This window comes from Callithrix jacchus, chromosome 12, assembly GCF_049354715.1.
Source record: "Callithrix jacchus isolate 240 chromosome 12, calJac240_pri, whole genome shotgun sequence".
NCBI lineage: Eukaryota > Metazoa > Chordata > Mammalia > Primates > Cebidae > Callithrix > Callithrix jacchus.
Window position 1 is genome coordinate 81,501,669 of NC_133513.1, and position 144,179 is coordinate 81,645,847.

A 144,179-nucleotide genomic window follows, 5' to 3' on the forward strand; every position below is an offset into this window, starting at 1 on the left:
AAGTCCCTGGACTAGGGGCTACAAAACAAGGGAATTAAGACAGGACCATCAGGTAATAAACGGTTCAGAAAATAAGTTGACTGACCAATCTGTGAAGTTCTTTCGTCTTAGACTTAAAAGGAGTTAGCTTTTATTTCTGAATTATTAGTATGTTCATATGCAGGAGTGAATAGTGATTGTTTTTAATCTATAGTAATTTAATAAATTCTGATGTTTAAGATATGTTTAAACGTTTCATCCAGATAGAATTTTATTACAGAGATGTTCATTTCATTGTTTCTACTCATACTTAACCATTGTTTTTTGGTCACCCAGCCCTGAATGCACCTTTTCTCTCTTGGCATATTCCACTGCTGCCTGCAGAAGGCTGAAGTGCTAGATACTTATATCTTTGGCCATTTTTGCAGCTAGACTGCAGGCGTGTGACCCAAACTCTGCCAGTTATACACCTGCATCTCATGCTTTGAAATAGAAACTAGGGACATACAGAAGTACATGGCGGCTGTACATCATTCCCAGGGCAGCAGCTAGTTGCTGGAATTGCTCATGTTGGTAGAAGAAGCTGTAGAATTCCCTGCTTATTAGATAATAGAGACAGCAGGGGTGTTTTCACCAGGCCAGTGCTGCTGTGTGGTTTGGAGCAGTGTTCCTGGATGTGTAGCTTCTGAACCTGATTTCTCTGGCCTGCCTAGAAATTTGTGTTTTTTTTCATTATCCTTCTATGAATTCAAGAGTCAGACCTTTGTCTGCAGCTAAGAATCCTACTTAATTCATTCTGAAATGCAGTGTCTCTCAAAGTATTGTTTGGCAACCTCATGTATATGGAATCACCAGGGCCATATCTGACAGTATCTACTTGTAGACTTAGAACCGATGGATTCAAAATCCTTAGGGTGAGTCTTAGGAGACTGCATTTTAAACAGATCTCAGGTTTATGTGATTTTAGATGCAGTAAAATTTAAAAACCGTGACCTAATGTTTATAACTTTTTAAATCCTATGTTCTCTCTTTATGGATATGAGCAATCATCAAAATAAATAATTCTCTCTTTTTTTTTTTTCGAGTTGGAGTCTTACTCTGTTGCCCACGCTGGAATGCCGTGGCATGATCTCAGCTCTCTGCAGCCTCCACCTCCTGGGTTCAAGTGATTCTCCTGTTTCAGCCTCGCTAGTAGCTGGGATTACAGACATGCACTACCACACCCGGCTAATTTTTCTATTTTCAATAGAGACAGGGTTTTGCCATGTTGGCCAGGCTGGTCTTGAACTCCTGACCTCAGGTGATCTGCCCTCCTCGGCCTCTCAAAGTGCTGGGATCACAGGCATGAGCCACCAAGCCCGGCCAATTCTACTCTTATAAAGCCCTAAAAAATGACTTAATAGTGTTTCCTTTTTCCCCTCCTTCCCCTGCTTTATATTCCCCATAAGCCTTTGCTCTATCTTTTTAACTCTTTTAATGTTTTTTTTTCCTGGTTTTATTTTTTCTCACTGAGAAGTGTTAATTCCTCAGTTGAGATTGCCTACATTCAGTGGTGCCAGAATTGTTAACTCGGCTTCTAAACTACACTGTGATGGAGCATGTCCTTTCTTGGGCATTTTTGTAACCTGTAGGCTTAGAGCTCAATGTTTACCCCAGGGATTACTGGAGACAATGGAGGGGAAAGACTGGGATACAAGAGTAATTTTTCTTGAAGGGTTCCTTCACCACACCGTGGATTTAGGCCAGAAAATAGCACTGGAGGTGTTGATCTACTTTGGAGATTTCTAGAATCACTGATTGTTATAACTGAAAAGAATCTATCTCAACCCCTTGTTTCCTAAATGAGGAACTGAGGAGAAGATCCACATCCAGAGCCATCTAAGTGATGAGTGGGGTATAAAGGAGAAAATAAATTTAGAGGTGGAAAGTGGCAATGCAGAGCTTGACCTACACTAGCATAAAATGGAAGGGAATTACTAATGTTTATTGAATGGATATTTGAACTTGGGTACGTTCACTTGACTTCTTTGAGCCTCAGTTGTTTGAACTACAAAATAAAGATTCTAATAATAGCCAACATTGATAAAATATTGGCTATATGCTGGGGGCTATTGATATTTTAAGGACTTTATGTGCTAACTCATTTAATCCTAGCACAACCGCATGACACAGGAACCACTGTTTCTCCCATTTTGTAAAGGCACAGAAAGGCTACATAACTTCCCTGCAGTCACACAGCTAAGCATATTTGTTTTCTATTGCTGCTTTTCAAATTTTTATGAGATTAATAGCTTAAATATACATTTATTATCTTGCTGCTTTTTGGGTCAGGAGTCTAGGCACAGCTCATCTAGGTCCCCTGCTCATGGTCTCACAAGGCAGCAATTGAGTTGTTGACATGGGCTAGGGTCTTATCAGAGGCTTGGAGTCATCTCCCAAGCTTGTGTGGTCATTAGCAGAATTAATATCCTTGCAGCTTTGGAACTTGAGGTGGCTGAGTCTTTAAGGCCAGCAGGAGAGAATCTACTTCTTTTAAAGGTCTTACCTGATTAGATCCAGACCACTCAGGATAATGTTTCTTTTGATTAACTTAACACCAACTATTAGGGGGATTCATATATCTATAATATCTTTTCATGTTTGCCATATGTTTCAACATAATCACAGGAATAAAATTCTATGACCTTTGCTATCTTCTATTGGTTAGAAGACAATTACAGGTCTTAACCACACCTAAGTGGAGAGGATTACATAAACCTACAGATATCAAGGGGCAGGAATCACAAAGCTATCTTAGAATTCTGCCTGTCATATTTCTAAGGTTGAGTTTAAATCCAGAATGGCTCTAGGTTTAGAGCTAGTCCATGCTCTTAACCAATATGATTTTCTTTCTTCCTTTGAAGAAAGTGAACCTACTTTATAACCCTGCATAGAGTTCTGAGTAAGGTAGCCCCAAGCAGATTCATATTGGGTGCCAGTCAAATGTCTATTATTTTCACACCTTCACTTTTAAAGTTCAGCTTCAAGAAACCATAACCACCTGTAGTTTTGTATTTTCAGGAAGAGATTTCCAACAGTCTCTCTAAACACTCAGGTTATATAAGTTATTTTGATCTGTTCATGTTTTTCTGACGCAGAGATAACCCTGGGGTTTGGGATTTCAAACTTGGGCTTCAAAAAATAACTTTAGCTCGCTTCTTGTTTTTGAAACAGATGAAGTGATTGAGAAGAAACAGTGAACATCCTCCTTTTACAGATAAGACAACATGGATCAGCCTTTTACTGTGAATTCTCTGGTAGGTCACACCAGCTGATATTTAACGTTTGGTTGAAAAGCCCAAAAAGAAGAACAGAAACATACAAATGTGAAATGAGTCACAACTACTTTAAGAAGTTTAGCACTTGTAGTTTTTCATCCATCTGTGTGGTTGTCTCCTTTGAGGAAGTGACTAATAAAGCTATCTTTGTAAGACTTAAAAATAAATTTTATTTTCTACAAAAGTCTAAAATTTTAGTTTATCTGGATAGATTCCAGGAGTGGAGTCCTTTGGCAAAACCCTGGAGAGAAGAATGTCAGAGTTGATATCCAAGGAGCTACTTAAAGCTCTTAGTGCCTCAGCTTCTTTATAGATAAAAATTGGAGACTCACTTTGTATGGTGACAACTGAGAAAAACATACATAACACCTAGGTGTTGCTTTGGAGCCTTGTGTAAATGTCTTTGTACTTGAAGCTCCTGTGCTTCTCACTTTTCCCCTCACTGCCCGGCACTGTGCACACTTTCTCTAGCTATATCACATGGGCTTATCCTGTGTCCTAGATCAGTCTGTGAGTGTGAATGTAGACACATTATATAATCTCCATGGCCCTGATTTCATACTTTGTGCCCAGTGACAATTGGAAACAATATTTTTGATGCTTCTAGCCTATCATGATGGTACAATAAATAGAAACTGTCATTCCCATTTTCCTCCACCTGATGACCCTCCCCAACCACTCATGGTGACTTGTAGGAGTAGGCCTATGAGCTGCAGTATACCAAATACCCTATATGCACAAAACTGAGCACCAGGACATAGGGAAAGGGAGATCCTGGTTCTTGTACTGAAATAGATTGTGACTTCATGTTTTTTCTTTACCAAGAAAGTCCTTCACAGAGCTTAGTTGTTTTCAGAGTATGTTTGGAAAGTGGACAATTGCAGAAACATTTTCACTTTCTGTCCCCATGTTGTTGTTCCACTACGGTTGATGAAGGCTGACCCATTTCCACCTCTGCAGAGCAAACAGTCATCCTTATGAGATGTCTTCTGTGTTTTTCTAGAACATTATATAACAATAATTAAAATTTTATTGTATATGTCACTGTAAAAATGAACACAAAGGCTTTTTATCTGGAAAATTTGTGTTTTCATCCAAGAAGCTTGCATGCAAATGAAATATTATAGATTGATTAAGACTTTAGGTTATTTTCCAGCTTATCTTTGAAATCAATTTTAAATTTGGGAAAGATAGGACCATTCAGAAGAGGAAAATCAATCTAATTTTAATTTTCAGGAAAAAAACCTAATTATAATCTCTTGTTGCTTCCTTTTTTCTCTTTCTCACTCCTTTCTCTCTTTTATTTGATGTACTCATTAATTATCACCTATGTGGCAGGGGATATGCTACATTCTAGGAAACAGAGATAAACGGAAAATTATACCTTTTAAAACTCCAAAAAGTTCATAAGGGATTGGACATACTTGTACAGAAATAATAATAATATATTTTACTGTATATTTTATATATAGTATATATTTACTGTATATTTTAATATATTTTACTATATATTAGTAAAATATGAACACATTACTTTTATACATGTGAGAGGATAGAACCCCCTTTAGAAAACATTATGATTTTCATAGATATTTTTAGTCATTTTCTGATGTCATTGAAGCAATTATCTGTGGTCAAATAACAATATTTTCATTTGGTGCTACTGAGTTCTACAGATGAGTGTGGTTAGGGAAAAGTGGATGGATTGCTGTAGGATTTGAGACATCTCAGTTGGAAAAGACTATATACTGAAGCCTGAGGCTCAAAGTTCAGAAACTCCAATTTCTGTCTCTGAAATGGGGAAGCCGCATAATAAAACATACATGGGACATGGCATACTTCTTACTTAATGGAGCCTTGAGAAACAAGTTTATGGCACTCTGGTTATATATTAAACCTTTAGGACCAAGAATCATTTCAGATCTCTGGGGTTCTTTTGGCTATAAAAATACCAGCAAAGTAGACCAGATGGCACTGGAAGAACTCCAGACATCTAATTCACTATACTTTGCCCCTGAAGGTTGGCTCAGCAATCCATGGCCAGACTAAAAGTATGCCTACCTTGACTCTTTAGTAGCTTTCTACAGACCTCAATTAGGTGCTCCACCCACACAGTAGTCAGACTTGCAGCCTACCCTTAACTGACCAAGGAGACCTTGAGAAGCTAAATTTGCTCTAGGCTAACTCTATTCTGGAAGCATCCAGCAATGGTAGAAGTGGTTGATCTAAAGCTGTGCTTCTCAGGCGGTGCATACCTAAGTACCTCTGGAAAGACAGATTAAAACATTGATTCTCCAGCCTAACTCCAGAGATCTTGACTGTTGGTCTGAGGAGAGACCTATTGGAATTGGCATTTTTAAGAAATTCCCAGTTGATGCTGATGCTGCCAGTCCATGGACCATGCTTTGAAACATGCTGATCTAAAGCAGGGGTCAGCAAACTGTTGTCTCATGGCCAAACCACCTGCTTGTTTTTATAAATAAAAATTTGGGGGACACAGCCAGAGTCATTTTTTCCATATTATTTATGGTGGCTTTCATGCTGAGAGCTGAATTCAGGTTGCAATGGAAACCATATGGCTGGCAAAGCCTAAGATACTGGCTATCTGGCACTTAACAGAGAAAATTTCCTTTCTGAAGTGCTTTTTATTGAATAATTATTCTGAATTATATATGTTCTATGCTTTACCAAATGTGTATAGATGCTGTTTTTATTAATACAATTCAAATTACTGTTACTGACATTTCTTAGTAACATATCATTATTTTCTTAGTTGAGGACTAATTTAACAGTGTAATTACTATTATGTGGAAGTCTGAGAGTCTTTTTCTATTTAAAAAAAATGGGAGGGGTGGCTGGGCATGTGGCTCACACCTGTAATCCCAGCACTTTGGGAGGCCAAGGCGGGTGGATCACCTGAGGTTGGGAGTTCAAACTAGCCTGACCAAAATGGAGAAACTCCATCTCTATTAAAGATACAAAATTAGCCGGGCGTGGTGTCACATGCCTGTAATCTCAGCTACTTGGGAGGCTAAGGCAGGAGAATCACTTGAAACCAGGAGGCAGAGTTTGTGGTGAGCCAAGATTGCACCATTGCACTCTAGCCTGGGCAACAAGAGCAAAACTCTGTCTTAAAAAAAAAAGCAAAAGGAGAGGGATTCTTATGCTTGAAAAGGCTTCTCCAGGATTTATTTGTGGGGTTTTTTTTTCACTTAATGAAGATGCAGCGAGGCCCTAAAAACTTCTTACTAAACACTTATTCTGGAATATAACTGAATCTTTATAGTAACTTGAATCCAAGTTACCTCCTTGGAGACCCTGACATAAACCCTACCATGGCAGGAATTTATTTCATGACCTGCTTCACATGATCCCAGATAGAAACGTGCACAGGGATATGAAGAGCAATCGTGTTTTACCTAAAATGACCTGAAACATTTGCATACCCTGGAACTTCCACATAATTGTACCCTGAAACCTAAGGTGGGATCCCACTCCAGTAGCACTGTGTGTTTACCCTGGATGTTTGTCTTTTTGTTGTACAGTCCATGTGTTTAAGCAAAGATACTTTACTTTGACCATATCATTAATTCTTATGGAAAGATTGCCTTAGGTAATGGTGTTAGGTTCCTCATAAAGAAAATACATCCCTAACATTAGTCATATCCTTTTCTTACTATAATCAGCGATTAATCAGAGATTTAAATTTTGCTTTGCAGAGAAAGTTAGCTGCTATGCCTGACCATATGGATGTTTCCCTGAGCCCAGAAGAGCGAGTCCGTGCCCTAAGCAAGCTTGGTTGTAATATCACCATCAGTGAAGACATCACTCCACGACGCTACTTTAGGTCTGGAGTAGAGATGGAGAGGATGGCGTCTGTGTATTTGGAAGAAGGAAATTTGGAAAATGCCTTTGTTCTTTATAATAAATTTATAACGTAAGTGTTTTAAAGGCCTCTAAAGTGAGAAAATTGGAAAAAATATTTACATACTTTGATGTGGCAGTTTGGGTATCAGTCATGTTTTCATATTTAGACCAATTGCACAGTCTCTAGGAATGTTACATGTTCTGGTTTTTAAATTACCAAATAATGTACTCACGGGCATCCCAACATCATCTCTGAGGCTTAGGGTCAGGGAGGGCATGAGGCTCAGGGTTATCTGATTTCTTCTCCAAGGCCAGTACAGTAATCTATTTAATACATGTTTCATTCTTCATAAATGTAATTTCTTTTTTCGTGCCATTTTCCCTGACAGAAATTGAAACTTTATGAGAGCAAGAACTATATAGTGCAGCTCCATTTACAGCACCTGGAACATGCTATCAACATTTTAAAAGGTTGATTTGGTGGGTTGTGTCTAGGGGGCAAGTTGGGAGATACAGGAAAGATCTGATCCAGGTGCAGGGATATGGTGCCATGGTCAGTTTCACATAGCATTTATGATTTCTTTTTAAAAAAAATTTTATTTGGCTACGTAAGAACACCACGTACAAAAGAGCTTTGAAAATTGTTGATTAAAAGTGGCTACATCAAAACAGCCTTGTCAAAATATCATATTTCTTACTAGATATTTGTTAGTGACATATCCTAGTTGAAGAGTTAACAGAAATGGGATTTGGATTTTCCTTACTAAATTGATAACTTACTGGTTGAAAGGCTGTGCTGTTATCAATAATTGTATAATCTAAGCTGAACCCTCTATTTTTTATTTCAATTGGAAGTCACACATTGATTACTTTTGCTAGCTTATTATTTGTTAATTTTACTTAAATTGACAAATGAAAATTATATATATTTATGGTATGCAACATGTTTTGATACGTGTATGCATATATTATAGAATGACTAAATCAAGCCAATTAACATATTTATTACCTCATAGACCTTTTTTTGAGATAGGGTCTCACTCTGTTGCATAATCATAGCTCACGGCAGCCTTGACCTCCCAGGTTCAAATGATCTTCCCACCTCAGCTTCCCGAGTAGCTGGGACTATAGGCATGTGTCACCATGCTCAGCTAATTTTTTATTTTTGTAGAGATGGCATCTTACTATGTTGCCCAGGCTGATCTCCAGCTCCTGAATATAATGGATCCTCCTGCTTTGGCCTCACAAAGTCCTGAGATTACAGGCATGAGCTACTGTGCCAGGCCAAACTGCATAATTATGCAATACATTGTTATTAACTACCTCCTGAACTTATTCCTCCTGTCTAACTGAAATTTTATGTCCTTGACCAACATCTCACTCCCTATCCTTACCCGCTGGAACCCTAATAGCCACTCTCTGCTTCTATGAATTCAACTATTTTAGATTCCTTCCACATTATAAGTGTGATTATGCAGTATTTGTGTTTCTGTGCCTGGATTATTTCACATACAATTTCACTAGCTTAGTCAGGGGCCTAGTCTGAGAACATTTAAGAAGTTGAAAAAATACAATATTTTAAAAACTGCATTCCATGATTCTACCAAGGGCAAAATTAAAGGCAGGTTACATGGTATACAAATTGACATCTGCATTTTATTCAAGTTACTGAACTTGAAAATTTAGAGAATGGTTGGCAACCTTCACCCTACCTGAGAAAATCACTTCTTTTTGGAAAGTTAAGTAATAAATATGAAATTAGAGGTTATTCTCCACCATTGATAGCTAAACTTCTCTAAGAATTTTTGTTTCTGAATAAGTTACAATTAATAATTTTTTTTACCTTCTACTCTGATTTTTCATATTTTACTATGGAATTGTAGTCCTGGTGAAACAGAAAAGGTCCCTATATCTCAGAATTACTGTGTAATCAAAATACTTGAATGCTCTTTTGTTATTAGTGATGTGATAATTTATAATTCATTTATTCTTCCTGAGCCTTAGTTCCTTATCTACAAATGAAAGATTTATGGGAGAAAATCTCTGATGTCCCCTCAGCTCCAAATATCTTTGAATTTATTCTATTTATAAAGTCTTAGGTAGCTAACAACTTTTAAAGCCTCCTTAAGCCTTAATTTTCTCATTTAAAAATGGGAATTATGCTAACATTTCTGTGTATTCTATAGCCTTGTCATCAGGTGAGATGAAATGATGAGTATATGTGTGCGTGAATTGATTTACAGAATCAGTAAGTATAAGATATAACATATTAGCTGATCAGAAATAGCATTTTCAGATCATTATGATTTATCAAGGAAGGGTTATTCATTCATTTTGCAAATATTTATTGAGCACTTATGAGCTGGATGCTATTCTTCAGGCTGAGGATACTTCGGTGCATAAAAAAGAGAATTCCCTGCCCTTGTGGTAGCAGTTTCTTCACTTTACCTGGAAGCGATACACCTGATTTGCTGTAGGAATTTCCCTTCACTGCTGCTATGTTGTTCCCCAAAAGGGATGAAAAGTAATGAACTCCTAATTAGCACCTCCTAGGGATTCCGGTTGTCATTTCTTTTAGTTATGGGTTTTCTGTTAAGAGTTTTTTGATACATACACGATGACACTGCTGATTCATCAGTGGTTCTTTTAGTTTTTTCCAAGAACAAGAAGGGATTTACATGACTCTTTTCATGCTCTGATGTTTTTATGTGATCCTCTCTGTTGCTGGCAGTGCAAAAAAGTAAGTTGTGCTCTTATGGGGTTAAGTCTGCAGGGCCTGAGAAAGATCGAAGTGACTTGATTTGTTTAGAGAGTACCCTGACCTTAACCTTGTTAACTTTGCTGCTTAGTTTGTTGAGTTAAACCCTTAATACCAAAATAATACTCATGCCAGCCTTAGGGAAAAGGCAGATGGAAAGACTATAAGTAAATGAATAAGTTATTAAACATGTCATTTTTGAAAAAGGATGCTCATTCCCTATTAGAAACCACTATTGAGCTTTTGCTGTCATATAATGCTAAGGACATGTTTTCTCTTTTCTTAGCTTGTTTGTAGAAAAGCTTCCCAACCATCGAGATTACCAGCAATGTGCAGTACCTGAAAAGCAGGATATTATGAAGGTATTGTGGGTTTGCTTCTCCACTGTGGGATCAAATGCTCTATAAGTATCCATTATTGATTCACTCTTCCCCTTCCTCTCCTTTCTCTTTCTCTTGAGAGTTTGAGCACAAAAAATTGATTCCATTAACAATGATGTTTTGATTTTTTTCTTAGACATTTAATGATCATTACTGAGCCCATGTGGTTTGTCTAATTGATGCTGGCAGAACAGAAAGAAAGAAAATATTACCTTATGGTGTGAACAAGGAATTATTTTACAGTTCCTCCCAGAGATTAAGAGAATGTTGTACATTTCTTCAAATTTCTTTCAGACAATCATTTTGGCTGGTTTTAATTATTTTATACAGCCCTGAACTCAATAACTATTTGAAAATTAGTGTTAGTTGTTAAGGCAGCCACAAAGTTCTAGCTATTTACATCTTATAGGATTGGGCTATAACAAAATGCTTACCTAATCAGTAGAGCCAATAAAGGTCTTACAAAAGGGATAATAGTTTCTTTCCTGCTGGAATGTTATATTTTGAACCCATCAAGAGATTTTGTCTGCCATCATTGGTTACTCATGACTATTTGTAATACACCTATCAGCTGTTTTTCTTTCTCACCTGATGATCTGAAAGAATATATTGAAAATCCCACTAATCAATATATGTATATATTTTTAAAAGAAACTGAAGGAGATTGCATTCCCAAGGACAGATGAATTGAAAAACGACCTTTTAAAGAAATATAACATAGAATACCAAGAATATTTGCAAAGCAAAGTAAGTTCAGTTGGTAAATTTATTTCATGACTATTTTATGTACAAGTATTTTTTGAATTTTATTTTTATGTGATGAGTTTTTCAAATGTTATGTGCATTTAAATTAAAAATTAAAGATGCAGTGATGTGAAACCAATAAAAAATTTATGCTGATATCCAGGTTAAGCAGTTACACCAACAGTGTGGTATTTCTGTTTCCCTGCAACATCCAATAAAGCAATGTGTTAAAAAACAGATTTCCTACAGTGATTTTAGTAGAACTTTTTGATCAACGTTTGATTATATTTGCCAGTGTAACCTTGAGCCAGATGGCTGCTCGTTGCCAGATGAACAGCCAGTAGGAGGTAGGGAGAGCAGTATATGGTTTTTGATGACTCTAATTATGTAGGCCTTAGAAATGTGAATTTGATTCTTAAAATGTTACAGTGAGTATTGAGTGAGATGGAATAATAGCTAACCATGTGGTTGAAATGTAATTGTATCAGCCAAAAGTGGTGGCTTCTGGGTTGTTATTAATAAAGAATGAACATGACGATAATGTCTGAGAGGCAGAAAGGCATTGGAAGAAGAAATTGGCCAGTCAGTGTATAGGATACTCACATTCAACATAGCATCATTGTAAGTGCTATTTTGCTTTTTTGTTTGTGTTTTATTAGCTTTGGAGGTTATCACCTTCACTGACTCTCACTTCAGTTCAATCTCATCAGCTCTGAAAATGGTCATTGAGCTTTTTGGCTTTCTACAGGCATAACTGGAAGGCTGATTTGAGTGATGAGCTTTAACCAAGCGATAGAGGGAATGTTGAAATTGAGTGTCCCTCAAGTGTGCACATTAATGACTTGAAATATGAAAGATAGAAATGATCCTGAAGGGTAAGACAAAGCAACAGCAAGGGAGACAAAAGCCCAGTTCAAGTCTCTTTTCCACAGACAGCAATGTGTATGATCTTCCTCTTCAGAATCTTCCTGGGAGGAACAGGCTCTGCAGCTGTTTCATGTTCTGCCTTTTATACCTGTCACTTCACAGCCTACAGTAGTATCTCATGTAGAAATCTCTGTGGGGTTAGAATAGCAGCACTAAGCCTAGGAGAGATCCACAGATATGCCTGTGAGCCCTTGCTTCAGCCAGAATTAGCATCATTTGGAAGCTTGTTAGACATGCAGAATCTCAGGCTCCACCCCAGACCTGCTGAATCAGGATTTGCAACTGTAGTTAGACCCAGGGTGATTTGTATGCACCTGAATGTGCCGCTATAAGTTGTGTCCCACATGCTAATGCCACCTTACGGTAGCTCCCAAATCTAGTTTCTATCAAAATCACCTGGAAGGCTCATTAATATTTCATGTTATCTGACCTCATAAGCCTGGATATTTTGTCAGGACTGGAGAGCTTGGGACTCCTCATTTTTAATAAAACTCTTGATTAGTGGTGATAGAGATGGTTGGAACACATTTTAATAATTGTTTTTTTTAGTGACTCCTTCTTATCCATAAATCTCCGGTAGCGTATGAGTTCTAGAGTCAAATGCAAAAGGTTCTAGGACAGCACCATTAAATAGAACTCCCTGTGATGATGGAAGTGTTCTATTTGACACTTTCTAATATGGTACCCACTAGCCACATGTGGCTACTGGGTACTTAAATGTGACTAGTGTGCCTGAGGTACTAAATGTTGGCTAATTAATTCTAATTTTGTTTAATTTTAATCAAGTCCAAATAATGACATGTGGCTAGTGGCCTCTATATTGGAAGCATAGTAAGGGTGAGATATTTTGTTTCATATGGTCTTGTCAGTCTGACTGAGCAAACAACCTTGACCTTGATTTTCCACTATTTAGAAGCATAAGGGAATGGAGGGATCCTGATTGTCATGGCCTATCATCTCTGGTAAAATATCAGTGGATTTAGAACTACTATCTTAATCAGATCAAGGGGCTTTTGCCCTGGTCTTATGTATATTTCTCTCACTGTTCCCTGAGTGTCCCGGTGGGCATACAGCAGTATCTAGCCTTTTCTCTGTCTGCTTGAAGACTGAAAACATCTAATTTCAGTTCAATGTTTTTGCCTTGGAAACTAACCTTCTCTGGCTGCCACATTTTTCAGAACAAATATAAAGCTGAAATTCTCAAAAAACTGGAGCATCAGAGATTGATAGAGGCAGAAAGGAAGCGGATTGCTCAGATGCGCCAGCAGCAGCTAGAATCTGAGCAGTTTCTGTTTTTTGAAGATCAACTCAAGAAGCAAGAATTAGCCCGAGGTCAGATGCGAAGTCAGGAAACCTCGGGGCTGTCGGAGCAGATTGATGGGAGTGCTTTGTCCTGCTTTTCCACGCACCAGAACAATTCCTTGCTGAATGTATTTGCAGATCAACCTAATAAAAGTGATGCAACCAATTATGCTAGCCACTCTCCTCCTATAAACAGGGCCTTAACGCCGGCTGCTACTCTAAGTGCTGTTCAGAGTAAGTGATGAAGTGCACCCCTGTGGGACATTGAGGCTCATTGGATGGAATCATATTTCTAGAGCATCTGGGAGGGTCCTCCTTGTTTCATTAATTGTAGTAGGACCCCTACAGAATATGGTGTGAATAACAGAAGTAACTTTCAATACTCTCTTTTACTATATATTACTATAAAATTCTAACCTTTACTATATATCACTTAAAATTCAGAAAATATGATTTGCCCCCAATAGAGCAGAGACTCTATAATAAATGGGAAGTATTTTATCATTGAACAGAGGCTTTAAATGAGAAAAATCTTAAGTATTTTTGTCTTCCATGTATTTTAATTAAGAAATACATCTTAAAGGTAAACACTTATACTGGAGAGAAAAGATGTTGAGAAAATTGTTTATCCAGACCATTGCTCAGCAGTAAAATGTTTATATTCAGTATGTTTAGCATCCTCCTTGGACTGAGAGAATCTCATACACATAGATAATTAACCTCCAAATAGACTGTGTGTTTCTGAAAGAATTAGTGCTACTCAGTACTGCCAGATCAGTGCTGGCAAGTTTCCAAAATACAGACTTCTTCCTCGCAGACACTGTCAGATGAAATTTGTGTTTCCATTTATTTGAAATGAGTTATAACAGGCAATCACTTTAAAACTTACTTTACTGCTAATTGTTTCCCAAAACGTTGTGCTTTTACTTACTGATCACCAACTTTCATAAAGATATATGTAACATGGTAAACAGGATATTTGTCCTATGTCTTATAGGATATAAAATGCATTCTATGCAGCCTATGCATTTAACCTTATATTTGCTTCATGCCTAAAGATAACATAACATGTAAATAGCTGACCCAGGGTACAAACATGTAAAAGTGCTTGTACCTTCTCACTTTCCTTATAAAATAATTTACATACACAATGTAATTTTACTTCTAAGAGTTTTAAAATAAAATGTGGAAAGTGGAACACCTGAAACTTTTATTTTTGAAATGTATGTCCACCTGCAACTGCTTGCCAATAACAATTTTGAAAGATGGAACATACAGTTTGTTTTCTAGCCTTTTCTTCCTTTTTTGTTTCTTAGATTTAGTGGTTGAAGGACTGCGATGTGTAGTTTTGCCAAAAGATCTTTGCCACAAATTTCTGCAGCTGGCAGAATCTAATACAGTAAGAGGAATAGAAACCTGTGGAATACTCTGTGGAAAACTGGTATGATCTTTGTATATGTATATATATCTCTGCACAGGATACTTTTAATAGTACTAGCTTTCTTCCCACAAATGGAACAGAATAAAAACATGCTGAGAGTAAACAATATTATGAAATTAACTTTATACAGATTAATTTTATAAAGCTACTGTCATTATTGATGGAATAACCCTTCTATAAAATAGATTGTAAAATTTAAGAGACACTATAAAAACTTGCCCTGAAGAATCAATTAAACTATAAATTAAATCTTCAATTAGAAAAATGGAATACAGGTCTTCAGATTTCCAAATCCATCTGATTTACCAAATCAAATTTTCATTGCAATTGTTAGTTTCACATACATTCATATAATTAACTTTATCTGTGGCATGTGTCATCTTGCTATCCTTTTTCAGATATACATGGAATAAAACTAGGGTTTTGTTGTTTTCTTTAGTTTAAGGCAGTATCTTCAACAAAATAAAGTCTACTGTATGCACAGGACATATTTAATTATGGAAGATGTCATCATAAGTATGTGATGAAAGACAATGTCATAATAGAAGGAGATGAAAGAGGAGATGCATTCAATTTCCTATCTACAACAAAGATACATAATGTTTCTTTGGATGTGTCCTTTCATAGTCTGTTTTGAGTATCAGTTTATATATCTGGGTCCAGGAATATTTTCAGTCCTCCAAATTTAGCTTAGGAACCTCTGCTTTATTGAATAATATGTTTTATTCACTACACAATCTCCTGCTGCACTCCATGTTTTGTCATCATTTTCCCTTCGAGAGAGGAAGCCATTGGTGGCAAGCACAGGAGAATGGGCATCTACAGTCACCTCTGTTGCACTTAAGGGAGCAGTGTGCTATTGAAGCATCCACCCCCACATTATGTGTTGTATTCAGATTAATTGATTCATTCACGTATGATTCATTCACTCCGCTGTCAGACAAACATTTACCGAATGTCTAAATGTGCCAGGCACTGTGCTGGGTGTTGGCATTCGGTGCCCTGCAACAGCCACAGTCCCTTCCTCATGATGCTTACCATGCTGTGAAGACCCAGACAGAGGACTAATTATAAGTAGGGCTGAGTGCTGTCTGTGCAAGTGCAGGGCATCATGGGATTGTGTAACTGGGAAATACAACTTTGTTTGAGGGGTCCGGAAGGGTTTCCCTGAGAAGTGATATTTGAGCTAGGCCTAAAGAATACATAAAGGAGGCGGTTGGATGGAGGGAAGAGTTGAAATCAGGGTGAAGGAACAGTGCATTGTGTAGGGCAAAGCCCTAAGGCCAGAGAGAGGATGGTGCTGTGTAGGGGAGAAAGGCCAGTCTGCCTGGGGGAAGGAAGACAGCCTCTCACTGCACAAACATCTCACCCTGAGGATCCCCGGGCACTTCACAGCCCTCTTCCTCTCAACTCTTATCTTTTGCCTAAAGGGGTAATTTGTTTTTTTTCTTTCCTTTATCTGATTGCAAATCCAAAACATTATCTTAATTACAGAAGATCCTAGTGAGTCCTCCCAATATTCAAAGAATGTCTTATGGCTTAAAGTGACATTAAATGTAATTAGTAAAATAAAAACAAAATCATCAACTTTCACAACCCTAAGAAATGCCCTTTGGGAACACCACAAAATTATTTAGCTAGTATCTCCCCATCCAAATAAACCTGCCCTTGTTTTGTTCTAGTTTTTTCATTATAAGATATATCAGGGGAGAAGGAAAGAAAAGCACACTGCCATGTGTGTTCCTACGCAACTGTCTTACATGCTCTGCTCATGTACCCCAAAACCTAAAATCCAATAAAAAATTTAAAAAAAAAAGATATATCAAGAAATCATTTATTAAAACTTCCACAGACCAGCCTGGAATGGGAGTTCTTATTTATGTTATGTTTTCTATTGTGAAAGTGAGTTTCAAGCTACGAACAACTGACTCTCAAACTTTTGGCAAAGAATCCATTTTTACTGTTGGGACTTTGTTTTTGAATTGGGAAGGGGTGTGTGTGTCCAGGTACAGGGAGGGATGATGTAAGTGGTTCCTGTACCTGGACACAACCCCCTACTGGAGGACTCTCTAGTCTTAAACATTGCACTTCCTGTTCAGTTATTATTATTATTTTTTTGTCAGATGCATATCATTCTTTCTGCTACTTGCTTTTTAGACACATAATGAATTTACTATTACCCATGTAATTGTGCCAAAGCAGTCTGCGGGACCAGACTATTGTGACATGGAGAATGTGGAGGAATTATTCAATGTTCAGGATCAACATGACCTCCTCACTCTAGGATGGATCCATGTATGTTTGACCTTTTGGGTTTCAGTTTATTTTTGTATGGCGTGCTCTTTTCTTCCTTGAAAAAGTTTAGCTTCATTTAAATAGCTTCTTCTTTTTAATATTTTCAAATGTAATAAAGGTTGTCTTTTAAGTAGTGGTTCTCAAACAAAGAGAAAAGAATAACAGATATTAGAAAAAAATAAAGGTCAGCATATTATAGCATGTTTTTCAGTGTTAGACCGTGTCTAAATCTGTCAAATCTGGATTTGGAGAATGTATATCTTATGCTTTTTTGTATCGTCCAAAGTTAAAAGATATAGAGAGAAAGAAAGAGTAACATTTGGAAATCAGGTTTGTTTTTTTTTAGATGATTTTACATAGCCTAGTGAAGGCTTAGCCAGATTGTTAACCAATTTCATTAGACAACTATTAATGTGGGTCTAAATTAGATTATTTTGAAAATGTTTATTTTAAACATGTATTAGTATATATCAGTTACACTCCCTGAACCCTCTCTGATAGGCAAAGGATGTATGGATCACTGTATAAACAGCTATAGAATAAAGCAAGAGGATAGGGCTCAAAACACTGAATTCCAACGTCCACCAGGCTGTCATGGGAACAGGAAATGGCTTACAAATCAAATAGCATGACGTTAAATCTTGACTCTACTAATAATTCTCTATAGGAGTACTGGCAAGTTATTAAGCAATCTGCATCAATTTTGTCCATAAAGTAGAGATCATAATAATTGACTTCACAGAATGTTTCATATTAAATGAGATACTATTGGTGAATTTTATAGCACATATTTTGAGGGACTCTGAAAATTGTAGCTGTTATAATTGGTGATTATAATCTCTACTTTCTAGCCATAGTTCAATCCATCTGGGGAAAACTTTTTCCATTCAGTCTCACATAGCTGGATCTAGGATAATGTCTTAGTGTGTTTTTGCTGCTATAATAAAATGCCTGATAAGGGTAATTTAGAAAGAATAGAAATTTGTTTTGTCTGGTTCTGGAAACTGGAAAGTCCAAGATCAAGGCACCAGCATTGGTGTCTAGTGAAGGCTGCTCTCAGCCATGAGCAGCCTTCAGTAGACACCAACGGCACCTTGTTGCTGTATTCTCACAAGGTGGAAGGCAGAAGGGCAATAGAGCACGCCTTCAACCTTGAGCCCTTTCACAAGTGCCTGAATACCATGCATTAGGGAGGAGCACTCATGATTTAATCACCTCCCAAAGCCCACACTTCTCAATACAGTTGCATTGAGGATTAAGTTTCATCATGAATACTGGTGGAGACCCCACCATTCAAACCATAGGAGGTAGGGATAAGTCATCCCACTGAGATGGGATACCGGCCAAGAAAATTTCCAGAACACATTCTTGAAGGAATGATACATAGTCATTTTATATTTTACTTGCTTTATAGAGGAGCACTCCTCAGTGCTAAACACACACACACACACACACACACACACACACACACTTACACTTGCTAAGCATTTGGTATTATGCAATTCCCGAGGGTATAGAAGACTTTAGTCCCAACACCACCTGTAAATTACTATATGCTATCAGTCAGGACTTCTAACCTAATTTCCAGATTCCTTTATTAACTGAGTGAAGCTAATGAACACCTTCTCTCCTCACTGAATTTTTGTGAACAGGGAATAAGATACCAGGTGTGAAAACTCTTTGAAAAGTATAAACTGCCTCTCAAATGCAAGAAATTATTTATGATGAAGAGTTTGCAAAACTCTTAATATGTCTATTTGCTTTTCTTAACAGTAAGTAATATGCATTATGGTTTGCCTGGACATTGCTATATTATTTAGCTTAATATGATTCTGTAACAAGAATGAATTTTAAAGCAAAACAAATTCTAGCAAGAATGACAGTCTATTAAATTATGCATTTACATTGATAAGTCAATGTTAGTTTATCTAACAAAACATTTCCCAAACTAGAAACAAAAGTTTTCCCCATGACCTTCTATGGACATAATGCATGCAGTTATGAAGGTAAGTTATTTAATAAGTTTAGCATAATTCTGGAATTCTGAGACTTCTTGTTAAACTTATTTCACTGAATCAAATTATTGTAGTTGGATGAAAATAGAAAAATATTACATTTCTAAACCGCAGTGATTATAATGACTTTTTATAATGGTTTTTATTAAGCATAATAACAAATTCCAGAGCTGACTTTTTCAAAAACAAATTAGTCATAGGAAAAAATGTCTGAAACATAATCAGACAGACCTGCATTTGAATTTAGACTTTTTGTTTTAACTAGCTTTATGAACATCAGCATGTAAGTCACCTTTTCTGCTTACCTCAGTTTCCTCATCTGTAAAATTTGGATAATAATAGACCTTATCTGGTTGCTGTGAGAATTCACTGATATGACTCATGGAAAGTTAATTCACATTATTCAGTTGCAATAAATGGCATCTGCTTCCACTGTTACCATCATCATCATCAGTTTCCATAGAGTGAGGGAATGGGAGCATTATTCTTTCATGGGAAAACTGTCCTCATTGGAGTAGACATAATTCCTTTTGGCAGAAATGAAGGACTCAGGTCATGTGGTGTGCATTCCATGTGGAAATAAATTGACAAGCAGAGTGATTTGTCTGTTTGTTAACCTGCTTGCTCTCTCCACAGCACTATAGTTTCTTTGAACAATTTTTAATTTCTCACCAAGACATAGAAGGCTCTATATTACAAAGAGAAGGTATTCCTTGTAAGATAACAGGCTGTCAGATACTCCCACTCAAACCCCTACTAAGATTTGCATTTTAAAAATTATAATAATTTCCATTCCTTTGTTGATATAAGTTGTTATAGACAAAGTGTTATTTTTTCCTTGCAGAGTATGTATCTTTCTATAAATAATCAGCTGATTTTACATTCATTCTATTAAAGCAGAAAAAATGTTTTCTTGCCTTTTTTTTTTTCTTTTCAAGACAGGGTCTTGCTCTGTTGTCCAGGCTGAAGTGCAGTAGAGTGATCACAGCTCACTGCAGCCTTGACCTCCCTGGCTCAAGTGCTCCTCTCACCTCAGTCCCCTCAAGTAGATGAGACTACAGGCACTTGCCACCATCCCTGGCTAATTTTTTTTTTTTTTTTTTTTTGTAGAGATGGAGTCTACCTATATTGTCCAGCCTGGTCTTCAACTCTTGGGCTTAACTTATCCTCTTGCCTTGGCCTCCCAAAGCGTTGAGATTACAGGCGTGAGCCACTATGCCTGGCCTAAAAAAAGTTTTAAAATCTTACATTTCTTTAACAGAATATAGTTTTGTGTAAAGGCATTTAGCTACTATGATGGATCTATGCCTTTACGTTAATAAAGATGACATTGAAATAACAACAGCAATAACAACAGCTAATGACTTTGATTTCTATGGGCTAAGCTCTGTTCCAAGAATTTTAATGGACTGTCTCATTTGATCTTCATAACAATCCCATGAAAAAATATTATCTCAATTTTACAGATGATGAAATGGGCAAGAGAAGGTTAAGAAATCTTTGCAGTGTCATTTAGCTAGTCAGTAATGGAGTCAGGACCTAGACAGTGGTGCCAAAAATCTTTGTTTCATGATTAAAATAGTCCCATTCTTTTTTACTAAGAGCAATTAGGGTTTAAGATGGATTTTTAAAATAACTGTGTGCATTTATTTTTTATGTTCAAATATGAACCTCTGATTGGCCATGCATAAACACGTTTGTATGTAGCCAGAAACTTGGCAGATTTCTTTTAATTTATAATCCCCCTTTCTTTCTCCTCATGTGAGTATTTCGTTGCTGTGCAAGATTAGTCCCAAATACCTTTGGACTAATGGGAGTCTCCCATTCTCCCATTTACAGGAAATGGCAATCCACAAAAGGATACACAGCGACACGTGGTCTATTTAGTGAAAACCTTCTTTTAATGTCCATAGTGTTGTATATAAGTATGTTGTGTCCAGGGTTTCCAGTCACAGCTCTGCTCCTTACCAGCTGTGTAACTATAGGCATGTTAGGTAACCTCCCTTAGTTTTGGGATCCTTGCATGTAAAATTGATATAATAAAATAAGTGTCTAATAAATGAGTTGTGATAATTATATGAGAATCTATTTAAAGCCTCTGGCAAATTAATTTCCAGCTCTTTTTTTCCCCAAAAGGAAGAAAGTACGCTAACACTTCTAGGAGCCTCTTCTCAATGTCGTAGTTATTCCAAAATAGCAAATAATAGGAATGCATAAAGGAAAGGAGTATGTCAGCGAAACCTTTTTTAAAATCCTTATTTGATTAATGATGGTAAAAAAATAAAAAAGCAGATAAATAGAGTTTTCCCTCAAAATAGGCTGTGGCCTTGGCTGAGACTCAGTTATCCTAATAAGATTGTCTTCTTTTCTATTTATAGACACATCCCACCCAAACTGCATTCTTATCCAGCGTTGATCTTCACACTCACTGCTCCTATCAACTCATGTTGCCAGAGGCCATTGCCATTGTTTGCTCCCCAAAGCATAAAGAGTAAGTGTAACTCTTCAGGGGAGCCCAAAGAAGGCTTTGTTCAGGGCTGCTGGGTTCCTGCGTGTCCAGACACCAGGTTTTGGGACTTGGATTAGCAAGCACACAAAGCCCTGGGGAAAAAGAGATGGGTGGCAGCCAGCTGCATAGACCTACAGCTCTGCAGTTTAAAGTCCTGTCAGTGGCAAAATTTCTGGTTTTCTCTCTTCAGTTAGTGTGACCTTGAAGAGAATAACATTTAAGAAGGATGCTATCCCAGTTAGCCTTTTGAGGTCTTACTTCTACTGTATCATGTTCTACCATAAGAAATGTTCTAGCCTTAGCTGAGAAAAAAACTTTCTACTTTTGGGAAGCAATGATTATTGTAGAGTGGTTATGAGCATAGGAATCAAACAAATATATTGGAATCCTGGCTCCACCCCTCAAGTGGTGTGTTAGGCCGGATGCTTGACCACTGTGGGCCTCAGCCTCTTTGTCCCTGCTGCCTGCCCATGAGGGATGGATGTGAAGATGAAATTCATTAATAGTCTATGTACAGTGCTTAGCAGAGTGCCTGGTACCACAGCAGGCACTCAATAAATATTTGCTATTGCTATAACCTGTATTAACATTATTAGAAGAATTAGTAATATCTGCCACTTGTAATTTCCCTCCATGGGACTCTCCATTGGGGCCTTGGCCTTTCTTCTAGGGTCACACACAATAGCTTAGCTGACTTGTCCCCTTCAGGGTCCTGCAGTCTCTTAGGAGCAGCATTGCCTCCTCCTGGGTTTCTCTCCTCTGGGCCAAATCATTGGTTTTTTAAAAAAATCACTATGGAATTCCTAGTTTGTGATTTCTCAATCCCATTTGAGGAATATGTATGCATGTGCTATTCAAATAAAGCATCTGGAATGCCCAAATGATCCTTAATTTTTCTACTTTGTTTTCACTCTGAAATTTAGCACTGGCATCTTCAGGCTTACCAATGCTGGCATGCTTGAGGTTTCTGCTTGTAAAAAAAAGGGCTTTCATCCACACACCAAGGAGCCCCGGCTGTTCAGTGTGAGTACATCAAATCAGTTGTGTTTGCAGATATTTATTGTTCACTGACCCCCAACCTCTTTTTAATGAGAGAAATAGTAGCAGTCTAATATAAGTTAAAACACTATACTGCTTAGTTTGGAGTTTTATCTCAGAGATTAATCTATCTGTATACTTAATCTCTGATTTATTCTCAAAATAATTGTTTTTACAAAAAAAATCAGTATTTCTGTAACAGAATTAATGATGTACAAAGTTGCCTTTCCACTTACATAGATGTATGATATTTAAACCTTTTCTTCAGAGTCCAGTTAAGTAAACAATTATTACAGAAGTTGGTATTTAAAATGTTGCATGAATTCTTTCTGCTTGATGTGGCCAAATCAGTTTTTTCAAAGCAGTTGGATGAAAACTACAGTCATACTCCTTGACTACCTTTGCATAGTCCAAAAGAAGCATAGGACTACACCATTTTTTTTCTTCTAATTTTCTTGGTGATTCTGTGGAACATCAAGAGAACATTATATTGAAGTTAGAATTTACCTGAAATGAAATTGTTTGGCAACCCCTGTAAATATTTTTGTTGTTGTTGAAAATGAATAAATGTGATTGTATTTGTTCTGATTGGAAATAGGAACAATTTAAAATTAGGAAATCTGTACTCCCTCCCTAAAGAAAATCATATGGTAAACATTAATGGTAAACATTATGATAAAATTAAACCTATGGTAAAACCATTTTTTTCTTTCCTAGATATGCAAACATGTGTTGGTAAAAGACATAAAAATAACTGTGTTGGATCTGAGGTGATATGTTCTGAATATAAGCACCATCAACATCAGATACCTACCCATGGACAAGTGGTTGCCGGATTTTCTTAAGATGTTTCCAGAAAAGACTCATATTTTATATTTATATATTTTAGATTAGAAAGCTTGATATTTATTATTGTTGCACATTTTGAAGTTTTTTTTTTTTGGTTGCTCTGTGTCAAGAAAGGTTACATGGTGTTAAATCATTAATGTACCCAACTACTATGACCAGGTAATAAATTGTGCTGCGAACAACATGTCTGGTACTTATAGAGGTCTCTGTATACATTTTTAGAGCTTTAGATGTTTTGCTCTATTTTTTATTCATGTAAAGTGTAATTCCAAATAAGAAATTCTGAGTGTCTGTAGTCTCTAAGGCAGGCCATCTGTTTCTGAAACCTTCCCCTGAGGTACGTGAGTAGTTTCTATGTGTAGATGAAATATAGCTGCCATTGATAAAGCTTGTTCTGTGTTTTCAGTGTCATGAAATCCCAGGCTCAGAGAGATATCTCTGCAGTGAATCACTGTGTAAGATACCAGAACCACAGGCTTCTACTCAGGGATCAGGTGTCAGAGGGCCTGGGATAGCAGACAATTCATTAACTTGATTTAGAAGACTAAAAGTAGAGAAGCTTGAGAGAGGAATTTTTTTTAAAAAAAGGCTCAGATAAAAGTACAAAGCCTTTAACTGTAAAAATGAACAGGGGCGATAAGAAGAAATGAGACATAAGAAATAACTGATAATTCTTAGTCAAAAAGAATAAATAAGAAAATAATTTAGAAAGTTTTGCCATTAAAGGTATCTATATAAAAATTAATACACAGAAATAAGAATCAAATAAGTTTGAAACTGAATAGGGTGTCATAAATATAATGTTTGACTAAGGCTTAGAAGGCATGTGTGGCTGTTACCTAGGTAATAAAAGCATTTACCTGGATAAAAAGAGAAAGATTAAATAGAAAGAATGGGAGACTTGGGTACTCTGTTAGCTTGTTGAATTGGTAGGAAAAACCCGAGGATGAAAAGTATGGAGAAATTTCAGCTGCAGATGTACAGAAGGCCGAATGGAAGTGATATTATTGAGTTCTTTGAGAATAGGTAAATATCCTTCAGGACACTGTAGACTGGTTACTGCAGGTGAAATCTTCATCTTGGGAAATCCTGGGCGGATGGCCCTTTCCTCGATCAAGAAACTTGTGGTCACTTCCTAGTCTCCTTTCTCATCCTTTAGGGCCTTGCCTTACTCTAGTCTAGCTTTCTCCTTTTTTGGTTTCAACGTTTATGTTTCCTTCTCCAGCCATCTCTCCCTGGATCTCCAGGACCTTCCAACAAGGCCAAGCTAATTCTATGTAACCTTCTGTCTTCCCAATGTCTTCTGTGCCAGCCACAGCTCTCCTCCCCTTTGCTTTCCTTCTGACATTGTATCTGACTTGCCTAAACAACTCATGTTTGCATGTACTAGCTCCCACTGCTTAGTTCAGTGATTTCCATATTCCAAAGAGTGGTATTTCCTGTACTCTGTGCTTGGATGGGTTAACATCTGACATGGTATGGTTGTATCCCCACCCAAATCTCATCTTAAATTGTAATAGGAGGGACATGGTGGGAGGTAACTGAAGCATTGGGTGGTTACCTCCATGCTGTTCTCATGATAGCGAGTGAGTTCTCAGATAGCTAATGTTTTTTTTTTTTTTGCATTTTTTTTTCTTTCTTTTTTTGGAGACAGAGTTTCGCTTTTGTTACCCAGGCTGAAGTGCAATGGCGTGATCTCGGCTCACCGCAACCTCCACCTCCTGGGTTTGGGCAAGTCTCCTACCTCAGCCTCCTGAGTAGCTGGGATTACAGGCACGCACCACCACGCCCAGCTAATTTTTTCTATATTTAGAAGAGACAGGGTTTCACCATGTTGACCAGGATGGTCTCCATCTCTTGGCCTTGTGATCCACCTGCCTCGGTCTCCCAAAGTGCTGGGATTACAGACTTGAGCCACCGTGCCCAGCTATCTAATGGTTTTATAAGGGGCTTTTCCCCTTTTGCTCAGCACTTCTTCCTGCCATTATGTGAAGAAGGACATGTGTTTGCTTCCCTTTCTGCCATGATTGTAAGTTTCCTGAAGCCTCCCCCAGCAATTCAGGACTGTGAGTCAATTAAGCCTCATTCCTTTAGAAATTACGCAGTCTTGGGCTGGGTGTGGTGGCTTACGCCTGTAATCCCAGCACTTTGGGAGGCCGAGGCAGGTGGATCACGAGGTCAAGAGATCGAGGCCATCCTGGCCAATATAGTGAAACCCTATCTCTACTATAATATATATATATTATATTATAGTATATATATATAAATTAGCTGGGCATGGTGGTGCACACTTGTAGTCCCAGCTACTCGGGAGGCTGAGACAGGAGAATTGCTTGATCCCAGGAGGCAGAAGTTGCAGTGAGCCAAGATCATGCCACTGCACTCCAGTCTGGCACCTGGCAACAGAGCAAGACCCTGTCTCAAAAAAAAAAAAAAGTTACCCAGTCTCAGAAAGTGCTTTATAGCAGCATGAAAATGGACTAATACAACATCCCTCTCTGCCAGTCTAGTCCTCGATTCTGGTATCATGTCACCTGAATTCTGTTCCTGTTCTTATTTATACAGAACCACCTACTAAGGGCAGGTCAGTGGCTTGTTTGTTTTATGGCATCTTCTAGCTGTGGAGAGCTTAGGTTTTAGACTTCAGCAGCAGAGCTTGGCTTCCCTTGTACATGGAGACTTTAGTCTATGGCCACCACCAGCTAAGGGCAGATTAACTCTGCAAGCCTGGCTCTACAGATGACTCACTCTTGAGTGGTGCTGTCCTCAGTGTCTTCGCATGTAAACACACCATGGTATTCTGATATTATTGATCAAAGGAAAAGATTATATACTTTGTTTAAGTAAAAATAATTGTTGGAGCAATGGATAGTTGAGAAATGAGTGAGATCCTCTGTATATAATTAAAAATATAGTAATACACCAAGAAGATGTAAAATGAGAGCTGTCTAGTGAAAAAACTATGGACATTGAATGGTACCTAGAGATAGGAAGGATCAGTTGAGAGCCAAGAACATTTAGCATGTTAGATATCCAGAAAGAAGGAAAAGAGAAGCTGTTAATGCAAAACCAATTATATTCCTTCTGGACAGCGAATTAGAAGAGAACTCATTTTTCACTAAAAAGGTATATTGTATTTCCCAAATAAGGGCAACATTCTTGGCACTTTCATTTCCTTGCAAAGAGAGGCAAAACCTTGGGCCTGAGGTAAAGTTTGAAAGGTTATTTTTGAAGGGCATGCAGTTCTTCGTTTGGCCAAGTACAAACAAAATTAACCAGACTTCCCAGAAGGATCTCACAGAGTGGAACTGTTGGAGGTAGCAAACCAGGAACCTGACTTTGACTGTCAGAATGAGGCCTTGGGCTGTGTCTGAAAGAAGAACCAACAGAAATGTGACCACATCACTGAGGAATGGACTGGCCACGAGGCAGAGACCATGTTAGCCAACCTGGAGACACCAGTGCATACGCATGTGCATGAGCACCAGTGTTCATGGGATAAGCTATCTGTGGAAGATCTCTTTCACAACAGGCAGACAGCACTTTCCCTTTTTTTTTTTGAGATAAGGTCACACTGTTGCCCAGGCTGGAGTATAGTGCCATGATCATGGCTAACTGCAGCCTTGGTCTCCCAGGCTCAAGCGATCCTCTCACCTCAGCCTCCCAAGTAGCTGAGACTACAGGCACTCACCACCACACATGACTAATTTTTTTTTCTATTTTGTAGAAATGGGATCTTGCTATGTTGCTAGGGCAGGAGATCCTTCTTTTGGATGTTGGTCAGTTCCAGAGCTCCATTTGCCACATCCCAAGGCAAAAATGATTCTTGATTTCTTTCCAGATTTGTGTTTCTATAGAGAAAATGAACCAATTAAGAACTTCTTTTGATTTTCAATGCTAGTCAGTTTGCACACAGTGCCAGACACCTCTTATCTATTTGTTATAGGCTGAATTGTGTCCCTCAGATTCATGTGTTGAGGTCCTTAACCCCCCAGTACCTCAGAACATGACTGAATTTAGAGATAGGGTCTTTACATAGATAATTAAGTTAAATGAGGCTAGTAGAGTGGGCACTAATCCGGTATGACCTGTGTCCTTATAGTTAGAGATTAGGACAGATATACACAGAGGAAGACCATGGGAAAACACAGAGAGGAGACTGCCATCTACAAGCCAAGGAGAGAAATCTCAGAAGAAACCAACACTGCCAACACCTAGATCTCAGACTTCCAGCCTCTGGAACTGTGAGAAAATAAATTTCTGTTGTTTAAGCCATCCGGTCTGTGGTATGGCAGCCCTCACAAACTAATGCAGTACCCAGTAAATATTCACTGAAGTTGTTTGTTATTTTTGGACTGAATTGGAAATGGCTTTGTTGTCATGCAGGGCAGAGATCATTCTTTCCATAAACCTTGTCAGTTGTAGAAGAGCAAAGTAGAATGTTTGTGGATTCTTTTCAGATACTCATTGTTCCGGATGTCTTTTTAGTAGGATTTTGCTTGTGGAACTTTGACATTTTATTTGAGGCCACATTGGTTCAATTCCGTTTTCTCCCAATTCATTTCACATTGCAACCGCATCGGCTGTGCCAGAGACTGTGTTATTACAAGGGTCTGACCTTGGATTGAGGTTTCTGTCGCAAAAGCAGCTGAAGAGGGTCCTGAATGTGGAAAGTGGATGTTTTCTCTTCAGACATGTCTTGCAGAATTATCTGGCTAGCGAAATGGCTTCTGTGAACAGAATGCTTGAGAAATGTCATGCAGTTAGCAATGATTAAGGAAGAAAGGTAAGTCTTCAACTCCTTGTTCTTAAAAGAATTTGGCTTGTTATTTATTGGGAAGACAACTAAGATGCAAAGAACTTTTCTGCTTCTTTAAGAAATTTGTTTTCTACTTTTTTGATTCTTCATAAGGCCAGAATGTATTTTCCTTGGGAACAGCTGACAAAAACATGATTTAGTGGCTTTTAGAGAGTTAGCATACTGATGTCCAAGAGGACATTGTTGTTGTTTTTTAAACTATTAAAAGGCAGGTTTTCATTTGGACTGCTGTAACAAAAATACCGTAAACTGGGTGGCTTAAACAACACTGTATTTCTGTCTCCCAGTTCTGGTGGCTGGAAATGTGATATCCGGGTGCCAGCATAGTCCGGTTATTGATGAAGACTCCCTTCCTGATTTGCAGATGGCTGCCTTCTTGCCCTACCCTCAAATGAGGGAGAGAGAAGTCATCTCTCTCATGTATCTGCTTATAAGGACATAAACCCTATCATGAGGGCCTTACCTTACCCTCAGGCCCTAATTATCTCCCAGTGACCCCACCTCCAAATACTGTCACAACGAGGATGAGGTTTCAACATATTAATGGTGCCAACATTCAGTCCATAACTAGGTGAGTGCCAACAAGCTACTTTCTTGTTTGTCTTCAGTGCCATATGGAGGCTCTGTTGTGCATCTTCTGAGATCTCATAGTTATTATATTAAAAAGTGCCATTCCAATGAGAATATGAATAGCTTTTATTATATTACTTCTGATTGGTGGGAAGGTGCCTTCAAATAGATTTAAGAAATTACTTATTAAGAGGATATTTTTCAAAAGGAATTGCCAGTTGATTAAATTATACTAGGTATTAAATTTCACCTCATTGAGGAAAAAACTTCTTTGACAAAAAACATTTCTTAATTAAAGCCATATCTTTTCATATGAGTAATGTTGTTATATAATTATAATGTTTTAAATTTTGCACTGTTTTTATAATTAAAGGACTTAGCATAATCCATATTCCTGTATATGTTTGAACAACCAGAGAGAGAGAAATGGAAAAGGGAAAGAAAGTCCAGGGAAAGGAATATTATTTTGAAAGGAAGCCTGTGATACTTTTAAGGTCTGTCACCACTGCTTGCTGGATTTCAGGATGAGGGTAGGAGATGCAGAAGACGAGAGGAAAAACAGAAAGACCCTGGAGAAGGGAAGGTAGATTAAGAGCATTGCACACTGGCTTTATTTAATTTGTTTGTTTGAAGTAAATGCCTTGACATTATCTGGACCACGAGACATTCTTAGACCAAATGGAGATAATTAGATTTCTTTTTCTCTATCAAGGAGGATTACTTGTGCATCTCTATCAGGTAAACAAGAGTTGGCAGTGAAAAATTAGAGTTGTTTACATGAATTAGTCATTGTCTCACTGGGTCCCAGATGTGCAATGGACTACATGGTGAATTCATATTCTTGAGCCTGAAGAGGATGTTTAAAAATTCTTCTCTGCATTTTCTCCAAGAAAAAAAGGCTTTTACAGATTGATTAAAAGAAAAAGGGTTCTATTATGTTTTCTCCTAATATAAAGGCTGACAAGGAAAGGAAAGCAAACAACTAGAAGACATTTGCTGTGCTCTTGACTTTTGGAAAGGCCGTGGGGAAATTATATCACTTTTTTGGAATTTAATGTCCTTACCTACAGAAATAAGGCATGTGAATCAACTGATTCAGCAGGCTCTATTCAGCAATCAAATTTTGTAATTATCAGCGTTCTTTCCAAGGCAATCTGTTTTTTATTTTTAAAAAATAACTCATTGAAGCGCAATTCACATAACTTAAAATTAACCATTTTAATGTGAACAATTTAGTGGCATTTAGCACATTCATTGTTGTGCAACCATCACCCCTATCTAGTTCCAAAACATTTCCGCCACTCCAGAATAAAACCCCTTGCCCACTATGTTAGTCTGTCTTCACACTGCTGGTAAAGACGTAACTGAGACTGGGTGATTTATAAAGACAAAGAAGTTTAAGGGACTCACAGTTTCACCTGCCTGGGGAGGCCTCACAAACATGATGGAAGATGAAAGGCGTGTCTTACATGGTAGCAGAGAAGAGAGAATGTGAGCCAAGCAAAAGGGCTTTTCCCTTATAAAACCATCATGTCTCATGAGACGTACTCGCTATAATAGTATCGGGGAAACTACCCCCATGATTCAGTTATCTCCCACTGGCTACTTCCCACAACATGTGGAAATTATGGGTGCTCCTCCCAGCTCCTAGCAACTGCCAATCTTCATTCTATATGGATCCATCTATTTTGAATATTCCATACAAATACAACTGTTGTGTCTGGCTTCTTTCGCTCAGCATACCAATTTTGAAGGTTTATCCATGTTGTAGCATGTATCAGTTCTTTATTCTTCTTTATGGAATAACATTCCATTTATGTATATACCACGTTTTGCTTATTCATCCATTGATGGACATTTGAGTTGTTTTCCTTTTGGTTATTGTGAGCAGTAGTGCTGTAAATGTGCATGTATGTGTATTTGAGCACTTGTTTCCATTTTTTTGGATCTATACCTAGACATGGAATTGCAGGGTTATCTGGAAACTCTAGGCTTAGGTTTTTGAGAGACCTCCAAACTGTTTTGCACAACAGCTGTACCATTTTATATTCCCTGCAGCAACATACAAAGTATTTGATTTCTCCACATCCTATTATGGCTCTCCTAGTAGATATAATGTTGCATCTCATTCTCCTTTTGACAGAGAAATATGTGATCTGCTTAATTCCTCTAAAGTCAAATTTTAATAGTAAAATAAGTTGATGATGAAGATATCTGAGGCCTCCAGAATTCACTCACTCCCATCAATCTCTTAGTGTTGTGGGACACCAGTCCTGGGTCTTTATCAAGGTCACTAGCACCATGTTTAGAGAGATAATTTAATCTTACCTAGGGTGGTCCGGTCAGTTGTTTCTTCTGGGTAGGATTAGAAATACAAAGAGAGAGCAACCAACAAAAGGCACTAGTCATAGCACTTTCGAACATTGCTCTTGCTTTCCATCAAGGTCAGTGGTTTAAGCCTTCATAGGGAAGAATACTACGTTGAGGCATCTCTCTGAAGTTACAGAGTTTTTAAAATTTTAAGAGCAAGGGCTCATTCTAAATTTGAAAAATAGAATTTACATGTTTAATATCTTTTTTGCCTAAGTGGGTGATGCCATTTTTTTAAAAAGGAAGTCCTGAAGTTACTTAATTTTTGTTCATTTTGTAGGGAATTTCAGGTTGTAGCATATGCAGAGAGGACTAAAAGGAGGAAAAATAATTGATTCAATGAAAAGACGGAGGACTAAGGCTCAAAACTAAACGTGGAGGGGAAGAAACAGAAGGCAAGATCTAAGGAGAGTGTGAAAAGAACAGCTTTTGATGTGGTGTGTCTGCAGTACCACATACATTTCTCCAAGGATAAGGAAATTTGCTTAAGGACCCCTGCGTTTTAGGCCTTTGGAAAACTGTCATTAACTTCACCATATGGAAGCCTGTTCCATCATGGGTTTTCCTTGAAGACAGTGTTGTTTCAAACCCAGACAAGTAGTAATCATTTCTATTCCCTTTAGCTCAGAAGAGGCTAGAAATTGCTCTATGGAGAACATTCTGGGAGAGCTGTAGCCTCCATGAATAAATTAGAGTGAGAAGTGGTGATGTTTGCACATTCATTTCCCAAATAGAAGATGAATAATTTAACCTGAAAGGTGAAATGCTCAGGAAAAGCAGATGGTCCAGAGATGCCAAACTTCTCATTCGACGTTGCCGCCATTGCTTGAAATTGCTGTCTGATTTCAAGAGGAACATTTCATTGAAAAAAATGTTATGAATCTTAGTTTGGGAAATTGTGGTGAAGTCATGGTCACACTTCCGTGTGTGGTCCAGTTCTCTGGGGTTCTCTTTTTCCCAGGTACACAGCACTCTTACATCTCTGGGCCTCTGCTTGGAACACATCCCATGAATGTCCTACATCCCCATCCCAAACCTCAACCCCCTCTGGCCCCCAGCCCTTATTTTGGTCTACTCAATTCTTACTCTTTAAGCCTCTGCTTAAGCACTATCTTTTCAGGGAGGCAGCCTCTCCTGAGCCCCTTGGCTATAAAAGCCAGTACCCCATGTAATTCTTCTTTTGAACCCCTTACAATGTGACCAAGTGCTTATTTAATGCCCAGCTTCCTCACTCAACTGCAGGTTCCATCTAGGCAGAACTTTGTTTAGTTCTGTTTCCTTGACACTGCTCTCTGTCCTAGCTCATAGTGCTCTTCAGACATTACTTAAGTTGATTCCGCTCTCCCAGGAAAAAACATTACTTAAGTACCTGATTTTCATACTCTGATAAGGAAGAACCGTATCTCAGCCTGCCCCATTCTCTCTCATTTTTTTTTTTTTTTTCTGGCTATCTCTTTCTGAATAAGCTGAGCTGCGGCAATGGTTTCTGGTTGGACTGGGAGTGTGTGTTGGTCCAGACAGCCTCCTCCCTAGCTACAATCAAACGTTCGTCTCCAGGCTGTTCTGTGTTAGAAATTCTTCTAAAGAGAATTCCCTGGCTTCACAAATGATACCACATTGACAACAGAGGATTATTTTTAGGTAAATAATGCCTCTTCCCGTGCATCTGCTCACAGCAAAAGCTGCATGATGTGAATTAATGTCATTAGAAACCCATGTTGTCTTCCAGAGTTGCAAAAGCCTGTCATGGGAAAATTTTGTTGTCATAGAAGGGTGTTCCCTTCCTTTGAAAGTCCGGTTGCTATTTTTAGAGGAGAGAAAAGGAAACAGAAGGCTGCCAAACCTATATGTTGCTGGTTTTATCTCCTCTGGAGATTGGTGTGACGCTCATGAAGGGGACTCAGCCACCCGTGCAAAGCCCAGACCCTTAAGTCACTGGGCATCACTGGAATCAGGGGATGAATTAATGACCGATGACTGGGAGGAGGGTGCTTAGGCACTGCAGCTGAGTGGCTCACAAGGACCAAAGGTTTCACTAATGCACATTCAGTGGATGGTTCAGATTTGCCTGATTTTTGCCTCAGGGCATGGCTGTTTCAGCTGGAGAGGCTGTTCCAAGCACCTTTCTTTACTAGAGAGTTCCTGCCCTCTAGTGGTAAATATGAAGTACAGCAATGCAACAGACCAATTCTACTCCCAGGAAACCCTGTAGGGATGACAGCAATGGTTGGTGATTTCTGCCTCAATTATGAAAGTGACACTAATCCTTAACTTTAAATCTAGTGGCTATGAAGTGTCCCTGCCTGGTAAGCATGAATTTGTTAGCTGTAAGATTTCACTCGATCATATTCCAGTGGTTCTCAAATGTTGATATGCATGAGAATCACCAGGGAAATCTGATTAAAGTTCAAGTTTCTAGCCTCAGCTCCAGAGATTCTAGCTCAGAGGACATTAGATGTGACCCAGGACTCTGCCCATTTAAAATGAGTCCCCGATGAGGTTGGTCTCTGTAGCCTATTCTTTGAGAAATGCTGGCCTAATGGCTAAAAGTATGAGTTGGAAACCAAGCACAAAAAGGAGCAAACCAATACTTCTGCCAGCAGCATGACATCGGGTCGCTGCTGGCCTCAGTTACTCCTTTGTAAAAAGGCAGTGATGGCCAAGTGCTGTGCCTCACACATGTAACCACAGCACTTTAGGAGGTCAAAGCAGAAGGATCATTTGAGCCCAGGAGTTCAAGATTAGCCTGGGCAACATGGCAAAACCACATCCCTATTTTTTTTTAAGGCAGACCAAATTCGTATGGCTGTTGTAGGAGAAAATGAGATTCTAATATAAAGAGCTCGATACAGGGTCTGGTTATGGTTGGCACCAGTACATGCCAGCTCTTACTATTTGTAGTATTAATCCTGATTATCTGCAAGTTACAGAGCCAGAGAAGACTAGGGAAGTTTGGGTTTTTTGGACCAAACAGACATTCAATCCTGGGCCTAGAGGTCTCTGCAGTGAGGTGCTGCCACAGACAGAGCCACCTTCACTCCTCAGGACAACCAGTGGCTACTGACACACACTGCTGACATGTGTGCACTGGAGGGCAAGCAGTTCCCAGCTCAGAGCCACTGAGGATGATCAACAACCTGGGTGGGGAGCGCTCTGAGGCTAAGACCCTGAAAGGCAGGGATGGTATTTTATATATATATATACACATATATATATAATATATTTTATATATTTTATATGTAATATATAAATATTTACATATTTATATGTAAAAATATATATATTTTATATGTGCCTCTCAGGCCAGATGGGAAAAGAACAGCTGAAATTGGTTGCTCTCCTATCTAATTGCTTTTCTGGAGCAATCTCTGTCTCCTCATCTATAAAGTGGGCTGATAATAATTCTTCTCCAGATAGTGCTGAAGAACAGCTGAGAGATGATATGTGTAAAACCCTTCACCTGATGATTGATGCTAATAGTCCTTGGGAAGTATTATTATTTCTCTCATTCCTTCTGGTATGAATATACCTGTAGTATCCTTTACAAAGACAGATAGATCAGGAGAAGGGAAACTTGGTCCAAATGTGTAGTGAGATTTTAAGGCAGTGTTTCTCAATGTTTAAAAAAATCCATGTTATTCTCAATAAACATAAAAGACCTTCTGTTTCTATATGTATATATGTATGTATATATATATGTTTAATGCATAGTATATATTAAAAGTCATATCTTATACATTAAAAGTCATACACATATATATGTTTATACATGTGGGAAATGTATGTATATGTGTGACTTCTAATATACAAGATATGACTTTTAAGATATATAGGCATAGTGACTCATCTGGGAGGCCAAGATGGGAGAATCACTTGAGCCCAGAAGTTCAAGGCTGCAGTGAGCTATGATCATACCATTGCACTCCAGCCTGGGAATCAGAGTGAGACCTTATGTCTCATATATATATGTATCTCTAATATATACATATTTATGTGTGTGTGTGTGTGTATATATATATACATATATATTTATATATGCTTGTGTGTAATTGTTATTTTATTTTTACCGATCAGGTTACCAGCAATGGGATTATCAACAGAAAGCAATATAATCACTTTGCAACTTCTGAGGTGCTGTGGATTATCCCATACACTTTAATCCATATTTTTTAAATATCATATGTATTCTCAAATTCTTCCTCTTTACAGAACCCAAGTGCAGCTCCCTACCTTAGGTAACGATGTGATTCTACCCTTTGCCTGAGAAACATATTCATCCTAATTGTCATGTGCTCAGCTGCACCACTAGAGGAAGCCATCCTGTAATGAGTGAGGTCAAGCTAACAAGTGCTCTCAGTCTGGTATTGATCGGAGGCCAACACTGGAAGTTACCAGTGGCATATTTCAGGTTTATTAAAAAACACATAGGTAACAAGTCAGAGCATTGGCTAGGAATGATTTGGAAAAGAACTGAAGGCATGATTCCACAGAACATTCACAGTTGTGTGCTAGAGACAGAGAGGAACAGGGAAGTGTTTTAGAAGCATTTGCGGTGGACAATGGAAGGCCCGGCTTCATCATATTCCTGTTTGCTGATCCACATCTGCTGGAAGGTGGACAGAGAGGCCAGGATGGAGCCACCGATCCAGACAGAATATTTGCGCTCCGGAGGGGCAATGATCTGTCAGTCGAGATGAAAAAGAAGGGTCATTAGTGTCATCATTAATGCAGTTGCTAGTGCAGTAGGACAGATCCTGGGCGTTCTACCATGGCAGTAGTTTCTTGTTCAGCAAGGACACGGGCTTGTCTGTTAGATGGCAATTGTGTCCTAATTGTGTCATGTTCTGACCGCCAGAGGGAGCTAGGGATTTAGAAATTCTTCAGTAAGCGCTTTGGTTTTTCTCATCTGTAACTCCTCGACCACATTATTGAGCAAACTGAGAGTTGGCCCCAAATCCAGCCATGGCCCCCACTTAAGAGCCCTGGCAATGCCTCTGATTTCCATGACCTCTGCCTCAGAGTTCAACACCACACACTTTCTGTACAAATAAACGTTAGCCTATTCAAAAAAGAAGTTTTTGTTTTGTTTTGTGTTTTTTTTTTTTTTTTTGAGACAGTCTTGCTCTGTCGCCAGGCTGGAGTGCAGTGATGCAATCTTAGCTCACTGCAACCTCCGCTTCCTGAGTTCAAGTCATTCTCCTGCCTCCACCTTGTGAGTATCTGGGACTACAGAAGTTTTAATTGTGCTAGGACTTAACTATACAAATATTTTTCCACATGGTGAAAAATGAACTACCACTCTGAAATTTCACCCAGATGCTCTGTTTAGCACTGGGGGATTCAGGGTCCCCTGTTGGGGACATTCCCTTGCAATAGGTGCCTCTTAAACTGCACTGGTTGGCCTTTCCGAGTACACAGGCCTAATGTGCAAAGCATGCTCATGTTTCTTAAATGAATGAATGGTTTAGGCACAGAGAACAGTGAAAACTGTGGTGAACCAGTTTAATCTTTATCTTCTGAGCTCTGCTTGAGCATTTACTTCTTAAGACAAAGTACTGATATTTACTGAGCACTTAACTATATGCCAAACACTATGCTAAGCATTTTACATGTATTATCTCATTTAATTCTCATAAACATCTTGAAGAATAAGTATTAAATTACTACCATATTACGTATGAAGAAACAGAGGCTGAGATCATTTAAGTAACTGGCCCAGGTAACACTGGTTACATCAGTGTCAGATCTAATATTCAAACCTGGGTTCTCCCAGGTGTTTTTCATTTTGTTTTGTTTTGGTTTAAAAATAACCTTTTTATTCTGGGATAATTCTAGATTTTCAAAAAAGTTGCAAAGAATTTAATATAGTTTGGATGTCTCCTCCAAATCTCATATAGAGATGTAATCCTCAGTGTTGGAGGTGGGGCCTAGTGGGAGGTGTTTGGATCCCGGGGGTGGATCTCTCATGAATGGCTTAGCGCCCTCTCCTTGGTGATAAGCAAGTGCTCCTTCTGAGTTCACAGGAGATCTAGTCATTTCAAGCTGTGTGGCACCTTCTCCCAGGCCTGCTGTCTCTGTTTTTCCTGCATTTGCCATGTGAGGTGCCTGCTCTTGCTTCGCCTTCCACCGTGATTCTAAGTTTTCTGAGACTGAGGCCACCCCAGAAGCTGATGCTAGAGCTATGCTTCCTGTATAGCCTTCAGAACTGTGAGCCAATTAAATCTCTTTTCTTTGTAAATTACTCAAGTCTTAGGTATTTCCTTATAGCAATGCAAGAACAGCCTATTACAAATTATGTGGGAGTTCCCATAGGTCCCTCATCCAGTTTCATTTTTGCCTAATGTTACAGTCTTCTTGTCTCGGTTTTTCCTTGTTCTCTGTGCAATCTTACTACCTCAGGGCCCAAAGGTTCACATTCATTTCTATTTAAGAAGCCACGTTTGGAGAACTAGGAACTGCCCAACTCTCGAAATAGCCTCTCTCTGAAATCAACCCTCAACCAGGTTAACTCTGTAGTGAGCCCACCTGCTGGCTTCATTCGCCTCCCTCTGGTGTGAGAGTTACAGGCAGGTAAGGGCTTATCAGAACAGCATCTGAGAAACACAAACTCTGTTGGAAAACAGTCTCTCTTCTCTCACCCTGAAGTCTTTTAGGGCAGCACTACCCAGAGCCTATCATGGAGAGAGAAAGTGCATGTTTTAGTCAGCACACTCTCTAATGTTAGCTGCATACCCCTTCTAAAAAATAGAAGGGAATGCAAAGAGGAGATAATTTGTTTAAATATCCACACGTGTGAACTACAGTAGACTTGCCCCTATGTCTGCTTCCTTTGATAAGGTCACAGGGCCCCAAATGTGGCCTTTTGGCTTCAGAGAGTAATAATAGCCTTTGTGAAGTCACCAGCCACAGGTAATTTTGCCTACAAAGAATTATCTCCATTTTTTTTTTTTTTTTTTTTTTTGCAGCTGCTGAAAGTAGCTGATAGACAAGGATAAATATAGATTAAATTTTGTATAAAGTCACTCAATTTATCTTATAGACTGGATTGACTTACAGCCTGTAAAATATGGGATTTGTGTCTAAGACCTACCCCTAAAACCCACAATTGCATCTCACCAAAATACAGTTTCTGAAGAGTTCTTGTCTGTGGTTATAGGGCTGACCCTGCTGGCGGCATTGCCACTGGGTCTGTCACTGAACAGTACCTTGATCTTCATGGTGCTGGGCGCTAGGGCTGTGATCTCCTTCTGCATTCGGTCGGCAATGCCAGGGTACATAGTGGTGCCTCCCGATAGGACATTGTTAGCGTAGAGGTCCTTCCTGATATCAATATCACACTTCATGATGCTGTTGTAGGTGGTTTCATGAATGCCTGCAGACTCCATCCCTGGAAAGAGACACAGGCCATGGTCCTTAGGTGGAGGGTAGAACCCAGGCTAGGCATGGAAGACCAGACTTGAGCATCTGGATAGTCTTGCAGTGGACTGAGGCTGGGAAGACATAGTAATCTAGGAACCACCTGTCTGAGAGACCAAAGGGCCTTGTTATGCTCTGTGTCTTCCTGACTCTCTTCTAATGAGGGAGCCCTGCTATAGTGTCCTAAGGTGCGGGATACAGCAGGGTATCCCGTATCAATGAGGTTTTTTTTTTTTTTTTTGAGACAGAGTCTTGCTCTGTTGCTTAGGTAGAGTGCAGTGGTGCAATCTCAGCTCACTGCAGCCTCTGCCCCCGGGTTCCAGCAGTTCTGCTTCAGCCTCCTGGGTAGCTTGGTTTACAGGCACATGCTACCACGCCTGGCTAATTATTGTATCTTTAGAAGAGACAGGGTTTCTTCATGTTGGCCAGGCTGGTTTGAACTCCCAACCTCAGCTGATCCACCTGCCTTGGCCTCCCAAAATGCTGGGCTCACAGGTGTGAGCCACCATGCCTGGCCTCACTGACTTTTTAATAGACTCACTACTTACTCTGTGTGGTTTAAATAAGGAGTGAAGCCTTCTGACTCCCTGCAAAGCTTCCACGCTGAGACAGTGTTGCACCCACTCTTCAGAGCTCTCCCAGGTCTCTGTTTGACAGCTACCTTACATCTGCCCCAACCCCCAAAGCTAATGGGACTGGATTATCAGGAAAATGTTTTATCCTATTTAGGCAAAGGCTCAGTTTTTCCAATCTTGTTAACATATTTTTTTTTGGTGGGGGGGTCTGGACTTTTGTTAATTTCTGATGCAGGTGTTTTGAAAAAACCTCTAGGTGGCCCTTCATCTTTTGCAGTGCTGTGACATAATGATACCGTTAACAATAGCACTACCTGATTATTAATTATTAGTGATATCTGATCATTACTGAATGCCTGCTTTTGCCAGGCAGTGGGCTAAGTGCTCTGTATCTATCTCGTGTAATTCTCACAGCCATCCTACGACATATGTAATATTACAGTTTCCATTTTATACATAAGGAGACCAGTTGGGGTGGCTAAGTGACTGTCCCAAGATCAAGACAACTATAGACTGAAACCCAGGCTCACTCCTCTCAGAGTCTGCCTCTATAAACAACTCTGTGAACCTGTCTCTCCAAGACAATGTGGATGTAGGAGCAGACTCACTTTGGGTGCTCTTCTGTTTTTCTCTCCTGCTTGCATTCCCAAATTGTCATCATCAGCACATCCTCCCTACTCTTTGCACTGTCTCCAAAGCACAAGCATTATTTAATGCTTTCATTATACACCAAGAATGTGTTGGGCTTAACTGTGACATAGATAGTGTTTTCTTAGAAATAAAACTTTCCTGGCCTCAGTATGTCTTGTCACCTTGAAAATGTGGCACTTTCCCTTTCTCTGGTTTAGAAATGCTTTTGGTCTTGGGGGAACTGTCACTTGTCTCCATGTGCTGGAGGCTGGCCCGATACAGGAGAAGATAGTGATTCCCCTTCCCAGGAAAAGAACATTTGTTGCCTACCGATGAAGGATGGCTGGAACAGGGTCTCTGGGCAGCGGAAGCGTTCATTTCCGATGGTGATCACTTGCCCATCAGGCAGCTCATAACTCTTCTCAAGGGAGGAGGAGGATGCGGCAGTGGCCATCTCATTTTCAAAGTCCAGAGCTACGTAACACAGTTTCTCCTTGATGTCCCGAACAATCTCACGCTCAGCTGTCAATCAGATACAGATATTGTGGCAAACATTAGGGTCTGCACAGATGGAAAGATCCATCTGCTGTACGTCAGTCTCACCCTCAAGACTTGGGCCTTCAAAACATGTGTCAGTTCAGTTTTCTGCAATCCAAAATCCATGATGATAGTGATGTAGTAGGGCCACCAGGGAACCACCTCTGTTCCTAGCACAGTGTCTCACACATAGTAGGCCCTCAGTATGCATTGTCTGGGGAATGCATAACAAGAATAAAATGAACTAGCTAGAGAAAGGCACACAGTAGGGAATCCTCTTGTACTATAACTTTTTTTTTGTTTGTTTACAGGATAACTACCCTCTTTATATATGTTATTTTAAAACAGAGAGTTTATTTTCAGTTAACCAGGAAGTCTTATGCTGAATCAGCTCCTCAGGGGTCTCACAATTTTCAGAAAGCCCGAGATCGTGTTGCCTAGGGTAGTAGATAGGAGCTCCAACGTCTGGCACATTTCTCACCCTCCAGTAAAAGGTGGTGCTGGCTCAGGACTAGTCTAGTCCAAAAGGTTTTAGTGGTGCATACTGAAAGAGATAAGGAGGAAGTAGGTAGGCAGAGACCTTTCAGACTTCTGCTCTCTGAAGTTCCAGGCTCTTAGTTATATCTGAGGCTCTGGGAACCTTTTAGAGGTATCTTGGGATTCTTTGTAGGGAGCACAGGAGAAATGCAATTATTCAACTTCATATTGCAAGTGGAGACTTTAACATTGGCAGGGCTCAAGCTTGGAGATTAAAATAAGCCTCAAATTTGGAGCATAAAATAAACCTCAGGCATGTTCAGAAACCTAAACATTTGGACAATACCAAATTGCTGAGGGGAGGGCAGGTAGCTGAAGCCACCAACACTGAGAACATACTGTGTTTCTGGCAATGCCTGACACTTTCCTCTAGTGAGGGAGGACTGGGTGTACCGTCTTAGAATCTGAATAAACATGTGTCACTGTGTTAGCTATTAATATGTGTCACTGTTAATAGCTAACAATTATTGAATGCCTACTCTGTGCCAAGTATTCCACGTGCATTCTCTCATTTAATATTCATAACAATTATGTGATATAGGATCTATTATTATCCCATTTTACAAATAAAGAGACTATGGTCGGTTAACTTGTCCAAGCTCACAGAGCTACTGAGTAGCAGAGTTGGGACTCAGGTCCTGTCATGATGTCTCCTGCCAATCACCATACCGTGCAATCTTCAGTCTCTGCACAATCTTCTATTTGTTAATGGAAGGGATTAAAAAAAGGTCAAGTATACAACACTGACTAATGCGTAACACTAGGTGTCTGTAACTGTTCTCCTCAAGGAAATAGTGTAATCATTTTGCAATTTCACATAGCAAAGAAAGATGTGCTTTGCTGTGTGCATTAGAGCCAGGCCTTGCCATTTGCAAATCTTCATCCTGTCATCTCCTTGCTTAGTGAGGATGGTCCTGGAAGTTCCTGAGCAACACACTGCTCCCCTCTCCCCTGTGTCTCCCACAGGCCTCACCGGTAGTAACGAAGGAATATCCACGCTCAGTCAGGATCTTCATGAGGTAGTCAGTGAGATCTCGGCCAGCCAGATCCAGACGCATGATGGCATGGGGCAAGGCATAGCCCTCATAGATGGGGACATTGTGGGTGACACCATCTCCGGAGTCCAGCACGATGCCTGGGAGGCAATTGGGTATGATAGGAGTCACTACAGCAGCTGGCATGTGATTGCTTGCTGGTCAAGTAGAGGGAAACCTTTAGGGAGGGGGAATTTCTGAGCCTCTTAATTTGAAAAGAGAAAAGAGGCCATGTGATTGGAGAGGCAAGGTGGGACAGGGCTTGGGGAAGAAGAATAAAAGGGAAGAACAGGCAGAGGAAAACAGTAGAAAAAGTCCAGCTAGAAAAAGAGGGTAGGGGCTTATTTTGAACACAAGAAGATCTTTTAGGGCTGGGTTCAGCCCCGTCAATTTTAACTCAGCCCCAGTCATCACCCCCATGTGTTTATGACCATGCAATCCCATCTCTGGAGGTGCACTCCAACAAGCTTCCCATCCCTCCCAGTTACCTACCAGTTGTGCGTCCAGAGGCGTAGAGGGACAGCACCGCCTGGATAGCCACGTACATGGCTGGGACATTGAAAGTCTCAAACATAATCTGCAAAGTAATCCAAAGAGCTGAGTAAGTGAAGGTGCCCATCTGACAAGGAATGGTCAGGAGAGCACACCTGGTTGATGGATGCAGAGGGGCCTGACCCGTTCTGGGCAGAGGAGGCCAAAGTAAGAAGGATCAGAACATCCTGGTCACATAAAGAGGAGAAATGAAGGTGTGAATGGGGAGCCATCACATTAGTGGCCTGGCAGGGTGGGGAGCAGAAGAAGCAGTGTGCATGCAAGGCTTGGCCAAGGGAAAAGAACTTCTAGCTTCTGGCTCTGATCCTGGCTTTGACTAATAGTCACCAAAGTAACAGTTGACTAATAGTGGCTTCATTCCAGGTCTCTTAACTGTACACAGAGGAGGAGTTTGGACTAAATGGGCTCTCCAGCTTTTCCAGTATAGACAGCTTAGGGTTTGTTAACTATATCAAGGCCAGAAGAAAAAGAGAAGATGAAATCCAGGTTTTGATTTCTCTGCTATAAACAAAGAGATCTTTTAAATCTGAAGCTCAGACTGACTGGGATTAGCCCCATTTCTGTGATTTGCCTGAGGTTCCATTTAATCTGTTCCACTTTTTTATATAGTGTGGGTCAGTGAAGACTCTAGAATCTGAGGCCATTATGACTGCAGTGGGAGAGGCCTTGAATCCTGGAAGACAGGAACTGCCCACTGGTAACAGAGGACCACACAGAATGTCAATGCCCCAGTTCATGCAGTCCAGGGATAAGATTTAGAACCCTCCAGGTCACTGGTGAGAAGTTTGTGCATCAGGAGATGTCCGGGGGTCTTCATTTCTCCATCTGTAAGACCTTTCCTGCTCTATTAACCAGAATGTCTGACATCATTTGCTAGTGAGCCATAATTTCCAACCTTTTTTTGTTTTTTGCCTTCGCACCATTCTCAGGAGGAATAACTCATCAGAAGCAACATCTCTTGCTACATGCAGTGATTCCCAGGCACACAGATGTTCCCCTCTGGAGAACACATGCTGGTGTGTTGGTACAAGCACCAGGAGCTACTCTGAGGGAAAGGCCTTGCAGTTATTTACATTTATGGTTCTCCAGTGCTGGAAGATCATGGATCAATCCCAGGCTCTGCCAGTTCTAGCTGTGTGACCCTGGAAGAATCACTTAATGTATCTGAGCCTTGATTTCTTCATTTATATAATCAGTATAATCATAGTGCCTGCTTCACATTGCTAGAACTTAAAGAGACAATGAATGTAAAATGCTGAGCCTATTACTTGACCATAGCAAGTGTAGAATTGACATTAGATGTTGTTATTTAATAGCTCATCCAAACTAGAAAACTCCTCTGTCTGGTGGACTGGATGGGATTCTTTTCTAAGGTCTTGACCTTCAGACAAGTAACAATGACAATAATAATTATTATTTTTTGGGTGTTTATTAGGCACCATGTGACACATCCATCATTTCACCTCATAAATTTTCACGTCAATCCTTTGAAAAATGATACTATTAATATTACTCCCAACTTATAAACAAGGAAACTGAGGCTCTGGGAAATTAACTGGGTTCTTTAAGGTCACACAACTAATAAGACATATCCTAGATATGCCTGACTCCAAGAACCCAAATTCCTATTGCAGGTAAAGCTACATTTTAAAGTGACTTCTCCTTAGACATTTTAATTTAAACATAGCCCCTTTTCAGTGAAATCTTTTAAATTTCCTATTGCTTTTGGAGGCAAAGCGCTGGTCCCTGCAGGAAGGCTGCAAGTACCATCAAGCTGTTCCTGTTCTTTGGAATCTCTGAGTTCACTGAAGGTCGTTAGTCTGTTGCTGGACTGCTGGCTCTGGCCTTCTCTCTGCTGCTCTGCATAGCCTCTTTCTAACAGAAAGTTCCCCAGATCCCAAAGTGTTGAGTGCTGGGGTATATACTTACCTGGGTCATTTTCTCCCGGTTGGCCTTGGGGTTCAGGGGTGCCTCTGTGAGCAGAGTTGGGTGCTCTTCAGGAGCAACACGAAGTTCATTGTAGAAAGAGTGGTGCCAGATCTAGTGAGTTGGGGGGAAAGAGGAGAGTCACAATGATGTGCTATCGTGAGGCCCTGCATTTCCCAAAAACGGACCAGAAGCTACCTGAAACCAAGACCAAAGGAAATGCTACAAGTATTCATCATGTGTCCATGGTTTTATAGATGCAGAGACTGAAGCTCAAAGTGTGTGAGTACCTTCTTGAAGGATTCACATCTAGTAAGTGAGCAGAATCCCTAACCCAGATCTGTAAGGCAGGATAGTACAGTGGTTAAGGGCACAAATCTTGGCCCAACTTGGCTATTTTGTGGATGTATGAGCTTTGGCAAGTTTTTAACCCTTCTCAGCTCCCGTCTCATGATTGGTAATAGGAAGATGAAAATACTTAGTGTATACCTCACTGGGTCTTTGTGCAAATAAATAAGGTAACCCTCAAGTTATTGTTTAGCCCAGTGCCTGGCCAAGAATCAATGTTATTATCATTCAACTCTACTTTCTTTGTTCTCTCTTTCCATTTTAGTTAATGTTCATGAGAAATGATTTAACTTAGTAAATAAAAAGACAAATGAATGCAAACATAAATAAATGAAGCTTACTTGAAAACCTAATTACCACTTTTAATGCTTCTAGAGAAGTTGCCCTTTGCAATGTACATGGAGAAGAGAACTGAGCTCCTTGCCTCTTGCCTCCATGAGAGTCAGGATGAAAAAGGCTTCCTCTATCAGCACCCATTGGATCTTCCACTCCCAGGCAGACATTTGGCCTTTGGTGTTTCCAAAAGGCCCATTCCTGTGTATCGTGTATCTATGTGAAGGTACTTTGGACATAACTACATTTGCTTTATGGTTGGGCACTCTCTTTAATTCCTGGATGCCAAAAAGAGCAAACCATTGCAAAAAGGACTAAATTAATTAATCTTTAAAAGCATGAAAATTCTCCACCAAAGCCAGGACTATGAGATTCATCCAAAACTAAAACAGAACAAAACAAGAACTGCTGGTAAAAGCGTATAAATTAGCAAAAACAAGATTAGCTTTAAAGACTATCTTATTCCAGTTTCTCTTGTTTTGGATTTGCGGTTTCTAGAAAGGAAACGAACCTTCTAAAAGTTTTGTTTCTTTGGTGGAGTGAACGCAGCAGAATGCTTAAGAAATCTTGCCAGAGACAACAAGCACCCCTTCTCCTTCTCTCTCTCTTTCTCTTGACCCCCACCAGAAGGTACTTTGAATTTACAGTTTAGAAATAAGGAATTTTTTTTGTTCCAATAGTCTCTCCCTAGGAGGATACATTCTAAGATGCTGTCAGCTCCATGGAGAAATTCTAAAAGAGTATTTTCCTACTGATTTTAATATTGTTTTCTCTGTGCCAACTGGGAAATCTTACCAAATCTAGAATCCTCAATTAAGCAAATCTACTATATGTAATTTTTATAGAAAGATAGAGGTTGAAGCATTACTACTGATGAATTCTAGTAACGTTATGTATTTTTCTTTTGTGTATGTGTATGTGTGTGTAGTAGTGAGCTGATAGATAAATAAAAGGCCAGATGTTGTGATTCTGATATATCTTACTGCATTTAACATTTTTTATGTCACTTTCTCATTATTTTTTCTGTTTTTCTCTGATCACTGGTATCCGTAATGTTTATGACCAAACATCAAAATCTTAGAATTTAGCTCTTCTTTTCATTAGCTCTTTTATAAATGCCTGGGAGATAAGGCCTCATTTAATGCAACACAGAGAAATAATTTTTAAAATATTTATTGTATAGCTTTTTACAGTGGCTATTGTGTTTCATTGTATGGAGAGGCATTCAGAAATGTACCAAATCTGCAATGCTACAGTCCTGTTTACTATAGTGAAAACTAAAACACTTTTAATTTAGATGTTTAGAGTGAGTTAATGAAAACCTTTCAAGAATAGGTTGATTAAGGCTATTCCCAGCATTTCAACTCCTTTTTAGCTGTATTGCACTGGGAGGGATAGCCATGCCACTGATGAGAATGAAAGGAAGGTTATTCTCTGAGCTGCTGCTCATGCACTGCTTGTCCTAGGAGGGTAACTGAGTTGACATGAGCAACAGATGATTAATTCCCTGCAGTGGCAAAGGGCTACTCTTCTAATCTACAGAACTGCCATCGTCTAATTAGTTAATAAACCCTAATAGGCAAAGGCATTGTTTTTCTTTTTTTTTAGAGACAGAGTCTTACTCAATTGCCCAGGCTGGAGTGCAGTTTATGATCAGCTCACTGCAGCTTCAAACTCCTGGGCTCAAATGATCCTACCACCTCAGCCTCCTGAGTAGCTGGGACTACAGTGGCATGCCACCACATACTGTTAATTAAACATTTTTTTTTTTTTTTGAGAGACAGTGTTTTGCTATGTTGCCCAGACTGGTCTCGAACTCCTGGCCTCGAGTGATCCAAAGTGTTGGGATTACAAGTGTGAGCCACTGTGCCCTGTAGGATTTTTTTTCTACTCTGTCACCTAGGATGCAGTAGGATCTTAGCTACTGCACCCTCAATCTCTCAGGCTCAGGTGATCCTCCCACCTCAACCTCCCAAGTAGCTGGGACTGAGGTGCCTGGCTAATTTATTTTTTGTAGAGACAGGATCTTACTATGCTGCCCAGGCTGGTCTCAAACTCCTGGGCCAAGTGATCCTCCCACCTTGGCTCCCCAAAGTGTTGAGATTACAGATGTAAGCAACCATGCCTGGCAAGGGATTTTTTTTTTTTTTGTAAAGATTCATTTCAGGATTTGTTTTTCAATGGGTAACAACCCAGAATGAACATTAGCAAGTAAAAGTACAGTTGAACAATGTGAGCCAGTTATTTCCCCCAGCAGAAGTGTGGGAATTTGTATCAAAGAACACAGGGAGTACTACGCATCCTGAGGGCCCAAGCTGCAGCAAACCTCCCATACCTTTTCCATGTCGTCCCAGTTGGTGATGATGCCATGTTCTATCGGGTACTTCAGGGTCAGGATTCCTCTTTTGCTCTGTGCTTCATCACCCACGTAGCTGTCTTTTTGTCCCATTCCCACCATCACCCCCTAAAAAGGTTGAACACATTATGAGTTGGCATCTCCCAAAACTTGTGAACTGATTACAGTGAAGCCACAAAGATTAAATCATTGAGATGGAAAATTCCTCTTCTGATTATTAGCAACAATAAACATACTGAGTCTCATTGTCACTATGCTCTTAAGCAGCGTTCTGTGGTTGATTGGAAAAAGACCTGAATTGCCTCCAAATAACAAGAGGTGTTGGGGGAAAGTCAACTTTATATTTTTTATCTCTTATGTTCCTTGATGAGCTTTTATAGGGCAGAGATCATGTCTGTCTTGTTCATCACTATAGCAAATTGCATGGCACATATTTGGCACTCGATAATTGTTTGTTGAAAGAATGTATACAATTTTACATATTCATTAAATGGCATTTTGTATCTTATAAATCCTTTAGGCTATACTTTTAAAGTTATTACCTACCGAAAAGAATATGAGTATTATTTTCTAACTATTACAAGTGAAAGCATTGCATCTACAAGTAACCACTTGAGGCTTGATTTCTAATGGATAAATTCATACCAATCAACTGTGAAGACATTTGCTTAAACTATCAGCTCCATTTTTAAAAAAATCATTAAGATGAAGCTTTTAAAAAATTATTGTTACTACATTTTAAATCACACTGGAGTAGCTATTATAGAACTACAAAACAGCCATGGCTACTATGGATCCATAAAACAATGGCTTGTGCACAATGTCTCCACTGCATAGAGATCAACAAATTCAGACAGACTACATTCATTGGGAGAGGTTTCTATTATTTATTCTTGTGAATATATCCCAAGCTGGGAGGCATAAATGTCCATCAGATAGCCTCAATGCACAAAATACACTTCCGATGTGGAGGAGAATTTCTGAGATGCAATTACTGAGTTTTACCATATGACTGTCCCCAATACTCTGTTTACACATAATATGTAAAATTACCGTGTGCCTGCCCAAATATATTTTGTTGACAGCTAATATTATATAAAACTGCATTTGGTGTTAATGCTTGCTTTCATCTAACATCAAGCTCTGTATGGCTAAGTGGCCTGGGCTTTTATTTTAGTTTCTTTCCAAAGAGTAGTTTTGGTATACATCAGGGTAATGTATAAGCATTTCTGATGGTGATTAGATGATTTTGATGATGATGATGACTATATTTAGACAAAAAGGACACATGAAAAAGAGGCAGACTTTGTATACAATAGACACCCATTAGATAATCTGTCTACACTGTATGTTAAATTGGCATTTACTCTGGACCTTAATCATCAGCGGTATGTTTTTAACAAGGTTACATAACTTCTAGGCAGGAAGAGGTAGACAATCGGTGGATACACATGGACACAGAGGAACCTAATGTATAGCCCTGCTCTGTTCCAATCATAATTTTCCTTACCTGATGTCTGGGACGTCCCACGATGGATGGGAAAACAGCCCTGGGAGCATCATCCCCAGCAAAGCCAGCCTTACAGAGTCCAGAGCCATTGTCACACACCAAGGCAGTGCTGTCCTCTTCTTCACACATAGCTGGAGCTGCTTCACAGGATTCTACAGAAAACAGGGAGGAAGCAGTCTCAGCTGTAACTGGGCATTTGTGGCACTTACCTGACAACTCCCAGCTCCAAGGCTGGGTTTGGGGCCCTTCCTCTGTTCTCCTAGTGCTCTCTGCTGACCCTTATCTAATATAGCATGTATCTGGAAGTACTTCAGTTAGACTGTAAGCTTTCAGTAAGGTGAAACTCTGACTTCCATGTTTATACAACCTTAGTGTAGTGGCCGGCATATCGTGTGTTCTCATGAGCACTTTAGAGGTGGACCGAGCCAGTGAATGAATTAACAAACTACAGAGCACAGATGGGAATTCCGGACTCTGAGACCAGATCTTTGCAGAGACAAGTTGCCTATCTTATGTTAAAGAAGCGTCAAGATTGTCCTGTCTGTATCAACCCAAATGCACCTTTTTCTAGATAAGTTATACATTTTTGAAATTTTTTTCAAAGCTAGACTTTTGAGGGATTGGCAGCATGTGAAAATTTAGAAATGTTAAAATGGTAAAGTGTTTAATGGAAATGTTCAAAGAAAAAATCTTTTTTGAATCATGAGGACTTTCGTTTTACCTCAGAGAAGCTTTGAAATAAGTCAAAATTTTCCGAGAAGGTGCTTTAAATTTTAGGGGCTGCAATTATCCACTGTTTATAAAAGTTACTGTTAAGCTAAAAGCCCAACAAGTGAGGGTGAGCCTGATGGATTACATATCATATGGTAGCCCACTGCCATTAAAAAGGCTGAGTAAAAGGATAAGCAAAAGGTAGTTCTTATGTAAGAGTAATAGGTTAGAGAAAGTAACATTGTACATACTATTAAAATATATTTTTATGTATTGTAAAAAGATTAATCATATTTACTAGGATGTTGACTGGGGTTATTTTGAAGTGGTGGGTTTTAATTATCTTCCCTTGATTCTGTCATATTTTTAAAATTTTCTAAACTGAATGTGTATTTCTTTTAAAAATAAAATTTTAAATAACCCACTTTACACTTGGATGCTTTCATAAAATTAGAAAGGCTGGAGCAGAATATCAACTTACAAATTTGAGAAATGGAGGGCATATTAGAGGACGTTTTCATCCAATGCTCTCTCATTTTTACAAATAAGAAAATACAGAAGTGATTGCTCAAGGGCTCACAGGGCATTGGAGGTTGAGCTCTAGACACATATTAGGACCCTTCGGCTACCCCTTGGCTTCCAGTTTAAGATCTCTTCCACTTTTCTAATCACAATTATTAGGTGGAAATGTTCCTTTAAGAGATGGACACCCAGAATTCTCTGCCTGGCATGGAGATCTCAATTAGGATTTCAAATGGAGAAAATGTCTTCTTTTAAATGGGTGAACTGATTGCACATCCAAATCCATATTTTAAAAAAGGCAGTTCTCTTAAGGAAACTTCTGAGAAGTAGTGAAATAAAATAGCTATCACAGAGTTGGAGTTCTGCCAAAACATTCCCACAGAATCAAAGCTGCGTCTTGCCAGAGGCCTAGAACTTCCTTAGCAGTGATTCATGTAAAATAACCCTCTACAAAGAACATAAAACTAAACTGAGATATGTTTTAAAGTCAAGGCATGTAACATTATCTTCAACTGACAGGGAAATCAAGGCTTAAGGAGGTGAAGTGACTTGTCCAAGAGCCTTGAACTGATGCATTTAGGACAACGGCAATTTCAGATCACAGTGATTACAAGCTCAGGCTCTGAAGTCAGAAGATTGCCTGGATTTGAGTCCAGGCTCCAACACTTAGAAACTGTGATTTTACTTATTTGACATCTCTAAACCACAGTTTCCTTACTATAAAACAGTAGTGATCTCAGGACATACCTCAAGGAGTTCTTACGCATTTTTTAAAGTGTTTAATTTATAGCCACAGAGATGCTATAAGTTTTTAATAAATTCTAATTTTATCATCATTGTTATGACTATCACTGCATGATTATTTTCATTATCCAGATCTTTTTGTTTCTAACCTTTGCTTTCTTTCCATACTGCTCCAGGCTTAGAATAAAAATACTCAACATGTGGATTCCACTTGCAAGAATGGAAATGGAACTTACAAATGGCTTGCCCTTTCCTTTCCCACCCTTCTTTTCCCTTTCCAGATGTTGAATTATGTTTGGCATTTGTGTGATTTGGCTTCCCTTATGGCAGATTAAGAAGCTTTAGAAGAGAGGCAAGAACTATAAAGGAGACAAAAGGGAAGAAGTCTAAGAGCCTGGGTTATCTGTCAGAAGCAGCCAGCCCCAGGGGATGAGCAAGCACTCTATGGATGTGCTAAGTGTACTTTCTAAACCAAAAGTAAGGGCTGAAAACAGGATAAAACATTTCAAATAAGGATGGTCTCTGAAAATGGGAAGGTATAATTATAATGAATGCAGGGATATTTTTTAATAACCATTTTGTAGGGCAGTGATGGCTTGGGAGGAAGGGTTGACTATATTCAGAAAAAGTAGGTTGACCCTCAGCATCAGCAAGAATGCAGAAAAATAAATCTCAAAGTTCAGCAAAATTTTTTTTAACTTGGCAAAAAAAAAAAGAAAGAAAAGAAAAATGGAAAGAAAATCCAGGAAGAATGTTATAATCTCCAAAAGGAGCACTGTTACTGAAGAAGTCACTGTGTCCCTGAAAGAGTCAGCTCAGTGGTTTACAGCTCTTCTCTAACCTGAATGAGCAGCTCGATTTGGAGCAAAGCATTTCCTAATTAGGTAAAACACGCCGTGTCTGCTTTTGGAACTGCACCCGGGTCAGGGGGTTTGCTCCAACTGACTAGAGTGCATCTATTGCCAAAAATGAGTCGTTGGTGGGAGGGGAAAGAACATTACAGTTCCCAGCTCGCTGGTCTTGAAATGCAAACCATATTTAGTCATGAATCACAAAATGCTAGGAAAACCTCAGCATGAAAACTCTAGTCTGGGCTGAAGCTGCCAAGCCTTGATTTACAGTGAAGTTCAGCCTGGAGTGGCAGAGCTGGCTCCACAGTCACACTTGCCTCACCAGACTGAGGGGAGCGTTAAGCTGAGAGAAATCCAAACCAGATATTGTGCCTGGAGGTACACACAGCTGTCAGATGCAAGCTCTGTTCCCTCCCTCTTTCTTTGCAGAGAAAAATTCAATTGGTCACCTGCTGTGCTCTGCTGCAAAAGACCAGTGAAGCAGATCTGAATATGTAAGGTCACACATACACATTTCCAATGAAAGAGATGTACATTTCCAACAAAAGACACTACCAGTTAGAGCCAGGGAAACCCAGAAGTGAATACACACATTCAGGCACAAAGACTAGGCAACTTTTCTCTGTTCACTTCTAAAATACACTTCCAGACATCTTAGCTGCACCAAAAATACAGCCCAGTGAAAAAGATTTCTACACCAAATCAGAACCAAAACAAATCTCAGAGTTTCCAGTGCCTAAATATAAATGAATGTATAATTTACTGCACACAGCTAGCCTGCATACCTGTATTGTGCTGCAAGATCTGGGCTGTTGCTTTAGTATGAACATTTTACAGGAGACATGCATTAATAAAATTTCCATATTCTTCTGTACTCCCTCCATCAAACCAAACTACATATTAGCTTTGTCTTTAATGTTAGATCATTAAAGCCAAAAGCTATAATCATTTTAGTAGTACAGTCTTCATTCAGAAATATCAGTGCATGAACCCAGCCAAATCCCTGCATATGATGTCTTATTATACTGAGTAGTTAAAAGAGCCACTGTAATCAGTAAGTCACATCCCTGGGCGGGCGCCACTTACCCTGACAGTGCTTGGCTGGGCTTCTCCGAGCTGGGTGGTGTTCAGGGAAGCTGAATGCTGAAGGGTTATATAGCCCCTTGGCCTGCTCTCCTCCCACTTGCTTCCCAAACAAGGAACAAAGACAGACTTGAGCCTGTCGTTCAGTCTAACACAACCATATAGGGACCTCAGCTCAAAACTCTCTAATCTGGGTGGCCGGAGGCCTGGGTCTCTTCCACTGCATTCCACTGCTCTGCTCATGAAATGGGAGGCAGCTCAGCTGCCTGTGGGAGATAAACACGCCAAGCCTTCAGAACAACTGCAGAAATGCCCAGAGATACTGAGCTAGGGTAATGGGCAGATGCAGGCATGGTTCACACATTCCACAGAGGATGCCAGCTTGCCGTTATGCTGTCATTTCAGGCCATTTCCCAACAAACTGAGAACAGAAAGGGGGAGAAAGGGGTTGCCTCTGCCTAGCATGGACTTTTAAAACTCTTCTACCATGGTAGCATGCAAGGAAGAAAGATATTACTTCAGTCATCTATAAATACATAGAAGAAGTGATGATTTTATGGTAGTCATACTATATAAATCAAGTTCTTGAGGGATATGAGTGGAAATAGGAATTGAGGTATAGAGTCGTTGACAGGCCTATGTTTTACAAAGAGGAATTTGGATGTTAGCATTACTATAACTACATTCATTTTTTTTTTTTTTTGGTGTTTTAGCTTTGTCTACTAATTTGTCATTGAGCAATTTAGCAGCATAAGTAGGGACCATCCTTTGATGAGAGAGACTACCCAGCAGTCTGTCACAGAAGCACTTTGGAAAAGAAAGGAGATTGTTCAAAGGAAGCCTCTCTAGCCCTTCTGTTTCCCCACTAACCTACTTTACAAGAAGTAGAGAAATGAGGTGACATGGTTTGGTTCTACGTCCCCACCCAAATCTCATCTCAAATTGTAATCTCCATAATCGCCATGTGTCAAGAGAAAGGCCAGGTGGGAGGTGACTGGATCATGGGGACGTTTTCTCCCATGCTGTTCTCATGATAGCGAGTGAAATCTCACGAGATCTAATGGTTTTACAAGGCAGTTTTCTCTGCTCTTGCTTGCTCTCTCTCGCCTGCCACCATGTAAGACACACCTCTTCCCCTTTTGCCATGATTGTAAATTTCTTGAGGCCTCCCCAGCCATGCAGAACTGTGAGTAAATTAAGCCTCTTTTTTTTCTAAATTACCCAGCCTTGGGTATGTCTTTATAGCAGTGTGGAAATGGACTAAGATACCAGGTGCCCCTGTCATTTCTCAAAGATATAAGCCCTCATCTCAAGGATCAATGGATAGCTTCAATTATTTTACATTTGTCTACTCCCATCCTCCAAGCCAAGGTTCTCACTGAACTCATAAAGTAAATATTTTTGTGGACACTATGACTATTTCTGGACTAAGGACATGTGAGAAAAATCCCAGAATGAGTGGCTTTATTTTACAGGCATGACCAGCTGTTCATTCATGTTAACTATGTCAGACCTTTTTGATTTGTGGTGCACACATATACATACATACATATATATCTTTGAAGAACTGTACTATTGATTATTAGAAAATTTTCAATAGCTTTAAGACTAAATAATAGGATTTCTCTATACTGCTCAGGATTTGTCTAGCTTTTACCAATCAGAAAACACGGTTTGAATGTTCAAATACAAAATGTACACAGTACAATATAAAGTTGGGCCCTTGGGGTTAATCCATTAACTTTCATCATAGGAATCGTGTGAAGCAAACTTTCCATATTTTCTTGAGTAGGAGGGCAGTTTGAGTAGAGGAAGTCTCCCCCTTCCTCCTGCTTCTGACTGAAGCAGTGATGGTGTTAGTCCTTGGGATCTTTATAAAGTGACCGTTCATTTAAACACCAAAGAGAAGAGTTTTTGCATTCACCTTTATGATTCTTACATCATTTCTTCCTTGATTATGGTAGTGTATACCCAAAGCTCTGATAATTAGACTATGATAAAATAAAGAGACATACTAGAAGATGACAAGGTTTAGCTTTTCTTTTGAGGTTTTTTTTCCAAATAATCAATGACAATAACCAGAAAGGACTTATAATTGAAAATAAATTTCTGAGCAAGTGATTAAATGATCTAAATGATCATATTGCCTGGGTTTGAGATTTATAGTTTCACATCCCATTCAAGTCTCTTCAGTGAGAGAAACCAGCACTGTATGGGTATGAGTGTGTATGCAAAGGTATCTCCAGTCAAGCAGCCAGATATTTCCTGGGGCCAGCAGCCATGTATCCAAGGAGTTACAGAACAGTTATGAAAACAGTAGTGTCAAGAAAAACATAAGAAGGAAAGACAGAAAAACAGTAGTGTCTGGTAACTTGGTTGCAGTTCAGGGACACTATAAAATAAATTCCAAGCTAAAGCACATATCCAAGAATCATCTCCAGACATGTTGTTCTGCAAACATCATGTACCATCTTGGTAAGATTATTTATTATAATTTATTGTAAATTCCTTGAACACTGGGGCAATTTTAACTCTCTTTTGGAGCCCAGAGCTAAGTAAGCAGGAGGTCCTCAATAATTGTCTAACAATTTCTTGATTTTTCTTTATCCCCAGCACTTTGTAGATTTAGATTAGGCCATATAAATACTGGCAAATATCCATATAATATTGATGTCTGGTAAGAAAAATGATTTTCTGCTGCTGCTGAAAAATTGGACTGTAGAAATTATTTTTCTTCTAGACTGATCACACTCATTGGCTATTTTGTTCAGCACATAAAATTCATTTTTCTGAGAGAACGCAATGAGAGCAAGGCTCCCTTTCCATTTCCCATCTTTGGGATTCTCCAGAAGAGTCACAAACTGAGTTCTGCTAAGACAGCTCACAAAGACAGAAGTATGGAGCCTACACCAGCACAATGGCCATCCCATCACATCTGCAGGGATTTGCCAGGCTCTGCTCTGTTCCTCATTTGAGCATAATTGATATTATTTATGGGAAATTTGATTGGATACTTTCTATGAGGGTATAAAGGCTGGTATTTCAGGGATTTATTTTCATAATGTTTTCATTTACTTCAAAATGTGAGATCAGAGAGAAGATACATGGTATATTCAATGTGAGAAGAACCACGCAGCATGAGAACATGAGGAAGGAACGCAGTGACAATTGACCCTCAGACCTTGACTTTGTGTAAAGGCAAACATTTTTGGATCAATACACAGGGGTTATGATTCAGAGTTGAAATTCCAAACCTATCATTTACTATCACCGTGTCCCCTCTGTGCCTTAGCTTTCTTATAAGAAAAATAGGGTTAATAATCATGCCTTAGCACAAGGTGGCAATGATATGAGGAGGTATGAGGAGTTAACATGTTAGAAGCACCTAGAACACTGCCTGGCCCATGGTGAGCACCATGTAATTATTAGCTATTATTATCGTCAGGTGCTCTGTGATGAGGAAGTTAGTTCTAGAGGTGAGACAGACACTTTTTCAGACAAGAAAAGTGCAGAGGTAAGCTCTTACCCAGAAGACTGTGACACCCTGTGTTGGTTTCCTATCACTGCTCTAACAAATTATGACAAACTTACTGGCTTCGAACAACACAAATTTTTTCTGTTACAGTTCTTGAGGTCAGAAGTCCAAAACAAGTTTTCACTGAGCTAAAGTCAAGGCCTTCCTTCTGGAAGGCGATATATATCTCTGCCTTTTCTAGTCTCTAGAGTCCACTTGGCTTATGGCTGCTTCCTCCATCTTGAAAGCCAGCAGCAGAGCATCTTCAAACTCTCTTTCTGGCACCAATCCTCCTGTCTCCCTCTTATAAGCACCTTTGTGAATATATTGGGCCTTGATGGATAATCTAGGATAGTTCAACATAATCTCTCCATGTTAAGATTATTAATTTAATCATATCTGCAAAGTCAACTTTTTGTGTGTAAGTTAACATATCCACAGGTTTAGGGGATTAGTAGGTGAACATCTTGTAGGAAGGGTTCATTATTCCACCTGTTATATACCCCCATCTCACTACTCAATGTGTTTCCCATTGCATGTCAAGGCATTTATACCAGTTTCTCAGTTTCCAAAAAGGATTTCTACCAGTGGTGTTGACATCCAACATACTTACTACACATAATAAACATTACCTTAGGCTGTTTCTGCTGCCATAACCAAATAGCTGAGACTGGATAGTTTATTTAAAAACAAGATTTAAGCCAGGTGCGGTGGCTCACGCCTATAATCCCAGCACTTTGGGAGGCCGAGGCGGGTGGATCACGAGGTCAAGAAATCGAGACCATCCTGGTCAACATGGTGAAACCCCGTCTCTACTAAAAATACAAAAAAATTAGCTGGGCATGGTGGCGCGTGCCTGTAATCCCAGCTACTCCGGAGGCTGAGGCAGCAGAATTGCCGAACCCAGGAGGCGGAGGTTGTGGTGAGCCGAGATCACGCCATTGCACTCCAGCCTGGGTAACAAGAGCGAAACTCCGTCTCAAAAAAAAAAAAAAACTCCCAAGAAATCCAGGATGAGCTGGTTATTTGAATCATCACCAATGATTAGAGAAGCCTGTCCTGTACATTACTCATAGGGACTCTTCCTTTCAGAAGCCTTTGGGGAAGCCCACAAACAGCCATTTATACCAATGGTATTGACTAGCATTGTCCAACAGAACTTTCTGCAATGATGGAAATATTCAATATCAGCACTGTCCAATACAGTAACTACTAGCCACATGTGACTATTGATCATGGAAATGTGTACAGGAATTTTAAAATTTTACTTAATCTTAATTAAATTTTAATTTGAATAGCACATGTAGCTACTGACTTTCATATTGGACAGCACAGGCATACAAATAAGTTTTAAATTTGGCTGCAACTGAAATTGCCTAAGGGGCTTAAAAAATCCCAATGCACAGGCTGCATTCTAGATCAATTAAATCAGAGCATTTGAGATGGGACACAGGTGTCTAATGTGTATCCAAGAATAAGAACCTTCAGAATAGACCAGGGATCCCAAAGTATGGTCTGTGAATTGACTGCAAAGGAATCAACAGAAGGGTTAATTAATGATATGCAAAGCTGACTCTCTTTTTCCCTTAAACACACCTCCTAAATTATAATCCTTGAAGAAGATCCTAGAGTCAATTTTCCAAAATAAACTTTTCATCTTAGAATAGATTGAAGTTTACAGAGAAGTTGTGAGGATAGTACAGAGTTCTCATTTTCCCTGCACCTAGTTTCGCCTAATATTAACGTCTTACATTACTGTGGTACATTTTCCATAATTAATACACTGATATTCACGCATTAGTAAGGAATTTGCAGAATTCCTTCCGATTTCCTCAGCTTTTATTTAATGTTCCTTTTTGTTCCAGGATACCATGCTGTATTTAAGCCAAGTCTCCTTAGCCATGTCCTGTTAGCTGTGACGGTTTCTCAGACTTCTTTCATTTTTAATGACCTTGATAACATTGAGGAGTATTTTGTGAACTATCTCTGAGTTTGGATGTGTCTGATGTTTTTCTTGTGATTAGACTGAGATCACATGTTTTTGGGAAGAAGACCCTAGAGGTAACTTGCTATTCTCATCCCTTGATATCAAGACAAGATGCTACCAAGATGACTTATCACTATAGATGTTCATCCGAATCACTTGACTAATGTTCTCCAGGTTTCTCTACTGTAAAATGATCTTCCATATTATACTCTTTGGATAGAAGTTACTAAGTACAGCACACACTTAAAGAATGGGGAAGTTACACTTCACCTCCTTGAGGACAGAGTATTTACATAAATTATCCAGAATAAAGTCTATTTTTGATACAATCTTAATGATTCTTATTCATAATAAAATTTGGGAATCAGTCAAACAGTTGAAGAAGGCAGAGCCACATGACATCCAGTTTGACCCTGATTCTCTGAGTGTGGATGACATGGTGTACTGGCGGACTTGCTGGACTTCTGTGAAGACTAACTGATAGTCACTTATTTAGTCTAGAAACCAAATCACTGCTCCTCTAAACACAAAACAGTGCATAAATATAGAATTGTTGATATTACCACCAAGGAGTGTTTTGGAGTTGGAATCCAGCATATCAGAGGAGGAAAAAAAGCCATACCAAGAAGGATATATACAGTGCTTTAGACCAAAATCCTAGCCACCAAGAGGCATTCCCTAAAGAAGAAAAAATATCAATGGTATCAGGTAGAGAAATAGGCAACGGGTGGCCAGAAGGATGCTGGGTTATATATGGCCATGTGAAGAGGACCACGATGCCCCATGGGCATGTACAGGGCACTTCAGAGCTGCAATACCATTATTGACAACAAGGACAAACACCCAATAAGTCATTAGCAGAATTACAGTGTAAAAAAGGGTGATTCAGAAACTCATATATCACTAGTAGTTTCCTTGAACTAGTAACAAAACTATCTTACTAAAGGGAAAGTGTTTTACTATTGCTGTTTATAAGCCACAGAAAGTCTCTGTTCTCTGGATCCCTGCTTGGCTTTGGTAAAGCTACAGTTAGAGACTCAACCTCTTGGTTTCTCAGGACATTAATTAGTACATTGTTCAATTGTAATGATAAGGAAATGGCCAGGAATGTGTGTTGAGAATTGTGGGAGGCTTAGAAGCCTGGCCACACGCAGGAGCAGCTCTGAGTTAACTGAGAATGCTTAGTCAGAAGTGAGGACTTCAGCGAGACACGGAGGCTGCCTTAATGCTCCGTGATGTGAGGTAGAAAAGTGAGCATCTTTCATATTCCCTGTGAAAATATAAGTAGCATTCATGGGTTATATCCATAGAGAAATGGATATCCTTCATCTTCACCTAGAAACGTAAGTTAAAGTTTCTAACAACCTAGCAACACAGAGGACAGATTGCCTTCTGGGATAGTGAGTGTTTTGTCCATTGAATTAGGTAAGTGGATGCAAGATGGCCTCAGGGCTGTTAAAGAAAAGGTTTATGTTCTATGTAGAAAATGTGAAGAGACTTTTAAGGATCCTTTAATTCTTTTACCTTCCATCCTCTTGATATAGTATGAGTGACATCATGCCAACTGTCTGGGATGTCACTGCTCATCTCTGTTTCTTCATCAATGTTAGCTGTTACAAACATGCAATGTGCACTTAGAAGAGTGTGTTGCTTTTCTTAAACTGGCTGATTTATACACATCAGAGGAAGAGATAATTTAGGCAAGAATAGCCACAGAGGAAGAGAGAGACCCTCAGTATAGAGATCCACAGTCCTGACTTTGCCACCAAGATGCTTTTATGAACGAGGACAAGATCTTTACATCTCTGAATCTCAATAATCTTTCTTAAAATGAAGACTTTGTGCTAATTCACCTCTCAGTTTTCTTCTAGTTCTGACATTCTGTGCAGTCTTCCATTTGTCCTTATTCTCAAATAGTGTTTGCTAAATTTCAATTTAAAAAAGTACCAGGCTTTATTATTCAATGAAAATCACAAACCTTGGGATTAGTGTTTCCTGCTGGCACCTTAGAAAACATAAATGATAGGATTATTATGGCGGTACTGATTTGCCTTTCTACTTCTTAACTTCTCTAAGTGTGTACACCCTTTACATGATCTTTTTGTCACGCATCAGTAATCTATGTTGCAATATCTAGGACAAGTTTTGCAAATTGAGATGCCTGTAGGGGCAGGGATGACTGAAAAGGCCAAGTGATACTTCTGATAAACAAAGGACCTAGGTCGTCTGCAAGGGATTTGCCACCAGTCAGCTTCATCTGTTGCTGTAATACGAGTTCAGAGTTGCCAGATCTTCCATTTTTTATGAGAAGGTAGAAATTGTAACTTCTATGCAAAAATCCCTTCATATTAAAATGATGGCAATTAACTAACATTTAAAAGAAGGGCAACAGGCTAAATCAATGTTTTCTGTGGGTCTTCAGTTTGTAAACTGAAGACTACAAACAGCAAACAACAATAAGGACCAATCCAATCACAGCTCCAGTGCTCCCTGACACGCCACCCTACAGTATTTCAATAGGTAATTAAATAAGAAGAAAACAAAAGTATGAAATGTTATCAAGGATTAGTGGTTTAAGAAAAGAGAGGAGACAGTCTGTTAGGATATTTCAGACAGGCATTTTCCTGCCTTACATTGTGATCAGCTTCTTAGATGTGGTTTGTAACTTTCACTTAGGAAGTAAGTAGTAACAAAAGCTCTTGGCTCATTGTCTTTGGTGACAAATGCCACAGATGGTGTTATATCATGTGTGTAAACATAAGAGTGTCACACACTATTTCAGTGTCTAAAAAAAAAGAAATGACCATTTGATCAGCATGTGATTACCATGATGTGGAATAAATTTCATAAGTGCTTTCATCTGTTCTCATGCTGCTAATAAAGATGTATCTGAGACCGGGTAATTTATAAAGAGGTTTAGTGGACTCACAGTTCCACATGGTGGAAGGCAAAGGAAGAGCAGAGGGACTTCTTACATGGCAGCAGGCAAGAGAGTATGTGCAGGGCAAACACCCCTTTATAAAACCACCAGATCTCATGAGACTTATTCATTGTCATGACAACAGCACAAGAAATACCCACCCCCATGATTCAATTACCCCCCCACCAGGTCCCTTCTATGACCTGGGGATTATGGGAGCTATAATTCAAGATGAGATTTGAGTAGGGACACAGCCAAACTATATCTATAAGAAAATCTGGGACATCTTCCTGGATGCCAATTTTCTTGGTAGCTTTTAAGGAGCAAAAGTTTGGAGCAATTGCCTACTAATGTCTTAGTGTAATTTTACTTCCAGAGATTCTCAGAGGAGAATGGAACTTACATATTTTAAGGCCTACCATGTTCCCAAGTATAGTACTTATTACATAGGTAATAAGTGAATAAAGTAGTTTCTTTCATACCTTTCAGGAGTAAGAGATTAAACAGTAAGTCCGACTTACCAGGAAAGGAGTGACTAGAATCTCATGAGAATTTTAAATTTTTTACACTCATCTTATTTTATATAGTCCAGTCATTTTTGTCCCTCTCCTAGAGGTCACTCTGGGAGTTTCAGCAATGCTTACCATTGCTCAGATTTTCTGGACCTATTTAAACCAATAGCAAATACTTTTGGATCACTATAGTGTTGGCAGGGCTTTTTCCCTGGAGAGTGAATTTGATTTTTGTCTGCAGCCAAGTGCTATTCGCAGTCGAGGCTAGTTAAGAAGGTGAGTTGACAATCTTGGGCAGTACCATTTTGGATCAAAAAATAAGTAGGTTCTGGAATAATCAAACTGATATCGGTGTGTGACTTGTAAAGAACCAGGATATACAGTCTCCATTTAGCTATAAACTCTGGCAGGTTTTCTTAAACTTCTCTTTTTTTCCCCCTGCATGTCCAAACTTTATTATAATGCTACAATTTTTGTTTCATTTTGTTTATTTTGAGGCAGAGTCTTTTTCTGTTGCCCAGGCTGGAGTGCAGTGGTGCGATCTTGGTTCTCTGCAACCTCCACCTCCCAGGTTCAAGTGATTCTCCCACCTCAGCCTCCTGAGTAGCTGGAATTCAGGCACCTGCCACCATGCCCAGCTAATTTTTGTATTTTTAATAGAGATGGGGTTTCCCATGTTGGCCAGGCTGGTCCCTGACCTCAAGTTATCTGCCTGCCTCGGCCTCCCAAAATGCTGGGATTTACAGGTGTGAACCACTATGCCCAGCCAATGCTACACTTTCTAATCATCTTTTAGCTAGGCTAAAAGTTTCTTTCCTACTTTGGAGTCTAATTTTGTATTCCTATTTTTCCTAACAGGCTTTATCTAAGTTTCGTTCTATATATTTTAGTTTAGTTTACTTTGGCTTAGATTCATATGTCTTTATATTATTTTTATTTTATTATTTTGTATTTTTATTATATTTTTAGTTTAGTTTAATTCCATATATTTAGTTTAATATACTTTAGTTTTGTTTAATATATTTTAGTTTAGTTTTACGTATTTTGCATTGTATGGGAGGAAGAAATAATTCTGACTTTATTCTTCCGAATTCTTATCTGGAATGCCTGCAACAAAAGGCAGATTAAAAAGAAAAAAGCAAACAGAAGTTTATTAACAACTAGACTTCATGTATATATGGGAGATACCCAGGAAAGGAGCAGTTCTCAAAGAGATGGCTTAGAATTCTGGTTTATATGGCATCTTCAACAAAGAACAATACATTGGTGGCTAAGTGACAAGACAAAGGGAAAGAATCTTGAGTTTCTATGGGTGACAAGTTAGAAAACAAATACATGGGAAACAAATGGTAGATAAAGGTTTTATACTAAAGTTTGTTATGTTGATTCCTCTGTGCCATCTTCAGAAAGGCAAGGGCCTAAGGTCATCCTTGGTGATCAACCTTTGTCCTTCTTGGTAGAAAGGGAAGGAGGGACACCTTTGTAAATGTATGTCTTGCTTTTAAGCAAATAGGGGTAGGAAAGAGAGAGTTTTTTTGTATCTACTTCTCAATTGCTTTCAGCTCAAAAAAATCCTTATGCCAGAGAGGCGTATTTTGGGGTGGCATATTCAGCTACTCTTCAGCATATAGTATCTACATATCTTGTACCAACTGGTCTCTTTCCCTCTCTGTTGCTATATGAAGTAAACTATTAGGAAAGTCCAAACATTCAAAGGAGGTGCCCTTCCACCCATCCTGTTTGCTGCTCCTTTGCAATTTTCTCTCCAAGCTTTACAAACATTTTTAGTGTCTTAAGTTTCCTCCTTTCCCACAGCAAACAAATTTATATAGTCCAGCCCTTGCGTATTCTATTTCCAGAGTTGAGGATACCTTCCCTTTTCTTATTCTGCCAAATCATGTTTCTGCCTTATTTCAAAAGCTTACTCAAAATTCATCTACAGAAAACCTTCTTAGATGCATTTTTTTCCACAGGGAGAATGCTTCAATCGCTCCAGTTATTTCATCAGCACACTTAACTTGATGTCAGCTCTTATATTTTCTCACAGTTGCAGTATATTCAGTGTTAGGTTGCAGACTTTTGGAGGAAGCCAGTATGTTCATTTTTCCCTTAGGGCACCCTGCTCTTCTACATATAGTAGAGACTCGGGAATTTAGTTAAGCAATTTCCTATTTTCCCCAAACCTTAAAAAAACTGTCTGCAATGACCATCTCAGACATTCTTATTTTCAGAAAGTTTCCCTAATTTATTTTAAGGAAAGAACAGATAAGATGCAAAAGATAAGGGACATTCTCTGGCTGCAGGCTTTCTTTAGCACATTTCAGGATTATTACAACATGAAAGCTTTGCCCTATTTTCCTTAAGCAGTATGTGGCTGCCTAGTGTACTTGCTTTAGGAGGTCAAGCACATTAGGTATAACAACATACCGACCACCAAAAGCAATGCACAGAACAGAGGTCCTAGAGCAGTAAGGCTGAACCATAGTTGCAAGGTCAGGTCATAGTTGCAAGGATGGTCATCCAAGGGTGACCATCATGTTTCCCTCTGCATTTCTGCAAAGCACAGATTTTCCCAGGGATTACTGAGCAAAGAGCCCCTTACCAAAGAAATAGCAGACTTCATGGAAGAGTCTCAGTTTTATGATCCACTGCTGGTTTGGGCTGATTTGCTTTTAACTAGTTATTGATCACCATAATGACTAACTTTTGAGAGAGCCCTGGCAAAAATAAGTGTTCCTTAAATGAGGTACACCAATGTTTTTTCCATTCCAGTCCTTGAGAACAGTGAGTTAGATAAGAGTTTCCTAAAGCATGGCCTGAATTTATAGAACCATAGTCATCAGAATCACTTGGGGAGTTTGTTAAAGTTTATTAGGTTGGTGCAAAAGTAATTGCAGTTTTTGCCATTGAAAGTCACATTCCTGGGGCTCACCTGAGCCAGGCTCTCAGGCATAGGGCCTGGAGATCTGCATTTAAACAAAAGTCACACAGAAGCACTTGGACAGAGGGTAAGAAGGGAGTGTGACATTGAACTCTCGAAAGTACAGCAGAATAGTGAGGAATGATCTTCATCAATAATATCATAGCTTTTCCTTGTTAGATTATAGCATCCCAGGCTTATGTCCTCAGAGAACAGAGTGGAGAGCATATTTATAGACAGGGTAGGGGACTGGACAGGACTGCAGGCCTGAGTTCTATTTTAGGCCCTACCTCTGATTGTCTGTGCAGCTTTGAGGAGTTCACTAAATCTTTGGCCCTTGTTTTGTAATCTGTAAGTGTGTGGGCCTATTTTTTTAATATCCTGTCTACCTCTAACAATTTCTGATTGAAATATAAAATTTGAAAATATAAATAAAAATAATATAAATTATTATTCTGTGAGGTAATAAGCAGAAGAGGGTGACAGTTTCATAAAAGGAAAGCATGACTTAGATAGAGTGCCTAAAATTCTGTCCTGAGAACCAGGACCTCCTCACCTACTGGCTGTCTGTATTAAGGCAATAACCTGCATCTCACTTTCTTCATCTGCAAAATGAAATGGCACTTGCCAGCCACCACTTTTCAGGGCCCCTGAGCAGGTCAAAGGTGTAACCTGCTTAAGTATTTTGAAAACTAAAAAGTGCCAATCAGATTATCAGTTATCACTCAAATTTGGATTAATTAGGGAAAATATTAGGTGACAGGTGGTGTTTAAATGCTTGTTGTCCAGAGTGACATGGGAAGCCCTGGAATATTAGGGTTCCATTAAGAGCTTCAGGCTTGAGTGAGAAGATCCCATAAAGAGCAATGTGGCCCGAACAGTGCCGAGAGGGCAGGCTGTGCGCCGAGAGGCCAGGCTGTGTGCCAAGATCAGCCTGGGAGTTTATACAACACTTATTTTAGCATCAGACATACTTTAGCCCCTAGAAAAGAAAGTGAACAGGAAGAGACCCTCGAGATATCTTTGGATGCATCAAGAATTTTAAAAGCTGCAACTTGGAATTCAAAGCATTCACTTCCTTTTCCAACAAAATTGAGACCCTATAGGGTAATTTTTATACTGAAGAGCTCCCACTTCTTTAAACCTGATAGAGATTTGAGATAGTTGGAATAGGACAAGACTCTTGTTATGTATGATAAAAGCATTGTCAGGTAGGAGTAAGAGTATGGACTTTGGAGGCAGATTGGATTCAGATCCCAGTTTTCAATAATTTGAGTTCCCCAGCAAATCATCTAGCATTTCACCTCAGTTTTCTCATCTATACAATGAGAAGGGTGTAACACCTGCTTAATCAGGTGGTGGTGAGGACAGATGAGAGAATACAGTGGAATACTGAATTGTGGTGACTCAATATTCTGTTCCTCAGCACTGTCCCATGCTTGCATGCATTTTATGACAATGCACATTACCGAAGCCCAAATTATTAAATGCAACACAGCCTGGCAACTTTCAAATACAAACCAAATCAGGTATCAGAGCCCTTGTTTCTTAAACTTTCAAATACAGAAGATGCACATAGGAAATAGAACATTTTGTTTCACGATTTTCTTACTATAAGCCCTGTCTGGTAAAGGCCAATAAAAAGAAAACAGGCTGAATCTCTGTGAATTACATCAGCAGGTCCAGAAGCAATGATGGCTGACACACCTGAACTCATTTCAATCATCACTAAACTTAAAACAGGAAAATGGCTGGCAAAGTTGTTCCCTGTCTTCCTCTGGAGAAATGACTTGAAATAAATATACATTTGAATTTCATATGAATGATATCTCAAGAGTTTGTTAGTATGATCATCATACTGCAATTTTATGGCTTATCCAGAAATCAAATAACTATAGTAACCAGATAAAACTGCTTTTTTTTTTTCTGTAACATGTAACAGTAGTTGGAGTTTTCTACTTGTGACCTAAAGGTGTATCATGGTCTTGACATTTCTTCAGAAGTAAATATTCAATTCAGTAGTTTCTGTGTTTGTAGTTATTTGTATTTAACTTGAACTTTGTTTATTTAAATTGTATTTATAAATCCTTAAAAACTGGCAATTCAGAAATGTTAGGTACAGTCATCCTCATTTATCCAGAATATTTGACTAGCCAGACACCTAATTATGTTTCGAGTGGTCCTAGTTATGCATTTAATGAATGTTCTTATTTTGTAGCCAGGATATGTAATGCAGGTGATTCCTTTCAGTGACAGGAACTGGACAAATCTATATGCAGGGGTTCTGATCATCTTGGGTTTAAAACTCATAATGGAACAATTAAAAATATGTTTGTTTTCCTGAATCCATGACAACAAGAACTTTATCCAAAAACCGGCTGTGAATGTTGGTAACACATGGGCACTCTGCTGACCTGAAAGAATGCAGGAACGGTCTGCATTTTGCACACATATTTGTCGGTAGAGTACTTTTTTGGTAGAGAGGAAGATAAAATTCTGGCTTCTTTAGAGAAGTGGATGTAGGCAATCCCTCCTCCAAAAGTAGTCAAAATACTGCTCCGGTGAACCTTTACTTTATAAGGGAAGGCAGCTTCTGAATCACTGAAAGGCTTTTCCTCCTTAATTCTCACTGGCTGGCCTAGAATGGGGCTCTGCTAAAAATGTTCAGGCAGCTGTTGATGCAGGCATTTCTGTCCTCTTTTCTAGTAACATAATGTGCATACATTAGGGAGATTCTCCAGGTCCTTTACACCTTACCCCTTTTAAAGCCTTCTTCTTGGAAAGTAGATGTGGAGGATCTCCTAGACTTGGAAAAGTTTCTATCTTTCACAACTTTGTGTAGGTTTGGTATTCATTACATTATTTGATATCCCCACCCCAGTACTACATAGAGATGAAAAATGTGTTTAGGTAGAAGATCCTCCTAAATAAGAAGGAAGGCTTTGGAAAGCTATTATCTGGGTTATATTACAACTTGGTGATTTTTTTCTCTCTCTTATTGAATAGTGCTCAAGACAGATACTTTTATAAGTAGGATCTTGCTATTGAGGTAAGAAGTATAATCCTAAGCAGTGATAATGGGGGAAATTGGAGCATATTGTTATTTCCATCGGATCAGCATACATTTTTGTAATGTCCAAATGACCTGGCCACTTCTTTCATTTTCCCCCAAGAAAGGTCTTTAGAGTCAATTTTCCATCAGAAAAATTATTTGAAAGAAGTATTTCCACATTCTGCTATGCCTTGGGGCATCGGCTGTGCCCAAACCCATGCTTGCAAGGCTGAATGGTCACTCTGCTTTTGATGTCTCTATTTGAAAAAGCTTATAAATCCAAAGAAAGCATGTCCCCATTGGCATAGTCTCTGTTATGCAAAGGAGACTTTCAGAGCTTTAGGCTCTATCTGTCATGTTCATTTTTCAAATAGACTATTTTTTAGATCAGTTTTATGTTCACAGCATCAAGATCACCTTTTTGGGGGGTGGGGGCTGGTTTACACCTACTCAAATTTTGTTTAGCTCTTTGGTATGACCAGTTTCTCAAGGAAAGAAGCCTTCTCTGACCACCATACCAACCTTCCAAGTATGTCTTTTTATGTACATTAATAGCACTCTATCTTTCCTTCATAGTACTTATAATTTGTACTATGAAATAATACATCTGATACAATTATTTCATTTGTATCCATCTTCCTCACCAGCCTAGGGCAGGGACTCTGATTGTTCCCTATGGTGTCCTAGTATCTAGCACAGCGCCTAGGGGATAGGAGGGGCTCAGTAAATTTCTTCTACAAGGATATTGCTAAATTGTAAATTCTGCCAAGGCCTTTATGTTAAATGAATGAATGCATGCCTCTAACTCTTCATATAATGGACACTTTTTGAAAAAAAATATGCTTATGGCAGACCTAAGACATAACCATGCTATTAACTGGAAAGGAAAATGAATTTAGATGGGTTTATAGAGATGGAACAATATTTCTAATATTCAAGCAGTGCATAAATCCCTTATACTTAAGGTTAAAATTCAGGATGTAATACCTAAAAAAAGGTTTTACTTTATGTACCTGCATCAAGGCACCTACCAACTTTTTCTCTACTCATAGGCAAAGTCACTACCCTACTTAAGTAGGTCTTGAGATATTTTCATCCCAAGAAACATCTCTTCAATTGCCGCCTTGTATTCTACCTTCCAGAACCACCCAGAAATTCCAGTAAAGTCTTATCGACCAGATTTTCCTCTTCACTAAGTTCTTTTTGAATGCAGCAAATTGCTGTGCCTTTTTCTGACTTCCATTTCACTTTTATCCAGCTTCACAGGAGCTTAGGCCCCTGCTTGTTGAAGAGGGCATTCAGTTAGCAGTGCCAAGGTCTGGTTCTAGCTACTCACAACTCAGAGGTGTAGTGAATGCTTGGAGGTAGGAAGAAGGACATTAGACCAGAATATTAAAATTGCATTTAGATAGTCTAGAAATTAGACAGTTTGCATAGCATTAGAATTTCCCATTTAATATTTATACATCCAAACACTGACAAAAAGAATGTCTGAACTCACATCTGACATTCAGATTCCTCCACCAAAAGGCAATAAATAAAATTATAATAAAATGTAAAGACAAACCTTTTCTTCTCTGGTCATGATCTATAGGGGGCACAAATAATAGAAATTTTCCTGAATAATTGAGTCTGATTTTCAAGCAATGCTTAGCCACTTGTAGATTCAGGCAGAAAAGGTTTGTGCCAAGCATTTGAGGTGGAAAAGGCAGATATTTTTCTTGCCCTCACTTTTCCTAAAGTTCACAACTTCTGCTACTTAAATGGGTATCTCATCTCCAAGTGTGTGAAGTAACAGATGTATCTGTTTTCCATCCTCAAAGAGTTAACTTGATAAAATAAGTACAGCTAAGGACAAACACAAACACAAAATGAGAAAACTTCATGCGTATGTTTTGTAAAGGGTGTCAATGGCATGGAGCCAGCTGATTCTGTTGCAGTCTTTGGCAACGTGGCCCATTTAAATTCAAGTTAGGATCTGAGTGTTTGTGTAAACAGAATAAGCTGAGACTGGGAGGCAGGCATATTTCTTCAGATCCCATCTGATGCAGGTTTAGATCCAGATTTTATCATTTGACTAACTCCTTCCTTTTTTAGATGATTTGGATTTGCCTTTTTTTTTTTTCTTATTATAGAAGTCATAATGCCAACCACTTTAAGAGTTCTTTTGCTGCTCTTTTTTGGTGCTATCTTTCTGTAACTAACAGGCCATTTGTAGAAGTAAAACTATAATACAGACAGGAGTCATAGCATGTAATGGCTTTAGCAATTTCTGCAATATCCATCTTTTCATCCTTCCTGCCTACTTTCCCCTTAGAAAGCAACCAAGACTTGGTGTTCAGAGGGTGATGCTCTGATGGTGAGCAGATCTACCGGTCACCTAACAGTTTATTTGAGCCAAATTTATAGTTTCTGAAGAGCTAGAAGGTTGCCGCCCACAGGTACTACTTATTAATTGGCCATTTTAAAGGAAATGAAACAAAGTCCTAAATTGCTAACGATTAAGGGGAGAGGAGTGTAAATTCAGTTATTGTCTGGTTTTCAGGCAGTGGGAAAACAAGGGATTGGTACCTGTTATTTGTAATAGTGATTGATGTCACAAAAGGAGTTTTGAGAATAGAAAGTTTAGGAAAACAATTTATAGCATTTTATTTTTAGTCTGTTAATATTTAGTGTAATATTTGATCCAGTTTGATTTGGGTTTGCTGTTCTATGACTATTTTTATTTGCTGTATTTTTGTTGTTGTTCTCTTTCTTCTCTCCTGCCTTCTTTTATTTTGTTTACATTTTTTTCTAAATTTCACTGTAATTTATCTATTAGGCTTTTAACTATATCGTTTGGCATTATTTTCATGGAGTTGCTCTAGGAATTGCAATATACATCCTTCAGTACTCACCATCCACTTCATGGAAATTATTGTAACCTTACAAATGTATAAATCGATTTTACCCCTGGTTCATCCCATTATAATGTATATTATAAGTCCCATACAATGGTATGATTTTTACCTTAATATTCTCTGCATTGTTTCTAGTTAAGGATATATGTAATCAAAGTGAGACCCCCATTCATCTGTTTCTGATTGTTTTTCCAATATCTTTTTAACTGAGACTCTTACAGGTAATTTTCTAGGATTCTAGGTGTTTTTGATGGCAAATACAAACATTGTGTTTGTGTTTGTGTAGATTGTGTTTGTGTATGTGTACATTTTCATATGTTAGGGCCAATCTATTGAAAAGAAGCATTGCAGAATACTAAAGCAAAATTGAAACCATATGGAATTTGCAGTTGTTTTATTTTAAAAGCTAACTTTGCAAGGTCTTTCAAAAAATAATTTTAACTTCTAAGTTTTATTTTTCTATTTTAATTTTTCCTGGGCCTTGCCTGCCAATACTCCAATCCTCCCTCTCTTTCTTCTGTGTGATCCATAGAGTCAGAAATTCCTTGTTGGGATAATTTCTGGCACTACTTTGAAGATGGAGCCCCTGAAAACTGGCTATGGAGCAAATGGATTCCCACTCTTGGGGATCTCTAGGTCATCATCACCATCTGAACAGCTCTGAGAGAGACAAGAAGTGGAATGTCCTAATGGAGAAGGTGATAAGTTAATACCAGAGTTGCAGGGGGAACAATTGTGAAATCCTTTTATAGAGTTCCTGAGGAAGCAAACACTTATTAGCCATTATCTTTATCTTTCCTTTCCAAAGAAAAACATTGTATCATCTTGATTATCAATTTCTCAAGTACTCATGGATGTGAGGCCAGGTACCCTGTCACCTTGGCTCTGTTTGGGATGCAGTGTTGTGCTTTCCCCCATTCCCTACTTCCCCAAATCGTCTTTAACATAGACAATTCATTCTTCAGATTCGAAGTGTTTAAGCTGAACTAACCTCAAATGGCCCTCATTACTTTACAGACATTTAAATAACCATATTCATTTCTGCTACTTGAACCAAAGCTTTTTCCAAAAAAATTATCTAGCAAACCAGTTTTTGCCAGGCCAAACATTAACAGGTGTATATATGCATACATAAATATTTACCTCTATGTTTTGTGGGGTTTTTTCTTTTTCTTTTTTTTTTTTTTTTTTTGAGACGGAGTTTTGCTCTTGTTACCCAGGCTGGAGTGCAATGGCGCTATCTCGGCTCACCACAACCTCCGCCTCTCGGGTTCAGGCAATTCTCCTGCCTCAGCCTCCTGAGTAACTGGGATTACAGAAACGCGCCACCATGCCCAGCTAATTTTTTGTATTTTTAGTAGAGACAGGGTTTCACCACGTTGACCAGGATGGTCTCGATCTCTTGACCTCGTGATCCACCCACCTCGGCCTCCCAAAGTGCTGGGATTACAGGCGTGAGCCACTGCGCCCGGCCCTTGTTTTGGTTATTTATGTAAAATACATGCCACCAGAGCTTTAAATTCTTCTTGAATCTTAAAACTAGAAATAAACTAGACATTGAGAGGACCCAGAAATACAGCCTGACTAAAGCGGGTGGTATTTCATTTGGCTTGACTCTTTGGTGAAAAAAAAAAAAAAAAAAAAAAAAATCAGGCTCGGAAGATCTCAATTTAGGAAACTGATGGCAAATAGAAAAATGTTCTTGACATTTTCCTCAAATAGATGTCTAAAGATTTTGCACTTTAAATTGGTACTTTATGTATTAAAAGCAATATTGAAACTAACTTTCTACCCAATTAGTTGGAAAATATGAAAAAAGCAATTGCCATAGAATGCAATTTATTAAATGTTGGTGATCTTTTAAAAAACAAATTCCTCTTGTACCCAGTGAGATCAGTTATTTATTTATTTTAATAGAGACAAGTTCTCACTATGTTGCCCAGGCTGATCTTGAACTCCTGGCCTCAAGCTATCCTTCCATCTCAGCTTCCCAAAGTGTTGGGATTATAAGCATGAGCTACCATGCTTGGCCAGTTAATGGTTAAGTAATAAAAACATTTCTGTGAATTCCACAAAATGATTGACTTTGGCATAGTTCGTTTAAGACTTTGGTAAAATAAATCTCTTTCACTCTAATTAGGAAGCATTTTTGGGAACCTGATAAATGCTCTAATGTTGTGGGGCTAAAAAATATGTGGAATGTGGCCCTGCAGTTAGATGAGCTGAGATCACTACAGTACTATATAGCACTCTAAATCCTAGATCACTGCAGTGCTATACAGATCAGCTGCTTGCTGGCTTTGTGACTCTGGGCAATTTACTTCACCTCTCAACAGGCATCTTTAAAGTGAGGAAAATAATGTTATTTTGGGAATTAAATTAGATGATGTAAATTGTTTACTGTAATTTCTAGTATGTAGTTTGTGCCCCATGCATTTAACTATTATTACAAGTTGTATTAGTATCACATTAAATTACCTAATGAAGTGAAAGTGAAACCAGAATGCTGTCATCGATTTAAAAAAAAACAAACTCTCAAGCAAGAGCAAACAATGATACTGCCTCTACATTTTCCAAATCTTTGATCACTTGTCTGTTTTAAGGTTTGTGAGGAAAAGATTGCCAAATTTATACAAAAGGAAGGAGATAAATCAGAGGCAGAAGAAACTGTGTGCAGATCGGCATGTGTACTTGACAGTTAGAGAAGGACGTGCCTTGGTGACTTGAGCTTTTGAGGCTCACCTCCCTTGAGTCTGTCCTCTACTCTTAGATTTGGGGAGTGCTTACTGCGCTATTAGTATATAGTACTACTCCCATCATGCTATACCATAATACTATGCAGCTATAATTCAGTTAAATTAATAGAGGACTCATCTGGTTCCTCTTCATTTGACTGACAAATTAATTGTCACCAAAATCTGATGTCGCTTTCAAGTTTGAGGCAAGGTCAAATGACTCAGCCACTGAATCTTATGTCCCATCCAGATTAGGACCCTACCATACATTACTATTATCAATTAATTATAATTATAATATAATGTATAATAGAGGGGTGTCCAATCTTTTGGCTTTCTTGGGCCACATTGGAAGAATAAGAATTGTCTTGGGCCACACATAAAATACACTAACACTAACTACAGCTGATGAGAAAAAAAAAATCACCAAAAAAGTCTCATAATGTTTTAAGAAAGTTTCCGAATTTGTGTTGGGCTGCATTCAAAGCCATCTTGGGCCACAGGTAGCCCATGGGCCGTGGGTTGGACAAGCTTGGTATAATAGATAACATATAATTAATACATTGCTATTATCACAAATGCCAGAGTAAAGATGGGGACACTAGTCTCTAACAAAAGGATGGATATGGTCAAGGAAAATATATTGGTTCATTTTGAGGATGATGCAAAATGGAGAAAATCAGTACATTAACTACATTTGAATATTCCTTCCATTGTACTGAGCTAATTCAATTGTTTTGACCCAAAAGTTTGTAGTTCTCTAACAAAAATCCACTTCCTCTTCAGTAATTTGAAAATGACTAACATCTTTCTAATATACCCTGAACTTAATAAGCAGAAATTCAGTGATGTTGTGTATTTTAAAATACATACCAAGTATTGAGATTGATTATAATTTTAAATTAATACAATTATATTCATAATTAAGAAGCTGTGATATAAAGTGTTGAACAGAATTTCTTGAAAATGTTTTTACTAAATAAAACCAAATGTAAATGTCCAGGTGTTGGGTAGAGTTGAAGTTTGAAAACTGAATGAAATAATTATTTCATTAAATAATATTAGAGCTTCTTAAAGGCTCAAATCAATGCTGATTTTGTAGAGAAATTGTATTGTGTTTGAGATGCTTAACTCTGGTGAAGGTAATGTTTGCCCACATTCCCCAGATTCCTTTGGATTAGTAGCAAAAGGTACTCATACATATCCTAAAGGAGAAGCTTATTTTCTGCTCTTTTGACATCTAATGAATTAATGCTTATGTGGACTGAATTGTTAAAAAAAAAAAAAAAAAAAAAAAAACCTAAAATAGCTCTTGACTCTCCCTTTTACATAAGTGAGTCAAGGTGAGAAAACATAACTGAGTATCTTTGTTGGACTCATCTAATCTGCCCAGGCTTTCATCATCCCTGCTCTGACCTGTCAGAAAGTGGTGAGAGAAAGAAAAAATTCTGTTCTATTGAAAACCAATCTCAAAGGAAAGAAGTGACAACCAGTCAGACTCATGCTGAGAGTGAGGTCTAGTCATGAGCCAGGCTCAGTTCATTTGCCCCAGAGCTCCAGCTCACCCTACTACTAGGGAAGTCTAGGTGTCTGGGTCACTCTGAGAGGGGGAGTTTATTAAAATGAGTCCTCTCTTTTATAAATTCATGCTAAATTGTTCCACATCTAATGGTAATTTATCTAAAAAGCCTACTATGATACCTGAAGCTATTAGAAGCAACCTTTCTTATACTTTCTGTCTTTGAATTTGATCTCTTCTATATTATTATTATTTTTAGGAACTAATATTCATGAAGAATTTACTATGTTTCTGGCACTGCGTAACATCTCTTCTATGAATTACCTCCTTTCATCCTCCAAACAAGCATATGAAGTTTATTCTATTAACATTTGTTTTACAAATCAAAAAACTGAAAGCTCAGAAAACCTTTTTGTTTAGAAACACTGTCCACTGTCTGAAACACTGAAAAACAAAGTAAAATTAAGTACAATTAAAAGTATAGATTCTTTAGCTTCTACTAAGCTGGTTTTAATGAGTTATAATGTTGTGAGTGAGTGTAGGGGTCTGGGGAGGAGAGATAAGGGAGGGAAGAAAATGAGGACTGAGATAAAAAGCAGAAAAAAATGGAGTCAGCGAGTTTCCTGGCTCTGCAGTAGGGTTCCTTGCCAGCCTTGGCTCCTAGGAGGGAAGACTTGTGACTTACCACAGACCAGATTCTTGCTGACTTCAAAGACAGATGTTCACAAGGAAAAGATGCCAGCATTCAGAAGTGATGAGAGTCTGGCCTAATAATTGTCAGGAACTCTTAAAATGCAGGCTACTCATCTTTGGATGACTTTAAACAGTAATAAGTGTAGGCAGCAATAACCCCAATGAAGTATGGGAAAAGAGATTGTGAGAGTCTCAAACAGAGGCTATCCTCTCTCTCTCTCTCTCTCTCTCTCTCTCTCTCTCTCTCTCTCTCTCGCTCACTCGCTCGCTCTTTTAATTGTTAATGATAATATTGGTTTTTCTTAGCAAGTCTATACACCCTGAGAAATGGGGGGAGGACAGCATAGATGCAATAGTTTTGATCCTTCTATCAAAAACCAAACAAAATCCAAACCTAATTTAATCAGAAAATGTTAAATGTTTTTGACTGTATAATTTCCTAGCCATCTGTTTAGTCCTGACTCTATAATCAAATGCCAGGAGGATCCAGAGAGCAACAGCAAAGGTCATTTCTAGTGTCTGTCCTCACCACACTCCTCCTCACACATGTGTGAGGCACCTACAAAGGCTTTGTGGTACACCCTGGCAAAATGGAATAGTAGACGATACAGTTCTTACATTCAAAGAGCTTCCAAGCTTTTTTTTTTTTTTTTGAGGCAGAGTTTCACTCTTGTTGCCCAAGCTGGAGTGCAATGGCACAATCTCGGGTCACTCACCGCAACCTCTGCCTCCCGGGTTCAAGTGATTCTCCTGCCTCAGCCTCCCCAGTAGCTGTGACTACAGGCATGTGCCATCAGGCCCGGCTAATTTTGTATTTTTAGTAGAGACAGGGTTTCACTGTGTTGGTCAGGCTGGTCTTGAACTCCCGACCTCAGGTGATCCGCCTGCCTCAGCTTCCCAAAGTGCTGGGATTACAGGTGTGAGCCACTGTGCTCAGCCCTTTGAAGCTATTTATGGGGCTTGACAGATGCAGAAAAAGGCAAAGCTAATTTGCAAAGTTTATAGTTGGCCAGATGAGCCAGAAGATAAAGTAGACTTCTTTCCACTTGAAATTTTATTTCATTTATTAATTTTTAAGTTTTGTTCACCACTTCTATTTTTCCCACCCTTCTAGTCTGGATACAAATGAAATAGTTCAGTTTTAGGCATGATAAGAATTCAAGGTGGTATGGAACATGAGCAGGAATTAAACATAATGTACTTTAGGTGTAAAACTAAGTAAGTCAGGGCATGAAGTATAGATTTGAAAAGCATTTGGGAAAAGGTGATGATTGACACTTCAGGCCATCTTTGAAGCTAGGGGATCTGAGGACTGAGCATCAGGACACTGAATATAACCACAATGAAGGTGGCAGGGAAGCAACAGCCAGGGATAAACAAAAGTCATAACTGTGGTGTCCGGTGAGCCAAAAGAGAGATGCGTTTCCCAGGCAAAGAGGCCAGACCTGATGCTTATAATTACTCTAATTTGTCATCCCCAGTAATGTGTAGAGTCTAGGAAGGCAAGAAATGTTCTTATCCTGCCTACTGCTATTCCCTGAGGCCTAACACAATCCATGGTACAAAGTAGGCACTCATAAGTATTCGTTTAGTTAAGGAAAATTGTTGGGATCTTAGACTTAAGCTCAAAGCCTCCATTCAAAGGAAGTGGCAAATATGTCCCCCTCTGGAGCAAGTTGCATTATGATTAGGAAAAAGATTCATGCCATATAAAGTCAAGTACAGTTAAAAAGAAATGATAAGAAAGAATGGGAGAGTTCAATTCTGAATGAATCTGGATTTATCTGATGTGTAAATTTAAGAAGAAAGAGATGATTTTCCCAGATTCCAAATGCCAAATCAGTTTCACTCCGTTCTCAAAAGTGCTGAGAAAATTCTAAATTTGGAAAGGTCACAAAGGGATAAAGTGAGTCAGAGGAGGCTTTGGTTTTGCCTTATATGAAAAATGAGATTTGGACTGTGGAGACCTGTGGATGACAGAGTAGGAACAGGGCCTGGGGAGGCCAGCTGTAAGAAGGTCAGCACAAGCAAAGGGCAGACCCAGCACCATCCAAGAGAGAGTGGGATCAGTCCACAGAGTGTTCAGTTTGGAGCCTCCAGATCTGTATACTAACCCAAGCTCTACCACATACTAGCTGTGTGCAAATTACTTAAACTCACCCAACCCATGTTTCTTAATGTATAAAATGAGGATAATATTAGATGTTAAGATCATGTGAGGATCAAATCAGACACTGTATTCATAAAGCACTTTTCTAGTGCAGTTAAACCCTTAATAAATATTAGCCACTTATTAACCATCAGGTTATGAGAGAAATGGTTTTTTCTTTTTTTTTGGAAGGGACTGGTCATTGCTTCATTTTTCATCTTCGTGATTGATACATTTTAGCTGTATTCACACCAGGAAAAGTTGATAGTAAATTTCATTCTGGGTGAGGTCTTGACTAGTCTCCATGGAAAGGAAGGCAAATTGAAGAGGTGTGATCCTAGGACAGGGGAAGAACCAAAGTCAAGAGAGGGACATTTCCCAATTCAGTCCAATGGCTGCTTTGTTAATAGTGCCACAGGCAGCGGGGTGGGCAGGGTGGGAGACACCTCATGTCTTGGGAAGGGAACACTGTGGGGAGTGGAAGAGGCTGGATGGGGGAAATGGTGGGTAAAAGGATGAGCAAAGTAATTTAGACCCAGTCCCAGACACCACGTGTTTCAGTCTACACCTGGGTGTGTGTAAAGGTTTCAGATGGGCTTTCTATGAAAAAACAGCATGAGGCAAACCGTCCTATTCACTAAAAAGACGGGAATTATCATGATACTGTGCAAAGAGGCCAGGCTTTAGAGTCAGGCGAATCTTGATACCTTTACTTGACACATGAACTTGATAGAGTTACCTCTTTATGTGAATCAGGAAAGTTATTCTTTCCCCATAGGTGTGGGTATGATAATTAAATGAGTTAATATATATAAAAAGGTCTAACACATAGTGAGTGCTCTATTAACGGGTATGTGTGGATTCAAGAAGGCAGCATATTGTTAAATGTGAAAAGCAGTTGCTTTGGTTTAGATCCCAGCTCTAGAACTTACTGGTCATGTGACTACTGCAAGATCTTCAAGTGCTTGGGCCCTGGTCGTTCCACCTGTGTAGTGCACTCAATATGAAGACCTACCTCCCAAGATGTTTATGAGCACTGAATGAAATCACATTTATAAAACCCACTGAATGGTACCCGGCTCATATTAAGTGATCTAAATGGAGAGGTATTACCATTAAGAAGCAATTAAAACCTGCATGTGTATGAAGTTAACAGCTCATAACATAAAAGACAATGGATTATTTGATGAGAGATCTCACCGAGCTTAAATGTTTTTAGAAAAGAGGAAAGTAAGACATAAAAGGCAGAATATGTGGGACAGAACTGTAAGATACATGTCCCCATGGCAGAAATAAAAAAAGGCAGAGATTCACTGAGGGGGGAATTCATGGACATTTATGGTCACATTATTCTGATTGGCTGAGGGAATCAGCAGGCTTCTAGCCAGGTTTCTTGCTGTTCACAGAAATAAAAACTCAGTGTCTTTTAAAATGAACTAAGTTTTTTTTTTCTTTTTCTTGAGAGAAAATTGTTTTTATGTAGTCAAATCAGACTTGTTTCTGCTAAGTAAAAATTCAGCCTAAGTAGTATAATATTAAGCTAAATGGAAACGGAATACAAATATGTTTATAGTGAGACTACTGAATTTGTTGATTTCCCTACATTTCCCATTTACTACCACTGAAGAAGTGCTCTAATAATAAGACATATGACCAAAGTGGTACAAATGGGTTAGTTCGTCCTTATCTGTTTGAGGTAAACCACTGGACCGATGGGGTAGTTTCCCTGAGTAGGCCAGACTCTTGCTACTTCATGTGTCCTTTCCAAAAGGTGGCATCAATATCACATGGAAGCTGGTGAGAAATTCATAACCTCGCACTTCTTAGACCTACCAAATCAGAATCTTAATAATACTGACAGGTAATTTATATCCATATTGAGGTTTGAAATGCACTGAGTTAGAGTATGGCATTATGGCCACACTATCTTAATTAGAGTATCTTTATTTCAATCCAATTTGCATGGCTATGTGAGCTGTGATTCTTAGATAGGGGAATGGATATAAAAAGCAAAAATTCTTACTTAACACTCAGTGCAAGGAGGAGTTCCCTTAGCTCACTTTGTTATGAACTTAGTCAATATGACCTGGAATTTAAGCAAATAATATGACAAGAGTATGTTGCTAATCAACAGGAAACCATGTGTTCAACAGAATGACAAAACAAGAAGGCTTTGTACTTCCTTGGGGAGTTTACATCTTGATCATAGGCCACTGAGGTAATTGTTTGAAGTGGAAATGGATTCAGCATGGGCTTTGGAAGTTCTCCTCTGTTACCTTGTAACTGTGTGACTTGGAGCAAGTCATTCCAAGTTTCTTTTCCATAAAATAGGATGGTAACAGGATCTACTTTACAGGGAGTTGTAAGGTTCAAGTAAGTTAACAGGTACACAAAACAAAAAAAGACAGACACACAAATGTTCTGGGCATTATATAAGCATTACATATTACTGTTATTTTTTATTTTTTTTTTTTTGAGACAGAGTCTCACTCTGTTGCCTAGGCTGGAGTGCAGTGGTGCAATCTCGGCTCACTGCAACCTCTACCTCCCAGGTTCAAGTGGTTCTCCTGCCTCAGTCTCCCGAGTAGCTGGGATTATAGGTGCCTGCTACCATGCCCAGCAAATTTTTGTATTTTTAGTAGAGATGGGGTTTCACCATATTAGTGAGGCTGGTCTCAAACTCCAGACCTCAGGATCCGCCCACCTTGGCTTCCCAAAGTGCTGAGATTACAGGTGTGAGCCACCATGCCTGGCCCCTTATTTTTGTTTATTTTTAAATGTCTATTTCTTTAGACCATTCCTCTCAACATATTTGTGTGATTTAAATAAAAAGAAGTTTGAAGAAATTTCAGAAAGAACTTTGATAAACCCATTGAATGACTAGGAAATTCTAAGGGGATTTCAAAGCCAGGTGGAGGAATGCCTGCTTAGTGTCTTTCCTCAGTGCAAAGGCTGATAAAAGTCTCAATTTCTCCCTCAGTTTACTGTGATCATAGAGTCAGGCTGCCTAGTTATCCTTGTTGCCTGGATGAAAAACTCTTTAAATGCAAGTTTGTGTAGGGTTTGTGGGGAGGTTTCAGACAGTAAAATGCCTCTTCCTATCTTGGGTGAGGGGAGGGTTACTATCATTCATTTTCACAGAGCTATTCCAGTTCTGTTTACAAGTAGTGTTCTTTGTATAGTGGATGTTGAGCAAACACTTGTCAAACTATAGGAAAGTATAACATCGAGAGGATTTCTGACCACTGCAGTGTTCTGACATGTAATAAATTGCCTTGGGAAATAGGAGGAGCCAGTGCTGGAAGGAGTCAAGCTAAGGCTGGCATAGTCTCCTAGGACTGTTGTAGTGAAGTGTCTAATTTAAAGTGGAAGGTGTTAATCTCGTGGTCCCAGAGGTCTCTCCCACCCCATTTTTCTGCCTCTATAGGTCAGAATCTATCAAGAGTGAGTAGAAATGGATTACACCTCACATCCATTAAGGGCCTCAAATGATAGTAGCACACTAGTGCCATAAATCAAATGGCACATAACACTAGCACCAAACGTGATTCTGCATTTAAGTTCTAAGTATTAAATGCATCCATTTGCTATATGAAAACACAAGATATCCCACAGTGTTTGCAAACCAGTTTGAGATGGTTTTTGTTTTGCTTTGATACACTAAGGGAACTTCAAAAGTCTGATGTGGTTCGTGCTCTCTGAGCCAGGCCTCTCTTGACTTCTTATGTTTAGTTATTCATGAAACCACTGGGCCTGTCTAAATGGCCAAGTCATATAGGAAGAGACAGAGTGAGAGGGAGAACAAGAGCAAGAGCTAGAGCAAGAGTGAGAAAAAGAGAGAGACATCTTCTCACCTTCAGACCTGATCCGAGCCAATAATGGGAGACCATGGGAGGGGAGAACCTGACCCAGTGATTTCTTTATAGTTATCTTCTGGAAAGTTTGAAAAACGTGGTATTCTTCATGAAGAAGCCAAGATGTGAGGCTGCAGGCAATGCTTACACTCTCTAACCTAGTGAGGAGGAAAGCAGTATAGGTAAATAAAAGGGCATTGAGTTGGTAATATAGGCAAGTCCTATGTCAATTGCCACCTATAAAAGGTGTTGGTGATGGTCTTTAGGGGGCCATGGTAAATTGCTACAAATAAATAATAAAATAAATAAAATAACAAAATCCAAGTTTATCTCCCAGAATCTTTCTGGGCAAATTTTTACTCTTGAAAAGATTTATGTTTACCAGGTGAGAAAATTGAGGCTGAGAGAGGTTAAATATTATGCACACCTTTTCACAGCTAGTGAAGTAACTGAACTAGGATTCAAATCTAGGGACTCTATCCTTCATAGGACAAGTTGCTAATTTGGGGGTGTTCTCAGGGAGAGGAAAATGCCTACATGATCATATGCACAGATTATACAAATCAAAACTCTTTCTCCTCATTCTCCTTTCTCAGATAAACTAGCTATTAATACTACCACTATCGTATTAGTCGACTAAGGTTGCCTTCTGCAGAAAACCATCTACCTCTGCTTTCTACCCAAGTGCTCTGGGCTCTAAATTGCTCTTTGGCTCCCCTGCCCTTTCTCCTCCAACATCCCATTCCACATTCTTTATCTCTGCAGGACTCCCTGTAGTCCTCCCTGCCCATCCACCATCTCCCTCAAGCTGTCCCTCAGCCTGTTCTAACAGGGAAAGGCTGGTGCCCTGGTGAAGAGTCCCCCACCCTCATCCCACTCCCTTGGCATGAGATGGGCTTGGGAGACAATGACCGCCCCTCCCTCATGCTGTTCTGACTTCTCTTGTTCCTTCCAGTCACCTCCCTTCCAGTCCCTTGGGGAGGGCCTGAGGCCCACACTAGCTAGTCTTTTCTCGAGGTTGTTTGGGGGCAGGGAGGAAGTCTAAAGTAGAGAGAAGGCACTGCCATACCTTTAGCCAACCTTTCCAGAAGTAGAATGCCCTTGCCACTAGTAGTTTGGGAAACAATTTTTATTGGCATGCAGGCAAATACTTTATTTCAATAGTGGCATATTTATTTTTATGGATAGCTTCTATTTTTGGCAAGGAATGCTGATTTTCCATTTATGGTTATAATGTAATGTTTTATTTTAAAAACATAATGACTTAGGGGGCAAAATAAGTTGATTTAAAAATATGTATTAGTTAAATATATATTTACTATAGGCAAGTAGACTACAGAAATGGCAAAAGGTAGACTGAGGTTGAAGAAACATCACCTTAAGCTAAGCCCACTCAAGACTAAGTCTTATCTGCCCCAAATCAACACCTCTAGAAAAATGGTCCCTATCTTTCTTTGTGTCAGTTCTGAACACCTGGGGGTAGGGGGGTAGGCATGCTTCTCATGTTTAGTTTCACAGAATATCTGTGTTTTCAGGGCACCACCAGATGCCAAAATGTCAGGGGAAGGGTACTCAACTGGATTAAGAAGCCAGGGCCCACAGAACAGCTGTTTTCATCCTACTAACCCAATTGTTCTCTGCTTCTTAGTTGCCACAGTCTAAACATTCTTTAATGCATTGTCTTTTTCAGCCATTGCTCAAGAGGTAGGTTAGTATACCAGTTTTTATAGTGGGAAAAATTGAGAAACTTTATAATTTGCTCCATACCTTGGTGGCCAAGCTTTCCAGCCCTGGTTGGGCTTCAGGACACTTTTCCCAGAGCTGTGTTGCCCCAGCCTTCAGGAATGTGAGCATGGAAGTAGTATACAAAGGAAGTAGTATAGGAAGGAAGTAGTACAGAAAGGAAGTAGTACAGGAAGTGAGAAGCACTGGAAGGAAGTAGTGCAGGAAGGAGTAAATACAGGAAGTCGTACAGGAAGGAAGTAGTGCAGGAAAAGTGGTTGTAAGCCATTTAACTTGCTTTTTCCCATCTGAACTGTGACTCCAAATTATCAATTTGTCTTGTAAAAACACTCCATTTAGGAAAAGCAATGTAAAAGTAAAAATTAGTATTTATTGCATGTACTTGGTGCTTTGCATACATTATTTCTTTAATCCTGTAGGAAATATGTTCTCTGGGAGGTGAAAATGTTTATATGATTAGATTAACAGACTACGTATCCAAATCTAAGATCTCCCTCCTCTCTCTTCCTTTCCCAAGAACCCATATGTATTTCCCTTAATTGGTAGAAACAATTATTAATAGATTTTGTCACTTGGCCACTGTGGGCTCTGATGCCCTCTAGTGATAGAAAAATTCTTTGGTAGAAGAAGTAATGTCCCTAGATAGCAGTCTACAGAATTGTTTAGGCAATTATCCTTACTTGAACTTGAAACTAGAATAGCTAATTTGTAACAATTCACTTTTGTAACAAAAAATTTATTACACTAATCAAAGTTCTGATAATTTATCAGGTAAGATTTTTTCAGTTGTGAGAATCTGGCTTAAGTAAACACTGAGAATTTGTAGAGTTGGGTAACTATGGGTGGTCCAGGGTTCAATTAAATGCATCCAGAACTTGGATGGCTCTACCAACCTTTATCTTTCAGCATGATTTCCTGTCAGCGTGGCTTCCTCTCAGCATGAGTTGACTGCTTTCAGCTCTGGCAGGGCCACAAGCTCCCTTCACAACCAACCACATCAGTTTAACATCTCACATGTTTCTCCTTCAAATCCAATGGAAAAGAAAGGGTTTGTGTCCGAGTTTTTCAAGTAAAGGTCCCAAGATCTACTCCAACTGAATGTGATGTGTTGATTGGCTTAAGCCAAGTCACATTTCCCACCCACTACCTTCTTCCACCTACATCTATACCCAAGCCTTGGGATTGCTAACAATGCCACTGTGATGGTTAATTTTATGTATCAAATTAGCTAGCCCATAGTTCTCAGCTATTTAGTCAAACACTGTCTTAGATGTTTCTGTAAAGCTATATTTTGGATGGGATTAACATTTAAATCATTACACTTTGAGTAAAACATTTGCCTTCGATAATGTCAATGGGCCTTATCCAATTAGTTGAAGGCAAAAAAAAAAAAAGACTGACTTCCCCCGTGAGAGTGAGAATTATGCCAGCAGACTGCCTTTGGACTTGAACTGTAACTCTTCCATGGATCTCCAGCCTGTTGGCCAATGCGAAAGTTTTGGACTTGCCAGCCTCTACAATCACATGAGCCAATGTCTGTCTGTCTATCTATCTATCTATCTCTCTGTCTATCTATCTATCTATCTATCTATCTATCTATCTATCTTCTGTCTTTCTATTCATTTTCTTGGTTCTGTTTCTCTAAAGAACTCTGACTAAAAAAAACACTCACATCAAATAATTAAGAAGAAGGGAGAGGGACAGTTTTTCTAAAGGCAACTTGGAAGTACTATTAGCAGGAGGAAGAAGGAGAAAGGCAGGATAAACAATCATGGATATCCACTATAGTTGGGAGTTATTAAAATCAACTTATTCCTATTTAGTAAAAGTAATTTTGTTGACAACAATTTTTTAAACATTAGGTCCAAAGAAAAAAAAAAGCCTTAATGGTAAAAAGATGTAGATGATTTTGTTTGTTTTGTTTTTTAACCCTCCTAGTTTTTTACATAGTCAGATATTTGTTTAAATGTTATTCAGAATATTCGGAAACCAAGGTGTCTTTTGAGTTGAAGAAACAAGCTTTAACTTATATGGTATAGTTGGAATAAGGATGGTTGTCTAAAATATCTCTAACATCTGGTAGAGTGCCTCAAATTCATTATTAAAATTTTATTTCTTTGCCCTTGAAGGCCTGAGGTCTCTAAGAAATATGCTGGTAAAATAAAAATAACCTTTAGAGATACCCAAATTGTTTTCTCCAGAATACCAGCATTTATTAGGTGTTCATTCAATAGATTCTTCAAAGAGTTCCATGGACAAAGAAGTTTGGGGAACAGTATATATCATTACACCTCCCCGCTTTGATGATAGCATATTAAAGGCCCTGAGAAATTCTGAGTTAGAAAACTTTTCAAATTAAATTAACTCAGAATTTTCTAAGATTATTTGACCATGGAACATATCTCTCCCCACAAAGCACTGATTTCTATCTCACTGAACTTAAGGATAATTAGATGTACATGGGTGGGGGTAGGAGAAATGGGCATGGCATAGGAAGAGCAGGGCCTAGGGAGCAACAATATCTAAGTTTAATTCTTGACTCTGCTATTTATTAGCTAACCAACTTTGCCAGTGTTGCTTAAGCTTTTTGGCTACACTGTTTTTTTTTTTTGGTAAAGTAAATTTAATAATCAATTACCTCATGGGGCTATAATGATAAGCATTAAGTAAGGAAGATCAGTATGGCTTATAATTCACACTCTAGAGATACTGATTTTGTCAATTGCCCTTTCTCCTTTTTTTCTCTCTTCCTTTCTTCCATTCCTTCTTCCCTTACCTCTCCTTTCCTTCCTTCCCACCTCTTTTCCTTCCTTTTTTAAATAATTTTTTAAAATTTAAATGATCTTTTTATTTTGGAATAGTTTTAGGATTTCAGAATAGTTGCGAAGATAATACAGAGAATGCCCATATACCATCCCCCACATCCCACTTCTTTTTGTGTCTATTAGATGCTCAGAGTGTGTGCACAAGACTGGCATACCCAGGGTCCTCCTCGTGGCACTAACAGTCTACTGAAAGGTGGGACAGAGACAAGCCAATCAATACCTACAAGACTGGAGGTAAGTGCAGTGACAGATGATGCAAAACGCAGGGTGATGGAAAGCACTCAGGAGGGTAACCTAACCTAGATTTGAGGCCTGAACAGGCTCCAGAACAAAATATCAATTAAGAGGAAGCCTGAAGGATGAACAGTAGGCCAAGCAGCAAAGGGTTATGAATGTGTTATTAATGGGTTGAATCTAACTGGGAAGGGAAGGAGGCAGCAGCGTGAGGTACAGAGCTTGCTGGAGGAGGCCAAAGGAATACTGAAACCTTCCGTGTGTCCAGTCTGGAATTGCTTCCAAATTCAGGTTCAGTAATGATGTAATTATCTAAACATACCTTCTGTAAAATTCATGCAAAGCTACCTAAGAGCTATCTACTTTTCCAAAACAATAGTGACTTTGAACAGTGTTCACCAGAGCACTAATTACAAGATTTTTTTTTTAAGAAAATTGGCCAGGAAATAATGAGTAATGAAGGACAGGAAGTAATCATGACTGTTTAATATAGCTGGGGCTGTGTGATTTGCCTTGTTAGCTTGTTTTCCTCTTGATAAATAAAGATTAAGGGGCCCTCCCTTTACAAAACCCTATGGTGCAATATCTTCACTTTTCCAAATGGTTAATTGTCCATCCACACACTATTCAGGAACATCCATGAGCCTCTCACGTTGCAGCCACAACATGGACAGCCCAGTCAAATGCCCTGTAAGTCTTCCTCTGTTTGACTCCAGCAATTAGCCAAGGCTCCTGCATCCAGGCAGGACCCGTGCGCTCTGAGCTCCATTCTCCTTCAAGACCTCCCAACCTTCCTAGGTTGAACTATAGCAGAAGCCTTTATTCTCAGCATACTGGCGCAACAACAGAAAACCAAACACCACATGTTCTCACTCATAAGTGGGAGTTGAACAATGAGAACACGTGGACACAGGGAGGGGAACATCACACACCGGGGCCTGTCATGGGGTGGCGGGGGGGGGGGGGCTAGAGGAGGGATAACAGAGGGTGGGGAGATTGGGGAGGGATAACATTAGGACAAATACCTAATGTAGATGATGGGGATAAATGCAGCAAACCACCCTGGCACGTGTATACCTAAGTAACAAACCTGCACGATCTGCACATGTACCCCAGAACTTAAAGTATAATAAAAATAGAAATAAAAAAGAAAAGGCAGCAGGCAGGCTCTCAGGGTCCTCATCTAAATTGAGCATGCCAGTCACTGCGGGAACGCCCTGGGACGGGGAATGCCCATTTGTGCAACAAACCCTGACTCCTTTCTCACCCTGGCTTCTCCCCCTCCCTACCTCCAGGCAGGCCAAGTTGCTGAATCAAGGGAGCCCCCGCCCCCCAACGGGGCGTTCCCCAGGGAGGCTTTCTTCTCATCCTCCCGACCACGACCACGGGGGCTTTTCGTGAGGTCGGCTCTGATCTCGCGGAAGAGTGACACACAGGTGTTCAAAGACACTTCTGGGGAGTCAGAGAAGCGGTTTGCGAGTGACTTGACTGGGGCGCCGTGGGCGGGCCCTGGCACGGAACACACCCGGAGGCCAACCCTGGCCTGCGGGTTGGTGACCCGCTCTGCGCAGAGTTGGAGAGGCGCTTTCACTTCGGAGGATTGCTCCACAACCATGCTCTGCCTCTGGACCCTCCTAACTCTGGTGAGCCCTCTCTAGCCCGGGTGGAGGCTTACCCGGTCTCGTAGTCCCGGGGGATAGGCAAAGAGTGGGGCAGGTGCGGGACGCGTGCGGGGCTGCAGCGCACGCCGGCGTCGGGGAGCGACGGGCTGGTCGGGAGGCGTCGGACAGACTGGCTTCCGGGGGCTGCTAGGACCTTCCTCGGGCCCGTGCTCTGCACGCTGGAGGAGTCGCTTTTCTTGGGCCTGGATGCGAAGTGCTGACCCTACGGGGCGGATGGGGCAGCTCCGGCGCTCCTCGGAGACCACTGTGCTCCACGTAGAGGTGGGCGTGGGGGGCGGACAGGAACTGAAGCGGGAGTTTGGGAAGCTTTAGGATGGCTGGACGGGGACCCTCGCCGGAGAGGGGAGCGCAACTCCCGGACAAGCCCTGGCAAGCCAAGCCAAAGGTCTGCCCCGGCCCGGGTGGGTGGGTGAGTGCGCGCCGCCCGGCGGGGGCAGGGAGAGAGCCTGCAGCCTTCAGAGCAGATACTGCTCATATTCTGGCAGTTCTCAGACTTAGGAAATAAGTCAGCCTCGAGGCAGTGGTTAAACCCGAGGACTCGGAAGAACCGCACCGTTTCTTTCTCGAAAAAGCTATATGGGGGCTGAATGAGCTTCTGGAGGCTTGTTTATCTTTTTTATTGTCACCTAGAAAAAGAAACCGTCTTGTTTCCCTTCTGGGAATTCCTCTCCTTAAGACGAAGGTCACTGCCTGAGTGGTTTTATTTTGTTTTGTTTTTCTGTCCTTCTCTTTCTTATTTTCCCTTTCTTGACTTGCATTCCCATGGTAGTTTCTGCTTGGTCTCCCGCTGGAGTTGGTGGTACTGGTTCCCACCGCACAGAACCGGGGGACTGTTATTGGCCAAGAAACTTGATAAACCTGTTTTGGAAAGTCCCTCGCTCAGAAATGCCAACTTGCAGATGGCTAATCGACGGGACATGGATTCAAGAGGTTCATTGGAGTTCCAAAGCCTCTGAGAGTCTATGAATTTTTATTTATTGGGCCCCAACAAGTGCCCGGTATAGCGAGGAAAGTGTTTACAAATGTGGTCTCAGTGGATTCTCACAAGAACCATGTAGTGGGGAAGGTGACCACATCCCCATTTTACAGATGGCGAAATGAGGTTCAGAGAGCGTCAGTAACTCAGCCAAGATCACACAGCTGGTAAATGGCAGATCTGGGATTGACCTCAGATCTAATTCCAAAACTCAGGCTGTTTGCTGATTGCATCTACTATCCAGATTACACCAAGAGATGAAAGAAAAAGGCTGAGATGTTTGCGTCTATTTTATGATTTAAAAAACATCCTTCTGTTCCTTTCAGAAATAATGTATATTGTTTGGGCTTTTCCAGAAACTTCCCTGGAGAAAATTTATGAATCAAAATTGAAATACCATTTATTTAACGTCAGACCACACCCTTCTTTCCCTTGTTATTAACCACTGCACGACTGCAGTGGCTGTTTTGAAAATCTCTTAGTTCTTGGACAGCAGTATTAGAAAAGTGTAAGAAAATCTTCAAAACCTGGAGCTATGCTTATTGAACTTTTGTACCAATAGCACCTTTACCAGAGGCTGCATGTTTAAAGCCCGAAGAAAACTTTGCTTTTCTGAAAGAATAACACACAAACACACACACACACACACACACACACACAGGCGTATATAAACATATATTTATGTATATATACATATTATAATACCCATAAGTTAGGTATAATTTATAATATTTGTATAGGATTTATGGCCTAGGAAGTTAAGGTTTATTAAATAAAATTTATAAATGCAGATGAGTCAAAGATAAAAATCAGATGACACAACCCTATCACCTAAGTAATCATTTTGTTTACGTTTTGCAGCCTATCTTCCACTCCTCTCCTCTAATATGACTCTTGTAATTTAGTTACACAGAAATTGGTTTTGCATCCACGACATGCCTAACATTAGGCCTTTATTCTTAAAGATATTTGGTGACTGTTAAGTCACCTCATGTGTCTCCAGAAAATGCTTATGCCTTCACACAGTGCTTTCTTAGTAGTAGCGATAAATAAAATAAATAAAATGGAGGCAAAGTGCTAATTACTTGGAACAAAGAGGCAAATTTTGCTTAATTCTATTAATGGTTTGGACTTAGAAGGTGGGGAGCTGTGTTCTGCTTTTCCTCTCTTACCGTAGTCCTCTGAAAAACCCCCATCCTTAACCGCTTTTTCTTCTCTTTCTCATTCCTTCTCTAACCTTCCTGGTGTGTGTTTTCTCTTTCCTATTTCTGAGTGTTTTTTTCTCTGACACTTAGAGTAAAAAAGTTTGAAATCTCATAACTGGCAAATTTCTAAAGGAGACAGAAAAGAGTCAAACTTACTTTACAAATTTGTTGGAGAAATAGCTGTGGGTAGGTTTTTTTTTAATTGTGCATGACCCTTACAGTTTCTGCCTTGTATTCTTTAGGACATTGGCCAGGCAATCACTGGACAGCCAGTTTGCTCTCCTTTACATTTTTCAGAATGGTTATCTTATGGTCAAAGGAAAAGAGAAGACCTTTGGAAAATAAAGCAGTGTATTTACAAGTAATCAGACAGAATAGTTTTGTGGGGAAAATAAAGAACAGTTATTTAATTTGTAATTTCATCACTTTTCTTAAACCAACCCAAGACAAACTATTTAATAATTTTTGTAGTTTAATTTGTAATGTAATACTTTTTCTTAAGCCAACCTAATGAACGTGGACTATTTATTTTCATTTTTAAATGGGCTGTACTTACATCACAAAAGACTTGAGAAGTCTTATACATAACAAAATGATAAAATGTAAATTAAGACATTTACAACCAGAATGGAAAAATACAAATTTATAAATAACAGCAAGGTTTGCAAGCAAAATGTAATTGATAAATGGAGACCATCAGCATCCCCACCACCAGCTACAGTAAGACGAATGAAAAATCCTCTAATGTTAAATGCCTGAAATAGTTACCACTCTTAACAGCAAATTAGAGTTTAATTTGGAAAAAAAATGTATTTATTGCACTGAGTTCAGAGAAGGAAAAAGATGAAATAATTAGAGGCAAAAAATAACTGGAATTTGGACGTTGTCTCTGAGTAAGCTCTTTGAGATACTGGACAAGTAATTTCCTTCTGAATACTCTGATATTGACATAGAAGTGTCAGTGTTTCAAAGGAACCTCTTTGAAGGCTACTAGAATGCTTTAGGGATACCAAATTACTACAGTAAAACTGCCAGTTTGAGAGAATAACTGTTTCCTAAGAGATGGTCTGAAACCTAAGTAAGGAAATCCCCCCCTTGAAAGCCCCTAGTAAGTTAATTGCTGTTGTTGAATTATCTTGGGTCCCAAAAGTCCCCTGATGAGCACATCTTTTGTAATAGGTACTAAAGACTACTCACTTATGATGAAAAATAAAATAACACAATTTAAAACTTGAAATTGATAAAAAGCAACTTGAAACCAAATTTAGGACAGTGAACCCATCCCCTTCTTCTTTTTCAATAGGTAAATATAGAAAAAATGACCATATAATGTGAAACAAAAAGCAAATGTTTAAAAACTACATTTACACATTATCTCACCGCAATAATGTAAAAAATTTTAATTTTATTTATAGTTTCCTAGATTTGTCTACACATATAGACAATTGCATGTTTAACTTGAGCTACATATAATCTGCTTTTTGTTCCTTTGCATGTTACAAAAACCTTTTTCTATTTCTGCATAATTTTTATCTCATATTTTTATTGGATACATTATAGAGAGGGCATTTCTTAAATGTACTGGGATATATATTATTTTTTCTTATTACTAAAAATTAATTATAGAACTTATATATGAAAAATGTAGTACTTATGATGAAAAATAATATAATTAGATAATTTAAAACTTGAAATTGATAAAAAGCTACATAATTTTGTATGTTGTACCTTAAGGTACAATACTGCAAGAACGTTAGTGTAGTTTTCTATTCTTTTTGCTATGTGTGTGTGTGTGTGTGTATATATATATATATATATATACATTCACAAAAGTAGAAAAATAACACTTAACTAATAAATCTTCTTCATTTTCTGGAAAATCCTTGCTTAAAAAAAAAAGAAGTGTTTACCTTTTTATATGGTTAGACTTCTAACACTGATTAAATATCTTCAATTCAGTCTCAAGCAGGAACGGATCATTCATCCACTTGCCTACCTTTATTGTTTTTTAAGTGACAGTGTGAATAGTAAAACCCAAATTAGAGAGAAGTTGACTTTTCTAAGATTGGTAACTTCACCTTCTCCAGAAGGAAATGAAGTGATTCTTCCCTTTGATCACAACTGCTGTCTTGATTTGAAATAAACTTGTACAACCCAGTCATCCCCATCTATAGGCATTTAGAAATGGCAATTGTAGTTATATAGGACAACTGGCCTGAGTCCCACTAAGTGGAAGCAATAGTGAATTTAGTATAAGATTATACCTTTAGGCTGGGCGGGTGACTCACACCTGTCACTCAGCACTTTGGGAGACCCACGGTGGGTGGATCATGGATCACTTGAGGTTAGGAGTTTGAGACCAGCCTGACCAACGTGGTAAAAGCCCATCTCTACTAAAAATACACAAATTAGCTGGATGTGGTGGCATACCTGTCATCCCAGCTACTTGGGAGGCTCCAGCAGGAGAATCGCTGGAACCTGGGAGGTGGAGGTTACAGTGAGCCAAGATCATGCCAGTGCACTTCAGCCTGGGCGTCAGAGTGAGACTGTCTTAAAAAAAAAAAAAAAAAAAAGATTATACCTTTAGAGCAAGGCCAGCCTTGTAAATTAGTAAATATGACTACAAATTCAATTGGCAGATATACTCAGCCCAGCAAAGTGAGCAAACTTACTGTAGGTTGTGTTAAGCTGTGGACTTGGATAAACTGGCAAAATTAGAGTAAATTTGGCAATTTGACATTGCATGTATTAATGACAGCCTGTCCTTCAGTAAAGTCATGCAGAATTGTGTTTCTATTCACCTCTGTGTTTTGTGAGGCTACAGAAATATAAGATGTGAGAAGTGTGAATACTTTTGATTTGTGAGGGCAGAGATCTTGAAAAAGAGAGCAAGAGGAAGTCAGAGTATGTGGGTTAAGGCTGTTGTTTTTTTGCTGAGGATTTAGCTTTGGCTTTTAGCCATTCTTACAAAGAGATCACTGGTCCTAAGTAACTGGTTGTTGTTTTTTTTCACATGAATGTCTATAAGGATTTAGGCTTGATTTTAAAAATTGGGCCTATACTCACAGAAAGACAAATACTGCATGATCTCACTTATATGTGGAATCTAAAAGGTTCAAATCCGTAAAAGTAGAGAGTAGAATAGTGGTTACCAGAGGCTGGTAGGGGACAAAGTTGGGGGAGTCAGGGAGATGCTGGTCAAAGAATACAAAATTTTGGTTAGGAGGAATAAGTTCAAAAGATCTAGTGTACAACTTGATGTCTATAGCTGATAACAATGTATTATATACTTGAAAATTGCCAAGAGTAGATTTTAAGTGTTCTCCCAACATAAAAAAGAAAATAATAAGTATGTGAGGGAATGATCAATGTTAATTTGCTTGATGTAGCTAATTATGTCCCAAAATATGTATATAATTGAAGAAATCATGTTATATGCCATAAATACATATATTTTTTAATCTGTCAAATAAAATAATACCAAAGCCCCTAGGCCTATACTGCTCACAGGCACTCTTGTTAGCCTGCATGGTATTGACAGATAAAGCATGTATGTATGTATCACACATGCATTTATTTATTTTTAGTATTAGTCCCCACCATTTAAGTGTTGGGGGATTTTGGTTTCACTTGAAAAATGGAAGATCTGGGCTCCCATTCCACATGGCCCCTATTCCTCCGTGGGTCAGCAATGGCTGCTTCTTGGGACCAGGCAGAGCTGGTACCAAGCCCCTCCCTCTCTCTGTAGTCCCTTTTACCAGGTTGCTTTACTCTTGTGTGACCCAGGTAGCCTATCTGGGCTTGTAAGGGATCTAGGGCTCTAAGGATTTAGGACTCTATAGTCCTTACATTATCCATTTCCTCCACCAAAGGTCATTTCTCTTCTCTTCAGGCTTATTTTTGGAAGGGTGATTATTTCTTCATGAAAAGTCAAATTCTGATTTGCAAGTGCTGAACACAGATGCTGTTAGTCTATAAAACTCTTCTAACATGTAAATGTAGTAACCTGCTAACCTCAGATTTTGCTTCCTCTAACCTAGTTGCCCTGCACCTGTGATGAGCATCAAAATCACCAAGGGTACTTCTCCATTCTCAGAGATCCTGATTCCTTAGGTCTGTGCAGGGGCCTTAGCACTTTTCAATAAATGATGCATCACTACAGGATTCCAATGTCTGTCGGGGTCTTGAGAACTATTTTTCTAACTCTAGCACTAAACTCAAAATGTAATTTCAGACGGAATTTCCTAGGCTCCTTCACTTTGTTTTATTCATCGCTTGGCCAGTCATGGATCTAACCAGTAACTTGCAACTGTTGCTTCAACTACCTCTGTCCTGGACTTTCCAGAGATTGGCCTTAAGAAAGAAAGAGGACAGCCCTGGGATAAGATTAGATTACCATGTGTATTATTATGTACACATTTTGAAAAACATATAAATGAATGGGATCTTTGCTTATCTCTTGCATATAAAAAAATTTACTTTATTTCAGGTTTTCAATCATGTAGTAGGACAAGATGGCATCACTATATCCCTGTTTTTTACACAGATATATTAGAGATGCATTATATTATTGGACATTTTAAATTATTAAAGGATAAACTATTAGTCTTTTAAAATTTCTTTTTCCTCAAGTGTTGATAATTAAGCAGACAAGCAGAATTAGTCAGTGGAACTTCATTTCTTCCTCCATTTCGTCCTCAGCAGTAGAGGGTAGTGAGATTTCAACCCAACCTAGCAGGACCAACAAGTCTAAGAACAAGTAGCTCCAGTTCATATTGGCACCTGCTAATTCCAGTTTTGAAGACCATGGGAAATCTCTTTCCTATTTAGCTCTATGATCATCTAAAATGGGAAATTCTTGGGCTCAGCTGTGAGGGGTCCCAAGTTTATATGTACCACTAATGTCTCACAAATCAAAAATCCAAGGGAATCAAGAGGCTGTAGTTCATTCCTTATATTAAATTCTTAGGACTGCCAACTGGGTGGGTACACTTTTGGAGGCTAGAAGTCTTATATCCAGGTGCCAGCTGGACTGGTTCCTTCTGAGAACCACGAGGGAGGATCTGTTCCAGGCTTGTAGATGGCCTTCTTTTCCATGTGTCTTCACATTATCTTCCTCCGTTTGTATGGGTGTCCAAATTCCCTCTTCTTAAAAGGTCACCAGTTGCATTGGATTACTGCTCACCCCACTGACACCATTTTAATTTAATCACTTCCGTAAAGACCCTATCTGCTAATACAATCACATTCCGAGGCACTGGAAGTTAGGGTATCACTATATGAATTTGGGAATGGGGGTGAGGGGGTCACAATTTAGCCCATGACAGTCCTGAATCTCCTTTGCTAGATGTATGACTGTGGGCCAGTCACTTTACCAGTTGGGGCATTGTTGTCTATCAGATAAGTGGTTTGGGCTAGGTCATTTATCAAGTCCTTTCTGCTTTAAATTGTAAATATAATGAGATACCAACTTTTAGTTTAATTGTTTAAAATTTTAGGTGTTAACTGGATGCTTTGCTGATGTCAACAACCCCTTTTTTAAAAAAGAATTCTCACTTTCTGTTTCTACTGCTCTCTCAGGTATCCCTCTGCCTTCTGTTACCTCTTTGCTGAATTCTGAGAGGACTGAGGTGGAGAATACTCTTTCCTGTAACCCATAACCCATCTATTTTCATCAATCTATTTGAAATTCAAAGCCAGGGGTTGAAATGTTCACTTTCAGTTTGAGATGTCTAACTTTCAGATAAATCTATTAACAGGCATTTCGAAGTGACTTTTAAACTAAGCATTTTATTTTATTAAGCTTATATATGGGTAACTATTATACTTGTATAATAAAGTGCACTTTAAAAAATAATCAGTTCAATTAGAAAATAATATTCATGATATTTTGTGACACAAACCTCCTAGAACTTATACATATACATGTCTTTCTCCCCAGAGTAGTCTCTGTGGGTGCTTAAACAATACTGCATTATTAGATTTTTTTTCAGTTTATAAGCCACACAAGAAAGTTAGCCCATGTTGTCTCTTGAGGCAAAAAAACAGACAATGTTCTGAGAAATATCTGTTTATTCCTAGTTCAGTAACACCACAATGAGATCCTAAATTATGAGATACTTTTTGTTTATCTTACTGTCTCATTGGCAGCCAGCAACTCCTGTTGCATTTTTTGACATGGGAACCTATCAGGGTGTGGTTAATAAAGTACATTTCCATGGTAAGTATTCTTTAACAAAAAATAAACCAAAATTTAATCAGAGATAGAACTTACTGCACACTGTAGTTTCCACTTTCTGGTGATTTGTATAATTGAGCTTTTGATTTCATAAATTAAAAAGTTCTCTTTTGTGTGACACATTTTTATATCCAATCATTTTACTTAAAACAGAATTTTCTTTACCATCAAATAAAGTTGCTATAATAAGTAGTGATATATTTAGTCCTAGTGAATCAAAGGGAAATAAAATGTCTTTGATTATGCTGGTTTAAGGAAATATATCCGATTAAACAAAGGTTAATATTTATGATGTTTGATTTAGTAAAATTATAAGACTACTAAAGAAAACTAGAAGAGCAAAAGAACCAAAATTTATATAAAGAATTAAATGTTAATAATTCAAAGGTTTAGAATTTTTTGCATCTTTCAAATACTAAGTTGCCATCATAGATTTACTACCATTATTATCCATATTTTCCATTTTACTAAAAAACAATAATATAAGTTATTATGATAAATCAGTATAGATCTTTAGGCTCAACACAATCCTGCTACCTTTTAATTTTTTTATTATACAACAAACATATGCATTATAAAGAAATATGAGTTGGAAAAATGAAGAAAAATAGTCTTAGCAACTAGAAATAAGCTGACAAAGGGCTAATATCCAGAATCTACAAAAAAACTAAAATTTACAAGAAAAAAAACTGTCAAAAAGTAGGCAAAGGATATAAACAGGCACTTTTTGAAAGAATACATTTATGTGGCCAAGAAACATGAAAAAATGCTCATTATCACTGGTCATTAGATAAATGCAAATCAAAATCACATTGAGATACCATCTTACACCAGTTAGAATGGCAATCATTTAACAAATCTGGAGACAACAGATGGTGGAGAGGATGTGGAGAAATAGGAACACTTTTACACTGTTGGTGGGAGTGTAAATTAGTTCAACCATTGTGGAAGACAGTGTGGCGATTCCTCAAGGATTTAGAAATAGAAATTCCATTTGTCTCAGCAATCCCATTACTGGGTATATACCCAAAGGATTATATATCAGTCATTCTGTTATAAAGACACATGCACACGTATGTTCATTGCGGCACTGTTTACAATAGCAAAGACCTGGAACCAACCCAAATGCCCATCAAAGATGGACTGGATAAAGAAAATGTGGCACATGTACACCATGGAATACTAGGCAGCCATAAAACAGGATGAGTTCATGTCCTTTGCAGGGACATGGATGAATCTGGAAACCATCATTCTCAGCAAACTGACAAGAGAACAGAAAACCAAACACCACATGTTCTCACTCCTAAGTGGGTGTTGAACAATAAGATCACGTGGACACAGGGAGGGGAACATCACACAATGGGGTCTGTTGGGGTGCGGGGGGCTAGGGGAGGGTTAGCAGGGGATGGGGAGATTGGGGAGGGATAACATTAGGAGAAATACCTAATGTAGGTAATGGGGGGATGGAGGCAGCAACCCTCCGTGGCATGTTATACCTATGTAACAATCCTGCAAGATCTGCTCATGTACCCCGGAACTTAAAGTATAATAATAATAAAATAAGCACCATTAAAATTTGTATGTGTTAAAAGATAGTATGCTACTGAAACTCTTTTTTTCTTGAAATGTTCCTCTTTTCTTCTCCTGCTTTTCACTTTCTTAATCCTTAACCTTCTAGTGTTGAATTTTCTGGACCACCGTTATACCCGCTCATCAAGACGGCATTTTTTTCTGCAGTAGCTGAGCACAATGATCATATTGAAGAAATTCACTTGTGGAGCTTTGCTTAGAAGTAAAACCCACTTGGCCAGGCGCATTGGCTCATGTCTGTAATCCCAGCACTTTAGGAAGCTGAGGTGGGCAGGTCACCTGAGGTCAGGAGTTAGAGACCAGCCTGGCCAACATGGTGAAATGCTGTCTTTACTAAAAATACAAAAAATTTAGCTGGTCATAGTGGCCCATGCCTGTAATCCCAGGTGCTGAGGAGACTGAGGCAGGAGAATCGCTTAAACCTGGGAGGCAGATGTTGCAGTAGGCTGAGATCGAGGTTGTGCAACTGTACTCCAGCCTGGGTGATAGAGTGAGACTCTGTCTCGAAAATAACAGCAGCAACAACAAAGTAAAACCCTCTTCACTCTGATGACTATAAGGCTTGCTGTTGCCTCTGTGTATCACAACAAACCGTTTGCAGTCTGATGCTATGCTCAGATTTGAAAATTCTCACTGACTGTTCCAGGCATCTGTCTACTCATTCTTGCCATGCTGAAGACTGTCATTTCTCACCACTGAATGCCTTTTTTTTTTTTTTTTTTTTTTTTTTTTGCTGCTTTTTAAAAGCCTTTTCCTGTTTGCTTTGAACTTCAATTAAAAAGGGGGTAAAAAGGTAATAAAGGTAATAGGCTTTTATTTTGTTTTTCAGGTGTTTTCTTTTTTCTTGTTTTGGTTCCTTTTCAAATCCTAGCTTGTCAGGGCCATTTGCCACACTGACACTGGAATAAGCCTGAAGGGGGGTCTGTATTTCTTCCTGTAGTTAGTTTAATTCAGTCACTGAGCTGCTGCTCTATTTGTAACCGCCGTGCTACATCCAAGGGCTGACCATTCCTGAGAAAGTTAGGAGAATCCTTTCAGACTGACGTGGTGCTGGGGCAGGGGGTCAGTCATCCTCTTCTGTGTGTGCTCATTCTTGCATCATTTCTTCTACTCTGTAACCTGGTTGGCTATGAAAAGTGATTCTTCTTCACTGATGCTGCAGGAAATGGGTAAATATCCAATGTTCTCTCAGTTGCTTGTAATCTGATACAAAGAACAAATCTCATGTGTCCCTGTTTCTGAGAGGTTCAAAGGAAGCAAATGCACAGATTCCAGCATAGGATGAGTTCCAGTTTCTAACTATTTGTCTGTGCCTTCCATTTCCTCACCCCTGTGAGAGGTTGCACTCATGGTCATGGCTGTTCTGAGAAGTTCAGTGCCCAGACTGGAGGGAGGGAAACGCAAACTCAGCTTCTTCCCAAGCTTCGGGCCTGGGCTGGCAAGTTTTGCCTTCCCTGCCAGCAAGAGCCCTGGCTTTGGGTGTCTTGCTACAGTTTTCTCAGATTGGAGGACTTGGGGATGACTTCTGGTTCATAGTGAATTCCTGCCAAACACCTCCCCTTTCTCTCGTATCCATTTGTCTTGAAGGTCCTTGGCAGGCTTCTTGCCAACAATTATCTAAAAACAAATGGAGTTGTTTGCATGCCTATATGGAGTAAAAGCATTTAGGAAACTCTTACAGCCCAGATTTGGGCCAGAAGTCCTGGTTCTGAGTCTTTACTTAGCCACTCTTAACTGAATTACTGGACAAATCATTTCTTGCACTCTGTGTAATCTGTCACCTGGGTACTTGAAGATTTAAACCAGGAATTGTGGACTTCCTCATAATACCATCTCCTAAATATTGGGTGAAATTAGCATATCAAGGAGGGCAGGGAGCTATATCCATAGGGGACTCTCTTTGTCTGTGTCTCTCTCTCTCTCTGTCTCTCGGATATTCATCTTTGGTGGCAGACCTGGTGTTCAAACCACAGTTGTTTTGAAGTTTCTCTTTCCTACTACACTATGCTGCCCCTCCCTGAAACTTTAATAATAAAAATAGCACACTTATTGGTCATGTATTTGTTATGTGCCAGGTTCTGTGCTAACAGCTTTAAGTGCATTATTTTACTTATCTTTTCACACAACTTCCTATGAGGAAGAGGTTATTTCCACTTGTAGATAAAGAAACTGAGACTCAGGGGGCTGCGGTGGCTCCGGCCAGTTGTCCTGGCACTTGAGGAGGCGAGGCTATGAGTTCAAGGCCAACCTGAGCAACAAAACAAGCTCTCACTGATTAACAAAAAAAGAAACTGAGACTTGGATAATGTAAGTGATTTTATTCACAAAGACAGAGCAGTAAGTGGGAGGCTCTGTTCACCTCTGAGCAGAGCCCTGGCTTCTGTCATCCATGGTGCTGTTTCTAATGTGGTTTGAAGAACCTGTGGTCTGAACTGGTATATATAGGTGACCTGCTGCTTTCTTAGAGAGAAATCTGAAAGACAGTGGAGCCCTCACATAGGCTTTGCCTGTGCACAGCAGATACCGCCAATTTTGAACGCATTACACTTGTTTACCATGTTGCTTACTTCAAAATCAATAAAATTCTCTTCATGCTTTTATTTTACAGGTTCTTAAATTATTTGGATTATTGTCTAAAAGTGTTAATGCTCAAGTGACTGATATCAACCCCAAGGGGCTGGAATTGAGGAAGACTGTTACTGCCGTTGAGACTCAGAACTTGGAAGACCAGTATTACGTGGACCAATTCTGCCGTAAGCCCTGTGGTCCAGGTATGTTACACAAGACATCCGGAGATTACAGTGCAAGTCGCAGTTAGGAGTAGCACATAGTAATAATTACTAGAAAAATGTTACGGCTTTTGGTTCTCTTATATAGCAAAACTGGGAGAAAAAACAACTATGAAACTATTTTCCAAAGATGAATTTTATTTATATTTGTCACACTTATTTGATGTGGTTATGGATAAATATAATTTACAAGTGACATGCACCTATGAAATGAGAAGATTGGTCTGTTTTGCTTCATTTTTTTTCTAAGCAAAAATGACTCATTTGTGAATATGAACACTTATAATGTCAAAACTGATTAGGGTCTCTCATAATAATAGTGGAACTCTGAAAGCAAGGGACTTCTACTCTTTCAGGGACATGTCTCAGCACTTTCCTTCAATCAGTAGGTCTCTAAGAAAGCTTTCCTGGCACTGAAGCCTGCAAAATATATTTGCATTTTGCAGCTGAATAACTAGATGAAAAAGAAAAGAAACAAGCAGACGCACACAGCCTTTTTTTTAAATCAATACTTTGAAAGGCAAACTAATTTCGGATCAGAAATCCTTCAAACACTGGTCAATTAGAAGCTAAGAAAAATGCAATTGTGCAAACATTTTTTCAAGTTTGAGTAGAGTTGAAAAAAGGAAAACTATCACATGGGTTCATGTGATAGGTTAATAGAACCAAAAGGGACTGTAGTACGTTTCACGGTTGGCCTCCCAGGCTTCCAGCACCCAAGCTGCAAAACAGGATGGGTCCTATCTGTGAAAAGAGTCTACCAGTCTCCCTATGCTTCCTGTCCAGATTTTAATAACCCTTATGAAACAATCTTCCCCATAACCCAACCCATTTACACTTAAACCCATCACGCTTAAATCTTTCCAACACGAATAAAAAATGGCTTCCTGGCTTTATTAAAACTTGCTAAACACAATCAATTTGTCCAATAAATTGAAATCTTTGTTTATAATTTTAACACCTAAAATGCAAGTTAAAATGAAGAAAATATGCTTTGCACATCAAAATATCAAGGATTTTTGTTTGCTGCCTTTTTGGTTTTGCTTTTTTTAATTTTCATTTAAGAAGTATAAATGTAAATTGTTATAAACTTTTAAGAAAGAAATTTGGATATATGAGTCAAAATTTTAAAAATGTGTATACACGCTAAGATAGCAATTAACTTATAAGAAAATGCCTTGAGAAAATAATAAAAAATAAAGGAAAATATTGTACACATAATATTTCATTATCAATATGATGTGGAATTGCTTAGGTAAATTTAGGGATGTTCAAAGACTGAAATAGTATGTATGAAACAAAGTCATGTTTTCTGATATATTTCTAATATAATTCTCAATTATATAAATCTTCTTAAGTCATTTCCAACTGATGTGCCTGGATTAATGATTCTCCCTGATCCCTCTATAAAATACCCTGGGTGGCATCCAACCATTTTAAATACTCCGCCCATTTCAGTTCCCTCTTGTTGAATTTTAGGCTTATCAATTCAAATTGCTTCCACATCTGTTTATGCTTATTGGTGTTGTGATAATCAAATGTAATTTCATTGAATATTGCATATATCAATGAAATACAAATACAGAGAAAAGACAGATTTTATTTCTATGAAAACTAGGTTGAGTGCTTTGGAGAATTCAGTAAAGATGAGCTGCTAAAATGTTGTTGATGAATTATGTGAGGGCAAAAATAAATGTTAAATAGTAGAAAAAAGTCACAAAAATATCTAAAGCCATTCATACAGATTATTGGTGTGTTTATGTTTTCATTTCATCAGGAAGGGGCTGGGCTTGGTGGCTGAAGCCTGTAATCTCAGCACTTTGGGAGGCCGAGGTGGGCGGATCATGAGGTCAATAGATCGAGACCATCCTGGCTAACATGGTGAAACCTTGTCTCTGCTAAAAAAAAAAAAAAAAAAAAAAAAAAATACAAAAATTAGCTGGGCATGGGTGGTGCGCACCTGTAGTCCCAGCTATTCAGGAGGCTGAGGCAAGGAAGTGGAGGCTGCAGTGAGTCAAGATTGCGCCACTGCACTCCAGCCTGGGTGACTGAGTGAGACTCCATCTCAAAAAATAAAAGAAAGAAAGGAGGGAGAGAGGAAGGGAGGAAGGGAGGAAGGAAGAAGGGAAGGAAGGAGGGAAGGAGGGAAGGAAAGATGAAGGGTGGGAGGGAAGGGAAAAAAGAAAGATATGAAGAAAGAAAGAAAAACAGACAAACAGGAAATTATAGGTAATACGTTATGGATGAGACTTAAGTAGGAAAAAACCTGGGATTAATAACTTTTACATCACAAGATTGTCAAGTGATTGTATAGTTATATTTTATAAATTAAAATATTTACAGTATTTGTAAGTGATTTCCTATGTAAATTGACATTTTTTATTAAATGATCAAAGAAGTCCTCCCCACATCATCATATTTAATAAGAAGGATTCTATGGTATACTGCATACATGTTTCACGTATGCACATTATACATATATATACACACACACCTGTTATGTGTATGCTCATGTATATATATATATATATATATGTATTTATATGCATAGGAATGCAACAAAATAACAGTCAATATCTCAGGATTTTCGATATATAGTTGTTGTTGTTGTTGTTGTTTTTTGTTTATTGTTCTTGAGATGGAGTCTCACTCTGTAGTCCAGGCTGAAGTGCAGTGACATGATCTAGGCTCACTGCAACCTCTGGCTTCTGGATTCACGTGATTCTCCAGCCTTAGCCTCCCAAGTAGCTGGGACTACAGGTACACACCACCATGCTGGCCTAATTTTTTGTATTTTTCATAGAGACAGGGTTTTGCCATGTTGGTCAGTCTGGTCTCAAATTCCTGACCTCAGGTGATCTGCCTGTCTTGGCCTCCCAATGTAGTGGGATTACAGGTATGAGCCATTGTGCCTGGCCTGTTATGTAAGGGCTTATTACACTTTCCTGCCTTTTTCAAATTTTCTACAATAAGCATATGTACCATTATACTAAAAAAGTATTTTAAAATATTATTTTCAATAAAACAACCATTCATTTTTCTTATTTTAATAAATTGTTTTCATACTTTGAAGGAAAGAAGGAACCTGTGGTTTATTGTATCTCTATCATACCAAAGATGTTGTGCTAGGCACATTCTGCAAGATAATTCATTAAAGAGACCAATTCATTCAGAGACCAATAGAACACCACTAGCAAAAAATAAAATTATACTTGGACTTGGGCTCTGTTTTTTTTAAAATATTGCTACAATCTCATATAGCCCTAAGCACTATTTTTGAATTTTGTTCTGGGAATCTTCAGTTTGTTTATTTTTCTCTATTGACAACTATTGTCTTTACTTACTAAAATAGCATATACATTTACATGTCATCATTTGCTCATGGAGTAAATATTTTGTTTTATCAAAAACAATATATGAAGTTATTAAGGAAGTCATGTACCTAGGAAACACAGCAGAAATTCTTTTTGCTGTATATATGAACACAGCATATTAGACTGCTTATTTTTTTTTTTTTTTTTTTTAGACAGAGTCTTGATCTGTCACCAAGCACCAGGCTGGAGTACAGTGGCACAATCTTGGCTCACTGCAACCTCCACCTCCTGGGTTCAAGCAATTCTCCTGCCTCAGCCTCCCTAGTAGCTGGGACTACAGGCACATGCCACCATGCCCAGCTAATTTTTGTATTTTTTAGTAAAGATGGGGTTTCACCATGTTGGCGAAGATGGTCTCAATCTCTTGACCTTGTGATCTGCCCACCTCGGCCTCCCAAAGTGCAGGATTACAGGTGTGAGCCACCACGCCTGGCCTAGACTGCTTATTTTTAAAAAAATTAGTTATACTATTAACAATTAGAGTCACTAATAATATTTTTCTCAGACACCTCCCCTGATATTTTCTGTCACTTTCTTCTTCATTCTCTATTTCCTTACCTTCATCTCGCTTTCCCCATAGCACTTTTTTAGCACTTGATATCAATATATTTATTTGAGTATTGTAAATGCCTCCAGCCTGAGAAGGTAAAGTCGTTGGTGATTAAGGCTTTATCTCATTTCCTGCACAATAACAAACTTATGAAAAGTTCCTAACACTCAGTAGGCATTTAATAAATACCTATCAGATAAATGAATTTTTCAAGAGAATACATTGGATAATATTAACAGCAATACAGTGAATCACTTTATTTTTAAAGTAAATTAATATAAATATGTATATTATTTAAAATGGTTTGTTTTAAGATAACAAACCTGATAGATAATAAATTTTGTTTTAAGTTTGTTAATGCTCATCAAAAATCATCAATATGGGCCCTGCCTTTTGATGAAAAAGTAATAGAAAGGGGAGAACAAAGGTGCTCACTAGGCAGGCTGAGTGCCATTCTAACAACAATGCAAGAAAAGTATTCCTATCTCCATCATTTGCAGGATGAAATTTATGCTTGGAGAAAACCACACTTTGTTAAAGATTTTACAGCTGCTAAAGATTTGACCAAGACCTTTAAAACTTCAAATGTTATTTTCCTTATTACACTATTTCTTATCAGGATCTGTGGACTTTGGAAAGTAAAATAAGAAGTCAGAGCAATGAGTTAGTTGGATATTCTCAGTGCCCAGTAGCAACCGTCCCGACTCTGAATATAAACCTACCAACCTCTCCCCTTTCTCCAAAGAAGTTAGTTGTTGACATAGGTTGTCCAGTGGATTTTCTCATTCTAACCTTCCTTTTTTTTTTTTTTTTGTATGCTCCTGTTGTTAATCATCCTATTTCTATAGGTATATTCCTTCAATCACTCTTTTAGCTTTTGTCTTGGGAGACTTTCTGACTCTTGACATGACTTTTACAATAATTTTCTCCCCCATTGTATTTATAATTCATTAGCCTATTGCCACTCCCCTTGTGTTTTGGAAGAGTTTTATTGTCTGTCATCCCTGCATACTTCCCACCCTGTTGCTTGTCGATGTCCTATTCAAACACTTGTCCCTTTTTTCCTTGGACAGGCGAAAAGAAAGCTAGGGAGTGTACAGTGGATGGGGATGAACCAGACTGCGTGCCCTGCCAAGAAGGGAGGGAATACACAGACAAAAGTCATTTTTCTTCCAAATGCAGAAGATGTAGATTGTGTGACGAAGGACATGGTAAGAGTCTTAAAAAGCAATTGAAAGAGACTGATCTTGGAATTCCATGTAGAGCCATTTATAAGACAATTTGAAATTGGGGTCTACTGTGGTGTTACATTGACATACAGGAAAGGGAAGGACAGGTGGCTAGGGTACTGCAGGACCAGGTACTGAACTAATTACTTATTTAGACCTTTACAAGTAGTTCTAGGCAATTCTTCCAGATGTAGAAGAATGACTAAATATGAACCCTAGGAACAGGGTTCATCAGCTCAAATCAAAACCTCATTTTTTTTTTTCTGGCCTTGATTTATACTTGTGTAATGGTGCTCGTTCATGGCCAGAAAAAGCTCAGAAGCCTGCAAATACAAGGACACAGAAATCCAACAGGTGGGTAGAAATGCTTCTCATTTCTTTGGGGATTTAGTTTGTCCTGATAATTCCCACTGGGGACCTGAATCTTCATGGATATCTCAATCTATTCTAAGGGCCCAGATTAAAGTATAAGAGAAGTATTTCTAGTTTGGTTTGACATGAAGAAGCCTCTGGACATAAAGCTTTTCCTGTCCCTATTCAGGCTGTAAAGCAATGTTTCTCATCCATGGCAATGCATTAGAATTGTTTAGGGAGCTACTAAAAATGTTTAATGTTTAGGTCCTGCTCAGGGCAATGAAATCAGTCTCTAACTGAGGGCATTGGTATTGGTCTGGTTCAGTCTAGGGTAGAGTCTAACATTCTGCATTTTTTCTTTGAGGCAGAGTCTCACTCTTTCACCCAGGCTGGAGTGAAGTGGTACAATCTCAGCTCACTGCAACCTCCGCCCTCTGGGTTCAAGCAATTCTCCTGTCTCAGCCTCCTGAGTAGCTAGGATTACAGGCGCCCGCCAACAAGCCTGGCTGAGTTTTGTATTTTTAGTAGAGACAGGGTTTCACCACATTGGCCAGCCTGGTCTCAAACTCATGACCTCAGGTGATTCACCCACCTTGGCCTCCCAGAGTGCTGGGATTACAAGCATGAGCCACCACCCCCAGCCCAATCTGCATTTTTAACAAACTCCCAATTGATGCTGATGCTGCCAGTCCCCAAGTCACCGTTGAGTATTAAGGCTGTAGACAAGAGGAATGGTGAGGTTTGTCTTGGTGGCTACTAAATGATTGCTGACTATTTCAATCTGGGGTTGCCTGTTCTGTGTTTAAACCCCAACTGTATTACGAGTGTTATGCTGTGACTGTCGATATAAGCGGTAGATCTCAAAAATCCGTGCAGCTCCTGACCACCATTTTCATAGTCCATTTATAATTAGCTCTTATAACTAATAGTTTGCAAATTGACTCTCCAGGCTTAGAAGTGGAAATCAACTGTACCCGGACCCAGAATACCAAGTGCAGATGTAAACCAAACTTTTTTTGTAATTCTGCTGTATGTGAACACTGTGACCCTTGCACCACGTAAGTTTTAGTCTTTCTCTGATTAAAACACTAGCTATAACTTGAGAATTACTGTTTTCCTAGGGAAGTAACACTGATTGACAGTTAAAAATTAGGGTTTTAGTCTTGCTTTGCCTCTAAGCGATTAGATGACCATTTGCTCATTTAAACATTAGTGAACACTTCCTGTATAGGTGATACTGTGCTGGCCAGTTAAGTTAAAGATATGAGCCAGACACATGCCTGACATCAAGGTATCAGTCCAGGAGCACAGAGAGTCGAGAAAAGCAATGGTTATTGTGTATCAACAGCATGAGAATAGCATCAGAGGAGACTTATGTTCCAGGTATTACAAATTACACAGGAAAAGTTCTCAACTCTGCCTGAGGAGATGGAGGTGAAGACATGAATGTGTCTCATGGCTTCAGTCTTGAAGAAAGAAAAGAAAGCATTAACAGGTGCACATGGATGGAATGCACATTTGAGGCAGGGGAAGACAAAGAGACAAAGGAAGTTCAGGAAAACAGGGTACCTGGCTGGAGTATAGGAAAGACTGAGAAGGGGTCAGGGCTGAATCATGAAGGGCTTTGTCTTTTAGGCTAAAGAGGTTGGTTTTGACCCAGAGTTAGAGAACCTGACTTGTAATTCATCTTGGGAAGCTTTTAGGAGTTTATCGAATAGGCTTAAGAATTAAAGACATGATGCTTTCTGTTTTATTTGCTAGAAAAATTTTATGTGCAATTGTCCCAGACTCTCCCGTGGCCCCATGTGCCTTCAAGTGCCCCTGTGATGGCAGGGTAGGTAGGCACTGGGGAAGGAGCTGACTTAGTAAAATAATAACAATATTTTGTAATCTTGATTTAATTTTCTTTTCATCATAACCTTTTGAAATAGATACTATTATTTCCATGTTATTGATGAGAAAATAGGCTCATGGCAGTTTGACTTCACAAGCTCACCTAGTCAAGTAATGGGCAGAGGCTGTGAACTCAGGCAACCTGACTGTCAATGTTTGTCTGTCTGAAGGAAGTCCCGCATGAACCTCTTGTGGCTCCTGATCACCACCGGATGCTAAAAGTGGCAGCCTCTAAAGGCCAGCTGAGTAACCTCCGTAAACTGCCTCATGGGTGTGGCTGTCATCGGGCCATTTTCTTGGTCTATGGGAATTTTTGAAATTACTTTTGGCAGTTTATTTTAAGAGCTAGTTTAAGCTATAGGATTTGTGTTCAGTTTATTACCAGGTTTAAGTTTATTTTTGTGTCTACTTCATCTCTCTTGTGTATCAATATTTTTCTATCTTCCTTTAACTTTTGAAATTTTAAAATAGTCATTCCTTATGATATTTTTTATCTAGCCATCCAAATTGTATTAACTTGTGCCAACTTTAGATACTAATCTAGAAATATTTGAGGGAATACATTTGCCAGAGATGCAAAGATGAATAAAATGGCCTCTAATTTATAATGTGCCATTGAAAATGATAAAAGAATCATTCTGTCAGGCTTTTGAATTTCCCCTGTACTTTTTTTCTAGATGTGAACATGGAATCATCAAGGAATGCACACTAACCAGCAATGCTAAGTGCCAAGAGGAAGGTAATTTTTTTACAGTTATCTTCTCCTTTCCCCCAGCCCCATGGAAAAATGTGAAGAAAAAACAATCACTTTTGATTATTTGAGAGTCCTCTGTTTAATCTTAAAGACTGCTTATTTTCATATAAAATGTCCAATGTTCCAACCCACAGGATTCAGATCTGACTTGCTGTGGTTGTGTCTCCTTTTCCTAATTCTACCAGTTGTTTGGGGTAAGTTCTTGCTGTGTTCGAACTATAGATTGAAATAACTTAGGAAGTAGTTCACAAAAAATATGCCTCACTCCTAACTATAAAAATCTGCCAGTTTGGTAGATTTATGTATTGTTAATTTCTTGCCCCTGAATGCAGCCTTGAGAGTTGATTGATAAGAACAAATGAAATGATCCCTCAGCTATTTTCTGAGCAACAGTTTTGGGGCATTGAGTGGTATTCCAATCCTCCCTATGAACAAGGGCTCTCTGCAGCAGCAGAGTTGGCCAAAAATCAGAAGTAGTTAGTCACTATTTATTGAGATCTCCCTGTGCAAAAAGAAGACACAAGAAGCAAATGCATTCCCAGGAAACATACTGCAAGGAACTCTTTAAAAAAAACAACAACTTGTCTTTCTCTTCCTCCTCTTCCTTGCCCAAATTGCTTGTTTTTAATTATTTCACCTTAACTTAAAATACTATGGGGATACGTGTTATGTAAGGGCGACTTAGTAGTCAGTAGATAAGCTGAAATTAGGTATAATCATAATTAGTCTAGAAAAATCCCTTTAAATCATCCACAAACTACAGGGTCACACCAGCTTTCGATAACTTAGAAGTATCCAATTTTCCCTTCTCTGTTGGAACAATGCTCTGTTTCTTCAGTTCAGTTGAAGAAGAAAGTTTGCCTTGCCTTTAGCATTGTTTAGCTGAAAATACATTCTGGATGTTTAAGCCACTGTGATTGTGCTCAGAGACATGCAGATTCTTCTATCTCACATTGATTTTAATGCATACACCTATTGAGTACGTATACTTGAGTTATTTGTGTGTGTGTTTGAATTTCTGGGCATCCATGGCAAGTCAATGTTGACTTGCTCATCCTATGGCTTCTGTGTCCTGCCACAGTCTTGCCACTCACATCTTTGCTGGAGAGGAAGTGGTGCTAGCCATCCGATTAGTCAAAAGCCATCTCCATGCTAGGCCAATGTGTGGTAATTACATGACTAATTAACATATGTCCTTTCACTAGAACACTTCACTCAGTGGTACGCGAATTCGAAAATCAACTGCTTCCTGCAATATTTGTCCACGTTTAAGTTTCAGTGAATTTCTCCTTTTTGCTTCTTATAGTTCTCTTGCATGAAAGTGGTGAAAGAGTGAAAGAATGTTCTCACATGCATTCTACAAGGCTGAGACCTGAGTTTGATGAAATTTATTTGTTCTTTCAGGGGTGATAAGATACATAAAGCACAGAAGGGCAAACCAAGGTCATCGTGAATCTACAACCTTAAATTCTGTAGGTATTGAAATAGACATCAGCTTTCCTTGGGGGAAAAAAAAAACAGAGAAATTAGTGATTTGGCTTTTTTTTTAACTTCCTTTTGCTTTTTTGTTTCTTGTTTGAGATGGAGTCTTGCTCCATAGCCCAGGCTGGAGTGCAGTGGTACAGTCATGGCTCATGCAGCTTCAAACTCCTGGGCTCAAGTGATCCTCCTGCCTCAGCTGGGACTCTGGGACTACAGGCATGCACCACCATGCCAGGCAAATGTTTTTAGAGACAGGGTTCACTTTGTGGCCCAGACTGGTCTCAAACTTTTGGCCTCAAGCAGCCCCTCTGCCTCAGACTCCCAAAGTGCTGGGATTATAGGTGTGAGCCATCACATCCAGCCTGTTACTTTCTTTATTTAAAGATTGACTGTGTTTGTGTGTGCATAGGTTAAAGGGGCCTCACAGATGAACGATGATATGGTACCCAATTTAAAAGTAAGCTTCTACGCAAAAACCATGAGAATCAATAAAGAGGGAATTGAGAGTGTGCTGAAACAAGTTGAACATGGCCAACTTCCATGTTCCGTATTGTTATTGTCCCTGCAGAGAAACAGCCTTTACCAGGCATGGGTTCAGTATCAAGCCTGAGCAAAGAGATTGCTTAAAGTTTGTCATAAAGGCACAGCTTAACTTTCTCTGCCTGCCGGTCAACCTTATGTCCCACCATATCTTTTCCCAACATGGTATCAATACATTCCAAATAGCAAAAATACACTGAGAAAAGAAAACAGTTTCACTAAATGGAATTACTTTCTTATTTGGGGCCAGGGCTCAGTGGGAGTTAGGATTCTTCAGATTAAAATGGTCCAAAAAATTTTAATTTGAACCATTTTCTGTTATCAAAAATAAGAATAAGTTACAGGGAAGAAAATTTTAGAGTGATTATTATTTTAATAAGTCTATATGAAAAATAGACTTATTAGAAGTCTATTTGCTCAAAAAATAAAAGTCTTATTGCTCAAACTACTTTATGAATTCTTTAGGTTTCTTGCCTCTAAAAACTAAGACAATATTGCCTAGTTTCTGGCAAGGCTGGAACCTTTCAGAATCAAAATTGAATGGTGAAAGTATCCTTCTTAATCACTTAATCTAGTTTTCTAATTTTATACATCAAGCAACTCATTGTACTTCTTTTCCTAAATTGAGGAAAAATTAGAAGTTTACATTTAGAATATTCGAGACATATATTTTTGTCTTTCTCTGATTTTATTTTTTGCTTTCTAGGAAACGGTGCCAATTAATTTACCTGGTAAGGCTTTTATCATTTTATTTTATAGAGATCGCTTCTTTTAGAGTAATAGGCCAATTTCCGAGTCAAATAATGTTGCTAATTTCAGTGACATACTGTGGGATTTTGCTATTTCTCATACAATTCTACCCGCTCAGCATATAGCATTCATTAGGCAGTTTGTTTAAATTTATAATGAATACTCATAGTTAAAAATAAATCAAGTAACAATAGGATACAATAGTCTGAGGCTTAAGAAAATTTTCCTTCATAATCAACTAGATGTATTATAGAACGCTGCCTAAACAGATCTAGAATTTTTTTTTTTTTTTTTTTTTGAGACGGAGTATCGCTCTTGTTACACAGGCTGGAGTGCAATGGCGTGATCTTGGCTCACCGCAATCTCTGCCTCCTGGGTTCAGGCATTTCTCCTGCCTCAGCCTCCCGAGTAGCTGGGATTACAGGCACGCGCCACCATGCCCAGCTAATTTTTTGTATTTTTAGTAGAGACGGGGTTTCACCATGTTGACCAGGATGGTCTTGATCTCTTGACCTCGTGATCCACCCACCTCGGCCTCCCAAAGTTCTGGGATTACAGGCTTGAGCCACCTCGCCCGGCCCAGATCTAGAATTTAAAGTGAACTGTAGACTCAGGTATGACTGGTGTACCCAACTCTGTAACAACATACATGATTCCATTCAGTTGTTCTTTGATCTGTGATTTAGAAATAAGATGATCATAAACTCTGCTTATACTTTTAGATTTGTGGGTCATTGATCATTGGATCCATAAGGGGTGTTATAGGTGATCTTTTCCAATCCTCTTATTTTATAGATGAGAAAAGGAGATACAGAATGTTATGTTGTGTCAAGGTCATATAGCAAATTACTGGGTACATGGCAGGATTTGGAGTAAGAACTCAAGGTTGTCTTTTTTCTGTATTCCCCCAGTCAGCTCTTTATGGGTCTTTAGGACTTAGCTATATTCTGAAGTATTATACAAAGAAAAATAAATATGATTTTTCAGTAACGGGAATTGTATTTAGAAAAACAAATTTTCAGACTATTTTCTATTTTTTAGATGTTGACTTGAGTAAATATATCACCGTTATTGCTGAACACATGACAATAAGTCAAGTTAGAGACTTTGTTCGGAAGAATGGCGTCAATGAAGCCAAAATAGATGAGATCAAGAATGACAATATCAAAGACACAGCGGAACAGAAAGTTCAGCTGCTTCGTAATTGGTATCAACTTCATGGGAAGAAAGATGCATATGACACTTTGATTAAAGGTCTCAAAAAAGCCAATCTTACTGCTCTTGCAGAGAAAATTCAGAATATCATCATCAAGGACTCAGAAAGTTCAAACTTCACAAATCAAAATGAAAACCAAAGCATGGTCTAGAGCGAAAAACAATGAATTCAGTTCTCAGTATATACAATTAGTGTTTGAAAAGATTCTTAATAGCTGGCTGTCAATACTGCTTGTTTTTTTACTGGGTACATTTTATCATTCATTAGCTCTGAAGAGACAACATATTTATAGATTTTTGAACATCTCATGATTCTGCCTCCAAGGATGTTTAAAATCTAGTTGGGAAGACAAACGTTATCAAGAGTAAATGTGGTGGCCTGCTAAGTACTGAAAGATTAAGATTATGCTCTGGTATCTAACATAAGATTCTGTAGTATGAATGTAATCAGTATATGTTAGTACAAATGTCTATCCAGCGGCTAACCCCATTCCATGAATCAATAGAAGAAGCTATGACCCTTCGTTGAAATGTCAGTTACTGAATCAAGTCACTTTGCCTCTAAATTACCTCTGATAATTCTAGAGATTTTACCATATTTCTAAACTTTGTTTCTAACTCTGAGAGGAACACATGTATGTAAAATATATATATTTGAATGCAGAATTTATATAAGGCTCTACCTCAAAGACATTTGCACAGATTATTGGTGTCCTATTATACAGTATTTCAAATGTGAGTTCACATAAACATTAAATTATGATGTTTGAATATTATATATGTGTATGCATTTTACTGGCTCAAAATCATTTACTTCTTTCTCAGGTATCAAAGAAGCTAGAGAGTATTACTAGAGCTTTGCCACCTCTCCGGTTTCTCCTTGGTGCTCGTCTTAATGACCTAATACACCCAAACATGAAAGTATCACCAAAAAAATACTGAATAATCTAACAAAAGGCAAGACTGCCCTTAGAAATTCTAGCCTGGTTTGGAGATACTAACTGCTCTCAGAGAAGGCAGCTTTGTGACAAATCATGAACCCATGTCTATCATCAAAGATGATAAAATAGATTCCTGTTTTTCCCCTGCCCCTTGAAATGTTCAATAATGTCCCATGTGTTTGGCTACAAATGGCGGCTTATACATAGCAATGGTAAAATCAATATCTGGATTTAGGAATTGCTCTTGTCATGCCCTGAAGGTTCTTAGACTTACAAGCTTTCTCCTTAACACTGTCCTACATTTAAATATCATTGAAAGTTTGTATTAAGTGTGAATTTTAAGAAATACTACTTATATTTCTATAAGTGTAAACTGTGGAGATAGTTATAAACTGAAGCAGATACCCAGAACCATGTAAAGAACTTCCATTTATGGAGGATATTTTTGCCCCTTATGTTTGGAATATAAAATATAGGTAAAAATACTTAATATACTTAATTATAATGTTTTTGGTATTTCTGGTTTTCTCTTTTTTGGTAGGGGCTTGCTTTTTGTTTTTGTGTTCCTTTTCTCTAACTGTTGCTAAATATAACTCATTTATGAATCTTTAATGCTTCTTGGGTCTCTGAGACGGTACTTCTTTTAACCTCCCTTTAGTAGTTAAATAATTATTTACATAGGTTGCTACTGCCAAGAAGACCTCTTCCAAACAGAACATGATTATTTGTTAAACAGCATCATATTCCAGATACTGGAAAGTGGATAAGAACGTATAAATTTCAAGGGGTAGATTTTATTAGTAAGAAAGCCAAATGCAGATTTTGAAATATTCTTTCCTGCGTATTTTTCATTCTAGCTACATGCTGGCCAATAGACCATCTTTCTTTTTTAAAATTTAATTTTAATATTGTATTCAATTTAATCCATGACTGCCAAAATATTAGCATTTCAACATGTAAGCATGTCAGTGAGATAACTGTGCTTTGTTTAGGGTTACCCCCTGTGTCGTGGTCTAGAAAGTGTCTTTAGGTAGAAAGTCTGAGTGATCATAGGGTTCCCTCATTAATTTATCTTCTCTGAGCAATCACAGTCTGTGCTGCCTGCCCTCCTGTTTTCTACTTCTAGGCAGAAGAAGGACAAGTCAAGCACTATTCTTCAGGGCCAGAAGTGCAAGTTCTACTTTGCAAGGCAAAATTAACTTAGAGAACACCCTATTCCACTTTAGTCAGTTCCAGCCAAGAACTTTGAGTTCCTTTGGGAGGAGGGCAGTGGAGAAGTCTTTGTACTTGGTGGTGTGGTTTTTTTCATCATGCCTCCACCTAGTGGCCCCAAGAATGACTTCTCCCACATCAACAATCACAGCCATGTTCCTGAGTTGAAGTGACCTTTTTGTCCAAAATCATCCTCATTCTGTTGAACCTGGTGCTCTTTGTGGTAGGCATACTGGGTAGGGAAATCACCCAAAGGTCAACCATGAGCTGCAGAAAAAAAGGCTATTTGCAGAAGGAGCTCACAAGTCACATTTGAAAGCACTGCATATTCAAACATCTTGGTCTTCCTCATCAACATTCCTACAGATTCTTCTGATCTCTGATTTGATCAGATGCTTTTTAGCTATTGAATGATCAGTTTCGGTACAACTATCTGAATAAGGCACATAACCAATGAAATTTAGAATTTTTTCTATGTTCACTCCTGAAGGTAGTTTGTTTGGGTTTAGAATTCTATACCATGGCATTTGTAATTTTCGTCAGCACTTTAAAAATATTAAACCACTCAACATCTGTTGCTGTTGATGATGTCTGTTGTTGGTGTAAATATCATTCTTTTGTAGGTCATTTTAAATTTTTTTTCCTGGGGTAATTTTTGAAGCTTCCCCCACCACTTTCCTATGTGTTCTGCAATTTCACAGCAATGACTATCAACATGGATTTATTTTTACTTAATGTATTAAATAAGATTTAATTTAATTAGGAAGACAGGGCTTTCATCATTTCTGGAAAAAATCCCAGCTATTTTCTCCTTGAATAATGCTTCTTTACCACTCCATTCTCTTCTTCTGAAACTCTTATTATTATCTGTTGAAGCTTCTCAAGTTATTGTCTAGGTCTCTTTTTTTTTTTTAATATAATTTTCTCTGTATGTTACATTTTAGGAAATTTCTCATTACTCTCTTTAAATTAACTCTTTTAGTTTTTACTAAGCCAGCCTAGAATAGTATAGTCTATCCACTGAGGCATGTATGTTGTTTTCTGTATTTTTCATTCTTAATATTTCTTATTGCTCTTTGCTCTTTTTACATTTTTACTTGTATATATTTCATTCCTGCTTGTTTTTCTTTTCTTTCTTCTTTCCTTTTCTCTCTCTCCCCTCTCTCTTTTTCTTTTTTCTTTCTTTTTTTTCTTTTTTTTTTTTGGCAGTGCAGACAGACAGACTTTGTGAGTAGAGCAGAGGTGCTCACAGAGCAGGCAGAAGGCATCAGTGCCTGGATTTATCCCTTCCTCTTTCTGTTCCTGCCGGGCCCTAGGAGGATGGGGCCTGGCCTGGACCAATTTCTCTTGCTCTACCTAAAACACATGAGAATGAAAAGCTCAGGGCCGGCCCTCTTGTTGTAACTTGAATGTAATTACTTCAATGAAAGGATAAGACCTCTCCTTCTCCAGCGCATAGGCAAGAAACCCCAGCCACTATGTAGAGACAATTTTGTGGGGCCTGGGCTTAGGAATATCCTTGAGACACCCCCACCCCACACCCTTTAGTTCTCTGGGGCTCAACACACTTTCTTTATTTTATTGACAGTTTATTATAGTTTAATAAATCATATTCCATTATTTATCTCCTTGAAGATCCTACTCAGTTATTTTAAAGTCTTTTTTAGAATTGCTGTTATTTTAATTTTAACTGCAGTGATCTCCTGCTGACTTTGTAGCTTGGCTTTCCTCACATGATTTTCCTCATAAATTTTTGAAATTTGTAGGCTTATCTTGAGGAGCAGATTTCTTTTCTCTCTGCACTCACCTCTCCTTATCTAATACTTTTGTGTATTCTTTTGCCAGATCTTCCAGAGTCCCCAGTTCTGAGCCAAAATTTACTGAGATAATTTTGAGTCTCATACCTCTTGGTGATATCAGGGCTATCACAGATTCAGTCATGCATTTTGGGCAGCTTGGCTCAGCCATTCATAATAGGCTGTGCCAAATATTCCCAGATCCTTAGGCCTGTAGCTTTCTAGAAGCCTCAGTCCCAGGGAGTGCTTGGCAGTAGCTCTGTCTTAGCTGTCTTCCATAAGACAGAAGGTTCTGAGAGAGAAGAAAGGAAATAAAACTGGTTAGGCAGGCAGTTAGGATGCGTCCTTGGTAAAACTCCTTCAAACAGAGAAATAGCCTGAAAAACAAAAGCTACAGGCACAGATATGGCAACCTGGAAAAAAATTAAGCTGTATCTTCTGAGATAAGGCAGCAAGGCCCAACAAAAAGAGCCTTTGTTATTTGCATCATCAGCAAATTCCTAGGAAAAAGTTTCCTCCCCTTTTCAGGTATGTACATGGTGGGCTCCAAGGGAACTTGCACAGGGAGATGGGCTTACCTAAAACAGACCCACAGTTACACAAACAAGAGAAGCTGTCCTTTGTGCTTACCTGAGACATACCTGCAGTACATAGATAAGGAGAGTTACACAGCTACTACACAGATAAAGGAAGTTAAACAGCTAGAGAGATGAAGGGAGTATTTTTTTTTATAAAAGATTTTGGATTCAACTGTAAAGTTGGCAACTTTCTTTCAGGCCCCCTCTTTGCTATGGAGAGCTTTCTTCTTTCAATTATTAAACTTTCACTACAATCTCACCCTTGTGTCCAGGTTCCTTAATTTTCTTGGTCATGAGACAAAGAACTCTGAATACTACCTCGGGCAACAAGACTGAAATACTGTGGTCCACTGGCAAGACTGCAACACTTATACATCAGCCCCTGGTTTTAAGAAAGGATCCTGGTTCCTGTTTTGCCTCAGGTGGGGCACATTTATCTTTTACCAAACCTAAAAGTAGGCTTTGCTTTTAGTACTGATCCAACTAAGTATTGATCCAAGTAAGCACTGGCTTGTTGTGCTCAAGTATCATCTTGCAGTTGTATCCATTCTTCTAGCATGAAACGATTTCTCTTATTTTTGAGCTTCACTATGCCTTTTTATTTTCCTTTAAAGAGGTTCTATGTATCACTGCTATTTGCTCAGAGTGGTAGGAGGTGGTCCTCAAGAAATGAACTTACAATTCTGTATTAACCCAGGCCCCAGTTTAGTCATTAGATGATTAGAAATAATGCTTTGTTTTGTTTTACATTTTTAAGTTAAAACTAAGGTTCAAGTTGTTTTTCAATTAGATAGAGCCCTTTGATCAGACTTTATATGGTTTAGATCTGTGTCCCCACCCAAACCCCATGTCAAGTTGTAATCCCCAATAATGGAGGTGGGGCCTGATGGGAGGTGATTGGATCATGAGGGCGGAGTTCTCATGAATGGTTTAGCACCAATCTGTTGGTGCTGTTCTTGTGATACTGAATGAGTGATTGTGAGATCTGGTTGTTTTAGAAGTGTGTAGCACTGGCCAGGCATGGTGGCTCATGTCTGTAATCCTAGTACTTTAGGAGGCCAAGGTGGGCCGATCACCTGAGATCAGGAGCTTGAGACCAGCCTGGCCAACATGGCAAAACCTACTAAAATACAAAAAATTAGCTGGGCATGGTGGCACACACTTGTAGCCTCCAGCTACTCTGGAGGCAGGGAGAAGAACCTGGGAGGTGGAGGTTGCAGTGACCTGAGAATGCACCATTGCACTCCAGCCTTAGCAACAGAGAAAGACTCCATTAAAAAAACAAAACAAACAAGCAAAAAAAGTGTGTAGCACCTCCCCTGACCCTTGCCCCTTCTCCAGTCACGTAAGAGATGCATGATTTCCCTTCACCTTCTGCCATGTTTGAAAGCTTCCTGAGGCCTTCCCAGAAGCAGAAGAGGCTATATTTCTTGTATAGCCTCCAGAACCATGAGACAATTAAATATCTTTTATGTATAAATTCTTTTATTTATAAATTGTCCCGTCTTGGCCTGGTACGTGGTTCACACCTGTAATCCCAGCACTTTGGGAGACCAGGGTAGGTGGATCATGGGGTCAGAAGTTTGAGGCCAGCCTGGTCAACATAGTGCAACCCCATCGCTACTAAAAATACAAAAGATTAGCCGGGTGTGGTGGTGGGCACCTGTAATCCCAGCTACTTGGGAGGCTGAGGCAGGAAAATTCCTTGAATCTGGGAGGCAGTGGTTGCAGTGAGCTGAGATCACACCACTGCGTTCTAGCCTGAGTGACAGAGAAAGACTCCATTTCGAAATAAATAAATAAATAAATAGCCCAGTCTCAGGTATTTATACCAATGCAAGGACAGACTAATGCAGGACTCAAGAGAAAAGAACAGAGACTGTGGGGTTTCCCACATAGACCTGCATCTTATGATAGCAGTGAATTGAGAGTCATACAGATCTGGGATCAAATATTTACTTTCCTTGTAATGGTATAAACAAATGGCTTAATCTCTTTGAGTCTTAACTTCCTTGTTTATAAAATGGAAAAAGTGTTTCAACATTTTCTGGTTTATGAGAAGATTAAAGTGTATAGGAAGTATATTCTATAGTGCTTAGCTCTTTATCTTGATAGATAGATGGTAACAATAACAATAAAAAAACTCAGATGCTTAAGCAAAATGGAATTGACATATCTTACTAGATGCTCAGATATGGGGTGGATTTGATTAACTTAAACCAGGTGCCTCCAGTCAAGATTCCTTGTTATTTTCTTGAATCTACCCTCTTCATCTATCTACTTCTTGTCTATCTCTTCAAATATTTACTTGCCAAACTGATAGTGACAAGGTGCCTGCAACCATTCTGGACCTATCTACATATCACAGTCCAGAAGAAATGACACTTTTGCCCCACCCTCCAAGCACCTCTCCTGACCCTTGCTCCTGCTGGTCCTTGCCTTCTGAGAGCCATTCTTATTGAACTGTTTAGATCATAAACAACCTCTGAATCAATGGCTTATGATTGGGAAATTGGATATGTTGATTGGCTTAATCCACAGGCCCCATTCTCAGAGGCTGGGGTAGAATCAACTTCCCCTGAGTGTCAAAAGATCGGGGGTGGGGAGGCAGGAGGACATTTGTTAAAAGATAGAGGGTTCTGAGTAGGAATGCCAGGCTGTGTTTAGGCACTCAAGCTGGCTTAAACTACAGAAAAATGTATTACCGCATATGGCAGGCATTCCAAAGGTGTGGCTCACTGAAGCCTGCTTGTACCAGCTCACAAGAGCCAATTGTTAAATTCTTAGGAATTTTGAAAGCCAATTGTTAAAACGTTGATAGCTTGATATTGCCATACTGAGAATATTCCCACTATAGATACTGTCAAAGGTTACAGATCAGGAATCTCCCATGACCCCCACAAAGCCAGTTACTGGCTACTGGGCAGAAGTCAGAGTTGGGTGGTTGATTCAGTGTCTCAATGATATTATCAGGGATGCAGGATTATTTTCTAGTTTTCCCATCTATAGCTACAACATTGACATTAGACTAGAGCTATTTGTTTTTGCAGGATCATCGAATGGCTTTATCAATGAATCAACAGCATGATTCCTTATCCATATCCAACAGTAAAGAAAGAGAGGGAAAAGCAGGAAAAAAAAAATTCTCCCATATGGATCATATACCTGGACTTTTGGTATGATTGAGCCAAATTTAGTATCTGCCTACCCATGTGGTCTGCCATAGGCAACCCAGGAGCCACCTCTGGAGCTGTGGAAATGATCAGTTTCTGCTAAGTTTTATGAGTTATGGGAAAAAGTAGATCAAAATGCAAAATTCTATTAGGAAAACTAAAAGGTAAAATGGACACTGGATAGTTTCCACTATAGGAAAGAACCAACATTATAAACTACACATATTCTTTATGTCCCTGACAAGCTGAGTAAGCACTTACTGAGGAAATCTGGATCCTAAGACAAAAGGAAGTTCGTTGTTATTGGCCTTACTATGTTTCAGAATCTCTGAAAGAGACACATGGACTTTTAAATGAAGTAGTCAGAGATCTTCAAGAATCTTTACACCTTTTAAATGACTTTCAGCTGAGTGTAGGTCAAATCATGGCTACTAGATAATGCTTATGATTGGATTCCTTCAAAAGAAGCCTTAAGGCAAGGTTTGGCTGCAGGTGGTTCATTGAAGAGGTGATTCCAGGAAACATGGTGATGAGGTTGTAAGGTAAGACAGGGAATAAAGAAAAACCCATAGTGAAGGCCCTGATAACCGTGCTATTGCTATAGACAGGTGGGGCCCAATTCTACTGGGGTTTCTCTGAAAGGCTGTGTAGTACACACCTCCACATTGTACCAAGAAGGCACAGGGAAGCTGAGTCTTGACACTAACTACAATCTTTTGTCGGTTGAGGGACCTTTATGGGGCATTAACTCCCTAATTCCTCTGGCCTGTCTTCTTCCCTCCAACTTTGGTAGCCTGAGGATAGACACCTTTATGCAGAGAGATGCAGGAGGCTATGTGTCACATTTGTTAGCAGATAATCTCCTGATGATCAAGGGTCCAGTAGTGTCTATGGCAAAGAGCAGGCTGTTGAGATGTCGAAGTATAGAAGAACTAGGCCGTCTCATGGGATAACTCATTCTGAGTGAAAAAGGTAACAGGGATGATGAATTTTGTTTAGTTAAGAACGCCTTAGTTGGTGACATTAGTTTTGAGTATAGATTGGCATCTACTGCTTAAATCTCTTGCCCATGGATGAAAGCCTGGGTTCCAGGTAAAAAGAAATCAATAAGGAAAGTTGAAAGAGCTGTTCTATGAAGCTTGGTAAAATACTGGTCTCTCATCCCTGTGACAAAATATAGTACAGATTTATCCAGACATCCAATCTTCCTTTCCTTTCCTCCCTTCTCCTCCCCTCTCCACCATGACACATGCATATTGTCCAAACCACTATCTTACTTTGGTATAAAGGGAATTGCACTGGTGGGTGTCCAAGGCCACTTCCTATGGAATTCCTGCCCTTATGCCATCTAAACCATGCACCTCTGATATGTGCTCACATATAATTCTGTTCTGTAGCTGTTCAATTATCTCTCCTTTACTGGGCCATGAACCACCTGAGGGCAGAAATCATGGTTAGCACAGAGTAGGTGTTCAGTCAACATTTCTTGAACCAATCAGTTAATGAAGGAACACAGGTATGCAGTCGCCATTGGTGATCTTGTATGACCGGCAATTGATAGAAAAGTCATAGTGAGTGTTAGAGAAGCTGAACTTTTTTAAAAAAACAAGATTATATCATTCATTTATTACATGTATCCAAGCTCCTTTGAGAGTCCCTGCCACCATCCCTGTGTCATTCCAGCCATATCCAGCTGCTTCTTCCATGCTTCTGTCATTCTTGTTTCTGAGTCTATTACTCCCAGTCCAAATCACGCTCTTCACTATCTGCACCCTGTACTCTCCTCTATCTCAAAAAAATCTACCCAAATTCCACCCCCCTTCACAGGCCCAGGGAAATCACTACTTCCCCTGGGAGGCTGTAGGCTGTAACCAACTCTTTGAAGCTTTGAGTCCTTTCTGAGGTCATCTGTCCTTGTCCTCATTCCATAAGGTACTCCTGTGTTATTTGACCTGTGGTGTGTATGAACAGATCTTGTGCCTCAATATACATTGTAAGGTTCTTGAAGGCAGGCAGAAGGCATAAAGAAGTGGGTAGGAGGGTGGGCTCTGAAGACTGTACATTTGGATCCCTGACATTCCTAGATGTGGGACCGTGCCACCTTGGGCAACTTATTTACCTTTTCTGGACCATAGTTTTCTCACTTCTAGAAGAGGGATAATGATAGTATTTGTCATGTAGTTCCGCTCTGAGGATTAAATGAGATACTCCACCTAGAGCACATGGAATGGTATCTGGCATGTGGTAAGTGCTAAATATAGCTTTTTTACAATAATTAATGATTAAATATAATTACAGTAATGCCCAGGGCTTCACAGGCCAGGCCCAGCTCAGCACCAGTACAGGAAAGGTATGACATTGATGCTGGAGTTGATAGATTGAGGAGACCACACAAAGAGCTAATGATGCTTAAATACACATCAGATTTCACACAGAGCTTTGGGTTTGACTTCACCAGATGCAGGATTCTTCTAGATATCTGCTTTATAAATAAAAACACAAGTCTACAGTAAAATTCAGGGAAGTGACCAAGAAGGGGCAGTCAAAAAGGTCATGACAAATGAGATGGTCACAAGTAAAAGTTTCCCTTAATTGCGTGCTTTCCTTCCATTCTTCTGGATACTGCTGTGGCAATTTGGGAAATTTGGGAATTTGGGAAAGATCCATCAGTGGGAGCAATGTGTCCTCATCACCTAAACAAACGACACTGAAATGAATACAACAAAATGGACTTTGTTTTGCAGGGCTGCATCCTCCTGCCACCCGTCCAATCCCCTCTGCCTAAACTGCACAGCTGAACCTCTGGATTGCAAGGACTTCAGATTTGTTTTCTAAATCTGGATCTCAAAGCTTTCTCCTCCTTAATCTGCCCTGACAACCTTGTCTCATTTGAGACAAGTTCTCAAAAAACTAAACTAAATGGTTTGTAGAAAGTTCCTACAGTTCTAACAAACTAATCCCTTCACAACTTGACGTCATGAATGCTTCTCCTCTATACATTTTCTTAGACAGCTTTTGACCTGGAATTCCCTTCTTCCCATTCACGAAGGTTAAATGCCACCCCTCTTTCGAGGCTTAGTTGAAGGCCACCTCTTTATGAAACCTCCGGTGTCTCAGGCTAAAGACACTGTTCTTCCCCTCACATTCTTAGCACTCAGGCCCCATCTGTTTATTAAGGCCAACAGTGCCTCTCTCATTTTTTGTGGTATGGATTAAAGACAATTCTGAAAAGCACCAGAACGTTGTCTGGCTTACTAAAAAATGATAGACATTATTATCACTATCACTCTCATCATAATTATATGTAGGGTTTATGATCCTAAAGGCAGGGGAAGGGAATAAGAGTTATGTCTGATTAATTTTACATGTCTAGGCATCCAACAAACGCTTGCTGCACAAATGATCATACAAATTAATGAGCAAAATGATATCTAACTTATCCCTGAAACAACATAAGGTGCAAATCACTTCTGGTGCTGTGTGTGTCTAAACCTACAATACCACCCAGCAAGTCCATCATTGTTTTTTCTCCTGATTATGAAGCCAATACATAGTCATCTAGAAAATTCAAGCAGTACAAAACAGTTTTAAAAGAAAGTGTAAGAGGCCGGGCACAGTGGCTCATGCCTGTAATCCCAGCACATTGGGAGGCCGAGATGGGTGGATCACCTGAGGTCAGGAGTTCAAGACTAGTCTGGCCAACATGGCAAAACCCCACCTCTACTAAAAGTATATAAATTATCCATGTGTGGTGGCACATGCCTGTAATTCCACCTACTCTGGATACTGAGGCAGGAAAATCTCTTGAACCTAGGAGGCACAGGTTGTAGTGAGCCGAGATTTATAGTGCCATTGCCCTCCAGCCTGGGCAACAGAGACAGAGCAAGATCTTTTTAAAAAAAAAAAAAAAAACCAGAAAGTACAAATGAATGCAAATCTCTGTTCAAAGGTAACTCTTGTGAATTTTTAGATAGCTACACACACACAAAGTTAAAGAAAGGTGATCACACCATGCATGCTTATAACCTGCATTTTACTCAACAATGGGTTACAGTTGCTATTCCATGTTAATAAATAAAAATAATTTCTTTTTAATATTAGTTTTAAATATAATATAATTGTTATGTCCTCGCCCAGATCTCATCTTGAATTGTAGCTCCCATACTTCCCATGTGTCATGGGAGGGACCTGGTGGGAGGTAACTTTCCCATGTTGTTCTTATCATAGTGAATATGTCTCATGAGATCTCATGGTTTTATAAAGGGGAGTTTCCCTGCACACACCCTCTTGTCTGTCACCGTGTAAGACATGACTTTGCTCCTCATTTGTCTTTAGCCATGATTGTGAGGCCTTCTGGAACTGTAAGTCCATTAAACCTCTTTCCTTTATAAATTATCCAGTCTCAGGTATGTCTTTATTAGCAGTGTGAAAACAGAGTGATACAATAATATTATTTTCTGACACATAGTATTTTACTGCTTGGGGGTATCATATGTTGGTAAAATTCAAATGTTATCATAATTTATTTTGCTGAAAGATAAATGTTATAAAGGAATGTGAAGACATTTAACCACTGTGGGTCATGAATACTTTAGTTCTTACTTGACTTGTTTAACCTAAAGACTTGGTGGTGGAGTACAAGAAGGTAATGCCTGAGGAATTGGGCTAGGTCTGCTATGATGACAGGCTCAGGTGAACAGAATGTCTCCAGATGGCTGAGGAAAGGGAGAGCTCTGGACAAAGGATCTAAGAGAACAGGCTGATGCTGAATGAACTTCCCTAGGTAGATATACTTGGGTCAGCCCTGTCTGGGGCTTTGGGCCTCTCTAGCTCTTAGCTCCCAGTATAAACCTAAGCCAAGTTCAAAAGTACAGGTTCTGGAGCTACTCCCAGCAGAACAAGGTTATTTCCTTAGTACTCAATACTGGACAAACAGCTTGCTAGCAAGTTATGGGGAGGAGGAAAATGAAAGTACTTAAAGAGGGAGGAAATTAACTTTATTGAGTTCCTACTATGTACCATGGTATACGCTTACACAAAAGTATTTGGCACAATTCAATATCTACTTGTGACAAATATTTTCAATTTGGTGAAGCACATCCAGGAAAACACCCTTGACTAACATCAACTTAATGGAGGAGAATTAAATGTATGTTATCTGACTACTCCATCCAATGGTCTTGTTATCCCCACTTACAGATAAAGGAGGTAAGGGCTGAACATATCAATGAACTTGTATAAAATTATACAAAGAAAATTCTAATAAATCAGGAGGCTATTAATTTGCAATCAATTTTTTTTTTTTTTTGAGACAGAGTCTTGCTCTGTCGCCAGGCACCAGGTTGGAGTGCAGTGGCGCGATCTCAGCTCACTGCAACCTCCACCTCCCGGGATCAAGCAATTCTCCTGCCTCAGCCTCCCGAGGAGCTGGGATTACAGGCACGCACCACCATGCCCAGATATTTTTTTTTATTTTTAGTAGAGACGGAGTTTCACCATGTTGGCCAGGATGGTCTTGATCTCCTGACCTCGTGATCCACCTGCCTCTGCCTCCCAAAGTGCTGGGATTACAGGAGTGAGCCACCGCGCCCGGCCCTGAAAATTTGCAATCTTTAAAGTCCTGCTAGGACTATAAAATTGTGTCTAACCTCTCCCTACTTTGAGATATGAGTTTGACAGCTAGGGCTTCAGCAGCAACTTGGAGATGGTAAACAACAAATGATATTAGATTCACTCTGGAGGCTGTAGCAGACTGTTCCTCAAAGACATGGTTTGGAAGATGTGATTTTAGGGGAATAAAATGTAATTATTATACCGGGATTAGGCCTATTTATGGGTTTGTTCATTCATTCATTCATTCATTCAATAAATGCTTATTGTATTTCTACTCTGTGCCAGGCACTATACTAGGTCTGGCTTATATACATGGCTACCTCCTGGAACCATTAGTCAAGAGGCAGACACTAATGGGATAGTGACACAGTTAAATGCTAAACACAACTTTGATAGATGCTATTAGAAAAAAACTTAATGGGGGAGTATGACAGTAAGATTTGACCTAGTGTATGAAGTCAGGAAAGTGACCAAGGATCTGAGTTCACAAGGAAAGAAGAGCTTGCTAAAGGTTTCCTGGCAGGAGCAAGCAAGAGGAGCAGAGAGATTGGAGGAAAAGACATGTTGTTTCTAATGAGATCAAGAACAGCCTGAAGCCTGGGAACATGCTGGCAGTCACTGACTGTGGCTTTACTTATACAGCAGCTTGTAAGGTTTGCCATTCAAGGCAGGAGAAGTAGTTGTAAAGATGGTCCAAACTAAGGACCAGTTATTTGTAACTCACAATTTGTACAGATTCCTGGGATAGCTTGAGCAAATTTTTTTGTTACTGGGAAGGCTGAATATTTCATGTCCGCCTAGCCATACAGCACTAGCTGTGTTTGGGGCTCTCCAGGTAGTTCTGTGGTCTGTATCCTGTGCCTGGCAAGTGCAACCCCCACCTTGAAGATTTTCTTGTGAGTTTGCAGAGGTTAGTGTGTTGTGGTTGAATAGAGAAGAGTCCCTCTTATCTCTGTATATTCCTGGGAATTGAAAGGGAGGGCCATCCGTCTTCCTAACATTGAAATCAAGAGCAAGATCTGTTTCAAAAAAATAGAAAGTGCAAATGAATCCCAATCTCACTGTTCAAAGGTAACTCTTGTGAATTTTTAGATAACTACACACACACAAAGTTAAAGAAAGTTGATCACACCATACATGCTTATAACCTGCATTTTACTCAACAACGGGTTACAGTTGCTATTCCATAAAATAATTTGGCTTCTTCAGGAAGATTTTGTAACCATGGAAAAAATAGGAAAAAAATTACATGTTTTTATTTTCATTTTAAAGCCAAATACCTATAAATCTAAATATGTGACGTCTGCAGAAAGTATCCACCAAAATGAATGGTCTTTGCTTTGCCAGCTATGGCATGACAGGATGACTTTGTGTTCCCTGCCTTAAATGAGTCAATTAACCTTAGCTACAAAACTAAAAGTCAAAGTCCAAAGGACTCATCAGCTGGCCTTCAAATGCATTAGTAGAAAGTGAGGATAGCTCAACACAAATCCATCACTGAAAGCAGAGCAAAGGCCGTGGGGATGGGGAGGAATCAACTTCTCCAATGACAGACAAGGCTGTGCGTCACTTCCAGATGGTCACAAGGTGGCAGTATTTCTCCTGGTACTAAAGTTGCCCGCGCTTGTCTCAGAAGACTTATTATTCCCTATGGAAATAATGTCTGTCATTTCACATTTTAGTTCATTTCTTTTTTTCCCCAACAGAGGAACAGGCCAGTATGGGGTAAGGCAAGGATTAAATCTGAAATCAGGTGGTCCAGGTTCTAATTCTAGTTCTGCCTTGAACTAACTGTATAACTGGATTTAACATATCTGAGTTTCAATTAGCTCATTCACAAAATGAAGATACCTCTCACCTGCTCCTCTTATAATTTTCAGACACAAGACTAAACTATATATGCAAGTGTAATCAATTATAATGTACTACAACACTGGTTCTCAACTTTTAATATAAGAATCATATGAGGAAATTTTAAAAATACACACCCTTAGGTCCAGCTTCTAAACACATTTCAAGTAGTCCAGGACGATGCCTGAGAGTTTGCATACTCCTCCCTATTAATCTGCAGTTATCAAGATGATGAAGGCCCAGGGAACACAATTTAAGAAACTGCGCTATGCAAACACATACCAATAGAAGGTGAGAGAGAGGTTAAGGCACAGAAGTTTCTCTTATATTTTCTTATAATGGTATTTATTTTTCCCTAATTTGAATAAAAGTTTTGCAAACAATTTACTGCTCTTAGATTAACTCACTGAGGGCAGAAGTCTCTATTTTGTTCACCTCCTTATGTTCACAGCAATTGTTGGGATGTTAATTGGATAAGCATCGTAACCATGGTTACCAGAACCTTTGATGGAGGTAGTCTGTAGAGCATCCCTAGCAGTCACTTCACTTATAGAGATATTTGGTGATAGGACCTGGTAGACTCAATAGAATTGACCTGAGCTTTGCCTTTGTACCCCCATGGGCTCATTTTTGTTACCTAGTAAGTCACCAGTGCCGTTTAGTAATGGCTGGTCATGGGCTTCACTCTAGTGACACAAACAGTTGTGCAGGACATTTAGCAATGAGTTTCCATAAACCCCTGGAGTTTTCTGTCACTTCGGATATCACAGATCACCAGGGCTTTTCAACCAGCTCTGGCAGCATTTCAGGGTCTTTAAGAGAGACTTAGCCCCCTTACTCCTCAGAGGGTGCTCCCTGCTCAGCTGCTTCCCTGAGAGAAGGTCTAGTTCAAAGGTGAATATAGCAGGAGAGACCTGCAGTCTGGCACCTTTGGCCTGTGGCCAGGGTGTAACAGAATAGCTTGAATGTGATATCCCCAGCACCTGGATGCAAATATTCAAATCTCATCTTAAGTAACAGCAAGCAGGACTGTCAGCAAAGTTGTCAGAGCAGTTACAGAAACTTGCTGTGTTCGAATTTCACATTGATAGAGAAAGGAAAGTGCTGTATTCACATTTCACATTGATAGAGAAGGAACGTGCTTAAATTGAACCATGGGCTTTTAAATCTTTCAGTAAATATTTATTAAGCAATAACTGCTTTTATTCCGGGCCCTTAATTAAAATGTGAATAAAATATCCAGAGACTCTGCTATTATGAGACTGAGATTCTAGCAGCAGGAGATAAATAACAAACATAATGATTGCATAAAATTCCTTATGTTAGGAAGAGATTTGTAATCTGATAAGTAATGCAGGGTATAGGAGATGGGGGAGAAGGCAGTGAGGGGAAGGAGCAAAGTGTATTATTAAATAGGATGGTAAGGAGAGGCCTCTGTGGGATTGGAGCAAAGACCTGAAGAAGACTTGTCTAAATAGAGAAAATCACTAGAGAAAAGTTCTAGGGCCAGAGCATGCCAGGCACTCAGGAGGCATAGCAAAGAGGCCAGTGCAGCCACAGTGGATGAGCTCAGGGAGATCACGGGAATCCAGACCACATAGACTTGGTCCTACTGGAGGACAAGGACTTTGCTGAAGGCATCTTTATATCCTCAAGGATGAATATTGTGCTTTGCATGCACCAGTTGCTCAAATTGATTGGACTTAGGATACAACAAAGCCTTGGGGAAGGTTGTGCCACAGGAAAGAGCTGAAGGGCTAGCCTTCAGGGAATGGACACCCCTTTTTGGAAAAGAGAATTCATGAAAAGCAGGTACAGTATGAATGCTGGACTCAGTTGCAGTATGGAGAGCTGCCAAAGCTACCCCATCCTCCCACATCCTACTTGGCCTGGGGCCTTTTCTACACCCCGCACCGCCTCCCCCCGCCCACTCAGCACTCAACTGACCTATGTGTAACACCTTAGTCATCCTTTCACTGAGAAAGGACTTTCTTAAGAACTCGGAATTTGGAAAGTCCCTTTCTCCTTTTTCCCCTTTCTGTTTTTAATCGAGGTGAAAATCACATAACATAGAAATTAACTGTTTTAAAGTATACAATTTTGTGGCATTTAATACATTCACAATGCTGGGCAATCACCGCTTCCACTAGTGCCAAAACAGTTTTTCATCACTTTAAAAGAAAATCCATTGAGCAGTCACTCTCCATCCCTCCTTCTCCTCAGGCCCTGGAAACCACTAATCTGATTTGTGTCTTAATGAGATTAACTCTTCCAGATAGTTTATGTAAGTAGAATTACATTCTATGTAGCCTTGTGTGTCCAGTTTATTTCATGGAAATGCATTTCTTAACTCTAAAAACAATCTAGTAAAGAGGCAAAATTTAATTACCGCATAGTCAGAAAAGGTAATGTAATGACGACTAGTTGTATCTGATGGCAGCAGTCCAAGGCTTTCTAGATTTCTTCAGCTTCCGAAGGTGACAGGAGGAAAATGAAATGTACATAATGTTGGTCAGATTTCTATTTCCTAGAGCCGGTATGCTTTGGATAAAGATACAGAATATGGATAACATCAGTAATAACTCTGACAGATCACCTCGCAGTCCTACCTCCTGTTCTTGATTGTCAATAATGGCAAGTATTAGAACTGGGAAGTTTACTGTGCTGGTTTCCTGTGGGGGATGGGAGTGAAGAAAGGTTTGAGGTTGCCTTATTCTTCAGTTTGTGGTGTATTATCAGTCCATACAAGAACACTTGAAAAAATTTTCCATTTATGTATTTTATTCTCAGACTCCACTGCCATTGGCATTCCTCATAGGTAGCCATTCTAATGTAAATAAAATCTATCCTTCTCTTTGTATGTGAACTATTTATTGCTGTCTTGTGTACCTACATTTTTAATTTATGCAATTGATCGTATGTTAATATATCTCATGGCATTTATACTCAATATGATGCTTTGAAGATCAATTAATATATGTATATATAAATAAGTCAATAAACTTTTGTATATTAACCTGTATATGTAATTTATATATTTGTATGTATCATATATATCACACATGCATACATATATATCTAGTATATGCATCATATATTATATATCACATGGCATCATATATCATATCTATCACAGCACCCTGCACAAATTTGGTATTAAATAAATTAATGTCAATAGAAGGATCAAGTTTTGCTTTTCATGCCTACAAAATTGTTTCTTTCTAAACTAATATATCTTTTTGAACTGAAGGATAAATATAATATTATTTCTCAAGATAATAAAATCACTTCACACACACACACACACACATACACACACACATAGTGGACAAAGACTTTGCTGAAGGCATCTTTGTATCCTCAAGGATGAATATTGTGTTTTGCATGGAATATATATATATATATATATATTCCATTTTACAGTAGGTCTTATTATCCTCATTTTAAAGATAAACTGAGGCTCCAAGAAGATGACTTTGCACATATTCACACATCTTTCTGCTGACAACTCAAATTGAATTCTTGTACTCCAGACCATTTCTAATATCATGAGTAATGTCGTTTGTAAGAAATCGTGGTCATGCTTTCACTGGAAGCCTAATGAACTTTCACTGAATACCAACAGGCATCTGGCCTGAGACCTAGAGTTAGCTGAGTGGGTGCCTGTCCCCCACCCTGAGTTAGTTCTCAATTGCCCCTTTTTTTGGGTGAACAGACAAGGTTCAGGTCGGCCAGGTGTCTTCCATGCCTCACACTGTCTTTCACAAATGTGTGGTGTGTGTGCGTGTGTACGTATGTTGTGCAGTCCCTATTCTGTGTTCTGTTTCAAGCTTCCAAAATCCAGTGGTTTCTAACAAGAGCTACAGTGGCAATGTTTGTTTCCAGGTGATTCTTTCTTGATGGCATTTGGCAATATTGAGACAGCAACTCCCTGACTTTAGAAATATACATACTTACCTGCAGTGTTACCTTTTGTTAACTGAAAAAATATGTATTGAATGTTTTGTCCAACTATATCCCAGCACCCTATCTAAATGCTAGGCACACAGCAATGAACTCAATGTTATTACCACAATAAACTAAGTTTATCTCAAAATGAAAATATACAGCAGAAAATAAATGTAATAATTAAATATGTTTTACTCCAATAAAGAATATCTGGAGGCAGTACAGATACTGTGAACTGATATAGCAGGAAAATCTTATTTAGACTGTGGCATGGGTAGAAGATAAGGGAGGAGCTTCCTGAGGAAATGACCCATGTTTCCTTCCATATCTAAATGTATCTCTATATAGACATGAATGGATAATCATGAAAACTTAAAGGTGACTATCTCCAGGCAATGGACTTATGAGGGTTTTTTAAAAATATATATATGGAAAGATAACATATATATAATATATAATAATATATCATATCATTAACATGTCATATGTAACAATATATTATATATTACTAATAATATATAACATTATTAATATATAATAGTATAACATATATTATTAATATATAATAAATAACATATATGTGTGTATATGTATGTGTATATATATATATGTAATATGGGAGGAAGGTTTTTCTCAACCCTCTTAGGGTCCCTGACAGAGTCTGAAAATAAAACTGACAAAGACAGATTAGCAGGAGAAAAGCATTACACATTTATTTAATATAAGTTTGATGTGACATGGGAGCCTTCAGAAATGAAGATCCAAAGGCCTGTTGTCCCAGCCGCTAGAGAGACAGAGGAAGGGAGATCACTTGAGCCCAGGGGTTTGAGGCTGCGGTGAGCTATGATTGTGGCACTGCATTCCAGACTGAGAGACAGAGCTAGACTCCCTTGTAAGGAAAAAAAAAGGTCCAAAGACACAGGTAAACCTGTTTAGTTTTAATGACGGGTTTGATGAAGTGAATGGACGTGAGCAAGTAGAACTGGACAGCAGTGGTATGATTTAATGGTAATAATTGAGACGAACTTAGCAAAGCCTGTTTGTTCAGACTCCTCTTGACATTTCTGTGTCTTTGAAGATAAGAATGCTTCTTTCCTCTGGGTATAGGGAAGGCACCTCTTGAATTAGGGTCTTATGATCTTCTTCCAAGGAGAAGGCAGTGTAAGGTGAGAGTGACCTTCCTGCTTCTGCTGTTTTTTCAAGTTCCAAGGGGTCATATTTTGGGGCAGCATGTCCTGAATCCCATCAATATCCATGAGAATTACATTTCAAAGGCATTTACTATGCAGATAAGGTACATAGGCATTTGTTGAAAGCACAATTGAATGAAATCTATAGGGAGTTTAAACTGCTGATTTTGTGTCTTTGACTTTGTGGCATAGACTTAATAAGGAACTATTGATGCTGACAGAGGGTCTTGGGGAATCTCAGATATTGCATTTTTCCAAGGAACAGATTGCAAAATATTCATTACACACTGTTTTATAGTCATGCAAAAAGATATGTGTACTTTTATAGGTGAAGTGTGTTTCTGGTAGGCCACAGATCATTGGGTCTTGTTTATTTATTCATTCACCTACTCTATGTCTTTTGATTAGAGAGTTGACTACATTTACATTTAATGTTATTATTAATTGGGAAGGACTTACTCCTGGCATTTTGCTATGGGTTTTACGGTTGTTTTGTGGTCTTCTCTTCCTTCTTTCCTTACTTTCTGTCTTCTTTTTTGTAAAGACAATTTTCTCAGCTGGTATTTCTTGCTTTTTATTTTTTGTTTACCTGTTGTATGCTTTTTGATTTGAGGTTATCATGATATTTGTAAATAATATCTTATAACTTATACTGTCTTATTACATATGCCTATCTTTCAACTGATTACTTATAATTTATACTGTCTTTAAACTGATGAGAACTTAACACTGATTGCATAAACAAACAAGCAAAGAAAAAACTAATAAAAACTCCACACATTAACTTCATGCCCCCAGTTTTAAACTTTTTTGTTGTTTCTTTTTTGTGTCTTATTATATTGTCTAATGTTTCTGTATTTATTTTTGATAGCTTCATCTTGTGGTATTCTACTCATGACATGAGTAGTTTACATACTATAATTCCAGTTTACAGTATTCTGTGTTCTGTGTACTATTACCAGTGAGTTTTGTACATTCAGATGAGTTCTTATTGCCCATTAAGACCTTTTTCTTTCAGATTGAAGGACTCTCTTCAGCTAGCATTTCTCGTAGGACAGGTCTGGTGTTGATGAAGATTCTTTTTAATTATTTCAGTCTCTTTGTTAAATTTATCTGATAGGATTCTGAATTCCTTCTCTGTGTTATCTTGGAGTTCATTGAGCTTCTTCAAAACAGCTATTTTTAATTCTTTGAAATGCCATAGATGTCTGTCTCTTCAGGATTGCTCTGAGGTCTCATTTAGTTCATTTGGTGAAATTATGTTTCCCTGGGTGGTCTTGATGCTCTCGGATGTTTGTTGGTGTCTGGGCCTTGAGGACTTAGGTATTTATTGTAGTGGTCACAGTCTGGGCTTGTTTGTGCCCATTCTTCTTGGGAAGGTTTTCCAGGTATTTAAAGGGACTTGGGTGTTGTGATCCCGGTCACTGCAGCTCTATCTGCCTTAGGGGGCACTTCAAGAGCCCGATAACACCGTGGCTCTTGCAGACTCACAGACTTACTGCCTTGGTAGTCTGGGGTAAAATTCAGGAGAATTACCCATTTTTACCAACAATTACTCTTCTTCTCTTACTTTCCTATTGATAAACAATCTGTCTCTCTCTCTGTGCTGAGCTGCCTGGACCTGGGGAGAGTGGTGACACAGCACCCCTGTGGCCTCCACCCCGGTACTGCACTGGGTCAGACCCAAAGCCAGCATAGCACTGGGTCTCATCCAAGACTACCGTGACTAATGCCTGGCTATTGCCTCTGTTGACTTCAGGCCCAAAGGCTCTATAATCAGCAGGTGGCAAGTCCAGCCAGACTTGCGTCTTTCCCTTCATGGCAGTGAGTTCCTCCCAGCCCTGAGTGGATCCGGAGACACTCTCCAGAGCCAAGGCCTGGAGACAGGAACCTTAGGAATCTACCTGGCAATCTATTCTACTCCTAATGAGCTGGCACCTAAGCTATGAGACAATGCCCTCCCTACTCTTCCCTCCCCTTTCCTCAAGCAGGATTCCCTATGGCCGCCATCACTCAGGCCCATGGTGAGTATTGACTGGCTACCGCCAATGTTCACTCAAGGCCCGAGGGCTCTTCAGTCATTATTTAGTGAATGCTGCCAGGCCTGGCACTCTCTGTAGAGAAGTGGGCTCCCTTCCAGCCCAGGGCAGTTCCAGAAATGCCATCCAAGAACCAAAGCCAAAAGTCGGGGACCTCAGAAGTACACTTGCTGCTCCAGCCCACCGTGGCTGAGCTGGTACCCAAGCTGCAAGGCAAAGTCCCCTTTACTCTTTCCTCTCCTTTTCTCATGCAGGAGTGTCTCACTGTAGCCGCCCCAGCTGGAAATGTGCTGGATCACACCCAAATCCAGCACAGCTGAGTCTCACCCAAAGCCTGCAGCGAGCACTGCCTGGCTACTGTTGCTGATTACGGAAGGCCCAATGGTTCCTTAGTCAGCAGGTAATGAATTCTGCCACGATTGCAACATTCCTTTCAAGGCAGTGGGTTCCCTTCTGGCACAAAGTACGTCTATAAATGTTGTCGTAGGAGCTAGGGCCTGGACTCTGCCTGGTGCCCTATCGTACTGTAGCTTAGTTGGTATCCAAGTTGCAAGACAAAGTCCTCCTTTCTCTGATTTCTCTTCTCAAGGAGAGGGAAGGAGTCTCTCCCACGGCAGTGAGCTACACTTTCTGGGGTTGGGAGGAGAGACACAAGCACTTCCTTGGCCGCCTCAGCTGGTATCTCACTAGGTTGTGTGCACCTCAAGTCCATTATCTGTGAGTCAGCACAACCCCAGCATTTACCCAGGAATTGCAGTCCTTATAGACTAGACTGCTTTTTAAGTTTATTATGACCCCGGGGAATTTTAGCTCATGGTAGCGGAGCTTGACAGAACTCAGTTTCCAATAGCTGGGTTGGATGATTTGCCTTTCACTAGTCTTAATTCTTCCTCTGTATGTGCTGGCTAAGTTCTGCCTGCTATTGCTTTCCACTGTGACAGGTCAATACTGAGCTCCAACACAAAGTCCTACAATCATGTGCTCTCCCTTCCCCAAGTTCACAGATTCTCTCTCTGTGCCATGCAGCCACTGCAGGGGAATCAGGGAGGGGTGGTGTAGGCAATTTAAGATGACCTTTATGCTCCTCTTCAGTGCCTCTTTCCTTAAATTTATGTCAAAACCAGGTATATGATTGCTAATCTGATTGTTGATTCTTAAGAAGGTGCTCTTATTTGTGGATAGTTGTTCAATCTGGTGCTCCCGTGAAGGGGATGATCACTGGAGACTTTTATTTGACCATCTTGCTCTGTCTTTTCTTCATAACTTTTTAAAAACAAACAGGTTTCATTTTTTTTCAACTTTTTTTTAGATGCAGGAGGTCCTTGTGTGATGTGTTTGTTAGATGGGTAAATTGTGTATCACTGTAGTTCAGGGTACAAATGATTTTATCACCCGGGTAGTGAGCATAGTATCCAAAAGATAGTTTTTTTGATCCTTACCCTCCACCTACCCGCTCCCTCTAAATAGGCCTCAGTGTCTATTGTTCTTACCTTTGTGCCCATGTGTACTCAATGTTTAGCTTCCACTTGTAAGTGATACCATGTGGTATTTGGTTTTCTCTTCCAGTGTTAATTCACTTAGGATAATGGCCTCCAGCTGCATCCATGTTGCTGGTAAGAAACTGATTTTGCTTTTTTTGTGGTTGTGTAGTAGTATATGCTGTATATGTGCCACATTTTCTTTTTTCAGTCTACCATTGATAGGTATCTAGATTGATTTCATGTATTTGCTATTGTGAATAGTGCTGTGATGAACATATGAGTGCATGTATCTTTTTGGTAGAATGATTTGTCTTACTTTGTGTATATACTCAGTAATAAGATTGCTGTGTCAAATGGTAGTTCTGTTTTAAGCTCTTTGAGAAATTTCCTATCTGCTTTCCACAGTGGCTGAATTAATTTACAGTCCCACCAGCCACGTGTAAAGTGTTCACAGCCTCACCAACATCTGCTATTTTTTTTTTACTTTTTAGTAATAGCCATTCTGACTGGTGTGAGATGGTATCTTCTTGTGGTTTTGATTCGCATTTCTCCTATGATAAGTGATCATGAGCATTTTTTCATGTTTGTTGCCACTTGTAAGTTTTCTTTTGAGAAGTGTCTGTTCATTTTCTTTGCCTGTTTGTAATGGGTTTTTTTTTTTTTTTTTGGCTTGTAAATTTAAGTTCCTTATAGATTCTGATTATTAGACCTTTGTTGGATACATTGTTTGCAAGTATTTTCTCCTATTCTGTAGGTTGCTTATTGACTCTGTTGATAGTTTCTTTTGCTGTGCTGAAGCTTTTTAGTTTAATTAGGTCCTGCTTGTAAATTTTTAGTTTTGTCACAGTTGCCTTTGGAGTCTTCATCATGAAATCTTTGCCAAGGCCCATGTGCAGAATAGTACTTCCTAGGCAGTCTAGCATTTTTATAGTTTTGGGTTTTACATTTAATTCTTTAACCCATCTTGGCTTAATTTTTGTATATGGTGAAAGGAAAGGATCCAGTTTCAATCTTCTGCATATGGCTAGCCAGTTATCTCACCATCATTTATTGAATAGGGAGTTTTTCCCCCATTGCTTGTTTTTGTCAACTTTGTCAAAGATCAGATGGCTATAGGTGCATCACCTTATTTCTGGATTTTCGATTTTTTTCCTTTGGTCTATGTGTCTGTTTTTATGCTAGTATCTTGATTTTTTGGTTATTGTAGCCTTGCAGTATAGTTTGAAGTGTGATGCCTCTGGCTTTGTTCTTTTTGCTTAGGATTTCTTTGGCTATTTGGGCTGCTTTTTTGTTCCATATCAATTTTAGAGTCTTTTTTTCTAATTCTGTGATAAATAATGTTGATAGTTTGATAGAAATAGCATTGAATCTATAAATTGCTTTGGGCAGTATGTCCATTTTAACAATATTGGCTCTTCCTATGGATGAATATGGAATGTTTTTTCATTTGTGTGATTGCCGATTTATTTTGGTAGTATTTTGTAATTCTTGTTGTTGAGGTCTTTCTACTCTTTTGTTTGCTGTATTCCTGGATAGTTTGTTTCTATTAAGGCTATAATAAATGGAATATTGTTCTTGATTTAGCTCTTAACTTGAATGTGATTGGTGTCTAGAAATGCTGCTGATTTCCATACAGTGATTTTATATCCTGAAAGTTTGCTGACACTGTTTATCAGTTGTAGGACCCTTTGGGCAGAGACTATGGGGTTTTCTAAGTATAAATCATATCATCTGTGAAGAGAGATAGTTTGACTTCCTCTCTTCCTATTTGCATGCCTTTTATTTCTCTCTCTTGCTTGATTGCTTTGGCTAGGACTTCCAGTACTATTTTGAATAGGAATGATGAGATTGGACATCTTTGTCTTGTTCTGGTTTTCAAGGGGAATATGAGCAGCTTTTGTCCATTCAGTATGAACTTGATGTTGGCTGTGGGTTTGCCATAGATGGCTCTTATTTTGAGGTATGTTTCTTTGATGCTTAGTTTGTTGAGAGTTTTTAACGCAGAGGAATGTTGAATTTTATTGCAAGTTTTCCAGTGTCTATTGCGATGATAATGTGGTTTTGGTTTTTAGCTCTGTTTATGTAACAAATCACATTTATTGATTTATGCATTTGAACTAACCCTGCATTTCAGACATGAAGCCTATGTATCATGGTGAATTAGCCTTTTGATTTGCTGCTGGATTTGGATTGCTAGTATTTCTTTTATTTTTAGGAATTTTGTGTCTATGCTCATCAGAGACATCGGCCTAATGTTTTATTTTGTTGTTGTTCTTGTTGCATCTCCGTCAGGTTTCACTACCAGAATCATGTTGGTCTCGCTGAATGAGATAGGGAGGAGCCCCTCCTCCTAGATTTTTTGAAATAACATCCGTCAGATTGATATTACCTCTTCTTTGTACATCTGGTAAGAATTCAGTTGTGATTTGTTTTGTTTCTGGGTTTTCTTGGTTGGTAGGTTTTTTATTAATAATTCAATTTCAGGACTCATTATTGTTCTGTTCAGGATTTCAATTTCTTCCTGATTCAACATTGTGTGTAGTTTTTGGGATGCCATTAGCTTCATAATTCTTTAATAATTACAGAAGCCAAGAATCATTGCATATGTAAAGTAACTCTTTTATTCATACTATGTAGATTCCTACTTCATTTGGAGAAAATATATGAGAATGGGCAGGAGATTTTAGTTCAGTTTCCTGAGACATTAAATTTTAACATAGGTGGTATTTTATAATGTAGCCTATACAAGGACAAAAGCATAGAAGTTTGAGCCTCATAAATAGCTTTGAGTTATCTATTAGATCAGTGTGAACTATATAAAAATTTCAGGTGTTAGAACCAAGCAAACTGGGTTCAAATTCTAGCCGCAACACTTACTAGCCATGCAGCCTTTGTTAACACATGTTATACTTCTGACTCTTAGTGTTCTTATGTATAAAATGTATATAGGGTTGATGTGAAGATCAGGTGATATGTAACAAATGCTTAGTGTGATTCCTCTGGCAGTGAAAAAGAAGATAAATTATGTGTAGGGCATGAATCTTATGCCCCCCTTCCTTCAGTTTCCTCCAGCTCTTCCTATCTTCCCAGCCACTACCCCACCTGTCACTCCCCTAATCTCACCTTAGTCCTCATTGTTCTGCTACTTGAGAACACTCAGTAACTTTCCCTGAGTGTGTTGGATTTTTTGCCTTGGCTGATCACATGTACACTTGGAGTTTCTGGTTCTGATCATCAGTTCTGGTTTTAAATAAACACTACACAGCAAAGTTTGGGACCTAGCATCTCAAGAGGTCACTGAAGAGACTGATGACACAACCCAGAAGTTTAGGGGCTTTATCTCCTTGTGGGACAAAAATATGACCACAGAGAAACAACAGTTGGGAAGAATCTGGACAAATACTTTTTCCTTCCTGTTTTCCTAAAGGATAGTTTCTCCTTGCCACCCAAATGGAGACTATCCGGTTAGACATTCCTTCTGAGCAATACTTGTGTCTTTTCGTGACTTGGCTTGGAGTAGAAGGCAGCATCATTTCAGAGCACATTCTTCCTGGTCAGAAATACTTAGACATGCATTTTGGAAGAGTTCAGATCTATATAATATTGCCATCAGTTCCCATCTTGGGCTAAGACATTTCTATGCAGATTCTGGGCAGGAAATTGCTAAGGCCTATGATACAAAATGATAAACTAATAGAAAACTCATTTCTTGAACATAGTGTTCTAGAAGCCTCTTTTGCAGAAGACTGGCTTCTTTGCAAAGTTAGAAATAGTAACATAGAAGAAACATCCCAGCTGTGTGTTTCATCTTAATGAGGAATCATTTAAATGAGAAAACTCAAGCATCATCACCTTCTTTTTCTCTCTCACCTTCTACATCCTATTTATTACCCATACCGGTCAATGTTAACTTGTTAATGTTTTTCTAATCCGTTCCCTGTTCTTTGTCTCATTATAGTTCAGATTCATCACTTTGCTGGACAAAATCCTCAGACCTTCCGGTCTGCTAGCCTCCAATCTCACCTTACTTGAACCTCTTCTCCAAACCATTATCAGATCAGTCTTTCTAAAATATAAGGTGGATTTCTTTGCCCCTCTACTCACAATTCCTCAATAATCCCTTACTTCCTTTTAGAGAAAGCCTCAGGTTAAATTTACTCTATGACCATTCCCCAACCCCTGACACCTTACTATTACAGAATAATTCCAAAACAGTTTGATAAATATTGCAGAGGGAAATGCTGAGTGCTATTCTCTGTTATTTATCAAAACAGTATGCACTCGTGGATAGGATTAGTGTCCATAATAAAAGAGACTCCAGAGAGCTCTCTCATCCCTTTGCACCCTGTGAGGTTGCAAAGAGAAGATGGCCATCTATGTACTAGGAAGTTGGTCTTTGTCAAACACTAAATCTGCTGGCCCCTTGATCTTGAACTTCCCAGCCTCTGGAACTATAAGAAATAAATTTACATTGTTTGAAATCCACCTAACTTATGTTACTTTGTTATAGCAGCCCAAACAAAAACAATAACTTCAATTCCACCTGAAGGTAGTGTCAATTCATCTTATCAGGTAATTTCATGTTAATAGTATTACTCTGGTTTTCTTTACATAAATAGTTTTTCATCCCTGGGAAATTAATAATAAAAGGTAAATCAAATTTGTAGATTTACCATTTACGTGCTAGCTTTAAGAATAAGTGACCAGCCTGGCCAATATGGTGAGATCCATTTTTAGTAGAGACCCATCTCTGCTAAAAAATACAAAAATCAGCTGGGCATGGTGGTATATACCTGTAGTCTCAGCTACTTAGGAGGCTGAGGCAGAAGAATCCCTTGAACCGAAGAGGTGGACATTGCAGGAGCCAACATCACACCACTGCACCCTAGCTTGGGCGACAGAGTGAGACTCCATCTCAAAAAAAAAAAGGAGTAAGTTTTGTAATCAGTGGGATAGTCTCCCAATATTTGAATTTAAAGTGTTAAAGAGATTATGACATATATGGCTTGCAATCCCTAATAAACTATGTAATTAATTTTAGAGTTTTGGATTTTAGCTGAATGTTGTAAAATAATTTCCCCAGATAAATAAACTGTATGGTGTGCTTAAGGTAATTTGAGATTAACAATACTTATAAGTTAATTTATTATGTGTTTGATTGAGTATTTAGGAAAAACTTGATAGGGCTGCAAATTTCAAAGTATTTAACAAGAAAATTGAACATAATTAGGAATGCATTTAAAATATTTAAATTATTTAATCTACTAAATTTGTAAATAGTCTAATTTTTTAAAATTGAGGTGATTGAACACTTATCAAGTCCTTTCCCAGAAGGAATAGTTCTTATTTATGAAAAGTTGACTCAATACATAAGTTTATAAGATTCACAAAAAACATAAAACCTTAAAATATAGATTTTAAAATATCTACTGTAATAAATATTAATTTAAATCCCAAGTAGCTTCAAATAGTTTCTTTAAACTTGAAAGCTTTCCCCCGAAGACAAAAACTGGAGATCAGAAACTCAATTTCCAATTTTAAAAGGATAGGAATTTCAACTCAGAAACTATTACAATTAGAATTAAAGTTCTTGTATTTATGGGATGACAAAAGAATAGTCTGAGTAATTTTCCAGACACTCAAAAAATATAATAGCCATATACCCTTTTTAGGAAAAAAAAAATGATTCAAATGTAAATTTTTAATGACAAAGATATTCATTAAAGTAAAAATATCAGAAATAAAAATGTGAATATACAAATTCCTTACAGGTCTTCATCTTTACCATCAATCTAAAGCTAAAAATTCTAGAGGAAGATTCTAGATTTTTGGGGCAATGCTTGGCAGTGTAGCATCTTACTTAGTTTTCCTCTTCTGCTTTATTCTCAGTACTGAGAAATGTGTTTTCTGGAACCACATTCTTCATTCCATTAATTGGTTGGAATTTCTTGCCATTTCTTTGAGTAAAGGTTATAATCATCCTACCAGTAATATTCTATTAAGTAGCTGTACATCAATAATGGCTTAGCTGTTTATACCTTTAGGTATTGGTCCATGGAATTATGAAAAAAATGTACAATAACCATTTTAATTGCCAAGTAATTTGTAAAATTATTTTTTAAATAAAAATGTTATACTAAGGGATTGGACTCATTGATCACTCTATTTTTCTTTTTCATTAGAAAGAAACCAACAAATAATATTTTACATATTGTATTCCACTGAGGACCAAAGAATGTGTTAAGCAAGCTCAATATATTAAAATGTTCATTCTCAGTTGGGTATTTTGTATGAGTTTAGCTTTTTATGAATTTTGTATTATTAAAACTATCTCTCATAGCATGTATTACTTTTATAATTTGAAAAGATTAACATTTAAAAATGAATCTCTGCAATATTCTGAATGCCATATAAGATATCATACTTAAATAAAAATATATGCCCTGCAGGAATTAACTAAAAGAGTTACCAAAGGCTAAAGTTGGAACAATTTGAGCAACAAAATAATATAGTATTGGATAATAAATTAAAGTAGAAAATAAATATCCACAAGTCCACACTGATATAAACAAATAATTGAATAAATTAATAAATAGAGGAAAAGAGACAAATTCTCCATGTAGAAAAATTCCAAATAATTGATGTAGACAGTACTAATTCCTTAGGCATGGGCTATGCATGATGACTTCCTTGCAAAGAGATGAGGGTTGATGGGGGTGGGGGAGAAGTAACTTTACAGTGAAAGAACTAAACAAACACTATCACATCTAAGTAATTGAGGTCAACATCAAGGTCATTAAGCATGTTGATAGTATGAACCCTAGATATATTGTGGTGAGAATGACTTTACTTATGTAATTGTCCTTCTCAGACCCATAAACCCAGTATAATGAAAACATCAGACAAATTCCAGCTGAGAGACATTCTGCAAAATACCTGACATGTAGTCCTCAAAACTGCCAAAGTCATTAAAAACAAGGAAACTGTCATAACCAAGAAGAGCCTTAGAAGACATAACAACAAAATGTAATCCAGTATCCAGATTTGGGGTCCTGGAACAGAATAAGGCAAATGCTCCCTATTCCTGAGACCATCTCTAGATCTTATTAATATTTAAATTCATGTTGATGATGGGTGCAGGATGTTGCTGTGAGCAGTGTTCCTGGTGCCAAGAATTTGGGAGCACAATAACTGGGGAGAAGTTTGTGTCTACTTTGAAAAATTTAAATGTAATACAATATTATATATTTTATATTTTTAAGTATATGGAAGTATAACATTATATCATATAGTACATTAATAAAATATGTTCTCATTACAAAGGTAATGATAAT

The 144,179-nt window shown here is 38.9% G+C and overlaps 3 protein-coding genes and 1 pseudogene across 7 annotated transcripts; 3 read left to right on the plus strand and 1 right to left on the minus strand.

The window, feature by feature from the left end:
- Window positions 1-3,244: 3,244 nt before the first annotated feature.
- STAMBPL1 (STAM binding protein like 1) lies at window positions 3,245-23,605 on the plus strand. Its single transcript, XM_035268417.3, has 10 exons — window positions 3,245-3,275; window positions 7,016-7,233; window positions 10,208-10,283; window positions 10,953-11,048; window positions 13,151-13,508; window positions 14,591-14,715; window positions 16,873-17,010; window positions 21,404-21,516; window positions 22,458-22,557; window positions 23,290-23,605. The coding sequence occupies exons 1-10, from the start codon at window positions 3,246-3,248 to the stop codon at window positions 23,344-23,346; spliced, it is 1,311 nt and encodes a 436-aa protein (XP_035124308.2). The 5' UTR covers window position 3,245; the 3' UTR covers window positions 23,347-23,605.
- A 9,558-nt stretch (window positions 23,606-33,163) lies between these two features.
- On the plus strand, window positions 33,164-45,083 carry LOC144578502 (uncharacterized; annotated as a pseudogene). The gene is made up of 2 exons (XR_013524404.1): window positions 33,164-33,438; window positions 34,098-45,083. The product of XR_013524404.1 is annotated as an uncharacterized LOC144578502 (transcript).
- ACTA2 (actin alpha 2, smooth muscle) lies at window positions 35,569-88,473 on the minus strand. Of its 2 annotated transcripts, none has more exons than XM_078344020.1 (9): window positions 88,078-88,473; window positions 48,935-49,086; window positions 47,404-47,532; window positions 44,391-44,501; window positions 42,402-42,486; window positions 41,849-42,010; window positions 40,132-40,323; window positions 38,386-38,567; window positions 35,569-35,861 (listed from the first exon to the last, which is right to left on the minus strand). In XM_078344020.1, the coding sequence occupies exons 2-9, from the start codon at window positions 49,061-49,063 to the stop codon at window positions 35,718-35,720; spliced, it is 1,134 nt and encodes a 377-aa protein (XP_078200146.1). In that variant the 5' UTR covers window positions 49,064-49,086; window positions 88,078-88,473; the 3' UTR covers window positions 35,569-35,717. The 2 variants fall into 2 exon arrangements, with proteins under 2 accessions (XP_078200146.1, XP_002756423.1); XM_002756377.7 differs by lacking the exon at window positions 88,078-88,473 and adding an exon at window positions 52,849-52,891.
- Window positions 86,277-113,799, plus strand: FAS (Fas cell surface death receptor). Of its 3 annotated transcripts, XM_009009913.5 has the most exons (10): window positions 86,277-86,402; window positions 87,698-88,045; window positions 100,702-100,864; window positions 105,880-106,017; window positions 107,339-107,447; window positions 108,960-109,021; window positions 109,171-109,230; window positions 110,441-110,508; window positions 111,765-111,789; window positions 112,850-113,799. In XM_009009913.5, the coding sequence occupies exons 1-10, from the start codon at window positions 86,292-86,294 to the stop codon at window positions 113,173-113,175; spliced, it is 1,410 nt and encodes a 469-aa protein (XP_009008161.3). In that variant the 5' UTR covers window positions 86,277-86,291; the 3' UTR covers window positions 113,176-113,799.
- Window positions 113,800-144,179: the final 30,380 nt, after the last annotated feature.

Bases quoted from the DNA above. Each gene is read 5' to 3' on its own strand.
- STAMBPL1 (XM_035268417.3), top strand. From the start codon at position 3,246: ATGGATCAGCCTTTTACTGTGAATTCTCTG. The intron at 14,716-16,872 runs GTATGATCTTTG...CTTGCTTTTTAG, and splicing joins GAATACTCTGTGGAAAACTG to ACACATAATGAATTTACTAT. The intron at 22,558-23,289 runs GTGAGTACATCA...TTTCTTTCCTAG, and splicing joins AGGAGCCCCGGCTGTTCAGT to ATATGCAAACATGTGTTGGT.
- ACTA2 (XM_078344020.1), bottom strand. From the start codon at position 49,063: ATGTGTGAAGAAGAGGACAGCACTGCCTTGGTGTGTGACAATGGCTCT. The intron at 44,502-47,403 runs GTATGGGAGGTT...CCAACTCACTAG, and splicing joins ACTGGGACGACATGGAAAAG to ATCTGGCACCACTCTTTCTA. The intron at 42,011-42,401 runs GTAGGTAACTGG...ATTGCCTCCCAG, and splicing joins CGCCTCTGGACGCACAACTG to GCATCGTGCTGGACTCCGGA.
- FAS (XM_009009913.5), top strand. From the start codon at position 86,292: ATGCTCAGAGTGTGTGCACAAGACTGGCATACCCAGGGTCCTCCTCGT. The intron at 88,046-100,701 runs GTGAGCCCTCTC...TTTATTTTACAG, and splicing joins TCTGGACCCTCCTAACTCTG to GTTCTTAAATTATTTGGATT. The intron at 110,509-111,764 runs GTAGGTATTGAA...TTTGCTTTCTAG, and splicing joins AATCTACAACCTTAAATTCT to GAAACGGTGCCAATTAATTT.